Source organism: Malaya genurostris, chromosome 3 (assembly GCF_030247185.1).
Source record: "Malaya genurostris strain Urasoe2022 chromosome 3, Malgen_1.1, whole genome shotgun sequence".
Taxonomy (NCBI): Eukaryota; Metazoa; Arthropoda; class Insecta; order Diptera; family Culicidae; genus Malaya; species Malaya genurostris.
This window is the reverse complement of record NC_080572.1, coordinates 28,172,188-28,316,366: the sequence shown is the minus strand read 5'-3', so window position 1 is coordinate 28,316,366 and position 144,179 is coordinate 28,172,188. Positions and strand designations below refer to the sequence as shown.

At 36.5% G+C, this 144,179-nt stretch overlaps 2 protein-coding genes across 2 annotated transcripts; both read right to left on the bottom strand.

Annotated features, from left to right (window-relative positions):
* Positions 1-3,190: 3,190 nt before the first annotated feature.
* LOC131437311 (muscle-specific protein 20) lies at positions 3,191-5,900 on the bottom strand. Its single transcript, XM_058606579.1, has 3 exons — positions 5,741-5,900; positions 5,295-5,627; positions 3,191-3,693 (listed from the first exon to the last, which is right to left on the bottom strand). Exons 1-3 carry the CDS (start codon positions 5,768-5,770, stop codon positions 3,502-3,504), a joined length of 555 nt encoding a protein of 184 aa, XP_058462562.1. The 5' UTR covers positions 5,771-5,900; the 3' UTR covers positions 3,191-3,501.
* A 24,215-nt stretch (positions 5,901-30,115) lies between these two features.
* On the bottom strand, positions 30,116-102,539 carry LOC131437962 (paired mesoderm homeobox protein 2A-like). The gene is made up of 4 exons (XM_058607670.1): positions 101,347-102,539; positions 75,154-75,350; positions 39,549-39,822; positions 30,116-31,614 (listed from the first exon to the last, which is right to left on the bottom strand). The coding sequence occupies exons 1-4, from the start codon at positions 101,690-101,692 to the stop codon at positions 31,271-31,273; spliced, it is 1,161 nt and encodes a 386-aa protein (XP_058463653.1). The 5' UTR covers positions 101,693-102,539; the 3' UTR covers positions 30,116-31,270.
* Positions 102,540-144,179: the final 41,640 nt, after the last annotated feature.

Here is a 144,179-nt window from a genome sequence, read left to right as displayed (position 1 = left end):
TTTGAATAATAGATATTTCTGCGTATGATATATCATACGCTAGGACATAATGGGTTAAATTTAAGTATGCAACAATGATTTGTTCAACTTGCCCCAAGAAACCTACTCTTCAACTTGCCTCAAGAAATTTACTCTGGCAAAATCTGTTTGATCTTCCTCGGTATTTCGATCGCTGTCGTTTCATAGGTTTCGATATATATATATATATATATATATATATATATATATATATATATATATATATATATATTCAATTTGAAAAATAGGAAACAAAAAGCACACAAAACTTACAAACAAGAAAAAAGTGACGCTCATTTTCAAAATTACTTAAATCTATGCAATCAACTCAAAATAGCCATTAACACAGCACATGAAGAATATAACCGCAAAATTGAAAACGAAATAAAGACTTGCCCTAAGAACTTTTTTAACTACACAAAAACTAAACTAAAAAGCAACAATTTTCCATCTCAAATGCACCTCGACGAACATGTAGGGAAAAATAGTACAGAAATCTGCAATCACTTTGCAAATTTTTTCCAAGAAGTATATACATCTTATTCAGAAACTGACCGTGACCGTGAATACTTCTCTTTCATACCTGCATTTACCAACTCCATCTCTGTAAACTATCTATCAGAACACAGAACATGACATTTCGACAGCACTGAAAAACTTAGACGCCTCAAAAGGGCCTGGACCTGACAGTATACCACCAATATTTTAAAAAAATCTTGCTGAAGAACGTACACTACCACTACAACTACTTTTTAACCTATCACTTAATAAATGTACTTTTCCTAAAGCATGGAAATCTTTCTTTCTTGTACCAATATTTAAATCTGGTGCAAAATCTAACATTCGGAACTACCGTGGAATAGCCATTATCTCATGCATTCCAAAATTATTTGAAAAAATTGTAAATGAAAAACTTTTTCATCAACTTAAAAATGTAATAACAAACAAACAACATGGCTTTTTTAAAGGCCGCTCAACAACAACAAATCTCTTAGAATTTATGACATTCACTCTGAATGCAATGGACGCCGGAAACTACGTAGAAACTCTTTACACTGACTTTAGCAAAGCCTTCGACCGTATTGACATACCATTACTTCTACACAAACTACAAAAATATGGCATAAAACATACTCTTCTGGAATGGCTCAAATCATACTTAACGAATCGTGTACAGGTAGTCCGCTTCCAAAACATTCTGTCTGAACCAATTAATGTAACTTCTGGCGTACCTCAGGGTTCTCACTTAGGGCCTCTCCTTTTTATTTTACATATAAACGACATTTCCTTCATACTCAAAAATCTGAAAGTGCTTATATATGCAGACGACATGAAACTCTTCATGGAAATTAAAAATATCAACGACGCTGTAATATTCCAGAACGAAATCAATCTATTCCACATTTGGTGCTGCAAAAGTCTACTCCAACTCAATGTAAAAAAATGTAACTCAATAACTTTCAGTAGGAAAAATGAAACTATACCTATAAACATACATCTAGGAAATCAACTTGTAGAAAAATGTAAAATTGTAAGAGATTTAGGCGTAATCTTAGACTCCAAGCTCACTTTTGTGGAACACTACAATACCATAATCAATAAAGCTAATAGCATGCTGGGCTTTATTAAACGCTACAGTCATAACTTTCAGGACCCATACACAATTAAATTATTATACACTACATATGTCAGACCTATTTTGGAATATTGCAGCCTAGTATGGAATCCATACAATATTATTCACGAAGTACGCATCGAATCTATTCAAAAACAATTTCTTTTATATGCACTTCGTAAATTAAACTGGACAGCATTTCCTCTACCATCATATGAAGCACGCTGCATGCTCATCAATATACAAACACTTAAAGAACGCCGCGACTTTGCAATGCTTTATTTTATCAGCGACATTATTTCTCAACGCATTCAATCAGCTCCATAATTATCGCAATTAAATTTTTATATACCTAGCCGTCAATTACGTTCCAGGAAATTATTTTTAGAAAAACAAGCTAGAACAAATTATGCAAAATACAGTCCAGTCAATCGAATAATGCGCCATTACAATCAATACTGCGAACATCTTGACCTTACTATGTCAAAAAATCAAATCAAATCTCAGCTTTGTCGTAGAAATAATGCGTAGTATGTAAGTGAACATTGTAAACAATTTATATGTAGTCTACATTTGCTTGACGAAATAAATAAATATATATATATATATATATATATATATATATATATATATATATATATATATATATATATATATATATATATATATATATATATATATATATATATATATATATATATATATATATATATATATATATATATATATATATACATATATATATATATATATATATATATATATATATATATATATATATATATATATATATATATATATATATATATATATATATATATATATATATATATATATATATATATATATATATATATATATATATATATATATATATATATATATATATATATATATATATATATATATATATATATATATGCAGTAATACAATTGATTGTCAGATGAATTGATTGACAAAATAAAGCATAAACAAAATAATGTTTCATCTAAAAACATACCATTGAAATATACACAAACAGAATCATAACGACAGAAACCGCGACTTGAAACGTGTAATGTATACCGAATACAGAAACCAAGTAATGATGCAGTTTTCTCAGGATTAGTACTATTTGACCTAGCACATGAAAATAAAAAAGAAGATATTTCATTTCCCGTGGCCTTACCGGATGGTATCGTTTTCCGCTGAAAATATACGCTCGAGAGATTACATTTGACGATGGTATTGCGTAAATTAATTTCTATCGAAGGATTCTCTGCGGCTTCTCACTCAACCAAACTACCACCTTGAGTGTGGCCTCCGGACGTTCCGATGAGAGTGAGATCTTTTGCATTACTCAGTCGTCGAAAATAGATTCTGCCGTTACACACAGGGCGGAAAATTCCGCTGCTAAATGTGCTGGAAAGCGGGTGCGATCACGACTCAAGCATCAAAATCGGCTAGAGGACATTGTGAAATGTGCTCTGGCATGAGGTGAGCTAACGGCTTGTGTGTGGGAGTTGTGTCCATTCGGTAGCATTTCTGGCTTTCGGATCACTGACCAACGGCATGTGTTCTGTTTCTATTTGTTTGTTTTATATAAATAGTTCATTTTTCCAAATCCATACTTTGTGTAATACGCAACATCTCTATCAACTTACAAAATACGTGTAGGTACTGTGATCGTACATGATCATACGAAACAAATTTAAAACTGTTTACTTGAGATTTAAAATTAATACATTCATGCTGCATCTGGATACGTTCCATAACGCAGTGGGAAGTCTCTTTCTATCAATATTGTTTCTTCCGTGTGATATGCGCAAGCAATAATCGACCAATAGAAAAATTAATACAAAAAAAAAACACCAATGCGAAAACGTGTCTACTTTCCAAGAATGATTTTACGACCGGCGCCGATGTTTTGGCCGGCCTGGGTTGCTCCCTTGTTCGTTCCAGCTTGCAGTCCGATGATGCTTTGGCCAGCGTTCAGTTGTTCCTCGGTGAAGTTGCGTTTACATTCGTCCGCTGGCTTGGGTCCCAGATAAGGACCGGTGAATTCTGGATGTTTGTAACACTACGAAAGAAGAAAAAAGAATATATATGATATATATATATATATATATATATATATATATATATATATATATATATATATATATATATATATATATATATATATATATATATATATATATATATATATATATATATATATATATATATATATATATATATATATATATATATATATATATATATATATATATATATATATATATATATAAATATAAAACGCATCACTTGATACGCCCTGTCATGCGTTTCATTACACCAGTGAAGGTAGAGGAATTTTAACATCGTGTAAATCACTGATATTGGTAAAATATGAATTACTTCAATGAAAATTAAAATTTACTGTCAGTGTAAAACTAAGTTGAAATAGAGTGACTTTTTACTTTTTTCGATAACACCCTCAATCTGTTGTTTCGACAGACTTCTCATCCGATTCCTACAGCATTACGTTGCTTCCGACTTTAAGAATCCCTTCAGGTCGAAGCTCGAACATATGCCTTCTGGTTTATAAGACCATTGCTTTATTTTCTGAACCATTGAATCAGCTTCTTTACAATGTTTATAATTACCAATTCCATATTAACAATAGAAGTTATTGTGAAATTTGATTTGTTTTATAAAAATTTAAAAGAATATGACAAGATGTTATAATGTTATAAATATGTGGAAAAATTTATCTACTGAGATCGACGTATTTGAGCGTCAAAAATGATCTAGTTTTACAATTCATCTAACATGTTTAATGCATTCTGACATGTTTCTAACTTCTAAAACATCACAGAAAGAAATTATTAATTTTACAGGTGCCATAATTCTTCAAACGATACAATTCATAACTACTTAACTTCTCAAATGACACAATATTCCATTCGTACAGAAATTTACTGGCTCCGAATGTAATTTGCCCTCGGCTAGCAAGTGAGACTGTATGAATTTATATGCACGATTTACCAGCCAAGCAGATATGTGCTTCTGTGGCTCAGTCGACTGTGTTTTGTGATCTAATGTTTTTCGGTCGCGTTGATGCTGTCGATGTTTTGATTTTTATTCCTTTCGTTTTCAAGCCATGTAATTTTCAAATCACACAATTTTTCATGATCTTGAATATAAATTTGTGTGAAATATGACGCTTCATTCATGTGAATCTGATAAGATGTAAAATCACAAGAATTTTTCGAACTGTGATGTAAGTTAGTATGAGCTCTGCCAGATCTGTTGAATACATTGGTTCAAAAGATAAGTGACAATAGGTGCAATCGTTTCGATCTTTCGACGTATTGCACATTTTTCTCTACTTTACCAGTAATATTGCTTCTAAAAACCGAAGCGAATATACACCGACCGATAAAAACGCAATCCGTTGATTATAGTCCAAGTAATAAAGAAAATAATATGCTGACTTTAACGTATAATTACCTTATTTCATATTAGGATTGACTATTATGTCGTGTAAATTCCATCATTTTTTTCTGTTTATTCATTTGATTCAATAAGCCCAAACATGTACTGAATTTTTCAACTGCATTCATTATTCTTCACATTTTTTTCGCGAAATTTCATGCATCGTCATGAATATGTAAAACTACGATAATATACACTTACCGCTCGTGCAAGCGCAAAAATTGTACTGGTAACCTGAGCAATGTCCTTCTTTTCGTACAGGTCTACTGTCTGGAAAACATCAAGATCAGGAACACCGTACTTTTTGATCGCCTGCTGGAACATGTTGATGTTTTCCATCATTTTAAACTGCGCACCAGAGGTGTTGATTTTGGACACCGATCCCGGTGCCAGTTTGTTGATCAGTTTGCACAGGATGAAACCATCCCGCAGGGCATCTTCATACAGAACGCCGACAGGGAATTTTTCCTGCATGACTTCTTCGATCCAGTACTGTGCCTCTTTATCCTTTTCTAAATCACGCTTTCCGGCAATCTGAGGATTAATTCACATCAACAAAAACATACGGAAACAAAATTAATGCCATTATTTCGATCTAAAACTCGGTCCAATAGTAGCCGACAATTTTCGTATTTGGTTGCACCCACCTTAGCACGAACTTGACGCTCCAAAGCCATTTCTTTCAACCAGAATCACTTATCACTGATAAAAATCACTAATTTAGGATCTCGGCACCTGGATCACACTTGCTTCGTCAACTCACTGTATGAAACTGATGTCCACGGTAATGCAACGAATTGCTTTTAAACATTGACTAACTTAATTGACGCTGATCCTCAAACTCCTTGTTGTCGATCATGCGCAGACGCATCAAGATCATGGAGAAAAAGATGCGCACGCAGCTTTTGCCTACTGTTGTTACTGTCCACGCGTGAACACAGCAGTAGGTTTTATTTTTTCCGAAATTTGTAGAGGAAAATTCAACACTCGATATTGATTTTCCGTTTTCTTAGTCACAAAGATTATAAATATCATTCAGTTAATATTAAAAAGTAGTTTTTTCTATTATAAGCATATTCAATGTAACAAGAAGCTTAAACGAACGGTTCCTACGTTACTACTCAAAGATCAAGTTGTTTCCGCTTTATTTACGCTAGTAATCGTGGACCTCATTTGCCAAATTGTGCTTCAACGATTTGTGGGGGCATTTAAGGTAGACATTCAGAGAGGAAATTTCTCTGAACACGAAAAGGAAATGTTTATAGTGAAACAAATATATATCATCATTTTGAAGACTGCTTCTAACGTTTGGGATCGTTCGACACGCGTGTTTTCGGAAAATTCTGTTTTCATCTAATTTAACAGCGTTTGTGTTTGTATGTATATTGTATATCTGAAACAGTCACTGATGGTGTCATTTCATTGATTCGACTGGATTCAGCTGAATTTAGCAGCAACGTGTTTTGTTTTTTTTTCAGCCCAGCGTCAGACGGGTAGGATTATGAAAAAATGTTCCGAATATCCGAATTCATTTTATACAATCTCAGAATGACATCATTTAAGGTGCCACTTAAATGGAAGAATCGTAAATGTCTGGATAAACATTTATCATACTCTCTTGTATAAATAGCTTCCGAACGGCAGAAATGCTTACTGCTAGCTTGGAAAAGAAAGAAAAACACGAAGCGACTCATAATTTTTCGTTTATGACGTTCTCATTTTCATATGTTGATATCCACAGGAATATCAGATTGACCGGCTCAAAATTAAAGTAAATTCATACATGAAAAAGCGTCAAGATAATACTTAAAAATCTAAAAAAATTATTGTTTTATAATTTTGCTTTTTTATTTCTCGTCGGAATTTTCTACAATCAACGATAATTATTCAACCCTCTTCCTCAGTAAAGCACGTTCGGTCAGCAAGAGTGAAAGAGCCAGCACTAGATATTCGATCTTCTACTAGTAGCAAAATTGAAATGGTCGTTGGCTACTGACACGGCGGTTGAATTCTTGGACTACTGAGTCAGCCAGACGTATATCCCCAAAAATTTTCCTACACGCATTTCAGAAATGATCACCTGAACGAGAGCTGGCCATTCGTTATTAAATTCCAACTTAGCTGATGATGATAAAATTTTCAAATTATTTGTAGCTTAAATGTGCATGGGCGAGTATGATTCATTACTAGTTTATTCATTTTAGAGATCGGTTGGAATTCTACAGGACATCGTTTTTAAGAAGTAATGAATGATCGTTTAGAGTTTTTATTCATCCCGGGAAAAATCGAAATTGCTTACTGTTTTTTACCTGATATTTATTATCACACTCATTTGATGTTATTTCGGCTTAAACCTTGTGGTCGTTCGTTCGGGATTCCTGACCTAAACTTATGACTAATAGCGACCAGTTATGTCTGCAACCTCCATTTTGCTCGATGGCGAATCATCGTTTTTTAGTTTTTTTGTTTCTATTGTTTTAACGTCACAATTCAGATTCAGGAACACATCTTCGTTTTCTACAGGGGTACACATTTATAATTCAAAGAAATAAACAGGGATGCCAAGTGCTAAAAAATAGAATCTGGTCCTCTCGGAAGAAAAAAAGTCTGGTAAAATCTGGTATCGTCTTTGTTAACTTTGTCTTCGACTCGTTTGTAAATTAAGATATCGTGCATAAAACCTTGAAGCCCTAAACAGACGTAAAGTTTAACTCAACTTGAGCGAAACTTTGTGGCGCAATATCTTAACAGCCATTTATTTTCACTGTTTTCTACTTATTTGACGATTTTAAACCATTTATTCCGAAATCAGGTAAATTCTACGAAATTTAGCAAAAGATTTCGTTCGTCGGAGTGTCCGTCGAAATGAGAAAAATTTGGAACATTCGCAACTCTGGATATAAACGTATTAAAAAGTAGTTATGTTTTGAACACTAACAGCTAAGTCAATTTTATTTTAATCACTTGTATTATTTCACCTACTGTTTGGAAATATTTATACGCATCGTTTTGAATGGGTACCAGCGCCACTTTTACGTGTTTATAAGACCGGGAGAAAAATTTATTTGTGTGCTCCTTACTAACTAAATGAATTTTTGTTTTGCTCGGCGGGTCCCGTCGAGGGCCTCTACAACCATGGACTTGGGGGCACATGCCCCCATTGCCCCTTTGTCAAAGCGGCTCTGATGGATACAGTCATTCACAAACCTATGAATATAAGCAAAATTATAACTAAAAATTTAACCCACATGAGTCAGATCAGAGAAAGTGTCCGGGCAGACAGCAAGCATTATGTGAAACGATTCGATACTCTGACAGGTTTTCTTTGTTCGAATGTAATTTTCTCGTGCGATGGCTGATGTTGCGCTCTCAGAAGGGTAAAACCATAACAATTCGCTATAATTAAAATTACATGCAAGGAAACTTGAATACAAATTAAGCTTAAGTGGTAAAATATTGCCATCCGAACAATAATAAGCGCCATAAACATAATTGCATACATTATACATTGATTATATACATTTGGACTATTGATGTAATTCCATTGATTAGATTAAAGCGAACAGCGTCTATGTTCTTGGTTCGGGTGTTCAATGTTCTTCAAACGAATAAATGAACGTTTATTTATCCTCGTTTTTAAGCAATTGGTATTTCGGCGAGGAAGTTCTTCGAATTTTCACACGAAAACTAAATATAAAAATCAAATCTATCTGAAACATTTGTATAATATAATTCAGAGGCCACATGAGCGTAGCTGAGCTGAGTTGCTTTCAAATGAGCTTGTTGAAATCGGTTTAGTCATCTCCGGGAAAATTGCGCTTTAAAAAAACAACTCATTTTGTCAGTTACAACATTTATACCATCATATCTCCGAAACCAGAATTCACAGTAATTTGATATTCGAACTTGATCAATGGCCTAACAGTAGCCTTCAAACGAGTCTAAGGTTTTTACAATCTATAAGGCCACCTATGAGAAAATTGAGCGACAAAAATGTTTTCGAAAAGTTCACACATACACACATACACACACATGTACACACAGACATTTCCCGATCTCGTCGAACTGAGTCGAATGGTATATAACACTATGGGTGTTCGAGGCTCTGTTCGAAAGTCGGGTTTTCCAGTTATTCTAATACCTTTCTATAGAGAAAGGCAAAATATCCGAATAGGTCTTAACATACAATAAGATCTCAACAGAGAGTTCGGTACACGAATCGATTTAATTCCGAACTTTATAAAACTCTAGTCAGCCATTTCTTAAAAGTACTAATACTCGATACAAAAATTAACATATACCTACAAGATTTTGACAATTGATGCTCTAGTGTGACTGCCATTTTCTAAGGCAATTTTGGAGAATGTTTATAGTAAACTCGTTTGAACAAAATAGTTATGAAATTTCATATCTATTTCGATAACCTACATTTGAACAATCTTTGGAACTTTTTTGAAGTGCACAGGATATTTTACATCGATCACTTGGAATACATATAAAAGAAAATAAGTTTCACCGCTGCCGTGATTTCGTTTATTCATTGTAGTCTGATCAATGTTTCTCTTTCGTTGTGTCCTTCCTGGAATTATCCGCATGAAAAACAAACTTCCTTGTATCTCGTTTGCTGTAATTTTAAAGTTCACACATCCATGAAACAAGATTTCGCACTCCAAAAGATTTATTGGAATCCCAATATTTTGGTAACTGGAATAAATGTTTGAAAATTTGCTAGAAATATCTTATGACATAACACTTTATTCTGTTATCCTCGTAATTCGTCTCCGTAATCGTTCATATTTCTTAACTAAGTTACTAAAATGTTTAAATTATTTTACTACAATGTGAAATGTGCTCTACTTTACCACTTTCGAATATTGGTTATTATTGGAATAGTAGGGAAAATGTTTGTGATTGTGTCACAACATTCGGAAGAGAAACTAAACTTGCTTACTTGGTTGCTTTTTATTTGCTCTAACTTCTCTGTTCTTTTTATAAAAATGTTTAATATATTGCAAAATTTAATATTTCATGGAACTTGCCGCCCCTGGTTACATGTCAACTATGTCAACAAACTGTCATCTACCTTAGTCATCAACTGCCAACAAACTACAAAAGCTTTGTTCTTTGAAGTTAATATACAATAGAGTATTTGAAGGTATGTAGGATTTTGGTCTGGCGGCATCATTGGGCCATTTTTCTTCGAAAATGAGGGAGGAGCCGCCACCACGGTCAATGGCGAGCGCTACCGCGCCATGATTAGCGATTGGTTCTTCCCGTTACTTGAAGAGGAATACTTGGACAACATTTGGTTCCAACAAGACGGCGCTCCGTGCCACACAGCCAACGCTACGATCGATATTCTGCGCACAGTCTTCGAAGATCGAATTATAAGTCGAAACTCGGATGTCGTTTGGCCGCCTCGGAGCTGTGATTTGACGCCGTTAGACTATTATCTTTGGAGGGCTGTCAAAGATAAGTGTTATGTGGACCAGCCAGAGACAATTCAATCCTTGAAGGACAACATTCGGGCAGCCATAGCTGAAATAAAGCTGCATACAATCGAAAATGTACTAAAAACTGGACCGACCGTATGGCGTACTGCAAGGCATTTCATTACATTTCTGATTCAGACAGATTAGGTACGAAAGGAATGAAGTCAATGTATTGAAAGGATTTGATACCCTATGAAATTTCACGGTCTCTATTTCACGGTTCTTGATAACTCAACACCAACCAAAATTCCTCTCGACTATATCGGGGGTCATATTTTGACAGATGTGATTTACTGATGTATGCTTTAATTGCACAATGCCCTACGTGTGGAGCCTAGCAAAGCCTTGGTATTACATTCCTGTAGTGGAATTTGACCTTCTGTTTCAACAGACTTCGCAGCCGATTTTTAGTATACAGAACACCATTGCATGGCTGGTGCTACGATCCTACTGACACTACGAATCCTTCCAGGTCGGGGCTCGAACATATGACAACTGGTTTGTAAGACCAGTGCCCTATGCATTGAACCGCCAACCCAGGCCCTACGTGTGGAGCTTAGCGTTGATATACGGAATGAAATCTGTTACTGCTGTCATGATTAGAAAATCATGAAACCAATCATTTTAACTTCTCATGAAACCATGAGCAAAATGTCTTCTCCCATGAAAATTAATCATGGTCCGAAAATGCATTGCTTGAGGAATGTATTTCTTTTAAAGCTCGTAACTCCAATTCTCTATCCGGGTATCACTTTGAACCGTCTGCCTCAAGAGATGTGATGGATTGTTTAATAGATTAATGGTAAGACAAAAAGCAGACATTGAAAAGCAAGAACTACTTAAAATTTTTACTTTTTTTTTTATTCAATATTATAATATAATTTTAAGGCACACTGCTTAAGCTCTAAGATGCCAAGGGAGTTACTAATCTTAATTACGACTAACTTAAAACTAGAATAGTATCATTATGTAATGTAGCGGTAGCGGATTCTCGAGAAGCGATCGGTAGTGGCCGGTGAATTGAATATTGCATGAGGGTCTTCCATATGCCGTTGGCGAAGATCCATGTTGGCCGCATCATTCGGTCCGTGTGGGTCCGCGGGAAACACCCCCAGGCTACGAAGGCCCGGCGGGTGGCCCGCGTGCTGGTTTTCGACTGGGGCGGCCTTCCGTGGACGATGATGGTGATGTTACGGAAGAGAATGAAAAAAAAAGTAAATATTGTGGAAACGGGGTAAAAAGGGGATGTGGGAACAAAATGTTTGAAAACGATAAAGATCTAATTAGTTGCCATCGAGATGGTGAAGAGACAGGGAAGGGGTAACGAAAAAGTTAGTGACAAAAAAGATCTTGTTAGTTCCAATGAAGATGGTGGACAGGGACGGGGATCGAGAGAATCGGGCGGATGTTAGTGTCGAAGCTGTAGGTGGAGTTTATACTTTCTGAGCGAGGGATAACACATTACACTTGTATATCAATGTGTTTAAGGTACTGGTATATGAGAAGCATATATAAACTATCCCGACTCGCCAACACATCCCGAACCGGAACCTCAGGCGGTCTACCTCGGGCCCTAAGGGATTCCAGTAGCTTCGACCTGGCGTCACGATACTCTACGCACGACCACACGACATGCTCGATGTCCTGATAACCGTCGCCACAGGTGCAGAGACCGCTCTCCGCAAGCCCAACACGCCGGAGATGTGCGTTGAAAGTGTAGTGATTTGACATGAGCCGCGACATAACACGAATGAAATCGCGACTCACGTTCATCCCCCTGAACCAAGGTTTCGTCGATACCCTAGGGATAATGGAATGTAGCCATCGTCCCAGTTCGCCATTGCTCCATGAAGTTTGCCAACTTTCGAGAGTTTTCTGACGAGAGATACTGAAAAATTCATTGAAGCAGATTGGTCTTTCATAAATATCACCTTCTAATGCGCCCACCCTAGCCAATGAGTCTGCCTTTTCATTACCTGGAATGGAACAATGCGAAGGGACCCAGACTAACGATATTAAATAAGACCGTTCAGATAAAGTTCGCAAGTGTTCCCGTATTTTCCCCAGGAAATATGGGGGATACTTTCCTGGCTTCATTGCCCGGAGAGCTTCTATTGAGCTTAGACTGTCCGTGACAATGTAGTAATGGTCTTTGGGCAAGGTTTCAATGATCTCAAGGGTGTACTGAATAGCAGCTAATTCTGCGACGTAAACTGAAGCCGGATCATTGAGTTTGTGAGAAGCGGTGATGTTTTGATTGAAGATGCCGAAGCCTGTGGACCTGTTGATGTTTGAACCGTCAGTGTAAAACACCTTTTCACAGTTGACTGTTCTAAATTTATTATAAAAAATATTTGGGGCCACTTGAGGGCGCACGTGATCCGGGATTCCACGAATTTCTTCTCTCATGGATGTGTCGAAAAACACAGTAGAATCAGAAGTATCCAAGAAATGAGCACGATTGGAAACAAACGAAGAAGGATTAATATTCTGAGCCATGTAATCAAAATACAAGGACATAAAACGGGTCTGAGAATTGAGCTCGACAAGCCTTTCGAAGTTTTCAATCACCATCGGATTCAAGATGTCGCATCGGATTAGCAATCGATATGAGAGATCCCAGAATCGGTTTTTCAACGGTAAGACGCCCGCGAGCACTTCGAGACTCATCGTATGAGTCGACTGCATGCAACCTAAGGCAATACGCAAACAACGATACTGAATTCTTTCCAGCTTGATGAAATGAGTGTTCGCCGCGGATCGGAAGCAAAAGCATCCGTATTCCATCACGGACAATATCGTTGTTTGGTATAACCTGATCAGGTCTCCTGGGTGGGCACCCCACCATGATCCGGTTATTGTACGAAGAAAATTGATTCTCTGTTGGCATTTTTGTTTCAGATACCTAATGTGACATCCCCAGGTGCCTTTGGAGTCGAACCAGACCCCGAGATATTAAAATGTGAAGACCTGAGCTATGGTTTCACCCCCTAGTTGAAGCTGTAATTGTGCTGGTTCTCGCTTCCTTGAAAATACAACCAGCCCAGTTTTCTCCGTGGAGAACTCGATACCCATTTGAAGAGCCCATGTCGACAAGTTGTCGAGGGTATCTTGCAATGGTCCTTGGAGATCGGCAGCTTTGGGTCCTATAATAGACACAACGCTGTCGTCGGCAAGTTGTCTTAGCGTGCAAGATGTGTTGATACATTCATCAATGTTGTTCACGTAAAAGTTGTATAAAAGGGGGCTTAAGCATGAGCCCTGAGGAAGACCCATGTAACTGAATCGTATTGTCGACAAATCACCATGCGCGAAATACATGTATTTCTCGGACAACAGATTATACAAAAAGTTATTCAAAATTGGTGAAAGACCATGCTGATGCAACTTCTCAGATAGGATGTTTATGGAAACTGAATCAAAAGCCCCCTTGATGTCTAGGAAAACTGACGCCATTTGTTCTTTACGAGCAAATGCCATTTGAATTTCGGTTGAGAGCAACGCAAGACAATCGTTCGTTCCTTTGCCCCTGCGGAAGCCGAATTGTGTATCTGAAAGTAAGCCATTAGTCTCGACCCAATTGTCTAGACGAAACAGAATCATTTTTTCGAACAATTTCCGGATACAGGAAAGCATAGCAATCGGCCGATACGAATTGTGATCGGAGGCTGGTTTCCCTGGTTTTTGAATGGCAATAACTCTTACTTGTCTCCAGTCATGTGGGACAATATTATCCTCAAGAAGCCTATTGAATAAATTCAATAAGCGCCTTTTGGCAGAGTCAGGCAAATTTTTCAACAAGTTGAATTTGATTTTGTCTAACCCCGGAGATTTATTGTTACACGATAAAAGCGCAAGTGAGAACTCGACCATCGAAAAAGGTGTTTTGTTTCTGTTTGATGAAGCGACGCGCATGATTGTCTGTTCCGGAACAGAGTCAGGACATACTTTTTTAGCGAAATCGAATATCCAGCGGTTAGAATATTCCTCGCTTTCGTTTGTGGTGTTTTTGTTGCGCATTCGTCGGGCTGTGTTCCAAAGAGTGCTCATTGATGTTTCTCTCGATAATCCGTCTACGAATCGACGCCAATAACCGCTTTTCTTCGCTTTAATCAAGCTTTTCATTTTAGCGTCTAATGCCGCGTAGTTTCTGAAATTATCAGGTGTTCCGTTTTTCCTAAACTCGACAAATGATGAAGTTCTCTCCGCGTTTAATTCGGAGCACTCTTTGTCCCACCACGGGTTGGGGGGACGGATGTTAGTTTTCGCGCCGGGTACACGTTTCGTGTCTGAGCTTGAGTCGCGGTGTCGAGAATCAAGCCAGCCAAAAACGTGTACTCTTCCTCCGGAGTAAGTTCTTGTGTTGTTTCTAGATTCTCAGATATTAAATTTGCGTAGCATTTCCAATCAATGTTTCGTGTGAGGTCATACGAAACATTGATTGTTTCCGATGGTCTTAATCCGGTGGCGACTGAAATTACGATAGGCAGATGATCGCTACCGTGGGGATCAGGGATTACCTTCCACGTGCAATCCAACCGTAGCGATGTCGAGCAAAGGGATAAGTCTAGCGCACTTGGTCTTGCTGGTGGTGCAGGAATTCGTGTCATTTCTCCCGTATTCAAGATTGTCATATTGAAGTTGTCGCAGATATCATGGATCATAGTTGATCTGTTATCGTCGTGAAGACAGCCCCATCCCGTACCGTGTGAGTTAAAGTCTCCTAAAACCAACGTCGGTGCGGGAAGAAGCTCTATGATATCATTGAGCCGCCGATGCCCAACCGAGGCTCTTGGGGGAATGTAGATGGAAGCAATGCAAAGGTCCTTGCCTTTGATTGTAACATGACATGCGACAACTTCAATACCTGGTATCAAGGGGAGGTTAATGCGATAGAAAGAATAGCACTTTTTGATCCCCAAAAGTACTCCTCCATAGGAATCATCTCGATCCAGACGAATAATGTTAAAATCGTGGAGGTTTAAGGGTATTTCAGAAGTTAGCCAAGTTTCGCACAATGCAAATGCGTCACATTTCAGATTATTTACTAGAAATTTGAAAGGATCTATTTTTGGGATGATACTTCTACAATTCCACTGTATAACAGTGATTGTATCCGTGACCTCGGTGGGTGTCTTAGCCATCGAAGGATACGATCGCTGAAAGAAGGGGCCATTTTGCAGTCAACTGCTTCAAGAATGTTTTAACTGTAGGAATAAAAGCCATTATCAGGCTTTTAAGAGGTTCAGAAATATTGAAAGTAGACATGATCCAGTCCACAATATCAGAGAATTTAACAAACCCAGTATTTGGTAAATTTTCTGACTGATCTTTAGGGACTTTCGGGGGTTTTGAAGTCCCAGGAAGTGATGGAAATTCTTGCTCGGAATTTAATTTTCCAAGGCCTGGAGCTTTTCTCTCTGGTTTTTTGCCATCACTACCAGTTGTTGTAATTTTTCGAGACCCATCAGAGGACATCTTCGAACCCTTACTAGGGAGCTTTTGAAAAGATTTATTTCTTCTCTTTCTGTATGATGAGCTAAGAGGGACAGCCGAAGATGTACCTTCGAGGGGGTCATCATATTCGCTCTCGTCAGTTGCCAAACAAGCGTACAGGTTTACTGGAGGCGTAGCACTCTTCAACATTTCAGCAAAAGAACGCTTTGAATGTTGCTTAAGTGAACGCCTCATCTTATCCTGGCGCAATTTGTACGCGGGACAATCAGAGAGGTCATGCGGCCCCTCCTTACAGTAGAGACACTTTTCATTGTCTCCACTGCAGGAGTTATCCGCATGACTCCCTCCACACTTTATACACCGGGATTTATTGCAACAATGGGATGCTGTATGTCCCAATTGTTTGCAATTAGTGCAGTTCATGACCCGCGGCACAAAAAGGCGAACAGGTAAACGAATTCGGTCCAGGAGGACGTAGTTAGGCAAAGCCGAGCCAACGAAAGTCACCCGATACGAGTCTGATGGGATATAGGACTTAGTGCCATCCTCAGCGGTCGATACTGAACGCAATTGCTTGTAGTCCAGTATCTTAACGTTCTTGAGTAAGGGGTTTTTAAAACCGCCTGCCCCATGCTTAAGAACGTCCTCGCAAGTCAGACACGGATCGGTGATCACGCCGTCTATCTCGACTTCGCGAGCTGGTACGTATACGCGATACTCCCGCGTGAAATGCTCATTTTGAACAATCTCATTAGCCTGTTTTGCACTGGCTAACAAGACCCTAAGCTTGTCCGGGCGTACTTTTTCAATTTTTTGTACGGTATTGTATCGCGAGGACAGGTCTTCAGAAAGTCTTAGAAGATTCAATTTTTTACCGTTGGCTTTGGTCCGGATGTAAACCGCATACGGTCCGGCCGGGAGTGCAAGTCCATCGGGATAATTTTTTACACGAGATATTTGGCTATAAGATGATTCCATTTTGTCATCTGGAGGGAGGTCAGGCAATTCTGTGCCTTCTGTCATGGCACGGAAATGTGTCCGTCCGGGTAAATATTGGAGGACAAATGTAGTGGTATTGAAGAACAGGGGGAAAAAAGAAAAAGGCAAAAATACTTAGCTTTAGCTCTCAAAGGGTGAACGGCAGACAAGGCCCGGTCCTAGGCAATCGGTGGATATTCCTGATCAATAAAGTGCAAAAAACCTCCTAGAGGAAAAAGCACTTTTTTGCAGTCTCTTTCTGCACTGTACAATGGAATCTTATATGTTTTTTCACTATACACTGTCCAATGTATTTGTTAACAATATAGCAGCAGCGCCCAGCTGGGCGCTGGCTAACGGTACCACACAGTGCTTCTTTACACAACTCACAATTGACCTTGAAGACGGATTAATTCGAACTATCACTCGACCGCACTGATTCAGACAATAGAATACGAAATGACCTTGAAAGCGGAATAAAACAATTTACCGCACCACTGGAGAAACACGAACTTGCGTCCGATCAGCCCGATAGTTGCAGTGGAACTGGCAAAATTTTTACTTGATCCTGAGGCACATTAATTTTATAATTGTGTTAGTTTACCCACCGGCTGACAGAAAATTGACAACATAAAGATAATAAACCGAACATTGACATCATAAGTTTTATATTTTGTATGAATATATCTGAATGTATTCTTCGATGTGACTGTTGTGAAAATAATATTCCGAAAGCTACGTAAACCGAAAAATAAATTCGACTGTAAATTAGGAGCACCATCTAACGAAAATTAGATTTTTTGTTCAACCAGTTTGATTAATTTTTTTCATAGATATAAGAACACAAGCTGTATTGATTCACCTAAATATTTCAAATAAGGCGATTTTGCAAACGATGTTTTGAAAACAGCAAAGGAAAAATCGGTCCGCGGTATTTGCAAGAATTCTACATAGAGTATCTTTTCAAGAGGTTTGATTCACACGTGTTTTTTCATGCAGTTCGTTTATGTGTTTCAAATTCTGAAACAAAAAATCAAAACTGGAGCAATGAACGCAGGTAAACACATATTTTAAGACATAACGCCTGAATTTATGTATCAAAGATTACAGTCGTAGCAGAAACACGCTTGAAGTTATACCCAACAACGTCAAATGCGTTACGCTAAATTTCCGAGAACTTTTAATCATGGTGTATTATCATAACATGAAAATATACTACTTTCCCCAAATCATGACTCGTTTTGCTCATTTCTTGAATCAGAATTTTGCCGTGTATGTTACGAAAACTTGAGTCGAAGAATATATGATATCTTATTGTTTTAGTTACCAACATCAGCAAGTTATGAGATCTGTGCACCACCAGTTAATACCTCACTAAAAAATACGAATTCATTGAAATGAGTGTTTTCTCTGAAAGTCATTTCTTCAATAGATAACTATAAATATGTATTACATTGTACTTCTACTCTCTAATTTGAATCAAATCATTTTATCTTCAAAACAAGATGTTTTATATCGAAATGAAATGCAATGATCACTCATTACTTCTCTAATGCGTTTAATTATGCAGCTTCGGATACACGATACTCTTCCTTTCCCGAAGTCACCGTACCGCATCGGACGGAACGTTTACCAAGGCAATCGCTAAATATAAATGGCAGAGCTGCCATCCGTTTTCAAGGGAAACATGGTTTGCATGCGCTACCGCGATGCTATTAATAATATCATAACACAGGTAGTCAGCCGGTCGAAAATAACGTTCAAACCATCAGGAAAAAGTGTCTCCTTCGTCATAAGCATCCACCCACGCATGGCACAAACAACTATCCTATGGAACGTGAAATCTGTTGTGGATTTCCATCTCACTCGCTACTGAATCATAGGTTCAAAAATAAACCCAATGAATACATACGATTGTCTAGCTGAAAACAACGCGGGAAAAGGTTGATGTATTCGAATACCGTACATATCGCAGCCATCTAATAGTACACACTTCGAAAAAACCCTGCGATTTTACATCGCTGCTGTTGCCATTTAGTGAGCGTGTTGGCTCTCTCTCTGTTCCGGGCTCGTCCTGTGCCTCGATCCCTGTAGCATAAGCTATCCTCTTCCAGTAGCAGACAGATGGGGATCATTCCGGCTATCACGTGCACAGCGTCTGACGATATTGTTCGGTACTAACTTGTCACGCGCATTGCCATCAGTCTGAAAGTGCGGTTCAACTGGGCTCGATTCCTTGCTGTTGTCAATGCCATCGTCCACGCTGGAGCTGCGTATCGTACGATCGAAGATGACACGCTCGCCAGTCGCCAGCCAGGCGGGTGGATGGGTTGGTCGGGTCGGTGGTTTAGTTGTGAGTCTTTCTGTTTGTGTGTGTGTGTATGTATGTATATGTGTCAAATAATCTCACTAGGTCTTCTCGGGGATGGCTGAACCGATTTTGACAAAAGTCTTACGTTTCATCCAGAACCGACTTCCGATTCCGAAGTTATAGGGTATTCAACAATATAATATATTTTTAGGCACACTGCTTAAGCTCTAAGATGCCAAGGGTATTTTCTAATCTTAATTAGCGACTAACTTAAAACTAGAATAGTATCGTTAGATTATGTCGTCTTAGATTTTCTAGAATCCATTGTATGTTGCATAGGTCTTCCAGATGGCGCTATCTATGGCCGATTCCTTTCGGTTCGTGTGGGTCCGCGGGAAACACCCCCAGGCTACGAAGGCCCGGCGGGTGGCCCGCATGCTGGTCATCGACTGGAGCGTAGAACCGTAGACGGTGATGGTGATGTTACGGAAGAGAATGAAAAACAAAAGTAAATATTGTGGAAACCGAGGTAAATAGGGGGTATGGAAACAAAATGTCTGAAAACTACAAAGATCTAATTAGTTGCCATCGAGATGGTGAAGAGACGGAGAAAGGGGGAACGAATAGTTAGTGACAAAAAAAAAAGATCTTGTTAGTTCCAATGAAGATGGTGGACAGGGACGGGGATCGAGAGAATCGGGCGGATATTAGTGTCGAACCTGTAGGTGAAGATTATACTTTCTGAGCGAGGTATATCAGATTACACTTGGATATTAATGTGTTTAAGGTACTGATATATGAGAAACATATATGAACTATCCCGACTCGCCATCACATCTCGGACCGGAACCTCAGGTGGTCTACCTCGGGCCCTAAGGGATTCCAGTAGCTTCGACCTGGCGTCGCGATACTCTACGCACGACCGAAGTTATAGGGTAGCGTGTGTTTAATATTGTACACCGTCACTTACACCTGCGGAACGAAAACCGTATAAAACATTTCTAAACTGGTCTCAAAATTACATGATTCTATAGCCAGTATCAGTAGGCAACTAAAATCATTATTAGCCATTATCAGTAGGCAACTAAACAAGCCGATTCCGGCTATTCTGGTTCCCGGTCTCCGGTTCCGGAAGTACCGGAAATAGTGGTCATATATACCACAATGGATCTCACTCACTTTCTTCAGCGATGGTTTAACCGATTTCCACAAACTTAGAAAATGAAAGGTCTCACGGTTCTATACGGAATTCTTGAATTTCACTCGGATCTGACTTCCGGTTCCGAAGTTATAGGGTAAATTTTGTTCAATATTATACACCGTCACTCAAACTGGCGAAACAAAAATCGTAAAAAAAATCTAAGCTGGACTCAAAACCGTTAATTCCAATCTTAGGGTCAAACGTTGGTTTTATGGTCCTACCAAAAGTTACTGCATATTTTCGGATACAACAAAAATTCAAATCGTCGTTTAGAGTACAATGCAAAATCGTATAAAATCTTCAAATAATAATTTGAATAAAAACTAGTAGAGTTTGTACTTCATGTTAGTTGATTACAATACGAAAGGACATCGATTACACCGGTTCTCGGGTTCCGGTGCTGGAAGTAAATATAATAGTGAACTCACTTCGTTTTCTAATAGATACCCTAACCGATCAGAGAACTGTTTCATACTCTATGTTATACTAGTTAATACAGAAACAATCCCTTGGTTTCTTTTTTTTTGTTTCGATTATAGAGGCTTTAACATTAATGTCATTCGCCTTTTCGGGCCAGAAAAACTTTCTGACCCTATGTGCGGGGTTGGGAATCGAACCCATGCGGGCTGCGTGAAAAGCATCGACTTACCCATCAATCTATACCCGTCCCCCCTTGGTTTCTTTAAAAAATCGAAGAGTAACATTTTGAATAGAATACCACAGTATTATAAATATGAAAAAGGCATCATTACACCACTAGGTGGATAAAAACAGGTTTTTATATACGTATTCTCTAATCAGACCGATGAGAAGAAGTTAGAATAAATGTCAAACATTTTAGTACTAACATGTTTTCAATATGATATAAATTTATAATTTTTTAATATACTTTCTCTTCCCGACTTCATAAGAGACATAATTTGTACATGACAACTTTCTAGAGAAGCTTCTGTTATACGACATTTAAGAATCACATTAGTGAATTCTTAGTCAAAAGACTAATTTCATTAAATAATAATTTTCTAAGTTATATTCAAATTCTAGCTAAATTACCCGACGTTTCTCGTGCATGTTTTATTAGAGCAAGACTGTTAAAAGAGTGACGAATATAAAATAGCAAAAGTGAATTTGCGAACGAAATTTTTACCCAGAGTCTGAAGACGAATCTGCCTTTGCAGACCTTCAATCATGGAAATTGTCCTGCCAATTCAACTACTCTGGATGTGATCAAACACAACACGCGTAGAAATGCATCCAAAATGTGTACGTCAGGAAAATGAGGGATTATTTCAAGCGCAGTCTAAACCATTTTATTTAGAACTTGGCGAAGAAGGTCCATTTTTTCATCTGGTTCGTCCAGTGTGCAAAGAAGTGAGCCGGGCTTCATGCTTCCAAGGCAAGTACCGATCCTATAAGCAAAACACGGTAAGTCGTTGACGAAACGAAAAAAAATAGAAAACCTATTCTTAATCCTTGTGGTGTGATAATGCCTGTATCTTTCATCGAAACAGTATCAAAGAAATATATATTACATGTTTATTAAGATAATTTCTGACACTAATTTGGGATCAATTTTGACACCAATTTATTCAGATCGATTCGAGTAGTTCACAAAATCATGAAACTACCCAATTTTAGTCTTGAACTTGCCTAAAATTATTGATATCGGGTAATCCTTTTCCAAAACCATTGAGCGGTAATGAGTTTTGATGGTATATATAAGTATATATATGTATATATTTATATATATATATATATATATATATATATATATATATATATATATATATATATATATATATATATATATATAAATATATATATATATATATATATATATATATATATATATATATATATATATATATATATATATATATATATATATTTATATATATATATATATATATATATATATATATATATATATATATATATATATATATATATATATATATATATATATATATATATATATATATATATATATATATATTACCATTTGTACTTCAAACTTGTTTAACGAACACATAGTAGCATTGAAACTAGCCTAAGTTACTGAAAGCCATCTTCGAGAAAATTCAGCGACAGAGTGTGCGTTTTTCGGTTGCATCACTTGTACCATCATATCTCTGGAAGCTAAACTAACAGGGATGTGATCTTCAAACTCAATGAATGGTTTAATAGTAGTCTCAAACGAATCTAAATTTGTTGAAACCGATAGACCTAATTCTGAGAAAATTGGGGGTTAGAAATATCGGTAAGGTAAGTTTTATCGGTAAGGTAAGGTCATAGCTATATGATCTTCGAACTTGATCAATGTTCCAATAGTAGATTTAAAACGAACCAAAATTTATTAAAATCGGTTGACCAATCTCTGAGAAAATTTAACGGAAGAAAAAAAGAAGCGTTTTGTCGGTTACGTCACTCTACCATCATATATCCGGAACCAGAGGCCACAGCTATTTGTTGTTCACACTTGATAAATGACCTAAAAATTACTCCAAAACATGCGTAGGTTTATCAACGTCGGTTAAGCCATCTCTGAGTAAATTGTGCGGTAAGAAAACAATGCATTTTGTCGGTTACGTCACTTATACCTTCATATCTCCGGAACCAGAAGCCACATCCTTTGGATTTTCGAACTTAATCAATGGCCGAATATTAGCTTTGAAGTGAGTCTATGGTTGCTAATACCTTTACTTTCTGACATATCAGAGACTCGGATGACTAAGATGTCTAAGTTTGCCTATTCTGGAAGAAGGTAAAAGTTTAGATACGAGAAGCCTTCTGCTTACTAAAATGACCTTTGTCACGTCTCACTTTTCTGCACTTTATCTTTTTTTTTTTTTATTGAATTTATTTGGTAGGCTTGGTCACCATGTGGTATAGCGTAGCCGAAATCAAGTTTAACATTTTTTGTTTACATTTTACATTCTTTATGGACTATGTTAGTTGCTTCGTATTAACAGTTTTCAGTTTGTTAATAATAATTTAAGCTACTTAATGTCAAAAGGTTAGTATACATAATAATTTTTGTTTGTATTTCTCTGGATTTTCGAAGTTGTTGTAGATGTTGCAGGTAGTATTGGTTTTTGGGTACTAGATGTATCTAGGTATCTGTAATAAGACAAAATTGTGATTAAATTTGTCAGTATCTATCGCACGAGGCCGTCTTGAAGGAGAATCCTTCAAAGCATAGGAAAAGTCAAACTTAAATACTTATATCTATTTGTTTTAAAAAACAATAAATCAACTTCATATACTCCAAATCCATACCTGCCAAAACTTCTCTAACAGGTTTAGTTTGCTTTCCTCTATTTCGGAGAGTTTCAATCAGTTCAGATCTAGCCTCGCAATATTCGCTACATTCCCAAACTATGTGCTCTATATCCTGGTAATCTATGCCGCAGGCACATAGGTAAGTATCTGAGAGGCCCACCCGAAACGCATGTGCATTGAGCGAGTAGTGGTTAGACATCAGCCGACACATAACTCGAATAAAATCACGGCTCATGCCTAGACCCTTGAACCAAGGTTTTTTCGACACACGAGGAAAAATTGAATGTAACCATTTTCCCATCGTTCCGTCTGACCATTTTCTCTGCCAGTTTATCATGGTTTCCTGATGCGCCAGCGAGTAAAATTCATCAAAGGTAATTCGTCTTTCGTATATATCTCCTTCTAAAGCCCCCACCTTTGTCAGAGAATCCGCTCTCTCATTTCCCAGAATTGAGCAGAGAGAGGGGATCCAAGCCATGGTGATTGAATATGAACCATTTGACAGAGCACTCAAGGTTTTTCGTATTTCATTCAGGAAATACGCTGAGTACTTGACTGGTTTCATTGACCGAATAGCCTCAATAGAGCTTCGGTGAAGATGTAGTAGTGATTTGCTGGAAGGGTACCAATGTGCTCCAGCGCATAGTGTATTGCGGCTAGCTCTGCAACGTATACTGAACACGGCTTCTGGAGTTTGAATGACGCTTTATGAGATGTATTATAGATACCGAAACCAGTAGTATCCATTATTTTTGATCCGTCCGTGAAGAATCTTCTGTCTTTATTGGCATATCTATACTTGTGGTCAAAGATTGAGGGGATGAGCTTTGAACGATGAGTTTCCGGAATACCCTGGATCTCTTTTTTCATCGATAGGTCGTAAAATACGGAGGGCCAACTGTAGTCTGTAGAATTGTTATTGCTAACATCGATACTGGAAGGACTAACCTCCAGGGTTATATACCAGTAGTACATTGTCATGAAACGACATTGTGGATTATATTCGAGTAACTTATCAAAGTTTGTAATGACCTGCGGGTTTAAGATCTCACTTCTCATAAAAAACCGAAGTGAAAGCTCAGAAAAACGATCCATCAATGGCTGAACTCCTGCTAGGATCTCCAGGCTCATTGTGTGCGTCGAATTCATTGAACCCAGCGCAATTCTGAGGCATCGGTATTGAATACGTTGAATCTTTAATATATGTGTTTTTGCAGCAGATTGGAAACAGAAGCTACCATATTCTAAGACTGAGAGGATTGTTGTTCGGTATAGCTTGATTAGATCTTCCGGGTTGGCCCCCCACCACGTTCCGGTAATTGTTCGCATGAAATTGATTCGTTTTTGACATTTTTGTGTCAGATAAGCTATATGCTTTCCCCAAGTGCACTTGGAGTCAAACCAGATCCCTAGGTATTTAGCAAAATTATTTTGGACGATCGGCTTACCCATTAGTTTAAGTGAAAATTCGGCTGGGTTGCGCTTTCTTGAAAACACCACCATTTCTGTTTTCTCAGGGGAGAAGTCTATACCCAATTTCATAGACCAAATAGACAGGTTTTCGAGAGTGTCCTGCAGCGGGGTTTTTAGTTCGGTTATTGTTGAGCCTATAACAGAGACAACACAGTCATCCGCCAGTTGTTTCAGTGAGCAATTTTCTGCTAGACACGTGTCAATATCTCTGACGTAAAAATTGTAAAGGAGAGGACTCAAGCATGAGCCTTGTGGGAGACCCATATAGCTGACTCTTGTTATTGATAGGTCGCCAATAGAAAAAAACATTTGTTTTTCTGACAGCAAATTTAGCAGGAAATTATTTAAAATGGGTGACAATCCACATTCATTGAGCTTATTTGAGAGAACCTCCACGCATACTGAATCGAAAGCTCCCTTAATATCAAGAAAAACCGAACCCATTTGCTCCTTTTTTGCAAAGGCTATCTGAATTTCTGAGGAGAGTAGAGCAAGGCAATCATTCGTCCCCTTGCCTCTTCTAAATCCAAACTGCGTATTTGAAAGCAAATTTTTCGATTCGATCCAACTGTCGAGTCGAAGGAGAATCATCTTCTCTAAAAGTTTACGTACGCAAGACAGCATTGATATTGGGCGGTAAGAGTTGCAATCAGACTCCGGTTTACCTGGTTTTTGGACAGAAATTACTTTAATTTGTCTCCAATCATCCGGTATTAAGTTGATTTCCAAGAGTTGATTGAATAGATCTAGCAATCGCCACTTCGCTATATTAGGGAGCCACTTTAGCAAATCGAACTTAATCTTATCAATTCCTGGAGCAGAGTTATTGCAGGACAGAAGCGCTAGCGAAAATTCGACCATCGTAAATTCTTTATCTATCTCGTTTCTCTCTACTTGTGTTTCTCTAAATTCTTGTTTCACTGGTACGGAGTCTGGACAAACTTTCTTGGCAAAGTCGAATATCCACCTAGATGAGCTCTCTCGAGCTTCATTGTTCAATGACCGAGAACGCATTCTTCTTCCTACAGACCATAGAGTCTGCATCGAGGTCTCTCGTGTCAATCCATTAACAAATTCGCGCCAATAATTCCTTTTCCTTGCTTTTATAAAGTTTTTGAATTTTCGAGAAAGTGACGTATACTGTTCAAAAAAAATTATTAGACCTTTTTTTCGGTATTCCCTAAACGCAGCGGATTTCTCTCGGTAGAGTTTTGTGCACTCGCTATTCCACCACGGACTAGATGATTTTTTACGAGACGAAGTATTGTGCACTGTTCGCTTTTGTGCTTGGCTGGCAGAGTCAATAATAAGATTAGACAGAAATTGATATTCTTCTCGCGGAGGTAATATCGGGACTGATTGAATACCTTCAATAATCACTTTCTCGTATTTTTCCCAATCAATGTGCTTCGTGAGATCAATCTTGGAATCGAAGCGCGTAGTTGTGTGTGTTCTGTTCATAATCGAAACTTCGATCGGAAGATGGTCACTACCATGGGGATCTTGTATTACTCTCCAAGTGCAGCTCAAAGATATTGAACTGGAACATATTGAGAGATCTAAGCGGCTGTCTCTCGCTGTAGGTGCCACTCGTGTAACTTCGCCTGTGTTCATAATTGTCATATTGAATTCTTCGCAAAGATCGTATATCATAGTTGAGCGAACATCGTCATACAGCTCTCCCCAACCTGTTCCGTGGGAGTTGAAATCCCCCAACAGAAACTTTGGCTCTGACATTGCCAAGCAGATATTAGGGACGGCTGCGTGAGATACTGTGGTTCTCGGAGGAATATATATTGAGGCTATGCTAAAAGTTTTACCTCTGACAGTTACCTGACAGGCGACTGCTTCGACACTTGGGGTAGAAGGTAGATCGATTCGGTAAAATGAGTGGCATTTTCTGACTCCTAAGAGAACTCCACCGTATGAATCTAAGCGATCCTGCCGAATAATATTAAAATCTGGGAAGATGAAATTTAAATCTGGTGAGAGCCACGTTTCACATAATGCAAAAATATCACATAGTGTATTATTTACTAATATTTTAAAATCATCTAAATTTGACAAAAGACTACGACAGTTCCATTGTAGAACGGAAATTTTCTCCCTATCTTTAATATTCGATCTATCCATCAAAAGATATTATGGTTGCGAGGAGGGGCAATTTGGAAGCTAGTTGTTTAATGAAAGGGGCCACACAGGGGAGAATTCCTTTTATAATGGATTTTACATGTTCGGAAGCATTGAAAAAGTTTAGGATGAGATCGACTATATTTGTGAGTGTGAACATTGGGGTCTCTGGTGACTGCTGTTGATCCACTGTAGATGGATTTACTTTTTTAAAAAAAGGAAGTTTGGAGTTGTCGGGTGTATCTATTAGTGGAGGAAAATCCATTTTATCTTGGAGATTGAATATTGATTTTGATTTCTTCTCTCCGATTTGTTTCTTGTTGGATTGGGAGCCACTGGGTTTTATCTTATTGATTTGGGAGCCATTATCAGATAGCTTTTGAGTTTTTTGAATTTTTTTCTGGGTAACCCTCACCCTTTTTCTTGATGGACCTGTGGTTTCGAAATGATCTTCGGTGTCAATTCCGTCGTCAGAGTCTTGCTCATCGTGAGGAAGGATGTTATACATGTTAGCGGATTCTACAGAAGAGTTCAGTTTTTTTAGTATTTCAGCATAACTACGACGAGAACGCTGTTGCAATGATCGTTTCTGTTGATCCCGTCTTGTAACATAGGTGGGACACACATCAAGATCATGTGGTGATGTGTCCCCACAATAAACGCATTTGGGTGGTTTTTTGCATGTACCGTCGTCATGTCTCTCACCGCATGAGGAACAGCGAGGTTTGTTGCAACAATACTGGGCAGTATGACCAAGTTGTTTACATTTTAAACAATTCATCACCTTTGGTATATACAGTCTTACCGGCAATCGAAGTTTGTCAATTACAACATAATCCGGTAAAGCCGATCCAGAAAAGGTCACACAAAATGAGTCAGAGAATGAATACACTTTTTTGTCACCCTCTAGTGATACTGAAGCCATCTGTTTACACTCTAGTATTTTGATGGGATTACTGGTGTGTTTCTTGAATTGTCCGTGTCCTTTCATAATCTCCTCACAATACATACTCCCTTCGGTAATCACACCCGAAATTTCGACGGCGTGACTGGGCAAATAAACATGATATTCAGCGGTAAAGCGCGCACAGGAAACTATCTCGTTTGCCTGTTTGCGATCACCGATAGTTACTCGAAGTTTGCAGGTACCGACCATATCAATACTGATTACAGAAGTAAAAAGCTTAGTTAAATCTTTGCTGATCTGATTCGTATTCAGTCTTTTGATTTTCGGACGGAAAAAAACAATATAGGGACCGGTATAATCTTCGGGGTAGGACTTGAGACGGGGGGTCGGAAGGGTAGAGCTGATTTTAGGTGGAGCAGCATTATTCTTATGATCTGGATTCAAAGGATCGGTGTCTATTGGGTCACTAATATCCATGTTCGGATCGTTTGTTAATAAGGTTTTTTCTGTTATGGGATACGATGTACCCTCTGTCGGTTCACTAACACCCATTGATGTGGTTTAGGACCATCGGAGGCACTAGATAAATTACGGATATACCCTTCTACACGCTCTAGTATCTACTGTAAGTGAGACAAGGGATAGGATACAACTACCTTGAATCTAATATACTTAGCTGTGTCTGTATCAAAGCGGTGTATTGTCGTCGTCTGCTCACGTAGTGGTAATAGAACGTTCGACAGTAAGACGTCAGACGCTCAGATAATTGTTGTTACGCTGGTATGGGTGTCGGACAAAGATCTCTGCTGCTACGATGATCACAATCTTCCCTGTTGAAGTGATCTGATCCCAACGCAAGGGAGCTGCGCGGGGAGTGGATTTCAAGCAATGGAAGACAACTCGCTGAAGAATGGCGGATATCGTGGTTTCCTTGTAATCGAAAACTTGTTGTACGGACAATCGATGATTTTTTCAACGATTGCCGCTTCTACACCGAAATGGGTTATCACTGCACTTGAACAACTTCCTAACTGCACTTGGAAAAATAAAACCTCGAACATAGGTAAACTAACTAATTAGAACCTGGGCGCACAAGACACATCGACTGACTCGCGCTGTAGCTCGACGAAGAATGTGCACTTTATCTTCACATCCTTGCTCTTCCTTGAGTACTATGGCTCTATAATTTTCATATTCTTTCTTTTCTCACAATCTCTAGTTAGTTTAGTTTAGTAAAAAAAACGAAAAAGTTAATGAAGTGGTACGAAACCACCGATGATAGGTGCCAAAAAAGGCATTCCACCAAACTAGCACTTTGCCCAATTGGAAAAGGAAATTTCGCCCAATTAGAAAAAAGAAAGGTCTTCAAGACAAGGGTATTGCGGCCTGGTTTCCCAACAAACATTTTTTTCTGAATTCCACTTATTGTTTAAACAATATTTCAAAATTGTACTTTTTACAAATTAAAGTACATATACTAAACTTCATAATTTTTTATTTTCTTTATATTTTTTCAATATGGTGACTCTGAAAACAACTGTTCAAACTCGTTCGATTTGTTGATGAGTGTCATCATTTCTTGGAAACCAATCATCGGAAAGCTTTTTGACCAGAGAGGAGATTGAATGAAGCAACTTTGCAAAAACAGCTAATACGTGTTTATTAATTTCCCGAGTGTCTCGATAATATTCGACCTAAAATGGATACATATTATTTCACCAGCATACGAGGAAAGTACTAGTTAGTGCCTCGTGTCTCATAACGTTACACAAAAACCAAACAGGTACACCATTTAGCCATATTATGAAATTTTTATTCAATTTTTTGTTTATTCAGTTTATGTACATGCCCTAGACTATTCTTGCATGAAGTCTATTTACAGTTTACAAACAATGCGGATTACATTTCAATTCATTCGTGTTTGCTAGTTTCACGTAGTTTGGTTATGGTAATATATTAGGTATTAATTCTTAGGCTTCTCTTTTCCTACGATTTTGACTAGTTTGATTGAAAATCTTGTCTTGTTTATTATGGTTTTAATTTTCTTATGATCACTATATACTTATCTTTCATTTCATTGTTCATAGGATTGTATGATATTGGGACAACATAATCCTTCGATCCGTATACTGAAATGTTTCGAATAGATCATGCAATCTTTTCGCTTCTGTTGGACATACATCCAATGTTCGGATCTGCCACTCAGTCGTGATTCATCTGCACTGCAAGAACTGAGGCGAAGATAGGATGTAAAGGGACACTCACTCTCGTTGATGTGAACTAATTAGTAGTGGGGTAGTGAAAGCCGTTGCTCTAGATGACTCACATGTGATACTCGTTAGCTGTTGACGGACATCAGAATCTTATTTTGACACGTGTGTTTGACAAACTTTCGACTATTAATTGGAGCATTTTCGTATATCGGAAACGACGTACTCCCAGCGTACCTGGAGGGATTTTAATTAGTTGGCATCCTGGACAGTATTCAATTTGCAGTTTGTAGTTGAGTTGAGCTTACTCAATAAATATATTGGGTGAAAAAACTGTTAATTACTTGTTAATTGTTACTGTTAATTAACGGCACCTATTTCCAAATTATTCTGTTTTTTATTTCGACTCAAAAAATTGTCATTTATTCCAGTCAAGTCTATAATTATATTTGTAAAGACCATGAATACATTATATATGTGCATTGATCATTTTTAAAATGTAACGAATCGTATTTAAAAGGAGTGATTTCTGAAAAGAAAACGGAGTATGAATTGAAACACAAAAAATATTGATTGGAATTTTCATTAGATCTACGGTTGTGCCATGTCAAATTGGCTATAATGGGTAATTTCGCGAAAGCCTAATCCTGTTTTCTTTACTTGTAAGCTCAATAAAAATCGAATAGATTTAAATTTATCAACATCGCTTCAAGTACAACCAAGTGGAATAAAAAAATTAAAACAAATGATTCGCGGCGGTAGTTTTATTCAGCCCCCCGAGGGGATCCAACAGGTACCCAGCTGCCCCACCACCTGCTCCCAATAGTGACGAAAAGGGCGACGACAGAGCGGCAACCGCATGATGGTGGTGGTTCTGCAAGTTGTGGTTCATGCTCAGATGGTTGGCGGCTGCCTTTTGGTGGTGATTTTGCAGTAGTGAGTTGCAGGACGTGCTCCACTTGTTTGTGCTGCCACTATTGTTGTTATTGTTGTTGCTGCTATTGATGACCGTCAGACTTCCGCTTCCATGACTACCCAGCAAACCACCACCCACATTTAGATCCGAATCCGAGAGTTTGCCTACAATAAAAGAACAAAGGGGAAAGATGAAAAAAATGACATGGATATTAGTGGCGCAGGAAAAATGATGCGACAGATACAGATGATATTTGGGAACGAATATGACGGTAGCTGGAAAGTTGCTCACATGTAGCGATTCTTCGTGTCATAATTCATAATTTATTGAGTTGTGGGCTACTTAATGTTGTTGTGGTTTATTGAAATCGAAATAAAAACGAGGAGTCTTTTTGTACGATTGATACCGTAATTTATTATGTTTGAAATATGTCGTTTTGCACAAAGAAATAGAATCTAAAATATGTTTACGTTTCATCTTCTGCTGCACGTTTACGTTTCATCTTCAAGTGCATTAGTAGATCATGTTGAACTGATAATGCCACCTCGCGGATCAACATATTCCGTTTGGACCGCGATTATGGCAATGAGATATTTTCTCATGTACCTTTTGGGAACACATGATGTTTTTTCGTGCATCAAACATGACTGGACAACCTCCACTAGTAGATTGCTCCTATACTCTATTAAACGCCCCATTAAGGTCAACGTTTGAAGAAAAGGGGTTTTGTACTTCCTGCGAGAAAAGGGTAATTCGGAAAAACGAAAGGTGGATACTTCGAGGGTGTAGTGAGTGGAAAGGGTTGAAGTTTAGACAGAATAACAATTATCTTTTAAAATTAGCAAAACTTTCTGATACACGAGGAACCTCTACCGTCGACATTAAACGCATTTAAGCCAAGGCACGACTAAGTCATTTTGTTTTACGGCAGTACACGATCGCCATACAGCTCAAAGATGGCTCACCCACTAGTTGAGTTGAGCTTACTCAAGAAATGTACTGGGTGAAAAAAAAATTGTCATTTATTCCAGTCAAGTCTATAATTATATTTGTAAAGACCATGAATACATTATATATGTGGGTCGTCAAATGGTGAGATAACTAAGTCCTCACAAGTCCCTATCTCATGCCTCCCCGAGCGTCTATGATGACATTTGGTCAATTTAACGGCGTCGACTGGGTGCTATCGCCTTCTGCGTTAGTAGCAGAATGAGAGGGTGCGAAATGGCTTGTAGGTTGAAGCCCATCCTAAAGTGCAGTGTTTATCATAGTATATTACAACATATCATTCTGTTGTTTATTACATCATGTATTATTATTATTTTTATTATCATTATTATTATTATTATTATTATTATTAGAAGAACGTAACTTACACTGCGACATTAACTATTATATTGTATCATAGCATATTATTTCATATATTATCGTCTTACACTATTTTATGTTATTATATACTATGTTGTATGGTATTATACTGCATTGCATTATATCATATGGTGACAATAGGTCGATGGAATGCGTTGATGGCAGAATGAGAGGATGAGAAATGACATATAAATTAAAGTAATATAATATCATAGCATATCGCAACATATCATTTTGTTCATTCTATTATTTATTATATAATTCATTGTACTATATTATATTGTTTTTTATTATTATTTTCATTATTATATTTATTGTTGTTTGTGTATTGTGGATAGCCAGCCCAAGTCACTTGAAGGAAACTTGTTTCCTTCTGAAGGTTTGAAATGAGTCTGACGCGCCCTTCTCAAACAAACCATCAGGCGGGTTCAAGCATGTATAGCGATATGCTTCATCCATGCACTGGATATTATGGTCGGAAGAGCACCTTTTATTCCCGCGGAATACGAGTAAGTGACTCTACTTACATATCCGCCCAACCCTTTTTGTTCGCTTTTCGGTAACAGCTATAGTAAGAAGGTGAATGAATGAGTCATATCGGGGCTACTGTAAGTGTACCTGCATCTACTGGCAAGTCCTTGAATTGATGGTGGCTTCACTACACATCACATCACACATCACCATGAATACATTATACAGGGTGATTTTTTAAGAGCTTGAGAACTTTTTTAAACAATAAAACGCATAAAATTTGCAAAATCTCATCGGTTCTTCATTTTAAACGTTAGATTGGTACATGACATTTACTTTTTGAAGATAATTTCATTTAAATGTTGACCGCGGCTGCGTCTTAGGTGGTCCATTCGGAAAGTCCAATTTTGGGCAACTTTTTCGAGCATTTCGGCCGGAATAGCCCGAATTTCTTCGGAAATGTTGTCTTCCAAAGCTGGAATAGTTACTGGCTTATTTCTGTAGACTTTAGACTTGACGTAGCCCCACAAAAAATAGTCTAAAGGCGTCAAATCGCATGATCTTGGTGGCCAACTTACCGGTCCATTTCTTGAGATGAATTGTTCTCCGAAGTTTTCCCTCAAAATGGCCATAGAATCGCGAGCTGTGTGGCATGTAGCGCCATCTTGTTGAAACCACATGTCAACCAAGTTCAGTTCTTCCATTTTTGGCAACAAAAAGTTTGTTAGCATCGAACGATACCGATCGCCATTCACTGTAACGTTGCGTCCAACAGCATCTTTGAAAAAATACGGTCCAATGATTCCACCAGCGTACAAACCACACCAAACAGTGCATTTTTCGGGATGCATGGGCAGTTCTTGAACGGCTTCTGGTTGCTCTTCACTCCAAATGCGGCAATTTTGCTTATTTACGTAGCCATTCAACCAGAATTATGTAGACCATAAATCGGGCGTAAAGCGCGAAACACATTTCGAACCGAACACTGATTTTGGTAATAAAATTCAATGATTTGCAAGCGTTGCTCGTTAGTAAGTCTATTCATGATGAAATGTCAGAGCATACTGAGCAAATAATAATGCATGAAAATCATAACCTCAAAAAATCTGAGCAAATACTAATGCATGAAAATCCTAACCTCAAAAAAATCACCTTTTATATGTGCATTGATCATTTTTAAAATGTAACGAATCGTATTTAAATGGAGTGATTTCTGAAAAGAAAATGGAGTATGGCACGAAAATAGATCCTTTGTATTTTTATCCCTTCTTACAACAAATGGCCTTGCTAGACAACGGTTTACTTCATACAAAAAACTAATAAATGACGTCGATTCGCAGCTTTTCACAAAATTATAGAAAGCGATGAACAGTAGTGAAATTTTTTACAATAAAAACATGATTTTGGATAGAAATACCTTTAAACTTACTTGTAAAACCAATAGCAGTCTAAAAACCTTAGCATCGTTTTGTCATTTAAATATAGTTTCCTCTCACGAACAGCCAGTGATTAAAAGTATGTACCAAAGAATAACACATCACTTCAGTGACAAAATTTTTCAGTCGATATGTGACATGGAACCATCAGCTCCATCAAGGAAAAACGACCATATATGTTAAAGAAAAATCACTGTTTATCCAATACAATCCACCGATCTACATTTCAATGCCAACGATAGTTAAATTGAACGAATTACACTTCGCATTGCTCCCCTAACCATCGTATAGTTCAGATCTGGTCTCCAGTAACTACCAACTATTAGCTGATCTAAACAGATATGCCCGCCGGTAAGAAATTCAACTCAAATGAAGAAGCAATTGCTGAATGTGTAGACTATTTTGAGTCAAAAAAGCCCTTCTACAAGCACGGCATTAAGAAGTTCGGGAATTTTTGCATAAATATCTGTTTATTAATCTTATTTTTGTGTATTACATCAACATTTTACAGTACAAGTGTTTTGACCCTTTGGCCTTTCATCTTTGTTGTTCATACGATTCGTTATTAATAATAGATGTTTTAGTTACTCTTGTTTTACATTAAGAAGTTCGGGAAGTGTTGGAATGATTGTATAGCTCTTGAGGGAGATTCCATTGATGAATAATATCTGACAAAAAAATGTGTTTTATTAGTTAGTGATGTGTTATCTTCAACGAATTTAATTTTTGTATTTTTTGGTTTAGCTTAAATTTTGCAAACGAAAAAAAAAAATTCTTCATGACCAAAAAGAACAACTAGCGGCATCATTTTACCTTACTTTCATGTTCATAAAAATATACTTCAAAACCTGATTTAATCCACCTAGTGGTATAATGACACCTTTCTCACATCTAACATATTCTCAAATATAAATGTGTGGTATTTCTAAAAATAATTTTCTTTGATTCTTAGCAAACAAAAAGGTTTGTCCATAAACTAGTATAACATACAGAGTAAAACACTACTCAGGTCGGTTATGCTATCTCTGAGGGAACGAAAACAGGTACTTCCGAAACCGGAATCTGGGAACCGGTATAATCGACTGGGATCCATTTTATAGTTTTTTTTTGGCTACAATCTTCGGTCGTTCATCAAAAACTCAAGAACAAGGAAAACCAAACTAATCTTTGGGCGTCTACTAACGATGACTACCGTTTGGACAAGTTTCGTGGCATGTTTGAAAATTACTTTACTTCTTATTTCTGGTGCTTCCGGAATCAGAAAACGAGAACCAACATAGCCGGAATCGAGTTGTTTGGTTGTTTATTGACAATGTCTATCGATTGGAATAGTTAGAATTGACAAGTTAAGAATTTACTTTTTTTGTTTCGCCGCTTCAAGGTGTCCAATTTTTAACACACTTCCGGAACCGGTAGTCGGATCTGGATGAAATTTGGAAGTTTTATATGGAACCATGAAAGCTTTCATTTGAATCTAAGTTTGTTGAAATCGGTCAAGCCATCTCTGAGAAATATGAGGAAGTAATTTGAAATAAGTATTTATTCACTAATCACCATGTAACTCCGGAACCAGAAGTCGGATCAAAATAAAATTCAAGAATTTTGTATAAGACAATTGTACTTTTTATTAAAATCCAAGTTTGTGAGAATCGGTTTAGCCATATTTTGCGTACTCGACTAACTGAGTCGAATGGTATATGACACTCGGCCCTCCGAGCCTCGGTTCAAAAGTCGGTCTTCACAGTGATTACATAACTTTCCTATATGAGAAAGGCAAAACGGTTAGCCCGTTGGAATTTTTTTGGTAACTATTGGGACTCAAAAGAAAAAGTTTACACAATAAAAATACCATATTTTAAAAGGCTCGGGGCAAGATTTTTTTGTATGCCCCTAACAAACTGAATGACCTTTTTTTTTCTCGGTGGGTCCCGTTAAGGGCCCCTTAAGACCGTGGGCCCAGGGGCACGTGCCCACACTGCCTCTCTGCTCAGGACCGCATTTAAACTTTTTTTACGTGAACCTTTAACATTTTCCATCCAAAAGTTCACTTTCATAAAATCCAACTATTTTCAAAACAGATACTACAAGTTTTCGCCCATTATCTCTCAATCTCGACTTATAAAGCAATAAACTTCATCATTTGTCGACTACAACATATCAAAAACTAAAAATAAAATTAAAAGTACTTTTTCTGATAAAATTAATTTTGAGTTTCATTTTCTAAATTAAATAAATAGACAACGAATATTCATACAGGTGCTGAAACATTACCTAAGACAATGTATCAATCAGTCCAAATGATTTTGAGATACAAGTTTTTGAAACTGTTCAAGAATTTTTAAATATGTCCTTCTCAAAAGTAAGGCTACAATCGAAATTATGAGCCTATCCTTTTAGATCATGCAGAATAAGTTTAATTCAGCTTAAACTTTAACAGTAATTAAACGAAACAAAATAAGCAGATATAGAGTTGATTCTGTTTGCAAAACACCTTTTGCTGTTGCACCGAGGTGCTTGGTTATGTACATTTGGCATAAACTTGGGAGTAATTTTTAACCCCTCAAAATTACCACAAACTCATCAAGCCGTCGTTTGTTTGTTGAAGACGTTAGTTTAGGGATTGTACTTCGGTGTGACAGCAAAAACTATTTTGCTAATTGCCTTAAAACTACGTCTGCTTAGCGGTCTCGGTTACGAGTCTCGTAAACTGATAAATATAAACTGTCGCACTGATAAAAGACGAAACGTAAAAGTGCACAAAAATGTTTGGGTGATATTTGAGTGATATTTTATCTCAAATTATCATTACAAAAACGATAAAGCAGATGTCTAGGACTGATCCACTTTTGAGGTAACGTGGAACAAAAGTTTTCAGAAAAAGAATTCATCCCAGCCTCTAAACGATCAGACGACGTTTACGAGAAACATACTCGAGATCTCTGCTTATTGCAGCGGTTTGGAAAAACGCCTGAGCTGGGAAGATCGTGATTGGTTGAAAAAGATTTTCTCGGAGGAAACAAGTTTTTTGTAAATAAATTCTAGTTAATCGTGTCTGTTTGGAGAACAAAACCAATTCAGCGTATTGTCAAACGTCTGATAGAAGGAAATGATTGAGGGGGAATTGTTCACTTGAAGCTTTACACATCAAATTTGAGTGCAACGTGGATGCTCGTTCCGGGTAGGCGGTTCAATGCATAGGATGCTGATCTTACAAGCCAGTTTTATGTTCTAGCCCCGACCTGGAAGGATTCTTAGTGGCAGTAGGATCCATAATACAAGCCATACAATGATTCTGTACACTAAGAATCGGCTGCGAAGTCTGTTGAAACAGAAAGGCTAAATTCCACAAAAGGAATGTAATGCCAAAACTTTGACTTTGCTTTGCTTTGAATGCTTGAAATTTACATACGAAGCCTTGTGAAGTCGGTCGAGAAGATGTTAGGACCAAGTAACAGAAATTGGGGTTTTCAAGAGGACAATGGCCCGAAGCATCGAAACATCATAATCCTGGACTGGCCTTTTCAATCTGCCTGTTTTCTGTAAATAGTTTTATAACCTAAATAATACATTAATATTCAACCGTAATGCATTACTGATCACTATTCCGATTTCGACATTCAGTTACGCATTTTATCTTTTTCTGGACAATTGTGGCTGCCAATGTCCAAAAACTTCATGTTGCAACGAATGTGTTGTGGTTTTAGGACTCAGAATCAAGACCGCCTTATAAAATGAAGTTTACCAATTGTTTTGTCAGGAAATAAATGCCACTTCAACTAATTTTTCGGCTTAACCATCAAAAACATTATGCCTTAATTTCTACCAAGGACAGTTTTCGTTTGCTTATTTCAGTTACTTTCTTTAACAAATGATAGAGAGTGCCACAGTACAGTATGTAGGAAAACAAAATAGTCCCATTTGGTATCGCATGATGGCCAGGTCGTAAATTTTTCATTAAAAAAAACTTTCAACCAAGCCGAATCTACAAACTAGCACCCGAAGAATGCCTTCTTCTCTTTCTATCCAGTGTTTTTCGCCCTACTGACGCGTCCTGTGATTGTTCTGGCGGTATGAGGTGGGGTTCTCCGAAAGACATCAACGAGCCAAACAAATCAAGAGGAAAACGTTTTTGTGCTCCAGTTCTTTTTTCAGCTTGTTCATTTTTCCTATTTTTCACAGTTTGCAACGGTACATACTACCACACGCACACGCGTGCACTAGTTCGCTTATGATAGAACTCTTACTCGTTTCTGTAGTCCTTTTCGAACCTTCTTTTAAGCTGAAAAATATCTAGCGGAGCCACACACACAATCCACAGAGATGGGTCTCCTCCCCCTGTGCTTTGCGAGATCAGTGATTGTTGCGTATGTATAAGGCACGTGCTTTTAGTTAGCTCCTAGGCAATGGAAATCACTAATGTTGTAAGCAAGAAAACGCGTCAGCCGAAGGCGGTTCGAGACGCGACATTCACCGAAATAATGTGACGCTAATTCGTATAAATGAACGGTGTAACAGGCAATTTTCTTGATTAAACAATTTAATGTATTATACGCTGTCAGAAAAGCGGTAACGTTGGGATGTTTTTTTTTTTCTGGCGGATGTTTTTCAAAGCAGCTTGTTAGTACTTTTTGAGCGTATTATCGGCGAACCTGACTGGCTTGAGGGCTAGGCCTACAGTTTCCGTATGATACGGTCATGAGAAATATGCTGTTTTTTCTTTTCACTTGGAGATAGACCATTTAATTGCAAAATCGTAACGAGAGTTAAACGGTAACGATTTCATTTGGTATGTGTTAATTTCTACAGTATACAGTCAAACTCACCGTTGATGGGTTTAATGTCTCCATTGGACTGGTGGGAGGAAGCACTCGAGTTTGGTGTGGTGGAAACCGTCGACAGTGGAGATCCAGGTTTGATGTCTTTTGGGGTCGTACTACCGGCACTTGATTTCTGTTCACTCTTCACCGATGATGAATCTGCATTGTTGTTGTTGTTATTGTTACTGGTACTGCTATTATTATTGTTATTAGTGGAAACCTTTTGCTGGGCGATTCTTTCTTGTTTTCGAAATTTTGCCCGTCGGTTCTGGAACCAAACCTGAAAAATAAGAGCATTGCGTACATCAGTGAACATTTAAAAAGCGGATTGTTGTTTTCTCATTTATTATATGTTATTCTAAGATCACATACATTCACATCTTAGATCAAAAATTATGAAAAGTATGAATGTGTCACATACTCCACAATGGTAATCTCATCAATTTTTCAAGCTAAGTTTTACTCAAGAATGACAAACCAGTGAAACGAAATATGAGCCGAAAATTTTCAATGTAGTATCTTCATGATATACTTATTCATTCATATGAGTTTAAAATATTTGAATCGTGCGGATGGGTTGAGGACCAGTGCGAAATTTTTAGTACCTGTTATCTTTCTACAGACTGGGCCGACATTAGGTGACAACAAAAAAATAACCAAGATTTTAATTGATTCAATTTCGTGAAAGGCGATAATTGCAGAAGTTTCTCTTTTTTTACTTTCAGTACTCCACATCGACCATGTTTTTATTCTATTCGAATTCACTCTAAGAAGTAATGGATATAGAGAAGTAAAGATATTATGAAAACAAACCAATCGACTAAAAAAAACTTGCATGTTTGAAAGCTTTACTGCTGTCGACTCCTAGTTTTGATTACGTTTCTTTTTATCTGAGAGTGATTAACGATAGCGTCGTTGTAAGAATATACTTTCTGAAGCCTTGGGCGTTTGCTTAGCGGTTATTACAGTTCTTTATATAGACGATGTAAATTTTAAATGCATAAATATATTTAAGAAGAGAGTGAAAAGAAAACTTATGCTCGCTTGCAACATATCATATCATTGAAAAAATTACGTTCAACTTCAATCATTCTCGTGATATCCAAAATTCTTCTAAAAACAATTACTATTATGACATTTTACAACCAATGTATCACCAATGAACATAATTCGAATAAAAGTAGCCGGAATTCACTGACAGTTGAATATTCCTAATCAATTGAACATAAGCATGCTCAACTTAGAATCTATGAATCTGTAAATAATATGTAATAAACATTACAAACTTGTTCTAAATCCAGTTACGATGCATAAATTTTCACACCAAGAAATGATAATTAACTGTTGTAGCACCCACTCCCACTATTGAGTTCCACCTGCATCAAATTTCTCAATTTTCTCAAGACCGCTTAACCGATTAGATTGAAATGAACGTCCCATATCTGCTGTTCAAGTATGTACGGATCCGACTTGCGGATCCGGATTTAAGGAGTAAAATGCGCAAACAAATGTAAAAAAGTAAACTCTTAACAAAAAAGTCGAGATCTCAGAGATGACTGGACCGATTTTGATCTAACTAGTCGAAAATTTAAGGTCTCCATAGCGGTCTAAACGCTATTAAATATTTTTGAGGTCAAAGTGACAGTAAAGTTTTTGAATATTGAAAAAAAATCCTAATAGACTCCACTGAAAAAAATCGATTTTGAAAATTTAAAGTCGAAATGCAGAAAAAAAAACTATTTTTGATTTGGATGTAATTTTATTACAAGATAGGTGATTATGTTCCCCACCTCTAAAAATCAACCTAAGCACTTTTAGGGAAAAGGTTATTTGAAAAAAACTTTTCCTTGTATAAACTGATTTAATTTTTTCAGTGTAATTTTATTTTAAATTTTAATTCTTGTTTAGTTCTGAGGAAAGATCGGGGAAAAAATAACCATCAAAACATTATGTATTGAATTTTACATAAATTTTTATTTATTGCTTTTCTCATATAGAAAGGTTATTCAACCACTATGAAAACCTACTTTTGAACCGAGGCGCGGATGGTCGAGTGTCATATACCATTCGACTCAGTTCGCCGAATACTCAAAATGTATGTATGTGTGTATCTTTTTTTTTACAAGGTGAAATGCATTTACGCACGGAGTGTGGGACTTTCCACAGGACTACCCAACTGTTGATTGGAACTACCCACTAAAACACCTTAGATCTCCAACCCTACCTCCCCGGCATCACCGCTAGTTATTACTTCGGGGTGTATGTGTGTATCTGGGTGTATGTGTGTGTATGTGTGTGTATGTGTGTGTATGTGTGTCTATGTGTGTGTATGGGTGTGTATGTATGTATGTAACATTTTTCTTGCACTCACTTTTCTCGGAGATGGCTAAACCGATTTTCTTAAACTTAGATTCAAATGAAAGGTCTTGTAATCCCACACAAAGTTTCTAAATTTTATTTGAGTTCGACTTCCGGTTCCGGAATTACAGGGTGATATGTGCAAAAAATGAATATAAGTGCACTAACTTTTCTCATAGACGGCTGGACCGATTCTCACAAACTTGAATTCAAATGAAAGCTATAATTGTCCCATACAAAGTTCCTGAATTTTATTTTGATTCGACTTCCGGTTCCGGAATTACAGGGTGATTAGTGAAAAAAGTCCTATTTCAAACTACTTCCTCACTTTTCTCATAGGTGGCGTGATCGATTTGTACAAGCTTGAATTCAAATGAAAGGTCTCATAGTTTCAAATGAAACACCTAAATTTCATCCGGATACGACTTCCGGTTCCGGAGTTATAGGGTAAAGTGTGTTAAAAATTTGATACCGTTTTTTGAACAGGTGAAACAAAAAACGCAAAAAAAATCTAATCTGGTCTCAAAACTACACAAATTGATAGCCATTATCAGTAGGAAACTGAACAAACCGATTCCGGCTATCCTGGTTCCCGGACTCCGCCTCCGGAAGTACCGGAAATAGTGCTCATATATTCCAAAATGGATCTCACTCACTTTTCTCAGCGATGGTTTAACCGATTTCCACAAACTTAAATTCAAATGAAAGGTTTCACTTTCCCATACGGAATTCTTGAATTTCATTTCCTATTCGACTTCCGGTTCCGGAGTTATAAGGTCAAGTGTATTAAGTATCGTACACCATCACTTAAACAGGCGAAACAAAAAATGTAAAAAAATTTCTAAACTGGACTCAAACCCGATATTCTCAATCTTAGGGTCAATTTCAATCGTCGGTTAGAGTACGACGACAAAATCGCATGAAATCTTCAAAATTTGAATAAAATCTAGTAGAGTTTTCACGTCATGTTAGTTGGTGTCCGTACGAACCGACTTCGATTATACCGGTTCTCGAGCTTCGGTGCTGGAAGTACATATAATAGTGATCCCACTTTGCTTTCTTAAGGATGACCTATGCGAGCAAAGCACTGTGACATTCTGCACGTTGTTCATGCACAAACAATTCCTTGGTTTCTTTCAAAAATCGAAGAGAAACATTTTGAATAGAATACCACAATATTCAATATGAGAAAGGCATCATTACACCACTAGGTGGATTGAAACAGGTTTTGTTTATATACAACATTTGTCTTAAAGTTATCTTCATGCATGCTATTTTTGCCTTTCTCATATAGAAAGGTTATGCAATCACTGTGAAAACCGACTTTTGTACCGAGGCCCGGAGGGCCGAGTGTCATATACTATTCGACTCAGTTCGTCGAGTACGCAAAATGTCTGTGTGTGTGTATGTGTGTATGTGTGTATGTGCGTATGTGTGTATGTAACGTTTTTTTGCACTAACTTTTCTCGGAGATGGCTGAACCGATTTTCACAAACTTAGACTCAAATGAAAGGTCTTGTGGTTCCATACAAAATTCCTGAATATTATTTGGATCCGACTTCCGGTTCCGGAATTATGGGGTAAAATGTGCAAAAAATTGTGAAAATAAGTGCACTAACTTTTCTCAGAGATGGCTGATCCGATATTCACAAACTTAGAATCAAATGAAAGGTCTTGAGGTCCTATACAAAATTCCTGAATATTATTTGGATCCGACTTCCGGTTCGAGAGCTATGGGGTAAAATGTGCAAAAAAAAGAAAATATGTTTTAACTTTTCTCATAGATGGCGCAACTGATTTTCATAAACTTAGGTTCAAATGAAAGGTCCTGTGGTCCCATGCGTTATTTCTGAATTTCATGCGGATCCGACTTCCGGATCCGGAAATATAGGGTAAGTTGTGTTAAAAATTGTACACCATCACTGAAAATGGAGAAAAACCTTAAAAAAATTTCTAAATCGACCTCAAATCTTTTCCAATTTGATGGTTTTTATCAGTAGACGGTCAAACAAATCTATTTCGATTATTCTTTTAAGAATCGAAGAAAAATAATTTTGAAGAATACCACAGTATTATATATGATAGTTTGATTGATATGAGAAAGGCATCATTACACCACTAGGTGGATTAAAACAGGTTTTTATTCATTTAGGGGTTAGCCAAATTTTGTGCTAGGGCACATAACCGTTTTCATTATTTTTACGTTTCGTACGTAGTCGAAAACACGTTTTCGTTCGGCACGTCAGAAAAGACATTGCACTTCGTTGCAAAACAAAAAGTGTTCTGTAAGTAGCAGAAACTTTACGTATGCTTAGCGGTTCAAATTGAACTGCCGAGTTTAGCACTAAGCAGTTCAATTTGAACTGCTCTGCACTGATGAGTCAAAGACGAAACGTAAAAATAATGAGGTTTTTATTGTTTCTATACAAGGAAAATACTTCTGGATTACCGCCTGAATTAGAATACCCTTTCGCCTCTACTTTGCCACCAGGAATAGGCACAAAACTGTGGAATTTCGGAGTGCCAGATATTTTTACCCAGGTTGGCGCTTCAATGCATAGGGCGCTGGTCTTACAAGCCAGTCGTCGTATGTTCAAACCCCAACCTGAAAGGATTCGTAGATTCTGTACGGTTAGAACCGGCTGCGAAGTCTGTTGAAACATAAAAGCCAGTTCCACGGAATGTCATGCCAAGACTTTATTTTAGATATGGTTTTGGCGTTATTATACAGTTCTTTGATTCCTTGGGACATTTTGTTGTACTGATCAGTGGAGTGGACGTGTAGCTGGTTTGTTGATGGAAATAACTCCAATGAGGAATGAGGGGACGGGTGTAGCTTGAAGGGTTAGTCGATGCCTTTCATACAGTAATTTAGGTGAATGACCTTAAGGTTCAAATCTCTATAATCGAAACAAAAAAACTCCAATGATGGAATCGAAAGTGGCTGCAGTGGAAGGTTGATAAAAACAGTAGGAAAACTAAACTATCCTCTTACCTAGCACAGTTACGGATTGATGACCACTCGTTGATGGTTCTGGATCACCAGGATACAGTCGTCCGCCTATCGATGGTTGCATTGTTTCGTCGTTTCTATCCGATCGGTGTTTTTTTTTTTTTTCATTTACTGACTTCTATTGTGAGATACTACACCACGGCATGACGCACAAATACTTATTGTTTCGTCCATTTCGTGATTATATCCCATAAAATAAATTTGTTTGATTATCCTTGACAACATGGGACGTAAATTATTACGATTACACTTCGGATTGTTTATCTTTGCTCACTTTGATAATTTTACTGGAACTTCACAATTGTTGTCACTAGACTACTTCAAGGCCTTAGTTTTGTAGTACTATTTATTGGTTTTGTAGTACTATTTATTGGTTTAATGGGCAGGTAAGGTACAGGTAACCAGAGTAAAATGTCACACAATTTATCCTGATTCCAAAGGTACAGGTAACTATTTTATAGATTGGTAATCGAAAGTAGGAAACGGTTCGTTGGTAGAAATTGCAGAAGAACGTGTGGAATGATCTTGACGTAATCTTGTATATTACGACGTATATCTTGAATTCGAGCGCTTTGACTTACCTACTTTAGTTTAAATAATCCACTAGCAACAACCACTCGCTCATTTGAAACCTTAAATTAAAGTTTGTTATGACTATATACCAAATTCGGTTACTGATAGTTTTGGTATGTATCAGACTAGCAGTTGGGAAACTTATGAAATCTTCACACAAAATGAATTCCGCCGGATTTTGAGATGATTATGACATTCATTGGTTCAGCTTTCGATAAAATTACACTGAAAAATAAATCATCATACATCTTGTCCAGGAAAAGTTTTTTTCAAATAATTTTCTCCGCCTATGTTGTAACCAAATTTCATCCAAATAAAAAATAAGGCTATTTCGCAAATCTACTTTAAATTTTCAAAATCGATATTTTGATGTGGAACATATCGTTGTTTTCTATATACGGGTACAAATTAGAAATTCAACGATAAATATACGTAAAAATTTGGTCAGCTTTCAGATTAGTTTCAACTAATTATATTATTTCACTAACTAATTGAATGTATTTCTACGTGTTGATTTGAATATTCAAAGCCACGTATTTTCAATTATATATGATTGATCCAATTTTGTCTGCTAAAAATCTAAGACACTATGCTGGTTTACTGGATTTCCCTAACGGAGACGACGATTTTGAAGGAGTAAGCGATATATCAATTGGCAAGCATCGCTTGGATTGGTCAATCGATGCAAACGCAAAGCTTTACGAAGCTTGCGAATCTATAAATATAAGTAAAATTATAGTTAACGTTCTAGTCTTACGTGAAACATGTCAGATGAAGTTTGTTGCTAGACAGCAAGTATCACACAAAGCGCTATAAAATGATTTAAAGTTTTCACCGGTTTGCTTTGATCTTAAATGTCATGCGAGCTTGGATAAAATTCCATGTTATGTCGTTCTCGCCAGAAAAATCTGAAACTACCCCAAGGTAACTTTTGATTGCATAAGATTAATTTCTAATTTGAATATGTGAACTCAAATAATAATGAGAAAAAGTTTATCACTACAGCCGAAATCGCTGAATGGTAGTACCATAAAACGATCACAGATCGCTACACGGAAAGAAATCCGTTACTGCTGTCAGGATTAGAAAATCATGAAACCAATAATTTTAACTTTTCATGAAACCATGAGCAATAACTCTTCTTCCATTAAAATTAATCGTGCACGGAACGACCGAAATTAGCTCTGCGCCTAATTCGTATTACTGTTTTTGAATTAGTTGATTTTAACAACAAAATTTCCAAAATAACTATAAAATTAGTTAAAATTTAGAATTTACTGTGCTGAAAAAAACTCTTATTTTTAGAGAATGTGTATAGTTGGCGAATATTCTGAACACAAACCAGCAATATTTCGATCCAACACGAAATTCTCATTGACAACTAATTTCGTTATTAAAATCAGAAACTTTGATTCTATTTATCTATCACCGTCATTACTGAAGGACAGTAGTGTCAAAGCAAAACAATCCATTAAAAAACTAAATGGGACAGTCTTGTTGAAACTGCTCGCAAATTGTTTAGATGTTTTTCGCATGTGTTACGATATATCCCTATATAAATTTCTAAACCGATATGTAAAAATGACGTAAACTGTTAGTGGAAAGTGTATTTATTCAGAATTTGTGCGCAGTTGAAGCGATTGTGGGTAATAATGTTTTTACGGGAAACAGTGAAGTGAGTTTCGAATGTTGCACTCTAATTGTATACGTCAAATGATGTTTTTTTGTATCTTCTCATTCCGGGCTACGCCGTCCGGTGTACTACTTGTATTCGGTTTTTGTTTTCCGAGTGCTCAAAGTTTTCAGTGAGAGAGTCGATTTCGCGAAGTCGAATGAAGAAAACAGCGATTTAGAAGTAAAATTTAGAAAAGATAACCGCGACTGAATTTTTTTTCGGTAGTAGTGTGCCATCTAGTGGCTAGTAGTCATTACGGTGTTAACGAGCGCCATATAGCTGCTAATTGCAAAAACCAATTCAACCATTTATGTTGGTTGAAAACAACGTTTTATTTCTCTAATTCAACTAAAAAATTAGTTGAATGGATATGAAGCGTGCCTTAGCTAAGAAATGACAGCACGTTTAATTGGTGAATTCAACTAAAAAAAATAGCCATTTCAACAAATTTTTTATTATTTTTAAGAGAATCAGAATTAAAAAATCTAAATTAGCAAAAGTAAGATTTTTTTAGTTGTCTCAAAAAATAACTAACTAAAATCAGAAAATCAACTAATTTTTTCGCAAAAATGCTAATTTCGGTCTTTCCGTGTGGTTCGAAAATACGTTCCTTGAGGAATGTATTTCTTTCAAAGCTCGTAACTCCAATTTTCTACCCGAATGTCACCTTGAATCCTCTGCCTCAAGTGATGTGATAGATTGCTTATTAGATTAATGGTATGGCAAAAAGCAGACATTGAAAATCAAGAACTACTGAAAATGTTTACTTTATCCTGAAGCACATTCATTAAATAATCGTGGTATTTTACCCACCGGTTGATATAGAATTGACAACATAAGGATAATAAACTGAAAATTGGCATCATAAGAGACTAGTACGGCTACGCTTTTCATTTGACAAACATCAATGTAAAATTTGGTTGAACGTATTCTTACATATTTGATGTAATCGTTGTTGTTAGATTAATGTTCCGAGAACTAGTGTAATCCAAAAAATAAATTCGATTGTGAATTTGGAACACCATCTAACGGAAATAAAAAAAATTGTTTAACCGCTTTAATTAATTTGTTTCATAGATATAACAAAACAAGCTTCATTGATTCACCTACATATTTTAAATAAAACGTTTTTGCAAACGATCTTTTGAAAACATATAGGGAAAAATCAATCCGCGGTATTTGCAAGAATTCGACATAGAGTTTCTTTTTAAGAGGTTTGATTCACACATGTTTTTTCATGTTGTTCGTTTAAGTATTTAAATTCTGAAACACAAAATCAAAACTGGATCAATTAACGCAAGTAAGCACGTTATTTTAGACATCGTCGTTTTTCTAAAACATAATATTTTAATTGTTAATGGTTCTGCTTAAAATAAGTTCGTCGTGCTTTTCACTGTTTTTTTACATGAAAATGTATTATTTTCCCCAAATCATGACTCGTTTTGCTCATTTCTTGAATCAGAATTTTGCCCGTGTATGTTACACATTCACAAGAGAAACTTAACGCTATAAAAATAACTGCATGCAAACAAAACTTGAACATAAGCTAGGCTAAAAGAAACTTAAATATCGAAATGCGTTACACTAGTTAGCAAACATATATAATTGCATATATTTGGGCTATTGATGCAGTTTCGTCGGATACAAGACAAATACAAATCAAGGCAAACAGATATATATATATATATATATATATATATATATATATATATATATATATATATATATATATATATATATATATATATATATATATATATATATATATATATATATATATATATATATATATATATATATATATATATAGATGTAAACAGATTCTCGTGCAATTGCGCATTCGATTGACGATTGATTGAACTGTTTGATTGAAAACATCGATCATTAGAAATTTTAGTTGCTTTGTGGAATCAATAGCTCGAACAAACCCATGGGGCTGATCCTTGTAGTTTTTTAGTGTAACAGTCGATAAGAATATTTTTTATATTTTTTAGAAAACTTGACGAGTTTTGTAAAAATTGCTCATACAACACTTTTTTGTGGGATTTGTCGGTTTTCCATTACAGCCATTTGAAAAAATAATTGGACAAAAAAGGCTCTTTAGAAAAAGAGTAGACCATTTTTGGAAAACGAAGTATGCAAAGTGATTTTTTGTGACAAAGTTTTCATGTTCAGCAAGTTTTAATAAAATCTGAGAGGGTGCTACACATCTGTTTGAGTTAGCGCGAAATACGTCTAAACATTCAACGCATATTTTCGGTATGAGTAATTTTCTGAAATTAGAAAATCATTAGTCAGATAAACTAATTGCTGCTGCGTATAAACCATCATAGTAAGGATTATGCAATTGATTACGCGAACAACTCTTTATATGTAATAAACTCCAAAGTAGTGAATAAATATAACCTCTCTGGTATAAAAGTGAAAAATTAAACCGCAATTCAGACACCGGCACCTAAATATTGCAGTGATCTAAATCGTTGACTGACCACTCAAGCCACGCCATATCCTTCGTGCAACAACTCCACGGATGATGATTAAAATTTATCTTCACATTCACGACCGCCATTGGAAAATTATAATTTTGGGGAAAACTGTTTTGCTACTCTGCTTGTACCAGAGTTGCTGTAATTTTTTCCCTTTTGCTATTTGCATCTGCTACATTCCGCGAATCCAGCCAAATAATCGTAACTTTTCGAAGCATATGTGTGAAGGTGGCTCACAATGGAACGGATGCTATGCAGTAAGTGTAAGTAATGAGTGTAATTTTACAGCTATAATAGCAACCCCTATCCGACGAGGGCTTAGCAGAATGGATAGAAACCATCGCCATAAACTTTAATGTGGCCGTGCAAATTGACCGTTGAAAGCGCATAATTTGACGAGTCACGGTTGTAGGAAGGTGGTCATGAGAGAAAGGTTTAGAGCTCTCTAAAATTAATGTTCAATTATTTATCGAAAGCCAGTTTCAATCGAAAACGTAGGAAGTTTTGGTGGCAGAAAATAACAAAAATGATGACCAGTTCGGTATAGTACTGATCCCCCGCATCGTAAACAAAACAGAGTCCTAATTCCCCCAACCAATAAATTATGGAACCACAAGTCTGGCTGACAGCAGTCAACCGATTCTAAACATCGAGTATCGTACGGATGCTACTAGAGCAAAAACATTGACATCAAATAATCTGTGAAACAATTTAAATAATTAGTTGATCCATTGGGAGATGAAAATTTGTATAGAACATGGCACACTGTCTGCTGATGGGGAAAAGTTTATACCCTCTTCTGTTCAGGTAAAACTAGGGCTATTGTACCAATAGTCATCTCATTAGTCGATTCGTCCTATTATTTTGTTGATCACTCGACTTTCAATCAACGAATTGTGATAAAATCGTATACTGTATCCTTGCTTCGGCTCTAAAAAGCAATACCGCAATATAAATAGTTCGAAAATTGTTCAATACTAGTGACGAAAATTGTTCAATACTATTAGTGACGCGAGAACTCGAAGCGGATGCACCTAATTTCATCTTACTTTTCAGTCAATCTATCGAGCAGAGACAGCAGATCTCACTCTAACGAATGATTTTTGTATATGGGATGACTACTAGAGCTGAGATGAATTGGGGTACCGTTACCATAGAAAAAAAGGTAGTAGAAATAATGTACTGCCGTATCGGTAGGCATCCACCCGAGGTTTTGTGGGAAACAGGGGGATCATTTGGTTCTACTAAAATCAACGTGTGGAATGTTGAATATTGTCTATTTACATTTGCATAAACTATGAGCGACCTCATATTAAAGAGCCGAAATTGAAAGTTATTTGATAATACGAAAAATTCTTCCTTGTTTTAAAAGTTACTGAAATAGTAAATTAGAAGGAAATATAAATAGGAAAATCAAACAGAAAGCTCGATTATAATCATAGTTTCAAATTCAACTAAATTTATTTTCAATTCAAATGCGCAATTAAATTCACGTTGTCTGATCAAATCGATTGTTTAATTTCCTACAATCAAAAATATTTCTGGAATATTTATAATTCCGATGCTTATCCAAAACGATCCGTTATCTGACTTGTTTCATAAACGCACACTTATATAGTTTTGTTTTTACTTCGAAAGTCTAATTAGAGCGATGCTTTTCCCTAGGCTTTGGATGATGAGCTACAGGGCGCGTACTCCCCTTTGGCGGATGGGGGTGGGAGTCAATTTATACTCGTATTGACAAAGTCGGCCCATACCGAGATTGATCGTTCGCTTATAAATGTAAAAGATGAAAATTATTATGTTGTCTGGATCGATCACGGAGTGGACAGGGCTAATAATGCTTGAAATTGACAATAGGTCATTAGGTGGTTTCGAACATTCTTATACCTGGAATTGGTCACCAATTTGAATTATCTTGATCCAGTTGGGATGAATATTAATATATCATTTTCGTCCTGAGCTTGGTGAATTTAATGCAAAAAGGAGGACTAGTGTTATCAGGAGTAGGAGTAAATTGACATCTTATGAACCGTTAAGGTACTCTAAAACCTTTCCGATCCGGTTCGGTATCGGTAATGTTTACAAATTGCAATGACGGCGAAACTGATTGATCAGGTGTAAATACACTTTCAAATCGGGAAAGGTTTGAATGTACTTAGATTTCTCCAACTTGGACACAGATGTCACCTTCTAACTAAGAGTGTGAGATGTATGTTTCTGGAAGAGAACGGTTCACGTGGACCATTTCATACAATCACACCTAGTATTTCTTCACGAAATATATGAAGTTCTTGTTTCCTGGATGTGTGCTCAACACTAGAAGGCTCAAAACTTAGTATAGACCTAAATTGCTCAAAAGCAGTCAAAATGGTTGAAAGAGAGAAAGTCAATAATAAAAACTGTGACAGAATAAATAAAAGCTAGTGAAGTGTGCCTTAGTGCATATATCGTTAAATAAAGAATTAAAAAAGTTCACAGAATTTTAAGCAATCCTTCCATTGTATACATATTGTGACTTTCCTGGGCAATATAGTGTTAAATGCACATCCTTACATTATATAATTTAACAAGCTTACTAACACCTGATATTATTTTATTTTATTTTATTTTCTCAACGAAAACCGACCCTGTTGAAATAAAGGATTTCCATCGAAGATTTAAGACTAAGAAAAAGACCCTAGAATGCTCTCAAGAAAATGAAGAAAAATAGGTATTTTATATAATTACCTAACTTTTGGTAAGTAAAATGCAATACGATTTTTACTATCACTTTTATTATTATTATTATTATTATTTTTATTATTATTATTGTATTTATTATTATTATATATCTTATTATTATTCCTTCAGTCTTGATAATCTATTAGCTTGTGATATTAACAGGTTTCTCCGGTATAGTAAAAAGCAATGCAATGGAGCAAAAGGAAACGTAACGTAACATCGACAAAGATAGAAACAATCAGAATAAATTAGACTGGATAGTGTTAGTAGACAAGACATATCTACATTGATTTAGGAACTTTAAAGGAATAATCGTAAGTACCGCTTCAGACATAAAAGACTATATAGGAATGCAGGGCCAAGACCGAAGCGAATACAATGCGAAATTTTGCAAAGTTTCATCAACGAGAACATTTAAGACACAGAAGCAGTTGATAGGATGACAAAATACCAATACGATACAGACGCACGACTCAATGATTGACTGGTTACAGGGTGAAGCACACACTTCCTGCCCAAGTGACAAATTCTCTGGCGAACTTGCAATAGAAGATATTCATATCTTTCGTTGCAAATTGATAACCGTAAAGGAATCTGTCGCTTGGGTTACATGCTGGAGGGTTTCCTCCTTCGTTACTAGTGTTCATTTGGGCACCATAGCCTATTTCGTCCGGTATGGAAAGTGCGGATCGTTGTAACCACCCCCCTCGGCCAGAGTAGCCCATAAAGGGATAAAAAGTCTAATTAGAGCGATGCTTTTCAATTGATATTTCAAATCAGCTACAATAAGTAATTCGATTTTTATCCAGTTCCATAAGTTACACGATTCTGTATGTTCGTTTTACATCGAGTTAGTTACTTGATTGCTATGTTGGTAGAAAGTTTATACAAAGCTGTACGAGTTCATGGCCTTATTCCAAAAGTAAACAGTAGATCAGTTCAGAAATACATTGAGGCCCAATGGAACTGCAATACTAAGGAGAAAAAAAGTACGGGTGTGTAATCTCAGAGACATAACTGGATGTCGTGAATACGAAAAAACTGACACTCTTTCTTTATACTTCCGAATATCAATTAGTTAATCAATTGTGTGAACTGCGCTAGCTTTCCCTTTTTCACTACTAGAATTTGAAACGATACACCTAAACTAAAGTACTGTTTGGATACAAACGATTTTAAACACTGCTGCGAATTTTGCACTATAAAAATTGCACAAAACTAATCAAATTATCCTAGATTTGCACTACACTGGTGGTTTTAATTTCCGATTTGCAAAGAAGCAACCTTTAAAGTTCTTTAGATAACATTTGGAGCCATTAGAAGGGCTGGTTTTGCGTAATGTTCCCCATTGTTGTCCAGTTTTAGTTGTATTTTTGTATTTGTACTTGGTTTGTTCTTACTGATGTTGGTGGGGACAGGGCTTATATTGTGAATCCACTAACTTTTCTCAAAGATGGCAGAACGAGTTTTTCACAAACTTAGGTTGAAATGAAAGGTCCTGTGGTCCCATACGTAATTCCTGAATTTCATCCAGATTCGGAAATATAGGGTAAAGTGTGTTAAAAATTTTATACCATCACTGAAAAGGGCGAAAAACCTGAATCGACCTCGAATTAGACGTTTGTGCTTAAAGACCAAATTTGATCATATTTGAAAAATATTTCAAACATTGTACACATCGCCGATGACAGAAAAAACCTGTTTTAATCAACCTAGTGGTGTAATGATGCTTTTCTCATGTATAATATTGCGGTATTCTAATCAAAAATTTTCTCTTCGATTTTTGAAAAAAACCAAGAGATTGCTTGTGCATGAACTAGTATAACATACAGAATGAAACAATACTTTGCTCGCGTAGGTGATTCTTAAGTAATTTTTGGTAGCACCATAAGACTTTTCATTTCAGCCTAAGATTGGGAATTAGGGTTTTGAGCCCAGTTTACAACATTTTTTACGGTTTGGTTCCGCCAGTTTAAGTGACGATGTTCAATATTCAACTCGCTTTAACCTATAACCTTTGAATCGGAAGTTGGATCCGAATGAAATTCAGGAATTCCGTATGGGACCGTGGGACCTTTCATTTCAATCTAAGTTTGTGGAAATCGGTCAAATCATCGTTGAAAAAAAGTGAGTGAGATCCATTTTGGAATATATGATCGCTATTTTCGGTACTTCCGGAGCCGGAGGCCGGGAACCAGGATAGCCGGAATCGGTTTGTTTAGTTACCTACTGAAACTACTCAAATTTATGATCATTATCATCGATTTGAGTAGTTTTGAAACCAGTTTAGAATTTTTTTACGTGTTTTGTTTCGCCTGTTTAGTGACGGTGTACAATATTGAACTCACTTTACCCTATAACTCCGGAACCGGAAGTCGGATCCGAATGAAATACAGGAATTCCGTAAAGGACCGTGAGACCTTTCTTTTGAATCTAAGTTTGTGGAAATCGGTCAAACCATCCCTGAGAAAAGTGAGTGAGATCCATTTTGGAAATTATTTGACACATACCTTATGATCAAAAAAGAACCGGAATTTTATTAAAAAACTCAGAATTTCAATTTTAAATAAATTTCTTTATTATCGCCTTCAAAGTATTCTCCTCCTGCGGCAATACATGCATGCCAACGCTTGATCCAATTTTCCATACAAGTTTTGTAGGCCGCCGAAGGTATGGCCTTTAGTTCACGCAGTCTCTATGGTCTCAAAACGCGTTCCCCGCAATGGCAATTTGAGTCTGGGGAAGAGGAAAAAGTCACACGGGGCGATATCTGGAGAGTACGGTGCTTGGTTGATGATATTGGTTGAGTTTTTGGCCAAAAACTGCGACACAACCAACGCTGTGTAAGCCGGCGCATTATCGTGTAATTCAGCCTTTTTGCCACCAGCCGAGAAGCGACGCGTTTCAAACCCAAAACATCAGTTAAAATGTGTTCGGCTGATCCATAAGAGATGTCCAACAACACAGCAATCTCTCTAATCGGTACAGAACGATTTTGCAACACGATTTGCTTCGCCGATTCAATGTTTTCTTCAGTAACAGATGTTGTTGGGCGTCCAGGGATCTCATCATGATCCAAGCTTGTACGACCACCTTTGAAGCGTTTATACCACTCGGATGCCTGTGTTTTTCCTAGACACGATTCACCAAAGGCATTTTCTAACATTTTCAACGTTTCGGAACACTTAAATCCATTTGCAACACAAAATTTGATGCACGCACGTTGTTCTAAATTTTCATCCATTATAAAAATCGCCACACGAAAATTATTCAATTTAGGCTTTTACTTGGGCTGCGCTGTGAATTCTACCCAACATACGAATGTGTGTGAATAGCACAGAGGGTGAAATTCTTTTGTTAATATTAGTTGCTTCAATTTGTAAGCCCTAGGTGGGGGAACCTCTCTTCGACATCCAAGTTCCGTCTGAAGCACTAGAACAAATGAACGATTTTCAATCAAAGTTTACCTCTTATAATCGTCCATTAGATAATCGGAACTGATATGTGTCTGACTACCTCAAAACCGTCGTACGGGTGCAAAAAAGGCAAGTAAGCGTAATGAGCTTTCCTCATTATTTCCAAAAGTCTTAGAAAAGTTTGTTTTTCAGTTATTTATAATTATCTCACACTGTTGAAAATTTAATCACAAGTTCCTGATCATATTTCCGAAACCTTGTAGAAAAAATTATGTTGTTGGGTTAAATACAGAGATATTCGCGATACAGTTTTGCCCATTCTTGTGCCGGGTAAATTTTGAAAAAGCGCCCCATAGTAAAGTAAGTCGAGTGCGGATAGGCTTTTACTTTTGCACATATCTTGAAAACTTGTGCTGTGAGTCGCAGCTCTGACAGTCTCTCTCTCAATATGGCCGCCTCTAGCAAAAACCCGCGGAATTTTATTTTCCTCAATTGGAACTTCGAAGTTTTTTTTTGAATTTGTAGGCATGGGCATATCATCGAATAGAGAAAGTTTTAAATACGTGCAAGGGCATGATGACAAATCTTGCTAAATCAGAGTGTGACCTTCCTGGGACCGAAGGAAAAACAGCAGGTACTTCTGGAGGTATTCTTCCTTATATATTTGGCCGTTGATGGTGCCGATCATTATGCCTTTTCTATATCGTTTATTGTGATCCATGTTCAACCTAATTATGGTCGTTCACCGGGTTGTGGCTTGATGAATTTAATGCAACCACAGATCACCTGCCATACCAAGTAGTTCTGTCTTCTGTCTTCTGTCTTCTGTCTTCTGTCTTCTGTCTTCTGTCTTCTGTCTTCTGTCTTCTGTCTTCTGTCTTCTGTCTTCTGTCTTCTGTCTTCTGTCTTCTGTCTTCTGTCTTCTGTCTTCTGTCTTCTGTCTTCTGTCTTCTGTCTTCTGTCTTCTGTCTTCTGTCTTCTGTCTTCTGTCTTCTGTCTTCTGTCTTCTGTCTTCTGTCTTCTGTCTTCTGTCTTCTGTCTTCTGTCTTCTGTCTTCTGTCTTCTGTCTTCTGTCTTCTGTCTTCTGTCTTCTGTCTTCTGTCTTCTGTCTTCTGTCTTCTGTCTTCTGTCTTCTGTCTTCTGTCTTCTGTCTTCTGTCTTCTGTCTTCTGTCTTCTGTCTTCTGTCTTCTGTCTTCTGTCTTCTGTCTTCTGTCTTCTGTCTTCTGTCTTCTGTCTTCTGTCTTCTGTCTTCTGTCTTCTGTCTTCTGTCTTCTGTCTTCTGTCTTCTGTCTTCTGTCTTCTGTCTTCTGTCTTCTGTCTTCTGTCTTCTGTCTTCTGTCTTCTGTCTTCTGTCTTCTGTCTTCTGTCTTCTGTCTTCTGTCTTCTGTCTTCTGTCTTCTGTCTTCTGTCTTCTGTCTTCTGTCTTCTGTCTTCTGTCTTCTGTCTTCTGTCTTCTGTCTTCTGTCTTCTGTCTTCTGTCTTCTGTCTTCTGTCTTCTGTCTTCTGTCTTCTGTCTTCTGTCTTCTGTCTTCTGTCTTCTGTCTTCTGTCTTCTGCCTTCTGTCTTCTGTCTTCTGTCTTCTGTCTTCTGTCTTCTGTCTTCTGTCTTCTGTCTTCTGTCTTCTGTCTTCTGTCTTCTGTCTTCTGTCTTCTGTCTTCTGTCTTCTGTCTTCTGTCTTCTGTCTTCTGTCTTCTGTCTTCTGTCTTCTGTCTTCTGTCTTCTGTCTTCTGTCTTCTGTCTTCTGTCTTCTGTCTTCTGTCTTCTGTCTTCTGTCTTCTGTCTTCTGTCTTCTGTCTTCTATCGTCTCTCTTGTGTGTTCTGTCTTCTGCCGTGTTCGATCATCCTAAAATAGATTATTAATCCTAAAATATTTCTGGTAACCTACCCTATAGCACCCGTTATAGCAAACAAGGATGATGAAGTAAAAATATTAGCACAAGTGCTTCGTTATTCCCGCTAAGAGGATAAACATTGCTTTGCTAACTTTTGTATTTAGTTTATTGCTTCCTGCTTCTGTCCCCTTCTTTTCACGCTTCTGATTATGATGTGTCGCGGATCGAATGCTACGAACAATCAGTAAGCTGGAGGGAGCGGCGAAGGGATGGCAAGGGCTAACCGGATGACATTTATTATTGCCACCGAGAAATATCACCTTCGGGCTAATGTTTGCTCGGTTACGCTTGCAACATCTGTCAGCTTTTTGGCAGCCGGGATTCGTTTGATTTGAAGCTGAATCTTCGGAAAGAAATCGATACTAAACCGATGCGGATACGGATTTTTATTATCGTGTGTACGTGCGAATTTTAATGGCCGTAAAAAATATTTATCGGTTTTGTTCCGATTCCACACACGATTCTCAAAAACATTTTAAACATTCAAGAGTATTTTCAGATATTTGTTGTGGCAAATAAAACTTTTCCTGTTCAATAATTCAATTAGCTTGTTCGGCCGGATGCCCCTGGTTACGATGGAAAATAAGGGACGCTATAAACTATAAAAATTTGTGGTTTCTTTACGACCTGTTCTCCTTTTCATTGCCATGGTATCGATTTAATCGAACTTTCTTTCATGGAACGACTCAGTTTTTAAACGAAGTCTTATCCCTATTCCGAATGCAAATTGAATTACAATCGAATTAGTGCGATTACCAAGTAGCTTTATTCTTGTTGTTTTTTGCCTCGTCAGAGAGGGCTCTATATCATTTATTTATTCGATTTCCTACTATGGAACATCAGAAGATGTGATTTAAACTCCTCGAGGCTGTAAGCATTTAGAATAGCTTAGCACTATTACTTGAATATAGATCTACTTCTGCTTGAAGTGTTCATAAGTATGATTTTTTACAGAACGTTCTATAGCCAATTTGAAGTTTAACATTTACAACATTTTATAGCCAATTTGAAGTTTAAGAGAATACTATAGTCGTTGATAGTTACTAATGATAATGGTTCACATGCTCTATGCAAAAAATAACACATTGCATCCCATATGTGTCCTTCTACTGGTGTCAGATGTCAAACAAAACAAAAAATCCCTTGTCGGCACCTTACTGGTGCCATTTATAGCTCAGAAATGAACTTGTAAACAAGACTGACAATGAATAAAAAAACATTTAAATGGTATTTCACACTTGTTTAACACTATGTGTTTTCGAAATCCGGCGACCTAATAAATCGTTTAGTTTTTCACCCCTACCATATCCGTAGGACTTCTTACCAGCAAAGTACTCGCTTTTTGTGCGAAGTTAATTGAATAAACATCGGAAACCATTGTCGCGGAGAGTGATTTTTCCCTTTCTCCGCAGCTCGCAAAATGTAACAGGCTTTGTTTGATCGTAACGACTTAATAGAAACCTGTTTCCCCTGACCAAACGTCAATTTAGGCCCGTACCAGGAGGGTGCGGAACTGTATTATTTGACGATTAACAGGAGAGTACCTCGTCAGGACACTGCATACCATTCAATTGAATACATTTTCACCGCTTGCCATCGTCCGACGGGATGCGAACATCATCAACGCAGGGGTGCAAAATTCTCTTCATATGTTGTTTATTGTTCAGCTTCCGCGACTAGGGAAACAAGCTAATCAATTGGGATCGGCAGAATCGTCCTTCACCTAGCGGCAAAGACTTCTCTAATGGCAAACGGGTAGTGTTTTGGCCAGTCACGTACCCAGAGGGGGGGGTCAAGGAGTCCAAGCCCTTCCCGAAATCGAAAACAGTTATTTAATTCTTTAGATGGTCACAGACATGTGTTACAGATATAACAAGACAGTAAAAGTAAAGAAATGTAATACAATAACAGTTCCAGTGTGTTAAAGTGTCTGTTAAAAACAACCGTTAAAGGCACACCGAGAATTAGGTACATCAGCAATCTTCAGTAACATTATTTTTTATCTTTGGGCCCCTCTCGAAACTAAATCCTGGGTACGAGCCTGGTTTTGGCAACAAAAATCACCCACCCTCGACTAGTTCATTAGTGCCAGAAAAAGGGTCGTTCAACACTGTTTCAATTTTTTTATAATTTAAGCTTAATCTGACAATTTTAAAAATGTGTGTGCCCTCTTATTTTATGAATAGTAGCTTAAGTTAAGCTCAAGGGAGAATATATAACAAGTCTAAACGAATTGTTGGATACATGAATATTTCTGACGACCGCTTTATTGTATTGGCTATCATGACCTTTATGTATATAAAAACCTGGTTTAATCCACCTACTGGTGCAATGATGCCTTTCTCATATTATTCATTTTCTCCTATATATTTCAGCGAAAATTCCCCGAAATGCCACAATTTTTAAAAAGCTTAGAAAAGAGGTTTGAAGATTTCTATTGAATAATACTACTACATTGATACACTACGTTTGAATTAAAGTTATTAAAAATTCTGCGGACATCGACACAGCAATAAATAATTCGAATCATTATATTATCGAAGCTAGGAATCTTTCAGTTCCCAAAGCTCAAACTAAATTAAATTCTCCTATCATCGATGACAATCTTCAACTGCTCATTCGGTTGAAGAAGGATTTAGATAAAGAAATTAAACATACTGTTTTGCGAAATGAAAATTTCGCTAAAGAAGTTGAACAAATTAAACCATATTCTAAACCTCTCTTGAAATTTTCTAAGGCTCTTAAGAAACCTCAGAAACAAATTCTGCTCTCAAGGAAGGAAATCAAACACCTCTTACAAATGGCAAAAAAGCTCAAAAACTTACTTAGTTCGAGAGTGTACATAATTTTAATTTGAACGTTGTGAGTCCTATTGAAAATAAATCCTCACTGAAATATGATCTTATTTCAACTCAACTGACATTACTGAGACGAAAATGATGAAATTAAGTCAATTATTAGGATACTTCAAAAACATGTAGGCTCCAGGTAATTATGGAATCTTCAATATTCTTATTAAAAATTTTCCCGATGTTGTCTTTAGACTCTTGGTTAAAATATTCAACAAGTGTTTTTTATTAGCTTACTTCCCTAATATATGGAAAAACGCAAAAGTAATTCCTATCCTCAAACCTGATAAAAAACCAGCAGAAACATCAAGTTATCGACCAATTAGCTTATTTTCTTCTATCAGTAAACTTTTTGAAAAAAATTATCTTGTTGAGAATGATGTCTCATATAAATGAGAATTCAATTTTTTTACCAGAGCAGTTGATTTCGTCATGAACATTCAACTACTCATCAACTTGTCAGAGTAACGAACATGATAAAAGCAAATAAATCTTCTGGGTTATCCACTGGAGTTGCTCTTCTAGACATAGAAAAAGCATTCGACAGTGTTTGGCACAAAGGTTTAATAGCAAATATATCTGATTTCTAGTTTTCTATTTATTTGATCAAAATGATTCAAAATTATTTAACTGATCGTACTCCTGAAAAGCTATCAGAATTGTAAATCTGAATTGCTACCCGTATGAGCAGGTGTTCCGCAGGGTTCGAGCGTAGCTCCAATCTTGTATAATATTTTTCTTCTGATCTTCCAAATCTACACATTGGTTGTCAGAAATCGCTATTCTGTGGCGAGATAAGTCTGTTAGCCACAGGTAGAAATCTAGGAGTGATCTGCAGTCGCCAACAAAGAAGCTTAAATATTTTCAGTGATTATCTGTCAAAATGGAAACAACTAAATCATGTATATAATAGGACTGAAAAGACACCACTTGTGGCTGAACACCCAATTTAAATCCTAATTATTTAAGTTCAACTCATATCTCAATAAATGCTTATTTAGAAAAAGTTATTGAAAATATGTTGAATCACATGTGAGAAAGTGAAGTGAGCTCAATTTTACTACATTTGATTACTGTTGTCGGTACTACCGGAACAGAAAGCTGAATATCAGCGTAGCGACATAGCCAATATGAAGAGGTAGCCTATGATATAGTGTGAAGCATCGTTCTTAGTAGGAATCTCTAATTAAATTGAGAACCTTTTTAATATTTCACTCCAAGTAATAGTTGAACGATTATGTTTTCAAAAACAAATAAATAATATGACAAAGGTGGCTGTATTGAGTAATCTTGCAAGTACTCAAAAACAATTTGTGTATTTATTTATAAGTAGTATTAAAGAATTTATTTGATTCTGCTTCCTAGCATTACATCACAATGCAGCGCTCTAAATTTCAACAGTCCAACTCACTGGATTTATACAATCAAGAAAGATAGGCGATCGCCGAGAGACTGATGTTCGAAAGCCTTGAAAATTCACAAATCGTTCCGTAGAAGGGTGATAAAACTTTACAATAGAATGAGTAGGCATCATTTTGCCAAATTCATAGATCGCATGCCAGACAAGAATTTTTTTTCTGCGAATTTTATATCATCTAGATGGCTTCCGAATCATGTCTCAGCCTCTGCTTGGTGTAAGTTGTTCAACAGCGTTCCTTGGTTTAATGAGTTCTTATTGCATTCTTAACTGAATATTCGAGTTTGCATTTAGAAAGATACAAAATTCTCCGGATTTTCTTCAAATCTGATGTAAAGAGTTTACTATTGCTGCTATCAACTCATTTTTTCGTGGAATATGACGCTTGAATGCCGTTATCACTTTATGCAACTCTACGATTCTTTCTATTTGTTTAGATTTTGAAGCAAGGCCCAAAATTGTGTGCACATCTATTCATGGTTTCGATGTATTCTTGAAAAAATGGTGAGATCGAATTGTAAACAATAGTCAGCTGATTTATTCTCGCATTGCATGAAAGACACTACTGCCCTCTCTACTCTATTTGAAATAAGGAAAATGGAAAAATCATTGGAGCTACCAACATAAACTTTTCAAAATCTCATTAATGTTGTGATTCAGGGATATTAGTAAATAGATAATTTTCTCAGTTAGTTAATTGGACTTAGAAAAATTAATATAACTAATATATAATTACATTGATGAAAATTGTTTTCAGTTAAGTTAAAAATAATTTCTATCCGGTTTGTTCATTGAATCTTATCGATGACCCGATCGAATAAAGCTACCGCTCTATCCTTGTGGCATTAGTTACAGGAACCCGAATGTGCTCCCTTATAATGCGAACGGCTAAGCAATGAAACGACAGTTCCCTCGACTCAATTCTCTTACAGCTCAATCAATTATTCATTTCATTAGGGAATGAATTTTGATTCCCGTTCCAGCTGCTTCCGGCTGATGGTCACAACACAAAAGGTTAGTATCTTTTTTTCGAGCTATGTCTCTCGATTTCACCAAAGCTGAAAGCAAAAGTCAACATTTTTTTCGTGATGGAAAGACCATCAACCATCGGATCAACTCGTTTTAGTTGAACTCTTTAAATGCGGAAATTGTTGGATATATTTTCTTCCCACCCATCCTTGCGTATTGACCCGGCTAGCTTCCAGCAATGCAGTGGGCGAAGAAGGAAAAATCGAGAAACACAGCATTACCCCGTTAGGATGTTATTCATGATGAATTAAATTGTTTCAGTGTTCTGACATTCGCCCGACAGTTGGATTGCCGTCGTAGCTACTCTTTTCCTTAAGTGAAAACCAACTGAGAAAGAAGAAAGCGTTTCTAGTTGTGAACGTTTGACAGAGATATTCACCCAACAACATTTTAGTCACAGCGATGGTTGTTTCAATTTATGTACAAAAGTAGCTCACAATTCAGTCGCACTGTATTTATCACATAAACTAGCAAAACCCATTTCAATCAACGTATATATTGTTCTATTTGCTCTAAAATTTCACGAGGGGTGCTCGATAAGTTTTATTTATTTTACATTAAACAAAGGGTTGGTATCATAAATGGCTGTATTATTTAGTATTTTCCATCAGAAATCAATACACGTTTGCATGAGATCAAATAAATTTTTGAAACTCTTTTCCTTTTCCATAATATGAGTTTTGAACGCATCAACCGTTTCTCCAATGCCCTTGGAATCTTAGAGCTAAGCAGTGTGCCTTATTAAATATATTATTAAATTTAAAATAAACCGAGTCATGAGTTCATGAGTCAAGAAACGTTGAACACGCATTTTGTTTTCGACGAGGAGTGGAAATAAGAAATCACATCGATTTGAAGTTTTGAATATTAAATAAGTTATTTGTTTGACGTGATGCATGAGAGCTCGCATCGCCGCACAGTGTTTCGAATCAATAAAAACCTGTTTTAATCCACCTAGTGGTGTAATGATGCCTTTCTCATATCAATCATACTATCATATATAATATTGTGGTATTCTTCAAAATAATTTTCTTCAATTCTTAAAAGAATAACCGAAATCGGTTTGTTTGACCGTCTACTGATAAAAACTATCAATTGGAAAACATTTGAGGTCGATTTAGAAAATTTTTTAAGTTTTTTCCCCATTTTCAGTGATGGTATACTATTTTTAACCCACTTTACCCTATATTTCCGGATCCGGAAGTCGGATCCGCATGAAATTCAGGAATTACGTATGGGACCACAAGACCTTTCATTTCAACCCAAGTTTGGGAAAATCGGTCGCGCCATCTATGAGAAAAGTTAGAACATATATTTTCTTATTTTTGAACATTTTACCCCATAACTCCCGAACCGGAAGTCGGATCCATATAATATACAGGAATTTTTATGGGACCTCAAGACCTTTCATTTGAATCCAAGTTTGTGAAAATCGGTTCAGCCATCTCTGAGAAAAGTTAGTGCACTTATTTTCACACTTTTTTGCACATTTTACCCCATAATTCCGGAACCGAATTATAGGACTTCCTTCAAGAGAAGAATGCCGATATTATTATTTTTACTGAAACTCATTTTAAACCTGAAATTTCTATTTTTATTTTTAATAACAGGATTCACAGGCTTGACAGGACAACTACCAGAGGAGGGGGAGTTGCCATTGCCATTAAACGATCCATTCAGCACAGGCTTCTGTCAGCCTTTAAATTGCAACTTATAGAAGCCATCGGAATTGAGATTACAAAGCCGATGGGACCCATCATCATCATTGCAGCGTACTGCCCCAAACAGACAAATCTTCGAGATGGTACGTGTGCATCATTGAAGCGAGATTTGACTATGCTCACTCGACGACAGAACAAATTCAGCATTGCTGGGGTCCTGAACGCACGGCATGAGCAGTGGGGAAACGAAAGACAGAATCGAAACGAATTCGTACTTGTCGAAGATTACGAAGCTGGACAGTACAACATCCTCACTCCGGATCAACGCGACTTTCCGGATCAACGCGACTTTCCAGATCGGGAGTTCATTCCATTTTGGATATATTCATCAGCAACATCGCCATATACAGCTCTCCGATTGTCCTCAACGAGCTCTCTTCCGACCACTTTCCAGTAATATTGACATTGGGATCTTCACCAGAAACAGTGCCTATTCAACCTCGGAGGAACTATTATCGCACCAACTGGGTCCAATTTCAACAAATCGCCGACCAATCGATTTGCCACTTGATGGAAATCGACGCGGTCCTGTCTTCCTTCCAGCATTCAATCACAGTCGCTCGTGATAGGACGGTTTCAGTACAACATATGCAGAGTTCCTCTCTTCAAATTGACAGTGTCACCAAGAAACTCATCCGACTTCGAAATATCTACCGGAGGCAGTATCAACGAACTGGCATCCTAGATAAGAAGACCTCTTATAACAACTTAACTAAAATAATCCAGGAAAGGATATCTGAGCTTCGCAACAGGAGCTTCCAGCAAAAGCTTCGAGAAATTCTCCCTCATTCAAAGCCCTTCTGGTCCTTAACGAAGGTGCTTAAGAAAAAAACGAAGCATATTCCTCCTCTGATGTCACCCCAGGACGCAGCTGAAGCAATACCTTTATCGCACTAGTAGAGAAGGCAAATGCGCTAGGCCAGCAAGTTGTGTGTTCCCACAATTTAGGACTCAACATTGTTAGTCCACATGAGAGAGCCTTTGCTGATAGAGTAGCTGAGGTTGACTAATCAGACAGCTTGGTTCCTGAGGAAAGTAGAGTCACTGTGAATGAGCTGATGGCTATTGTGAAAAAATCCAAAAATATGAAGGCCCCCGTTTTCGACAACACATTCAACATTGAGCTGAAACATTTGAGTACTCGCTCATTTGTCTTCTTAGCTAAAATTATTAACAGGTGCTGGGAGCTTCCCTTCAAAGTGGAAGTTAGCTAAAGTTATCCCAGTTTTGAAACCGGGGAAAGATCCTTCTTTTTCCAAGAGCTATCGGCCCATCAGCTTACTTTCTGCCCTATCCAAGCTGTTTGAAAAGTCAATACAAAGGCAAATTCTTACTTTCGCAGATGAACAGGATATATTACTGGAAGAACAGTTCGGGTTCCGAAAAGGAAGATCCACCACCCACCAACTAACAAGGGCTAACAACGTCATCCAGCAAAACAAATCAGTGTCCAAAACGACTATGGCAGTCACTTTTGCCATGGCGGCAATATTGGATATTCAAAAGGCATTCGATAATGTGTGGCACGATGGCCTGGTGGTTAGACTGCATCGGTTTTATTTTCCCATGTATCTTATTAAAATTATCAAAAAATATTTTGCAGATAGAGCATTCCAGGTTTCTCTGAATAATGCACTTTCAGAAAGATTTACTATTCCTAGGAAGTATTCTAGGTCCCATTCTATACAACATGTTTACATCAGACATCCCACCTCTTCTGGGAGGTGGTGTTCTGTCACAATTTGCTGATGATACTCCCATTCTTTACAAAGCTCGTGTCATTAATGCTCTGAAGAATAAACTACAGCCAGGTTTGCACGCTCTAACTAAATATTTTACAAGCTGGAAAATTGTGATCAATGCAGCAAAAACTCAGGTCACATGTTGACAAAATCTCTGTATCCGCTGATTTGTAGAACATCTAAACTGTACCTGAAGAATCAGATGACTGTCTATAGACAAATTATCTATCCCGCAATTGAATACGCAGTTGATTCTAAATCTATCCCCTTGAACAAGGACTAGTGAAGTACATGAGATTGCCTCCTTGGATATACTAGAACAAAAATTCGAACAATACTGCACGAAATTTGAAGAGGTATTAGGTTAGGGATAGTTTGCCACTACTCGAAATCAACGGTAGAATGGTATACTACCAAAAATGTCACTTTTGTCCCAAAAGAGATGAATCCACCAAATTGCCCACAACTTCGACCAATTGAGGAATTTTGGGTATTAACGAAGGCACATCTTAGGAAACATGTCTCGGCAGCCGAAACCATTCAACAGTTCGAAAAAGATTGGAAAAATGTGTCAAAACTTGTCGCCAAGAAGTCTCTACGGAATTTAATGAGGAACGTTCGCAAGAAGGTGCACCAGCTAGTCTACAATGGCTAAGTGGCAAAAGTTGAGAATAATATTCTGTTGTTGTAGTCTAATATTATCAGTATATCGAATAAAATTTGAATATCTAACACTTGTGAATTATTTACAGCGAAATCAAAGTGCGTCCATTCTTTCTGGGACAGTCTTTATAATAGTCGATCAGTGAACTGTTTCATTCTCTATGTTATACTAGTTGATGCACAAACAATCCCTTGGTTTCTTTCAAAAATCGAAGAGAAATATTTGAATAGAATACCACAGTATTATATATGAGAAAGGCATCATTACATCACTAGGTGGATTAAACTACTACATTTACTTGGTTTTCACCGCGTGGTGATACCGGTAATGAAGGCAAATGTAATGCTGATGTGAGATTTGACGTGTTGAAATGAGTGTCATCGAGCTACTCTCGTATATAAATACAATGTTTGTAAAAGTATACAAAATAAGATTTATATGATAGAATACAAATATACTTTTCTTTTTATTTACACCTTGTATACTTGATTTAGGTTTTATGACGCTACAAATTACAAGAATGTTCAAACCTGTTTCGAACGTCTCACTTTCATTTTATGTATCATTTTCTGAAATGAAATTTAAAATTTGTCCGTTGCCGTTACTTTTTAATTTTTTTTTGTTTTTTTTTTCATTTATAGAAGCTTTAACATTAATGTCATTCACCTCTTCGGGTCAGAAAAACTTTCTGACCCTATGTGCGAGGTTGGGAACCGAATCCAGGGCGAAGCTGCCGTGAAGACATCGACTTCAGTAGAGTTTAGGGGTGATTTCATAACCTTTCATCAGAAAAGCAAAATGTCAGTTATCAAATCAGTCCGAATATATATTCGAAACTGGACTAATTCTGCTGGCCGAATAATTCAGCATGGAATGACGACAATAACAAAATCATATCTCTTCGATTCTTCTCCCGCTGCTGTATCATATGCGAAGCCAGCTAGAAATTAAATTGAAATTTCAGTTCAATTACTCCATAATACACAGAATTCATTCTCACTCAGCTTGGCAGCTTCTATACTTCTCCCGCTGCTGTATCATATGCGAAGCCAGCTAGAAATTAAATTGAAATTTCAGTTCAATTACTCCATAATACACAGAATTCATTCTCACTCAGCTTGGCAGCTTCTCCAATTGACTGCCGCTGTGAGTGTCATTAATCAATACGCATTATTGTTTGTCAACGATAACGGCAGTCCGGAGCTTCCACGGGACGAGAAATTTTCTTTCCTAGTAGATATATGGCTGTACCACCACCCACACGCTCCGAAACACAATGTGAAGTGGGTGAGTTACGATATGCTGGTGCGAATCGATTATTGATATTAAAATTTTTGGTGCACTCTATGCTTCTGATCCCGGAAACTGGGTGTCTATCTGGGGGATCAGAGCTTTTGATGCAAAATATATTTCCATTTACGAGATGAAATTGGAATTTCAGAAAAATGATCCAACTTATTTTTTGTTTGTTTTCTACCGAATGTGAATTGAATTTGAAGTTGGATAGGAAAGGCTCTGGGGTGAAAAAGAAGTTACTCAATTACTACTAGTTGCGTTCTGTATTTTGAAATTGGGATCAGGATCCTGATAGTTCGATGAGTCGACTTTCACACGACATAAACCAGTGAGTTGAATAGAAAGTCAATCACAAATCACGTTTCCGCAAGTCAGTGGTACGATTTGATTAGGAAGTGATTATTTATACATACGTCGTAGAGCACTCAGTTTACCTTTTAAATTCACACAATAAAACTTTCAGCGAACATTGACTACTATTCAACTTTAGACAGCGTATTTTAAGAATAAAGCAGCCCTCAAATGGATGACTACTTAAACCGGAAAATTTGTATGTGTGCAAGTCGAACGACAACAATTTTTTTCCTAGGTTGAAATGGGTAAATGTTTCAACTATCCATTCAATCACCTTCTTCCAAATAGATGTAATAGTAATTCTGTACGGATTCGACCCAAACTGCAAGTTTTATATCTATGTTTTTGAACTGTGTGGCTGAGTGCTTAAAATGTTTAGCAGAATTTAAAGATGTTAAATTATTTTGTATTAAATGCTGATAAAAGAGAAAAAGTGTAGAATTTAGATCTAATAAAAATACATGCCAGTTCACAGGCTCAAATATAATTTTTTCTCTTTTTCTTAAAGTTAACTGTTCCTTCCTTTTTACTACACAGAAAGAAGTTATGAATTTTACAGGTGACATAATTCTACAAACGATCAAATGACGCAATATTCGACTAGCTGGTGTGCTGGCTCAGTCGACTAGCTGGTGTGCTCTGTGATCTAATGTTTTTCGGTTCAGGTCGCGTTGTTGCTGTCGATCTTTTGATTTTCATTCCATTCATTTTAAAGCCATATAATTTTGAAATTACACAATTTTTCATCTTCTTGAATATAAATTTGTGTAAAATATGACGCTCCATTTATGTGCATCTGATAAGATGTAAAATCACAAGAATTTTTCGAACTGTGTACAATTCACACTTTTTCTATGACCACCCAACGATATTGATACAAATAAATACGTATTTTGACCACTACTGCGGATATATTCAGATTCTATCAATATTCTCAAAAAATATTAGTTGTGAATCAATATATTTCGTCCAGTTTCGCTGAGTAAACTGTTGTTCTTGTTTTGGTTTCAATAAATATGATTTCTGAACTTAGTCAGATTACTCTGACAAAATATTCTATAAAACACGAGAACTTCTGTTTTTCATCGAACAAAAATTTATTTTCATTATATTCATAATTGTAGGAAACCGAAAGAATTGTCATAGTGAACAGCACCCAAACGAACATACCAAAAATATCTCATCCTGAATACATGAAATGTTCACCTCTCTTTCGTTGTACTCAATTGCCAACCAAGGATCATTTTTTCTTAACTATAAATAGCTTGTCATTTCTCGGTTGATTTTTCAGAAGGCCGTAAGAGCAAATGACAGTTTCCCTTTGTTTACTACTTACTTCCCTTCTATAAATTACCACGAGGTTTCCACGTTTATCACAGAACTCTTTGCATTAAATGATACCCGTAACATTCGACTTTCAAACAGAACTGTGAAACCTTAGAAAATCTTTAAAATCACATCACAGCAATCGAAAGAGAAAGTAAACAAAGAGAAACAGTCATTTGTTCTTACGGCCTTCTGAAAAAACAACCGAGATTTGTGATTGTGAAGAAAAACAAAAAATTCAGCAGCCAAAGAAGATGGTCAAGCGTGATCAAAGAGGAGCGGAGCTTGGCTTTTTTTTGCCGGCTCATTTCTATTCGATTGCAACAACAAAGCTTAACCTTATGCGGTAAGAAAACATTTTCTCGATACGAATTCCAAACCTTTTCTGAATTGTTTATTTTAATCATTCGTAATCGAATAATAAATTAAGAAAGTTAAACAGAAAACAACTCTTTTGCTTACAAAAATGGTCTTATTTTGTTTGACTTGGGCAAAAGAAAATCAGACACATCCACATTAGAGCGGGACTCCGATTGGATTTTGTGTTTCAGACCTTCTTCCAAACATGTGACCGTTGACAGTTGTTTAAATCTTCATCTTTTGTATTCGGATCTCATTCCCTAAAACACTGTCCGTCGTTCGGATTAGAGCAATCGTAGCAAGCAGAACTCGTATTCATTGTGTGCGCTTCCAAAACACAGGGAAAACTTTTTTCTTTTTTTCTCCGGATGGGGCAATTGGAAGGACCAACTCAAGAAAAACAAGTGGACATTCTGGATTGTTTCCTAAGATAACGAATGCCAACTAATTGCATTAAAATTCAGCAGGTCTCGGGTCAAGATGTTATTTTTTTCCTCTATAGATTATCGAATGATCCTGCGTCTTCATTAAGCAATAGAAATGAGAACGAAAACGATTTTAGTAGAAAAATTGTACAACGATCGATAATTGTTCAAATCAACCAAGGCAACGAATGAAACTGATGAAGTCGCAGCTTCATTTAGAAGCGCAAACAAACCAAAAATGACAGTTGCTTTAAAGCGTCAACAAACACACAAACATACCATCAATTTGCTAGAATAATGGAAGCTGCTGAAGCAGACTAACAACGAGAGCGGATGGGTAGAGCCGACAGAGAGAAGTGTTGTTTGACTTTGTTTTATTTTCGCAGCGCAAACAACAATGAAGAACGGAATCATTCGGTGAATGTCATGGCAATAAAGTGCCTGCCTACCCAACATAGATGATGGCGCTGCAAACAAGCATAATCGCTGGGTGGGTTGCATGGGTGGCGGTCATGTTGATTCATTCGCCTGAGTTTGGCAAATGTTATGCCAATGATTTTTCATTTACTCACGGCACGGAAGACTTGATATCGCTTTGCCGGTAGTATAGATCATACATGAAATTATAGTCAGAAAAAAACTAAGCCACCTGACTGGTGCTAATTCAGCAATAGTACTGTACAATTTATGCAGAAACGTATTTTGGTGGAAGAGGCGTTTTATTTCAGTAAAATACGCGATTATTATTTTTTTAAGTCAAACCAAAAGAATCATTCACAAATTACAGTTCGGTGTGCATTGTATCGATGTGATGATGCGACCTCTATCGATAAGTTCCAATAATTGTCGACCTCGACTTGGAGGCAGGCGACATTACCACAGTTAAATTAATTATCCGAGATTTAAGTAATTAGCCAATTAAAATCAGTGGCGTACCTGGGATCATTTGCACCAGGGAAATGCCCCAATTGCACGGTTTGATGTTTTACATGATCTTATAAAGATCGTTCGAAACACGGGGTTTAAGTGCTCAAAATTAGTTTGAAAGCATAACCGACGAACGAAAAACTGGCGTTCTACAAAAAAGTAGTATTTTAATACTTGAAATGATTAACCATTAGAAGAAGTATAAAACATTAATGTTATATATATTAATTAATGTTATATATAATAAAAATATCATAAATTTCTTTGTTTAATAATTTCATATTTGAAATCATTTCATACTTGAAGATATAACACTTGAGCACATACAGCAAAAAAGGCCATCGGGAATCATAACAGAAAAACGCCTAAAGGAGCAGGAGCGTCACGCTTAAATTTCAGAAATATCAGTCAATGATATCATGTCTATTGTTCAGGATTTATTTTCAAAACTTGAAAATTCACTATTCCCACAAAATTATGACTTATTTTGCTTATTTTTAGTATCGAAGTTCCACCCGTGTCCATTTTCCATTTTCTGTTTAGGTGATAATGAATTCGAAACCATAATAGCAGTATAACAGCTTGAAATCATTCACAAGAGAAAATATAAAACTTTTCTTGCATTTTATCGTGTTCTTTCTCTTAACATGTAGTTTTTTTGCACAAACAATTTGATGTAACCGGAAATTTCAACAGTTCAACAAAAAATGTTATTTATTAAAAATATAACAAATTGTAGCATTAACTTAGTGGCGCAAAACAGCAAAACAAACAACACTGAACTCCATCTCCGGAAAGATGACTTGGACGGACAAAAAAAGGTCCCAAGGATTGCTTTGATGCCCCTTCACCCTCCCTTGAATATATGTGATACTAATCGTTTTATTCAGTTGTAGTATGTATGATCTGTTTTAAATGGAGGTCGAAAGCGAGCTCGTTTGAAGTCAAAAAGCAAAGCCTTGGTATTGCATTCCTTTTGTAGAATTTGGCCTTTTTGTTTCATCAGACTTTGCAACCGATTCATAACCTACAAGCGTTCAGAATCATTATATGGCTAGTATTACGATCTTACTGACACTAAGAATCGTTCCAGGTCGGGGCTCGAACATACGACAACTGGCTTGAAGGACCATCACCCTATGCATTGAACTGCCAACCCGGGTTCACGGATCAATGCATAGTTTGATGTCAACAAAGACGATTTGGCGGCAGTGCCTACGAATCATTTGGCTTACTCATTTCGAAATCGTCTCATTGTTTGCACATTGCATGGGGTTTTTTGGTTCTGTCCGACCGTTAGCGGTTTTGTCGACTGTCTCGGACGGGTTATAGAAGCAATTTCATTGAATACATAATTTTGGAAAATTTGACTCTACTTGGACGTTACTGTATAGTCAGAACCAAGCAAACGTGCTTTTTGAGCCGCACATATTACCCCACGACCAATCGAGAAGTTGTTCGCATTTCAGGATAATCACCTTCACGACAATGGGATAACTCTACAGTTTGTTCGCACGGATCTTGTTTTTCGAACCATATCCAACCGAACGACCAGCGGTTGGGTGTGTCAAGTACCGGCACATCATAACTCGATTGGTTACACTTGTTTCACATCGAACATCACCCCCTCGTTCCCACGCCACGGGATAATTGAGTACCGAACGACTACCAGATACAGTGCCTAAGCTTAAAGGCTCGCATCGAATTGAAATTAGATACAGTTGTTGGCAAGTCAGTAAGCCTTGTAACACATTGACATCATAATAATCTACGAACCAGAAACCAACTGAAAGGGGAATACCCGAATCAGTTAGTCGAGTGGTAGTGTGATAAGATCTACAAACTATCATCCTTCAGCCTTGGTTTGTTGATAGGTGGGGGATACGAGGGTGTTTTTGGTGCTGGTATATTTTTTTGCTGTTCTGAAACAGGAGCCAAAAGGAAAAAATACTGCCTACACTACAACAGAGTCGACCAAGCAATTGAAGAGCCGAAACAAAAACGTCTAACAATTTGCTGCGGTGAAATATTACTTTGCAAAGAGGCAAGAAAGTGGCTCGCAATCAATCATTTTTTCCACCCTCTGTACTGTTGGAATAGGGAAGATGTTGCTCTACGGAACCGTGCTTTCAAAGCTATCCATTCGATTCAGGCAGAATTGATGAACTTGTGGAGGCTAACGATAAATCGGTAAAGAATGAAAACGTCTACATGCTGTAGGAAGTAATTTATTATGATTCATCGATTATGTGAAATTTTTCTCATGACTACGCTGCATCAGCAACGTTTCAATCCGTATTTAACTTTACTGCAATTTCTTTCTATGTCACTTGAATCATACCAAGGTGAATTATAATCTCAGTTCTTGAAATGCTGCAATCAAATTAAAATCCCATATAATAACGTGTAAAATATATAATCATTCCACACTCTCATAATAAATAATTTTTATTACAAGATGAAAATATAAATCCTGTCTCTCATATCAGAGCGTACCGTTTCAATTTTTTTCCTAGCTGCTACCCAGTTTCCTGTGCTCATGAATGTCCCAAAAGATAATCCTGCTGTGGTTGTCATCCTACTCGCACGACTTCATTCAGAAAACACATGTTTACTAACGAGGCAATCGTGACAAATTTACAACCCTTCGGGCTTTATAGTAGATTTTTTTGTTGTTGTTCTGGACACACCTACAGCGATTGGTCCCAGCCAGGAGGCAATCAAGTGGATGTGCTATTTTTCGCCTCAGTATAGATCGTATAAGAGAACGACACTTAACTCATATGGTCTGAGTTCCTTCTCATTTTGCAGTGTCGGTACGGTCGTAAGGTGGAAAACCTGAAAACGAGGTGCCATAGCTATGAAATATAGAATAGGGCACGCGTCATAAATAATAGATTTTTATTCGTTCTCCCTTTTTCCGTCATCGTCGTACCACCATCAGGTAAGTGAGTACGCAATATGGTGTATCTTTCAGGAGTGTATGCGGTGGACGAACAACGATCCTGGATCTGATGGTTGCGTGTTGTATCTATACGTACACTGGCACGCTGAGACAGCTAGGACTATTTTTTCTTCATAGCATCTTTTTAGTTTACCGTTCTCGCATACTGGGCAAAGTCCATGAAAATCGGTATCCAGCGGAAGCCCAACAGGAGCAACTGGTGTAACGAATTTAATCAATCAAGGTTTTCCTTGCTTAGCATGGGATGACAAAAGAAGGTGTATGGATTATATGATTGATCCCTATGACAAGATGTTTCCTTCTGACGCACATAGTCTTATAATGGATTCGATTGAAAAATTTACTGCTTTCAATGCAGTATAACAAAGGGTCTTCCGTAATGATTATATTGCACTTACCTGAACCCTTGCCTCCGTAAGGTCGATCTTCATGGCAATCTCCTCACGAGTATAAATGTCCGGATAGTGCGTCTCCTGGAAGGCCCGTTCCAACTCCTTCAGCTGGGCTGAAGTGAATGTGGTTCGTATCCGACGTTGTTTCCGCTTTTCCGCTAGGACCGAATCATGACCGGAGTAAACTTTGTACGGTAGACCCGCTGGGAATAGAAGAAATGGAAAATGGCGTTGATAGATAGAAGAAAAAGAAATTGACGATTTGATCGTTATGTTGTTAGAATAGACGGTTCATTGGATCACGTGGCGTCAAATATCCTAAGTATTTGAAAAGATCGAATTATGCTACGGCTGCTATAACAAATTTGGGAGGTTTGTTTTATTAAATTCAAATCGTTGTGAATATATTAGAATTGGATTAGGTTAAGAGTTCTATGTGCAGTTCGTGTTTGAATCTCATCCGACGCAGTCGAAAATTGTTGGTTCATTTTATCATTCAACTTCATTGATCGCGAACAATCATGGCCACATTCTTCTGAAACCATCTTTCACATAGGTCGTTTGATTATTTTGATTTTGTGAGAACTCACTAATTCTGATAAACAGCTGTAGGTGCAGAAATAAGGGGAACAAGTGCCAAACGCACAAAAACAAATGTGTAAGGTACAGGAACATGTGCAGAAAGTACAGGAACGCGTATAGACATGAGAAAAACAAATATTGAAAATACTAGAACAAGTGCAGAGAGGACAGGAACATATTGTAGATAAAGCACAGGAACAAACACAGAGTACTAAAACAGATGTAGAAACTGATACAAAGAATTCAGAATCAAGAGCAGAAAGTACAAGAACAGGTTCAGAAAGTATAACAATAAATACAGAAAGTAAAGAAGCAAATGCAGAAAAAAAGTTCAAAGTTAAAAGGTTAATGGCAAATGTTATTGAGGGAACAATTCCAATGACTCCCACTGATATGTCATTTAAATTTAAACGTCATTTTCCCATTCGTTTAGCTTTTATGTTACCGTCAATAAAGCACAAGGGTAATCGTAAGGAGTTTCTGTCATGAAGTTTGAGTTTCTACATGGAAAATTGTTGTTTACCGAAAATGGAGGAACAAAAAATGTTTTTTATCGCAGAACAGTTATTCTCAACCTGTGGCTCCGTCTTTTTGACAATAACTATTAAAATTGATTGAAAGTAGTTTTGGTTTATTTAAATCAGATCTAATATTATTGCGCTACGAAGTGTGAAGGCGTCCGCTAGTTTTTTTAAAACAAAATACAAATAAAAAATATGTTCTTCCGATATTGTTAGACTCTACGCGTCCCCTAGAAAAATGAATTGTTCGATTTTATTTCGATTTTATAGACAATAAAATCCGGAATTTGTATCTATAGTCATTTAAATACAACTTTACAACTACTAAGTTAAGAATTTTCTCGTGTGATATCGCAGGTTTAACTTTAAACAACCAACTAAAATACAAAAAGCTTAAAAAAACATATAAAAATGTAGGAGTCTAGAAAAACATCTACTACTGTTATTTAGATTTTTTTACACTGCAAATCATGATTTATAAAACACGTCCTCGAAAATACTTCTTCACCGAATTATTTCTCAATATTTTTCCACGAAAGTTTAACAAAATGTTGTTCTATTGATGCTTTGTATCATGCAAAATTTGAATTTATTTTTTGCCTTTCTCATATAGAAAGGTTGTGCAATCACTGTGAAAACCGATTTTTGAACCGAGGCCCGGAAAGCCGAATGTCATATACTATTTGACTCAGTTTGTCGAGTACCCAAATGTTTGTGTGTGTATGTGCGTATGTGTGTATGCAACGTTTTTTTGCACTAACTTTTCTCGGAGATGGCTGAACCGATTTTCACAAACTTATATTCAAATGAAAGGTCTTGTGGACTCATACAAAATTCCTGAATATTATTAGGATCCGACTACCGGTTTCGGAATTATGGGGTAAAATGTGCAAAAAAATATGAAAATAAGTGCACCATTTTTAACGGAAATGGCTGATCCGATTTTCACAAACTTAGATTCAAATGAAAGCTCACTGAAAAGAGCAAAACAAACGTGAGAGAATTTCTAAATTGACCTCAAACCTTCTCCAATTGATAGTTTTTATCGTTAGACGGCCAAATAAATCAATTTCGGTTATACTCTCAAGAATCGAAGAAAATTATTTTGAAGAATACCACAGTATTATATATGATAGTATGATTGATATGAGAAAGGCATCATTACACCACTAGGTGGATTCAAACAGATTTTTTTCTATTATTACAACTTTTATTACGGCTTATTTGCAAGATCTTCATATGGTCGACTATACAATATTAGATTTCGTACGAAATTGGCACGGTATTCTTGTCCAGACCGAAAACCACATGAAAAGGAAAATCACTTAAGAAACCGGGGAATAAATTATTCCACTTTTATCAATGAAAAGTATCTCTCCGTATTGCAACAACGTTCTTCGAATAAATTCGTCGGTAGTGGCTGATGGAAGATCATGCACGTACGTGTATGATTTGATCCTCCGGTTTTTACGAAGTTTTAATACTTCAAACGTGATTCTACATATTCAAGAATAATATGATTTTTTGTAAAAAGATACACCCTGAGGCAGTCATCGCAAAAACTGAACGTAGCTACGGTGACTTTACGTCAAACTCGTGGCAACGGATTAGATATTCAATTCACTGGAAGCCATTTCGTCAAAAGAGACATTTCACCGAATACCATTACGCCGACAGCCCTTTCATTGAATCATACAATTGGTTTAATATCATATTGAAATTGATGATGAATTTGATTGAAATTGAAGGTACTTTTTCGTTAACTGAGCGTATTCACGACCGCTTCATCATACTTAACAATACAAGTTCTACTTTCTTTACTCTGCATTTTTGAGAATAAAATCATAGATTTCAAGATAACGGTTTAAAGCATAGGGCACTGGTCTTTAACTTCGACCTTTTAAGTTTAACTTCGACCTGGAAGGATTGTCAATAGGTTTTTAGAACTAGCTGTTCAATGGTTCTGTACACTACGAATCGGCTGTGAAAACTGTTCGAACAGAATGGTCCTATTCCACAAAAGGAATGTAAAAGAAAAACTTTGGTATGAGCTTATAGTGCAACATCATAAATGCATACGATGCCAATAAAACAACTCAATAAATTCTGAATATCAGAACGTGATATGCTTTCGTTGGAAGTTTTTCTAAACCCGCGAAAATCTTTGATATCCACAGTATGTATTTGAAAAGCCATGAAATCACCCTAAATATTCAGATTGTTCAGAATGTCTAAATTGTGACTATTTGCCGGCTAAATAATAATTTGAGCTACTTACTGTTTTGCTCAGTTCTTGAAGATTATTTATTCAAAAAAAGAATCGGAAAGTGCCATAAAATGCGCAACCACTGACATAAATTATGTTCAGTGTCTCTAAACACTTTTCCCATTCGCTTGTCGATTTTCTTCCGACGGTCACCGGAACTGCGTGAAACGGTGCGTGATAATAAAGCTCATGACTGTTAAGTTGCCGGAAGCATTGATTAAATTTCAGGGCTGCTAATTAAAATTACCATTACACTGGCAGAAGAATCGTGGGCTCTTGGGGTGGAGCAGCAAAATAAAACTTTACCTCTCAAGTTTTTCACTGTCTGTGCTCGGGTCGGTCCCTCCAGCCACCGTTCATTTCGCAGATCTGTAAATGGGTCATATACTTTTATGGTTACTTTTCACTTTATTTGCTGTCTACATCTGGAAATTTAGAGAATGTTGGCTGGATGTTGCTACAATAAAATATTTTCTGTGCTGGTGGAAAAATGTAAAACTGTTGTGTTTCCGCTACCGTGGAAGTAGTTGTAATTATCTTCAATATTTCGTGATCGTTGGACCAGTTATCGGAGATAATTGAGCGATTATGAAAGATTTCCTAAAATAAAGCGGGATCAAAATCTACTAACGGGTTTACAGAGTTGAACTTCATGCAGATGGTATTATTCCTGCATAAATGAGATATTTATTCTACTTCGTCGGTAGGATCTCGTAGAATCTTATAGTTTTTTAAACTATATTTGCAGTTACAAAACTATGCATTATATGATATATCCAGAGTGAGTTTTTTTTTACATAATTTCCTATCTATTAGAAGTCATAAACCTGATGAACACTAACTCTGAAAATGATATCATGTTGTTGGTCTCTTGTTTACTCGTAATTTGGATTGGCTAGCAATCATTGATTTTTTTATGAGTACATTTAAAACAACACAAACATTGCTCCAACGATCACCTCTCAAGTGCACTTTTCAACTGAAAACACACATCATTTTCAAGTAACATTAAAGCAGACAAAATTTGTACAAGTAGGTACCCATTCAATAAACTTCAAACCTTAAGCACGTGCAGACATTTTTATCTGTTCGTTGAAAATCCTACTACGGTTAGTGAGATGTATCGTGCCCCCGTCAACATTCACCACCAAAAATACGAAGCTCCAAAGTATACCTCTAAAACATAAAACACACACTCACATAAACAACCAATCCACACAAGCCTCGTTGCTGCCATTTTCCATGTTTCCCCCCATCGACTTCATTTTTTGTTGTTCTTTGTTTTCCCTTCACGCTCGGCCATTATTCATTTGAGCATAAGATAAATGACGACATCGTTTTACTCGTTTCCCCCTTGTTTCACCCTCCTCATAGTTTCGCACGTTTTCCACGGAAAGGCACAATAGGAAAATGGGATCCTTTGCCGATCTGAGCTAGTATTCGTGAGGATTTTTCCTCATATTCATTTTTCACTTCAGTTTGTCTTGCTGCCAGCTGTGCTGAGCTCAGTTCAGACGGCTGAGGGTGATGGAGTGTGTGTATGAGTGCCTCTTTTGCACAGCTCTATCAGGAAAGAGACACGACTTGTGATTATGCTTTATGGCTTTTCGCGCATGTTCTTTTAATCGGCGGTAACACCATTTTATCGAACACTTTTTCCCTTTGACAGCCGAAAAAATGAGCACACGGATTTCCTAAAGATGGTTTACATCAATATTCACAAAGATTTTGTACATCAATAACACTGCATTGAAATAGAATTAGATAAATCAGTTATCGTAGGGGACGCTTCCAATGTGTATTGAAATAGAAATTTATTTGTAAAAAATCAATTAATAATTCATAATGCGTCCGTGTTTTTCAACTCATTTATATTATAAAACATTGTTGATTTAGAATATAAGACGTCATATGATCGAGCTTCAACCTGTAAGAACTCTTTGGTTGGTGTCAGAGTGAAAGCGTTGCGCGAAGCGTCTGGACGCACGTGTGAGCTAGTTACATTTTATAAAAGCAAACTTGTCAGAGTGAATGCGATGCGAAAACAGTCCATCGCATTGAATCGCTTCGCTTCTGTCCGCGTTCCGCGCTTACTCTGACATCAACCTTAGGTTGAGGTCAGAGTGAAAGCGTCACGCGAAGCGTCCGGACGCGCGTGTGAGCTAGTTATGTTTGATCAAAGCAAACCTGTCAGAGTGAACGCGATGCGGCAAAAGTGCATCACATCAAAACGCTTCGTACCGGCTCGCAAATCGCGTTATCTCTGACAGTAGCCTTAGGGTGAAGCCAGAGTGGGAGCGACGCGATGCGACAAGCGACGCGATGCGAATATCAAAGGATTGCACGGCGAAGTACGACCGCATTTCGTCCACTTTAAAAAAATAAACATGCATGCCACAGTAAACACGATGCGTTGCGTAGCGACGAGCGATTTTCAGCGCGACAAGCGACCAAGCACCACGTGCACAGTTTTTCACGCGATTTACGAGCGAACAGAGGTTGAATTGATTTGTGTCATGACGGAACAAAAAAAATCGATTGATGTTGAAGCGCTAATCGGTACTATTGTTGAACGAAATGCGCTCTGGGATCAACAATCTCGTAATTACCGGGACCGGGTTCTTGTGAACAAGTGCTGGAAAGAAGTTTCGGAAATATTAGGAACTACTGGTTAGTATAGTTTACGTGTTTACTGTGGCATGCATGTTTATTTTTTTAAAGTGGACGAAATTCGGTCGTGCTTCGCCGTGCAATCCTTTGCTATTCGCATCGCGTCGCTTGTCGCATCGCGTCGCTCCCACTCTTGCTTCACCCTTAGAGTGAAGCCAGAGTGGGTGACAGTAGTAACAAAACAATATAATTTAATTATATTAATATTTAATGAAAAGAAAATTCTGATCAAGATGAAACGAAATCATCTTGATTGAATCCACTCTCATTTAAGCCATCTAGTGTCAATCAGCTGTAGTGTCAATCGCTTCAGCTCTATCCGAAGTCTTTTTTTGCAGAATACAAATCTTTCTTACAAGACAATGTTTTTTTCTCCAGTAGTTTCAACTTTCGAAGTTCTATTTCGAGAAGTAGTGCCACTTCCTTGCTGAGAGGTGGAATAGAAGCGCAACTTGGCTAGTTCAAAAGTTTCAATCCTACTAGATGCTATTTCAAATAACCCTTCTCGACGGTATCAATCATGTCGTTGTCATTGTAATTTAAATTTTCTTCGAGATAACTCAAAATATTCCCAAAACTCATAGCCCTTTCATTGATTGCACATGCCAGTAATTTTTAATATTTTCGAAATATCCGAATAAAATACTCCGATTAGAGCTTTGACATCTATAAAATTATCTTCTTCCGCAATAACGAAAAATAATTAAAGAAACCTTTGGTCGCTCGTTAATCGCAAAAAAAACTGTGCACGTGCTGCTTCGTTGTTTGTCGCATCGAAAATCGCTTGTCACTACGCAACGCCTCGTGCTTACTCTGAAATACATGTTAATTTTTTGCTGTAAACAAATGAACGAAATACAGAACTTTAATGATCGTATCGCATCGCTTCGCGTCGGGTGTCGCGCCCACTCTGGCTTCACCCTTAGTGTCAGTAGGATCGTTGCGCACGCCTTGCAATTTTGAAAAGGCCACACGTTTGACTGGGCTGCGAAGTCAAGAAAGATTTTGCTAATTTTTTTTACCGAATGTGCAGAAGTGAAGCATTAGTAACTGTTTTCCTAAGATCAAATCATCGTTTGTCATTTTCGACATGAAAACTGTGTACCATTAACCAATGCTATTAATTTAACACTTTTGTAGAGCAATTAGTTGAGAAACAGTTTTTAGGTTGAATTTAACAAGTAAATGGAGTTCATAGGCTTCATTTTATTTCTATTTACATTGGATATCTACTTATTTTGGAATCGTACCCAACCGTGAACCACGATCGTCTTATCCATCACGCTCAGCTCGTTACTCAAATTTTACATGATTTAGAATCCCAAAAACAAATTGGTTTGTTGATTATTGAAACCTCGTTTTTTGTCGAGAAAATGCATTTAACTATAACAGCGACCCATTCCAAAGTTTGATGGAAGGAGGTTATTTGAGTTTATTTTGTACTGAAAAAAAAATATATCTAGTGATATAAACCATGTTTTAATCCCCCTAGTGGTGTAATGATGCCGTTCTCATATATAATATTGTGGCATTCTATTCCAAAGTTTTCTCTTCGATTTTTTAAAAACACCAAGGAATTATGTATTGTTCTCGTAGGTCATCCTTAAGAAAACGAAGTGGGTTTACTGTGGGTTGCACTACCGGCACCGGAACCCGAGAACCGGTATAATCGCAGGGATTAGGTATGGGACCGTAAGACCTTTCATTTGTATCTAAGTTTGTTGAAGTTGGTCAAACCACCGCTGAGAAAAGTGAGGGAGATCCATTTTGGAATAAAAGAATAAAAAATATGAAATCATAGAGCCATAGTACTCAAGGAAGAGCAAGGATGTGAAGAATAAAGTGCGGAAATAGGAGACGTGACAAGGGTCATTTAAGTAAGCAGAAAGCTTCTCGTATCTAAACTTTTACCTTCTACCAGAGGAGTCGGGCTTAGGCATCTTAGCGATACAAGTCATCCGAGTCTCTGATATGTCAGAAAGTAAAGGCAAAGGTCGTTTGCCATTTACTGTACGATCACGGTTCGGTGAAAGGTAAAAGTATAGATACGAGAAGCCTTCTGCTTACTTAAATGACCCTTGTCACGTCTCACTTTTCCACACTTTATTCTTCACATCCTTCCGAATCATATAGCCGAATAAATCTTCAAAGGCAGGCATGGTCCGTGTATGACCAAATACGTTGACTTTAAGTATACCGGAGTGAGGGGACGGGTGTAGCGTAATGGGTAAGTCGATGCCTTTCACGCAGCCCACCTGGGTTCGATTCCCAACCCCGCACATAGGGTCAGAAAGTTTTTCTGGCCCGAAGAGGCGAATTACCTTAAGGTTAAAACCTCTATAATCGAAACAAAAAAAAAGGATACCGGAGTATCGGAAAAGTGCTCGTGTGCTCTAAACTCTAAACCGGAAGTCACTCCAACTTCTCAGAAACGGCTAGACCGATTTTCGCAAAATCAAATTTAAACTAAAAGTATTTTGTTTCTATAAATTGATGTATAATTTTATCCAGATCCGGTTTCCGGTTCCGGAAATACAGCGTTGTGTGAGTGAAATGGCAACCTGACATATAGAACGATAATGCAAAAAAACGTAAAAATTCTTCTAAATTTGGTCCAAAACTGTTTCAATTTCAGCTGTTTCATCTATGCCGGTTTCCAGCTCCCGGTTCCGGAAGTTTTGGAAATAGTAGTCGAAATGTGTACCCAAACAAACTTTTTTGTTCTTATTCAATATTCAAAGAAAAATTTATTTAAAGAATCCCTTAGTAATATTAATGAAAACATAGGTTCTATGAGAAAGGTATTATAGCACTACTAGGTGAATTAAAAAAGATTTTTATTTGATGCAATTGCAACACATTCTCACTTCTTTTGAATAAACGAAAAAAATCAATTATGCATTATTTCATCAATAAATATAAAAATAAAAAAAGGTTTAATTAATCACATTCTGATGAGAACTTGCACATTGAAATTCCAGTAATTTTGAAACTCAAAGCGGTGAGTTAGTATTGGAGTTAGTCGTATGAAATCATCATGCGAAATGAAGATTTACTAATTTGAGAAGAAATACTGATCAGAAATTTAAATTCTCCCCTGAGAATATCATCCAACGAGCAAACCGATTGGCTACTGTCGGAACGAATGTTAACAGAAAAAATCAGTTTGCAGAAAAAGAAACGAGCAAGCTCAAGAAAATTCTTGCATTTGTTGAAGTGTAAAACCATGAGACTCCGACACGGACGACGACAGCACGAAATTAAATATCGGTTTAACCAGTATAGAGAACTCGGTGCAACTTTTCTCCGTCGCTGCCGGCAGATGATTCCGTTCCAATTTCAATTTGTTCATCTGTGGTTTTTCTTTCTGCCCCGAGACATTCCCGGAACGAGTCGCCTGCTGCAGGTTATTCTAACGTCTACGCTAGGAAAATGTGATGAAGATTTCTTCTGTTTTCCGGTAGCAATTCTTTCGAAGCTATTGATTTTTCAACAGGTTTGTTCATCTTTCGCTAGAAGCAATTGCCAATGTTTGCCTTTTTTTGCTTAATCGTGAACCATCGAGAAGGTGAAATGTTTGAATTGCTCATTCGATTCAGAATAGTGCGGTTTACTCAACGAAACGTTAGGTAAATTTGACATTGGAAAATTTGATTGAATGTTCAAGGGTTACGGAACAAGTTTTATTGAAATCAAAAAATTTCTTTGCAAGATATTAGGTTTTGCACGATGACGACACAAATGAACTGCCGATGAATCAAGTTAATCTTTGACAGTTGCCGTGTACTTGTTTTGTTTTGCGACTGCAAGTTAAAAATTGAAAAATGACGAAAAAGTGCCTGTTAAAAACGTATTCCACAGTGAAAAGAATTATAAATATTGCCCTGTTGGTGTTTCCAACATCAAGGAGCGATATATGTATGGATCTGTTTAGTGTGAGGCGACTTGCAATTTTTACATTCGAACGATGAACCTCTGATGAACTTTTAAACTGTAAACAAGTACACGTCGACTGTCAAAAAAAGTTCATTCTGTTCATTTTGTGAGGTTATGGCATGTTCGTGCAAAACCTAATAGTGTGTTCATTTTTAATGTCAAAACACTCGAATTCTGATCTCACTTTTATGTAAATTATAGAGAATCAAACTGGCTTCCTAAGATTATTTTAAATTAGGGAATACATTGATTTGAGTTATACATCTGGGTATTATTAAAATCCCAAATGATATTATTCCTTGAATTTAACTTTCACTAAAATAAAAACCTGTTTTATTCCACCTAATGGTGTAATGATGCCTTTCTCATGTATAATATTGTATGAAAATGTATGTAAATATTGTATTCTATTCAAAATTTTTCTCTTCGATTAGAAAAAAAACAAGGGATTGCTTGTGCATGAACTAGTATAACATACAGAATGAAACAATACTTTGCTCGCGTAGGTTATTCTCAAGAAAACGAGGTGGGTTTACTATTAAATGCACTTCCGGCACCGGAACCCGAGAACCGGTATAATCGCATTCGGCTCGTACGGCCACCAACTAACATGACGTACAAACTCTACTAGTTTTTTTTTTTTTTTCAAATTTTGAAGATTTTATGCAATTTTACTTCGCACTCTAAATGCAATTTAAATGTTTGTTGTATCCGAAAATATGCAGTAATTTTTGGTAGGATCATAAGAGCTTTCATTCAGCCTAAAATTGGGAATAAGGGTCAAAACCCCAGTTTACAACATTTTTTACGGTTTAGTTCCGCCAGTTTAATTGACGGTGTACAATATTCAACACACTTTACCCTATAACCTCTGAACCGGAAGTTGGATCCGGATGAAAATCAGCAATCCCGTATCTGACCGTGAGACCTTTCATTTGAATCTAAGTTTGTGGAAATCGGTCAAACCACCGCTGAGAAAAGTGAGTGAGATCCATTTTGGTATATACGGCCACTATTTCCGGTGCTTCCGTAACCGGATACCGGGAACCAGGATAGCCGGAATCGGTTTGTTTAGCTGCCTACTGATAATGGCTATCGATTTGTGTAGTTTTAAAACCAGTTTAGAATTTTTTTTACGTTTTTTTTTTCGCCGATTTAAGTGACGGTGTACAATATTGAACACACTTTACCCTATCATAACAAATTGGCTCAAATGGCACGTTCCCCTTGATATTCCTAGTGAGATTATTTGACACATACACACACACACATTGCTCAGCTCGATGAGTTGAGTCGAATGGTATATGCCAATTTTTACTTGTCGGTTTTTCTAGTGATTGCATAAATGCAACAGACAACAATCGTCACCAAAAATTCAGTTTAAACCAAATATTTTCGAAACTCTCAGGGATTAAATAAACTCACATTAGCTATGTTTTTGCAAAATTGATTTATTTAATTTGTTCTCCTAGGCTAAATGCTTGCACCTTGGAGTTTACATCTAAAGTATAAAATCTGTATAAAATGTTCAAAACGACGTATGTAATAGATTCTCTTTGTTTACCTTCTCTTTTGATTATTACGGCACTCTTAGCAATCCTTCTCTCCAATTATTTACCGATGATAATAACTAAATCTATCATCTTTTAATCTGCTCTGGAGAAATTACCGAAAAAAGCAGGAATATTTCGCAATAATCGAAAAAGAAAGTAAACAAAGAGAATCTCTCAATGTTACATACGTCGTTCTGAACATTTTGTACAGAAATATATATTTTTCTAGTTTTTTTTCATTTGCCTTTGAAACCATTTAAAATCAATTTTTTGTACTTACCTTTTTTTGCAATTATTTTCTGTGTCTACTATGTTCGAGACAATTACTAAAAACATAAAATTACATAATTTTGTTGAAGACTGTGCACGGTTTGGCTTTTTTCCTTAAAAGTTATTATACAGTTAAACTTTTATATACACTAACTTTAACTACTAATAGGAAACAGGGTCGCAGACCAAAAGGCACATACATATTCTTTTTGGAAAGCTTAAATCATGTAATATAAAGCTACGAAGTGCTTAACGTGGCCCTTTAAAATTGTGTGAATAAGACAACGAAATATCGGGTGCCTTTTTGACCATTTTCTTAGCAAAAACATTTACTAAAACGACTATTTTTTGTTTATTAAAAAGAGCTTTGTATGAAATGTCCAAAAATTGGAATCGGACGTTAGTGTAGCTTTGGTGCAATGGTGTAATGATTGAATATAATTTCATGATGCATTCTTGTATGCAATTGATCGAACTAACGAAGCATATTAACGGGCTCATTAAATTTCGACAAGTTTTACTTATTCTTTTAATAAAATATTCCTTATCCGTTCTTTTAATTCCAATCCAATTCATTTCATGGATGATATCTTACACCATTACCAGTACGCCTAAAAACATCGTTTAAAGTCTTCAAATAATAATTTATATGTGTTGACATGTGTAAGTGTAGCCTGCTTGAAAGGCTGATTTTTTTTGTGTAAAATCTTGTCATTCTACGAAATACGTTCTTATGAATTAAGCCATGCACTGAACAAAATAATTAAATTCTCACGATTTCTAAATAAATAGTACTATGAAATGGACATCAGTTGAATAAAAAATTCGATTCAAACCCATCCTCGATGTAAAACTAAATTGGATTACATCAATTTCAATGAATATAACCGTTTATCTATATTGACGATTAGTTTTACTTTTAAGGTATATTGAAAAATGAAGAACAGTGAAGTAATTTTATATTAAATTTCATGCTCAAAATATGCACTGTTGGTGTTGGTGAGAGCAGCGCTGCATAATATTTTTAAGAACACAAAAGAGTTGGTTGATAATACAAATGCTGGAGCATTTGGACGATAATAATATTACAATAAAATGCGTGAGTGGTTTAACTTTACATACAGTCGTACACGGTAAAGTATCAAATCAAATTATCTAAATTATGAGTCTAGACATTTTTTTTAAAGAGAAATGCCAGAACTTGAGTATAAATACGTGCACATACTAAGAATAAAGAATAACAACCAACATAAACAAGTTTTTTTGGTTTTAGGGAATTTGTAACTAATCTGTTGCCTTACTGCAGTTCTATTACATTTTCTACTGAAGTCGGTAATATCTCGTGATTTTTTTTTTGTGATAACGGTCAATAAGACACCTATCAACATTCACTTTGAAGAGGAATTCCGAAAAACTCGGTATTCGCTGAGATTAAGTCATAATAGTAAGCTATAGTGAAAAGTCTTCTTTTTCGTCTGGGTTAAAACTAATGCTCTATTTTTTATACCTCCACCTCCATTTTTTTTGCAACCGGCCAAACCGTGCACAATCTTAAACAAAAATATGTAATTTTATGTTTTTAGTAATTGTCTCGAACATAGTAGACACAGAAAATAATTGCGAAAAAAGTTATGCACAAAAAATTTATTTTAAGTGGTTTCAAACGAAAATGCTTCATATATCCGAAACATCATGCGTCCAGCTTCTTCGGCAATTTATTTTCTCGTTGGAAGTTCTTAAACTTTTTCGAAGACATCGTTTTTCTATCTCTTAAGGGAAAAAAGTTGTTGAAATGAACTTTTATCGTAGTAGGCTTTGCACATTTTTTATTGTGCTCAAATCACGAGGTATATTCATGTGAATGAGTTCTCCAAAGGAACTATGTATATCGGATCAACGGTTTAGCAGCTAGAGAATTAAGTTCACGTTTTCGTCAATTCAAACCACTGTGCGGTGGTGTAGTGGTGTCAATGAATATTATTATTTACATACATGTGTTGACCAAAATTGATTAAAAAATTCAATCGCAAAGTAGGTTTTATACAACTGATCAAAAATAATATTCTTTTTGTTTTGTTTCGCTTATCTTTTCACCTCATCGGGCCAGGAAACATTCTGATCCTATGTGCGGGATTGGGAATAGAGCCCAGGTGGGCTGCGTGACAAGTATCTATTTACCCATCATGCTATACCCCTCCTCCTCAAATATTACTCTGTTTAGCTTGAATTTCATATGCAAAAGTAAAATAAATAAAGAGTGTCGCTTGGTTCGTTTATGCTCGAATAATTGGATTAATCGAAATAGAAAGAGAGAGCTAAGCTAAATAAATGGAATTATAACGAAGACTTTGTATCTATAATCAATATTCAGAACGGAATATTTTTTCATTGAATTTATTGTCAGTGGGTATTGAAAATGGAACGAATTCCATAAACTAACCAGTATATTCTTCTAGTATGCAGGTCTTATTATTATTAGAACCGAATAAATATTTTATTATCTCTATTGAACGCGGATGAATTTTATCCGGATCCGACTTCCGGGTAATAAGAGATAAAAATATCTAACCTTCATATAGATGACGAAACAAAGAAGTACGAAATTTTCGAAAACGATCGCAAAACTTTTCGAAGTTGTAAGTCTGGCTATTTAATGGCCCTACAAACTAACAGCAACTGTGACAGCCACTCGATTCGAGTTCCGGAAACAGTTATTTAAAATGTCCAATATGAAACTTCCATCGATTTCTCGTGAAATGTCAATGAGATAGGCACCATTACATCACCAGATGGATTGAAACAGGTTTTTGGGTGCAGCATTCACAAAACGACGCTATTTTAAGTGCTACATTCATTTCACGCAAAATTTTTGTTTTGCTGTTGGTCAATATGACAAGTTTATTTTTTTTATTCCGATTGAATTGACGTGTGATTCAAATGACATGGGAATAATGTGTTTTACACTTAGGGAAATCGTGTAAGAATTGTTCAAATTATTGTAGCTGGAATCATTCCAGGATAATCTTGTTATCGTTCAGGAACGTAGTGGAATTTTTTGGAAAATCGAGGCGAATAGTCGAGTAGGATCTTCGGAACCGGAATTGTTTTCCATGAACCTTCCATATTTCTACAATGACCAAACAGTAGGTTTCGAACAAGCCCAAGATTGTTGTGTGGTGTGGATGTGACATACCATTATATCTTCGAAACAAAAGTATTAGTACGATCAATTACCTAACAATATCATTCAAACATTTAAAAGTTTGTCGGAATCGGTTCCGCCACCTCCGTGAAAATTGAACGAATAGAACAAAGTGTGATCTGTCAGATACATTACTGAGCCAAAAGTTATCGAATTCTGTTCAAGCATTTCCAAAAAAATTGAGCGAATAGAAAAAGTTCAGGTTTATGTACCCAAAAATTCTTTAACGTTTTCCTAAATTCTAATAGAAAAAAAAATTTAATTTGTGTTTCCATCTATCTTCAAGGAAGGAATTTCGAATGACTTTTCCGATTATGCCTTAGTATCATACTTCGCTCAGTGCTTTCTGAAAGGGTATGAACAATTGCCACAAAAATTGAACACGACAGGCGTCCTCAGTTCCTTTTCCGTTTCTAGATCAAACCGTTCCTATTTCTATTTTTCGTTTATAGATGATGTTTATTTCCCACCAAGAAATCCCGACAGTGACCAGTGGGCGTTTTATTCCGGTTCTGTTCGAGGTCGTCATCGAAATAAAAAACAATACCATGTCGGATGACGAAGAGGAAGATGCCAACTCCCATTCAATATCAATCAATGACCGAACATTTGCACCCTTCTGTTTAGCTCTAGTAAGCTAGTAAGATTATCCATCAGTAAGCTTACATTCGCCATCTTTATCATCGTTGTCCTGCCTTCGTTGTCGGAAACAACTTAGATCTTTGGGTGCAATTTCGTTGCCACCTTAAACATCTTCCCCTAGTGGAATCAACATTTGTAGCACCAAACCCAAGTTCAAGTCTGATAATATCCTCCAAAAAGAATATGTTAGGTTTATAAAAAAGGGAAAGATCGGGAAAGGAAATAAACCAGAAGGAAAAGGATTTGACTGGAATAAACTTTTTATCCATGTCTCGCAGCCTTGAATGAGGGTGTCCAAAGCTAACTCCACACGACTACAAACGGTAGAGCAAGAATAGGAAAATGACACAGGACAATGAAGTAAAGCGACAGTTTTCCCTGATCCGTAGAGAGGGAGGATCTTTTTCCTTAAGAGTGAATGCTGCTGTTTCTCCTGTCTGTTCTCGAAAACAAAGATGATAGTTTGGGACGGAACAAATCCGGACAGAAGATAAATTCCATACACTTAATAATATAGACAATAATACCTTGTAAATAATTCATGAAATAAAATGGAGCATCTTTTGGAGCCGTTTAGACGTTGTAATTCTGGGATGGAGCATTTGAGATGAAGATAGAGTAGTTTTTATGACAGAATAGCTGTTTCCTTTTGCTACAATAAAAATAGCCGAAGTAGATGGCATAATGCTCTCGAATCATTTGGAATCATAGTGAAATATTTTATTGTGCTCCAAATTTTTCAAACTAATTATTGAGCATAAGTCGTTCTATAAATTACTATTGTCTCGCCAATACTACACATGCTGATAGATATGAATCAACTACAGTCGCGACAGTTTCCGCACCAATAACGACAAGCAAATCAATCTCTACCGGAGAACGCAGCGACAGTTGATATACGACAAGCGTTTGTAGTTCGTGTTCCATAACACGGCCTATTGGTAGTTGCGTCATGTGGTTTTGCATCTAATCCTTGTGGGAATAATGAAATATGATACCCAATTAAGTGGCTACTAATTGCCAGATAATCCAATTTCGGAAATCATTCTCAATTATCAACAATTACCGCCAGAGGCAATCGAATTAAAACCAGATTTGAATCTTGAAAATCCAAAGCTCTTCCGTTCGGCGGTGCAAAGTGTTTATGTGTACGTGTCTGTGTTCAGTAGATGCTGAATTTATTATGACTTAGACTCGGGTAAGATCAGGAATAGTGAGGATTGGAATCGGGAACAGGAGGCTCTAGGTCTGATAGTTCGTTGTAGCTTTTACTGTGTCCTTTCAGGCTGTGAAAGGCTGTACAGGCTTTCTATTCTTCAGTGTGGATGCAGAGACTGCGTCAAATCCCAAAGATCATGGCCTTCTCTGTTGCAACGAGCATTTGCTACCCAGCTCCGGTTTCTGTCTGCGTTCAAAAGGGAGAAGGGGTCACCACACAAACCAAGGATTGGAGGTGGCTTATGTAGTATGAAATTACGGTCTGGGCTGTTAATTTATTATTACACTAGCAATTATGGCGTCAGTGATAATCATCGTCAGGCCCCAGGTTGATAGAACGGAAACTGAAATGGCACACACATACATAATAGTTCCGCCTGACAGTAATAGGGATTGCGTTCTGGATTTTAAAACCGAAATCAAACACTAGCGAATAGTGGTAAACTTAAACAATAACTGAAATATAATACTATTTTGTCCAAAATCACCAAAAAAACCCTATTCTACCAGACACAAGAACACCACACAAGATAACAAAGAGTCTCGGCCAAAACCATTCCGCATTACACATGTGATTCCATTTCTTTGTCTACCATGTTATCTCCCGTTTCCCGGAGCTGTCGCATGAAAACCAGTTTCCCAAGAACCACTCGGAGGAATTATTTATGAGTGAGTATTTCATTCTCACTTGCTTTCCGTCGGCCGTCTCTATTTCCACACCCACAAAGCCTTCAATTATCCCGCATAAGAACGGAAATAGCCTCAAACCATGAACCTGACCAGCATGTATAAACAGTTGCGCCTGAATGTGCGGGCAATTGTGGGGACCGTATTCGAAGTACACATAGGAAACTTTGTGTTTGTATGAAGTCACAGTTGTGGATATGTGTACATGTGTGTTGCGAAATTTAGTAGCTGGTGTTATTAACACAATTAGGCGTCATTTTAGAAAGCTAATGCAGCCTAATTGGGGAAGTTTCGGTTCACGAGGTTTTGGTCATGAATGATTCATTCTAATCGTTTGTTTGAAACTACTTTTAGGATCTTTTCATACACCTTCGTTTCCGGGATCCGAGCACGTTTGAATCAGTGCCTAACAAAGATGTTTGGAATGCTTAAACTGCTCTAGAGATTTATACATATGTTAGACCGGCCGACGTATATTATTCTACAACGGACCACCAAAATCACTACTTCGAATGTCTATCTGACTGTAACGGGTTCGGTATTAAAGCATAGTTTGCCGCAGTTTAAGTTCACGGTCGATTAATCTGAATAATGTGTTTTCGATTGCATTAGCTTAATGGACTTACTTGTGCCAGATATTTGACGAGGGATGGGGATGTTTGTGTGGATTGAAGCAAAATATGTGTTGCAGTATTTTGGGTCTTAGTTCATGTACTTAAAACGGATATTATGTATCTTTGAGGTGGTGGAAAAGGATAATTGCTTTACCAGTAACGCAATACTCACTCCCATTTTGAATATTGTTACACGGAACGACCGAAATTAGCTCTGCGCCTAATTCGTATTACTGTTTTTGAATTAGTTGATTTTAACAACAAAATTTCCAAAATAACTATAAAATTAGTTAAAATTTAGAATTTACTGTGCTGAAAAAAACTCTTATTTTTAGAGAAAGTGTTTCGTTGGCGAATATTCTGGACACAAACCAGCAATATTTCAATCCAACACGAAATTCTCATTGACAACTAATTTCGTTATTAAAATCAGAAACTTTGATTCTATTTATCTATCACCGTCATTACTGAAGGACAGCAGTGTCAAAGCAAAACAATCCATTAAAAAGCTAAAAGGGACAGTCTTGTTGAAACTGCTCGCAAATTGTTTAGATGTTTTTCGCATTTGTTACGATATATCCCTATATAATTTTCTAAACCGATATGTAAAAATGACGTAAACTGTTAGTGGAAAGTGTATTTATTCAGAATTTGTGCGCAGTTAAAGCGATTGTGGGTAATAATGTTTTTACGCGAAACAGTGAAGTGAGTTTCGAATGTTGCACTCTAATTGTACACGTCAAATGATGTTTTTTTGTATCTTCTCATTCCGGGCTACGCCGTCCGGTGTACTACTTGTATTCGGTTTTTGTTTTCCGAGTGCTCAAAGTTTTCAGTGAGAGAGTCGATTTTGCGAAGTCGAATGAAGAAAACAGCGATTTAGAAGTAAAATTTTCAAAAAGAAGTTTATGTTTCGCTTATGTCTTTTTCTCCAATACAACATCGTATTTATACCTGCAAATATAGAAAAGATAACCGCGACTGAAATTTTTTTCGGTAGTAGTGTGCCATCTAGTGGCTAGTAGTCATTACGGTGTTAACGAGCGCCATATAGCTGCTAATTGCAGAAACCAATTCAACCATTTATGTTGGTTGAAAACAACGTTTTATTTCTCTAATTCAACTAAAAAATTAGTTGAATGGATATGAAGCGTGCCTTAGCTAAGAAATGACAGCACGTTTAATTGGTGAATTCAACTAAAAAAATAGCCATTTCAACAAATATTTTATTATTATTAAGAGAATTAGAATTAAAAAATCTAAATTAGCAAAAGTAAGATTTTTTTAGTTGTCTCAAAAAATAACTAACTAAAATCAGAAAATCAACTAATTTTTTCGCCAAAATGCTAATTTCGGTCTTTCCGTGTATGTTTTCACTATTATAATATGAGAAATAGAATCAAATTTGAAAAACAGAGATTGAACATGGAACGAAAAGATTCAAATTAATTCATTATTGGTAAATTTTCCAATAGGAATGTAAACTTTTGATGTTCAACAACAAACTGCAGAATCATCTCAGTCCCTTATCATGAAACTATTGTTCCAATGAAAATGTTTCAAATTAATTCAGTTTGACATACCAGTGAAAACTGTCGACCTGTTCGATTAATCAAACATACACACTATGATTTGATTTGGATGTACGGTGATTTGTTAACGAAACTTTCGGTAATCTTCTGAAATAAGTGGTTTTTCGGAAAACGAAATTTATTTTATTGAAATTGTTTAAATTATCACCGAATAAATGGAGCTATGTTAGTTAATGATCGAATAGACTTATGCTATGTCCTCAGATTCTTGTTCCAAAAGTAGCGGAAACAGTAGTCTAGCCAATATGGAACTGGAATCGTCACAAACTTGGATTCATATTGAAGATCTAAAGTCTCAAATGAAACTCCTGTATATTTATTATCTGGATCCACTTTCTTATTTAGGAGTTACATAACTCCGTTACTGTTAAGTTACTTAAAGATAATTTTACTTCCAGCTGGTTGATGCTAATGATGATGATGATGTTTTTGCATTATTTCGATTAAACTCAATAAAACGCTTTTTGACATGAATTTCATTTATAGAAGTAATAGGAGCGCAGGGTTTGAACACACAGTAGGCGCTGTGTTTAAGGTAGCGCTTCGCCGTGGTCACGGGAGTTCGCTGCCTATCCCGGGGTTTCACGCGCTTTACCCAAAATTGTGAGAAAACGGGGAAGAAAATGGAATTTCCAAGAACATACGATTCAAGATAATTAATTTTTCTATCGATTCGTATATAAATTGTGCCTGATAAACATTTTTATCGAAAGATTTCGTGCGAGTTATAAAAATAAATGAGTTTTTCCTTATTCTTTCGCACGCACACAATGTCAACGCATGCATTGGGGTGTGCAAAATGCTACATGCGGTAGACGCTAACAACATTTCTTTTGTTTTCGTTGTCCGTTCTCTCTGCGTAAACGTTGAATATAGATGAGTAGAAAATGTAAGTAAGTGTTACTACTTTGTAAAATAATTTCTATTCATGTTTCAGTAGAACCAGAAATCAGTAAAGATTTTCATTGCTACTAGCTTTGACGCTTTGTTGAAAACGTAGCACATCCCTACATATGCGAGTTGTTTATAGCGAGAAAAGGAAAAAAGAAAACCAAATTTTAACAAAACTCGCACGAAATCTCGCGAAAGAAAAGCTTTCTAACTGATATTTTTCGCCAAATGCATAGTAAAATCATTTACCTACAATCGTATGTTTTTGATTTTTCGTGAATCGGGTTAGTATTTTAGAAATTTGAAATTTAGGGTGAAATTTCGGCGACAAAGCAAGAGGAAGCAGTGAGTTGTCTTGCTTCGACCTGACCACGGCGAAGCGCTACCTTAAATGGCGCATTTGAATTTGCGTAGCAAAAGCTGCACTCCTGTTACTTCTGTGTATAATATTTAAGCTAAATATGGTATCATTATAATTATTATTAATCACAGCATATATGTTAATGTTATTTGCTGGTTTTATTGATATTACTCCGCCAATACGGTTATACTAAATAAATTCCCAATACATCAATAAGCTTGAAATTCCGATGCGACTGACCGAACAAACTCATTGAAATTCTCTCATTCTGATAGAAAGAAGTAGTAAAGTGTCTGATTTTTCTAGTAAAATGTCTGAATTTTCTAAATCGCTGTATCGAGTGAAATCGAAATCAAACATTGATAACATACTTTCGTACCGGCACCGTGATACGAAAACGCTGTTTTGTTCTCTCTTAATCTTTAAACTTAACACATGTAGGTACCGGTGTGGTTTATAATCCATCTCTGTTTACCACCTATCATTAGATTCTCAAAGTTGGAAAATTCCCAGCGATTGCTGTACCCAAGCTCATATAAACTGACTAAAATTATCAGTGCATAGTTTAAGTTCAACCGTTTTAAGTCATCATATATCAATACTAATATTAGGTAAATTTATTCATTTAGTCGCCCCTTCGTGAACTTTTTCTGATCACATCAAAAATGATTTCCTACGTCACTTGACATGATAATAATCATACAGAAATCAAAATGATTTAGATCCAGTTCGCTTTCACATCTCATCCAAGTCAGTCGATAAAACAAAACCGCTTACATTCGGGACGGCTGAAACCAAGTACAGTATTGTATAGTGAACAGTAGAATGATCGCAAAATGAGTAAACCAAATGAACAAAAGCCACCGCAGCCAGTACAATGCTGGAAGCATACAGTTGTTGTTGACGTCAGACAGTGCAAAATTCGACCTTTCAGGGGAGGGGTAAGGCCTAAATGATGGCGATTTTTCTTCAGAACTAACGTACAACAAAATCAATTCAAATATTTTGTATAATAAAAAGCATGATTCGAACAACATGTTGTAATTTTTTCGTTGAAAAATATTGAGAAATGAGTCGGTGAAGAGCCATTTTTGTGGACGCTTCTTAAAAATCACGATTTGCGGTGTCCACTGTATCTCAGCGCAGACTAATCAGAAGTGAACAAATCAAAGCAGTATAGTTAGAAAAGAAGTTTTTCGAGACCCCAACGTTTCTCTTTTATTTTTTTTTTATTTTTTTGAACTTTTGGTGGTCGTTCAAAGTGAAAACTACCATTTTTCACGAAAAAATCCGTCATTTTGTAGCGGTAAAACCTCCCCAAAGTAACAAACAACGAAAAGAAAAACATTGGGGCCTGATTTTTTATATGTAGAAAGTGTGTGCAAAATTTGAAAAAAATTAGTGCAGTAGTTTTTGAATGACGATGGACACGGACTTTCAAAACCTGTTTTCGAAAAAAACGCGTTGAAAGTTTTTTGTCTATAAAATCGAAGGAAACAATTTATTACTCAAGGCAGCCTGTAGGGACTAACATTCTCAAAAAGCCACATTTTTTCTTTTGTATTTTGTTATAATGAAATATTTCGGAAATGTTTTGTCAAGTTTTTAAGTCAATAGAAGCAGAAATCTTGAACCTGTGTGCGCAGCTCTTATTTCTTCGTAGTATGAGATCGGCAAAGAAAAAGGCCCATAACTTGCCGAGTTTTGTTTCGATAGGCTTCAAAATTTCACAGAACATTCTTGAAATGTTTTACTATCAGAAAATAGAAAAAAATAATAAATGATTTTTCAAAAGTGTTAGACCCTACCCGCCCCTTTATACGAGAACCTAAAAGTTTACTTATGGACTCCTTAATAAGGAGCAAATGAATCTTGACATTAAACTTGTGCGTTTACTTCAATGCAACAAGACAAATTATGTTGTTTCCATCCAGTTTTATCGAAGGCTGGATGCAATTCAATTCGCTAAATACAATAACAACTATGTGGAGCATGAAAACATCAAGTGCAACATACCAGTGTGTATGGAAGATAGTACTATAGAAGCGCGTATGCATGATCTGTCCTTAAGCGTTTCCAATCCTTATATTCGTAAAACTATATCCCAGTACGGAGAGATTCTTTCCATCGAAAAGGAAGTGTGGAAGAACTTTTTTTCCGGTATCCTAAAAGGCATACGTTTGTTATGCATGCGCTTGAAGAAGGCTACACCTTCTTATATGATTTTCGGTCAGGATACAAAGATTATGTGCAAATCACTACCTATGACAATCAGATGGCTACATGTTAATAATTCACTATGGTAAGCCATGTGATAAACTTGACAAGAAGACATTTACACCAAAGGACAAGGGTGCTTCCACCACACCAACCCCAAATAACCCCAGCACATCGGTGACAGTCGTCAACAACAATGAAGCATTCTTCTCAATGAAACCTATAACTAACAACGATGATTCCACCAACAACAGTGACACCGAACCAATGAATGGGAGCGAGAATAGCGAGCCACTGCTTCCCCTTATTTTGTTGGATAGCAATTAAAACGTTTTTCCATCAAGGAAAAAGATGACAACTAGATCCAGCCATCAGACAAAATATTTTTTATTAGTGTTAAACGGTCACGTTAAGCTTAATTTCATATGAGCCGAAATAAAAAATCTTAATGAATAAAAATCACTTAGAGATCACTTGTGGTTTCGCAACGATGATTTTTTCCACTTATGATGCAATCTTTGATTTTCGATGATTTTCCCTGCTCTGATTGTATTATATTATAATATATTATATTATATTATATTATATTTTATTTTATTATATTATATTATATTATATTATATTATATTATATTATATTATATTATATTATATTATATTATATTATATTATATTATATTATATTATATTATATTATATTATATTATATTATATTATATTATATTATATTATATTATATTATATTATATTATATTATATTATATTATATTAAATTATATTATATTATATTACATTATATTATACTATATTATATTTTTCTATTCATTATACCTTTATATTACAATGCATATTCATTTAAAAATCCAAAATTTAACTTACACTGGGCTTTTTTAGCGTTTTTTTAATTTCTTTTAAATGCGGTTTCCCAAAATTGTGTTTTTGATTGCGTTTGCGACGATATGTGTTTTATGTTATAAAAACCATATAAGTTGATTTGGACAGATGTCCGAAGTTATGTGGCTTTCCAATGTTAAGTCTGTAAAGTTTTGCGAAAAAAAATCTTTATCTACTGTGACTCGAATCGAAAATCAATAGAACACAAAATAAGTATGTTAATCGATTGAGCTTGAGCTTGAGCGACCACCCCTGGTTGCTACTCCGTTACTGATCGGAATTAGCTGAAATTGTACAGGGAGTTTGTAGATGATCCGACCTGGGACTGGTAAATCATCCTTCAATGTACATCTTCTGGTAATTCCAGAATTCATTGATCAGTACCGGCGCCGGCCAGGCCCAAACGTAGATCGTCTAAGGAATGGGAAGGGATGTTAGTACAACACTTGTTGTTACTAGAGGCCGTATATACTACTGCGCACTTCACAAGTATCACGGGAGAAGCTTATTTGTTAGTAAAAATTTCAGTATTGGTATTATTCGCGCACTACTCAGTATGTTCCGGTTTCAAGATGCACGGATGCACCACTAAACTCACTGACTTCCCGAGTGAACGTTTCAACAATATCCTATATTGAAGGCCCGGGATGTCTTGATTCACAGCTCTTATTCGAGGAAAAATTTGCAATACTATCGCATAAAAAATAAAAACTTCCCTAGTCTTTGTAAATGAAATTACGTGATACAAAATAAACGAGTGAATAGGATTTACACAAATTAGTTGATTCATTGCATTGGCATATTCTAAACAGTTGTTATAAAATAATTTCAAATCACCAAATAAAGGTCAACAGATTTCACGTGCGTCTTGATTCTGTATTATTTCCGCTTTATTATTTTAATTATTTTTTTAAAATTATTCATTGGTTATATTGGTTGATCTGGGCAGCCGGCTACCGAGAAAAATATAATTTATTGTTTGAAATATTAATGGCAAGTGTTTTTTACTATGTATTCAATATACCGATATATGTTATCATCATTTTTATCATTTTTTATCATTCAATTTATAATCCTGAAAGACAATCAATAACATTCAAAAAAAAACTTTTCTCCGAAGCTATACGGGAATTGATAAGCAGAATGGAGAGACAATTTAGTAAAATAGAGTAATCAGAAGTGAAACATTGAAAATATCTGATAACTGAAAGGTAAAAGAAACTCCTGCAATTGTCGCCTTTTACGACATGGAAGCAGGAACCCAGTGGATCTATTCTTGGTTCATTTTTTCCGCCGGATTCCACACGGCATCTAGGCTGGTACTGTTCGGAGAGAGCTAATAGGTACTATCAATCTCCTAGTGGACTCCAGCCCCTTAGTATGTTAATCGATTGAGTCACAGAACTCTTACCTGATTGACTGATCATCGGTACAGTTGCACTTGCTAGCCAAGTGAAAATTACTGTGTTGGAGCCTGTGAAATTAGTTCAAAAATCTTTAAGTAAATTGAATTTTTGTGTAATTTGGGAGCTAGGCTTCTACGAACTGCATCGTATGTGCAATTAGATTACCACATCTTTTCTTTTGGTGTTCTTATTTTTACTACAGTACAGTACCCTAACCCGTTAATCTCATCATCATAGCGTAAGGAAATAAAGTTAAATACTTTTTGCCAAGAAATATAAATCTTCCATATGTGTGTATCAACTAGAATTCTTAATTTCACGACGTCTTCAGAAAAATATAAAATTTAAAAGGATTTTAAAATATACACATTATAAACAATCTAAAATCATCTTTATTTTTTTTAGCGCCAACTAAAAAAATCAAGACTCAACGAAAAAAATCAATTTAGCAAGAATGAATAATTAATTGGTAAGGCGAATGACCGGAAACGGTTAAAGTCGCTAATAAAATAAAACAAACAAATAATTAATCGCAAAAAGAAAAATATTCAGCTAGACTCAGTCATCAGGCGTGTCAGAAATTGAACTAACAATAATGAATCTAGTAGTATTGGTCAAAATAGAAGTACTAAACAATGGCATGAATATAAAACCGAAAACAACGGAACATCTACTTACATTGTAAATTCATCGATGTCTGAAACATCGACGCTCGGTGTACATCTTGATGGGTTCTGCCTCCCATTACTGAACACTGGCTTCCGGGAGCAGCTGCTGCCGCCGCATGGTGCAATGCACTCATGCTTACGTTTCCCGGACCGACGGCAGAACCGACGGGATTGTACGAGCGGGCCATCGAAGCCGCAGCGGCCGTATACCGATAAGCCGCCTGGGACATCTGACTACAAGAGGTCAGATCGCCGTATGTACACGGCATGTTACCGAGACCCGTCGGATCCATACCTCCCTGGAGACAGCTGGAATCGAATCCGGCCGCCGCCTGGTTCAGGTAGGAGTAGTCCATCTCGTGAGGATAAATTTTGGCGGTTTTTCGTATTTCCGGGTTGTTGTCGGATAAAGTCTATTACTTGCCGGGCCGATTTGGGAAATCCGATTACGATAATGTTGATTGGCGAATATGTTCCTTTATTTTGGTGCTGTGTGTATAGCCAGAGAAAAGGACAGTAACACAGGAAGGCGCCAAAAATGAAATTAAATATTAATTTTCACTTGCGCTTCGTTCGGAACGAGCTTTTCGTTTTTTTATTTCGGGTTATTTATTTTTATTATCCTTGAGTTTACTGCTCAACACCTCACCTGAGCTTCATGCCTATTTCATGAGATTATGTATCACAACACTTGAACTGCGTATTGCTCCACTGTGTAACGGGAGCTGTATCGCTTTCAACACTTACTTTTCCGCGCATTCAAGTTTTATTTTCAATGGAAACCGTTGTATCATATCAATCAGATCAGAATCATTGCTACTGTTATTGAATCAAGAATGGATTATTAGATGGAGTTGATTTAAATTAAATCTTCTCATATCATCTTCTTCTCTTCTCCATGAATGTTCAAGGTGAAAGTTTCGTTATGCGCGTACTCACACTCCTACACACATATCCTACTTCAATTCGTTCTGCTTGATATTCAATGAAACACGGATTTTTTTATCGATAAAGTAACCCTAACCAGATCTAGAGAAATGTTTTCAACTTCTGTCACAGAAAAAACACTAACAAATGTTTCCGCAAGGATTTACACAACCACAAAACTTTCAACTCTCGAGACTTCCGCAACTTTGAATGTGTCCTGACAAAAACGCACCCACAATAGAACAGCACGCGACCGGTTGCTTCTCTTAGCCAAAATCAAATGATAAGCTTAATTCAATAACGTGAACTCAAAACCTGCTGCTGCTGCGTTTGCCAAATGCCACTTGCTTAGCAGCCAGCAGTGATAACTGGGGTTGTTTTTTCCACCCCAGGTCTGAAAACAGTTCAAGGCAACGCAGCATCCCTAGTGAAAATTCTCACTCCTGCAGAGAAAATCCTTACCAGAAGGCGTGGCTTGCTGTTGTCTGTGAACCAATCCACAGGCAGCACAAAGAGCAAACGAACTGATGACGTCATCGGTCCTCACTGTCTATTACGCTGTGTTGCTTGTTGCTTACATCGTCCTCGCTCAAGCACTCATACACACATGTATGGGATATAAAGCCCGCAAAAACAAACGCTACTAGAAACGTTGCGTCTCCTACAAACAGTGACGAAAGCATTGACTATTCAACCAATCCGTCAGTAACTGCCGTAAACTGCGATAAGAAAAGCTAGACAATCTTGCAAGACGGAAAAGTGCATCATTTATTTGCAGATTTAATTTTTCGACACGTTTACAGAACCAGTCCTTTTTTGCATGTGCTGTGTTTGCTCCAGCGGCTTGCTGTTCACTTTAATCCCTGTTTATAAAAAAAAACTTCTTCAAAGAGATTAGACAACATAAAATATTATTTCGAGTTATTATTTCATAAACAATAAGCATTGTCTATCAACTGTTCATAGATAATTCGAGCTTAAATCAATTTTTTTTACCGACAGCCATATCTTCATTTGAACGAATTGGTTCGAAAGATTCATATATATATATATATATATATATATATATATATATATATATATATATATATATATATATATATATATATATATATATATATATATATATATATATATATATATATATATATATATATATATATATATATATATATATATATATATATATATATATATATATATATATATATATATATATATATTAAAAATTTAATATGTTGTGGTTATGCAATTTTTAAATTGAGAATCAAAATATTATTCTTTTTGATTGTTTGTTGTAATTTTTACAACAGGCTGAACCAAGGTTATTATCGCACAATTTTTAATATTGATAAATTTCGCGTCACTTCGCAACGAAGTTAGCAGTACTCTCGCCGATTTCAACGAAACTATCTAGACGTGTAGACTTTGTCACAAAAGCTGTGTTTTCCAGAATTGCTTTTGGCTTAGTCTTTTCAAAAGAAGAAAACTTTCTTTTACTGATTAGGGCAGGGCTGATTGGTTGCTTTCCAAAAACGTGATACCTCTGTAAAGGATGTTCAAAGCCATACAAAATAGTATAACGGTTTCTAATGTAACCTTACTTTAGTTTTTGTTAATCGTTATTGTTCACGAATACATTCATTGATGTAGGCTGGAAGCAAACTAGGGTTGGTCGGCCGATTTTTCTTTACACATTTGATAGATTCGGACTAATTCACATAATTTTTCCTCATCATCTTAACCGGCACATTCGAATTTCGGGTACCGTGACAATCAGAATCAGATTGCAGAAACAAGCATAAAGAAGCGATCTCTGTAATTGCAGACCCTGTCAGCTTAGAGAGAAATTAGTCTTCAGTTCAGCTACGCCATCGCTCGGCATCACATTGAACTTATCATGTCAGTTATATGGGTGCGCAGTACTACTATTTTGGCGCACACGAATTTGGCATTTCTCTTACCTACTTGTATGTACGAGTCTCGATTTGGACTCGTCTGAGGACGCCATCCTCGCAAAAAAAGTATGTCGTTCACGATTTGTTCGTAAAATGTAAGAGCTGAATATCCTGATAATATTATGTTTTTGGTAATAAAGAGTATTTCGGTTAAGGATGTCGGATTATTCAATAATCGTGTAAAATTTTAATCGATTATCAGGAATATTAATCGATTACTCGATTTTTAGATTTTTTGAATAATTCGAAGAGTTTAATAATTGAATATTAGTTTCAAACTGATCAATTAAATATTGTTTGATTATCTTGAGACAATGTTCCATCCAAATCAAAAATCGATTTGTTTTTCAGTGTAGAACTCAATTTTAATTCCCTAAATATTGACTAAAAAATTTGAATAATAATTCTTCCGAAGAATTTGTCAATAATTACTCAGATGAAGTGACTCAGTCGAAAATCGGGAGGGTCAAATGGACTGACCACGTTGCACGAAGACTGTTCTGTCAGGCTGCGTTTTGATCGCACCCAACCGGTGGCACAGGCAGAAATGGATACATCAAGTCAGGGTGGACCTAAGAAAATATTGCAACCTTGGAAACCGGTGAACTGCAGCCTAAAACCGATCAACATGGACCAATCTTCTAGAAACAGCGCGGATACCGCGGATGGCACTCTAAGCTAATTGAAATGATATGTATATGATTTGAAAAAATAATAAACGAGTAACTCTTAATACAAATTGATGGTCACAACTTTTAAATAAAACTTTCTGAATAAAACTTTGCCCACATCTCCAGTATGAAAAAAATATTTTGCACGGATGGAGAGACCTGCATTTTTTGCATAAAAGTTTATTTAAATCGTTGTAACTCGGGAACTTTTATTGGTAGCAGAGAAGTGTTAACAGGGAAAACAGGATAACAGTTGAGTACTCTAAAAAATCTAAAAAATGAAAAAAATCAAATCATAAAAGGTAAAGCAATTTTTAAAGCTGAGCTGAAGTAGATCGCCCGTAGTTGCACTTCGTGATTGACCGAATGAACGGAAATGCACAACGAACCAAGAACATGAAGTTTGGGAGAAGCAAATCATTTTCACTGTACATACCCACTCACTTCTAACTTTTCATAAAATGATCAATAACGACGCCGACTACGACCAAAGGTTGTGCTAGGAAGGAATGTTAGTCCGATACTCGTTGTTTCTAGAGACCGCGGGTTCCACTGTATCTCCACGAGCATCACGGGATGTGTTAGTAGAGAGATTCAAAAGATCCGGATATGTACACGGGTAAAAATCTATTACCGGTACCATGATTTTTCAATCTTGAAATCATGAACCATGCCTTCTAATTAAATTTCATGAGCAAAATTATTGATATCATGAAAATTTGGATGAAAGATGTGGTATTGTTCATGATATCAATCGTTTTGATCATGAAATCATGACTTATTATTCATGATAGACATGATTCATGATTTCATGATTTTTTATCATGGTTCCGGAAATAGATTTTTATTCGTGTTTTGATAAACAATATGATCTCAAAAAAAACTGATATTCAATACTCAGGAGAAATATAATAAGGCATTATAAGTAAGAAAAATATAAGATATCTCTAAGGAACGATATCAGTTTCCGCCGCCTGAGCATTGAATTTAGTTTTGCGAATCAACTCATTGAAAATAAACTTTTTCGAGACACCGCATCGTTCTCCCAGTGATCATGAAAGAAGTAAAGAAATTTTTAAAGATTAAAAAATAAAAATAAATATAATTATGAAACAAATCGCATCCGAAATTTCTTTTTCGGTGCTTCTAATTTGCCAGGTGTGCCATCTAATGAAGCGAATTTTTTTAAATGAAAACACATGTAGGTTGTAAATAGTTGGTTCAAGATACTACTTTATTCAAAGTAGTTGCATTCGAAAGCTCATATCTATTCATCTATCAACCAAGTCACGACTACCACATCGGAAGAAATATTCATCATTTGAAACGAACCAGTCGTGAAGCCATTTTCCGCATCTTCATAACTAGTTAAGTGCTGCTCATCGAATGCGTGAGACATCGATGAAAATAAATCATAGTCAGAAGGGGTTAATTTTTTTACTCAATAATAAAATAAATTTTAGGCACACTGATTAAGCTCTTAAATGCAAGGGTATTTTCTAATCGTAATTAACTACTAACTTAAAACTAGAATAGTATCATTAGATTATGTCGTCTCGGATCTTCGAAAATCGGCGATCGGCAGTGGTCGGTGAATTGAATATTGCATGAGTCTTCCAGATGGCGTCGTTAAATATCTATGGCCGAAGCGGTTCATACGGGTCCGCGGGAAACACCCCTAGGCTACGAAGGCCTGGCGGGTGGCCCGCATGCTGGTCATCGACTGGAGCGGTCTTCCGTTGTCGGCGATGGTGATGTTACGGAATAGAATGAAGAAAAGAAAATATTGTGGAAAACGGGGTAAAAAGGGGGTATGGGAACAAAATGTCTGAAAACTACAGAGATCTAATTAGTTACCATCAAGATGGTGTAGAGACGGGGAACGAAAAAGTTAGTGACAAAAAACAAAAGATATTGTTAGTTCTAAGAAGAAGGTGGACTGGGACAGGGAACGAGAGAATCAGGCGGATGTTAGTGTAGAACCTGTAGGTGGAGATTATGCTTTCTGCGCGAGGTATAACAGATTACACTTGTATATTAATGTGTTTAAGGTAATGGTATAAGAGAAGCATATATGAACTATCCCGATTCGCTAACACATCCCGAACCGGAACCTCAGGCGGTCTACATCGAACCCTAAGGGATTCCAGTAGCTTCGACCTGGCGTCACGATACAGCACGAGCACGACATGCTCGATGTTCTGATAACCGTCGCCACAGGTGCAGAGACCGAGCGCGAGCCTAACACGTCGGAGATGTGCGTTGAAAGTGTAGTCATTTGACATGAGCCGCGACATAACACGAATGAAAACGCGACTCACGTTCATCTCTCGGAAACAAGGTTTCGTCGATACCCTTATCCCATGGAGTGTAGCCATCGTCCCAGTTCGTCATAGATCCATTAAGTTTGTCAACTTTCGAGAGTTTTCTGACGAGAGATACTAGAAAAATCATTGCAGCAGGTGCCCAGGTGCCTTTCGAGTCGAACCAGATACCGAGATATGTAAATGTAAAGACATCCCAGGTAACCAGTAAGCACTAATAATGGCAGTAAAATAGCCCTTTTATAGCATCAAAAAATCTTATAGCTTTATATTTGCAATCTGAAAGCTCATCTGTTGTAAATCAATCAGAATTTAGCTTACACAATGCTCACCTGTCATAAATAAGTATGATCCACGAATAGCCATATATTTTGCCAAAATCGGTAATAATTCAGTCTCAAGAGCGTTTAAAGTGCCAATTAGCGATTATTTGCTGTCATAGTGCAGCATTAATATGTGCTTATTGGTTACCTAGGCTGAGCTTTGGTTTCACCTCCTAGTTGAAGCTGTAATTGTGCTGGTTCTCGCTTCCTTGAAAATTAAACCAGCTCAGTTTTCTCCGTAGAGAACTCGATACCCATTTGAAGAGCCCTTGTCGACAGGTTATCGAGGGTATTTTGCAATGGTCCTTGCAGATCGGCAGCTTTGAGTCCTATAGTAGACACAACGCTGTCGTCAGCAAGTTGTCCTAGCGTGCAAGATGTGTTGATACATTCATCAATGTTGTTTACGTAAACATTCTATAAAAGGGGGCTTAGGCATGAGCCCTGAGAAAGACCCATGTAACTGAATCGTATTGTCGACAAATCACCATGCGCGAAATACATGTATTTCTCGGACAACAGATTGTACAAAAAGTTATTTAAAATTGGTGAAAGATCATGCTGATGCAACTTCTCAGGTAGAATATTTATGGAAACTGAGTCAAAAGCCCCCTTAATGTCTAGGAAAACTGACGCCATTTGTTCTTTCCGAGTAAATGCCATTCGAATTTCTGTTGAGAACAACACAAGAAATCGTTCGTTCCTTTGCCCCTGCGAAAACCAAATTGTGTATCTGAAAGTAAGCCATTAATCTCGACCCAATTGTCTAGACGAAACAGAATCATTTTCTCGAACAATTTCCGGATACAGGAAAGCATAGCAATTGTCCGATACGAATTGTGATCGGATGCTGGTTTTCCTGGTTTTTGAATGACGATCACTCTCACTTGTCTCCAGTCATTTGGGACAATATTACTCTGAAGAAACTTGTTGAACAAATTCTGTAAGCGCCTTTTGGTGGGGTCAGGCAGACTCTTCAATAAGTTGAATTTGATTCTGTCTAGCCCCGGGGCTTTATTGTTACATGACAATAGCGCAAGTGAAAATTATACCATCGAAATGGTGTTTCGTTCCTGTTTGATGACGCGACGCGGGCGATCTTCTGTTCCAGAGCTGTGTCAGGACGTACTTCTGTTCCGGAACTGTTTCAGGACGTACTTTTTTAGCGAAATTGAATATCCAGCTGTTAGAATATTCCTCACTTTCGTTCGTTGTGTTATGGTTGCGCATGCGACGATCCGTATTCCAAAAAATGCTCATTGATGTTTCTCTCGATAATTCGTCTACAAATCAACGAAAATAACCGCATTTCTTCGCCTTAATCAATCTTTTTATTTTAACACCCAATGCCGCGCAGTTCCTATTATTATTAGGTGTTCCGGTTTTAATGAACTCGATAAACGATGATGCTCTTTCCGCGTTTGATGTTGAGCACTCTTTGTCCCACCACGGGTTGGGAGGACGGATGTTAGTTTTCGCGCCGGGTAGACGTTTCGTGTCTGAGCTTGAGTCGCGGTGTCGAGAATCAAGCCAGCCAAAAACGTGCACTCTTCCTCCGGAGGAAGTTCTTGCGTTGTTTCGAGTTTCTCAGATATCGAATTTGCGTAGTCTTTAAAATCAATATTTCGTGTGAGATCATACGAAACATTGATAGTCTTCGATGGTAGTAATCCGCAGGCGATTAAAATTACGATAGGAAGATGATCGCTACCATGGGGATCAGGTATTACCTTCCACTTGGTCTTGCTGGTGATAAAGGAATCCGTGTCATTTCTCCCGTATTCAAGATTGTCATATTAAAGTTGTCACAGATATCATGGATCATAGCTGACCTGTTATCGTCGCGAAGACAACTCTAGCCCGTACCGTGTGAGTTAAAGTCTCCTAAAACCAACATCGGTGCGGGAAGGAGCTGAATGATATCACTGAGCCACCGATGCCCAACCGAGGCTCTTGGGGGAATGTAGAGGGAAGCAATGCGAAGGTCCTTGCCTTCGATTGTAACATGACATGCGACAACTTCAATACCTGATATCGAGGGGAGGTTAATTAGATAAAAATAATAGCACTTTTTTAACCCCAAAAGTAATCCTCCGTAGGGATCATCTCAATCCAGACGAATAATGTTAAAATCGTGGAAGTTTAAGGATATTCCAGAAGTTAGCCAAGTTTCGCACAACGGAAATGCGTCACATTTCAGAGTATTTACTAGGAATTTAAAAGAATCTATTTTTGGGATGATACTTCTGCAATTCTACTATAAAACAGTGATTGTATCCGTGACCTCGGTGGATGACTTAGCCATCGAAGGATACGATCGCGGAAAGAAGGGGTCATTTTGAAGTCAAATGCTTCAAAAAAGTTTTAACTGTAGGAATAAAAGCCATTTAGGCTTTTAAGGGGTTCAGAAATATTGAAAGCAGACATGAACCAGTCTACAAAATCAGAGAATTTAACAAACCCAGTATCTGGTAAATTTTCTGATTGATCTTTAGGGACTTTCGGGGATTTTAAAGTCTCAGGTAGAGATACAAAATTCTTGCTCGGAATTTAATTTTCCAAGGCCAGAGGCTTTTTTCTCCCCAGTTTTTTGCCATCACTACCAGTTGTAACTTTTTGAGACCCATTAGAGGACACCTTCGAACCTTAACTAGGGAGCTTTTAAGAAGATTTATTTCTTCTCTCTCTCTGTATGATGAGCTAAGAGAGCAATTGCTTGCTATCCAGTATCTTAACATTTTTGAGTAGGGAGTTTTTGAAACCGCCTGCCCCATGCTCAAGAACGTTCACGCAAGTCAGACTTGGATCGGTAATCGCGCCGTCTATCTCGACTTCGCGAGCTGGTATGTATACACGGTACTCCCGCGTGAAAAGCTCGCATTGAACGATCTCATTAGCTTGTTTTGCACTGCCTAACAAGACCCTAAGCTTGTCTGGGCGCACCTTTTCAATTTTTTGTAGTGTAGAGTATCTCAAGGTCAGATCTTTCGATATCCTAAGTATATTCAATTTTTTTCCATTTACTTTGGTCCGGATGTAATTCACCACCCGATTGGAGAAACACGAATTCACGTCCGATCGGCTCGATAGTTACAGTGGAACTGAGAAGGGGTTAAGTCAAGGATTTATAGCGAATGAGGCAAAAGTTCTCAACTGAGTTCAGAAATAATGGTTTTTGCCACTTTCAATTAGTGTGCGGGTCTTCATCGTCTTGTGAATAGTCGTTCTTTTTCATCGTTTTTGGTTGTTTTTTCATCATTTGCTGTCGGTAGCGATTAGTGTTTATAAAATCCGTCGTTTCGTGTTTAGCTTGCGTGCTTACCTCTTTTACAATTTTTAGTTATTTTCAAAAATGCACATTTTCTATGGAAATATTCAAATAAACACTAGAAAATTATTTAACATGTCAAAAGTAATAAATTTACTCATACTAATAATTCTTCTTGAAGTAACTATTCTCAAAATATTCAGATATGCAAAAACTTCCGATTCTTGTTGAATTGCGTCCTTTTTCTTCTAATTGTTGTAGTCAGGTCCGTGCGCAGGAAGGAGTTTTGGAAGTTTTAACCCCCTCCATGGAAGATTTTTCAACAGTAAGTTCCATGAACAATAGAGTACTTTGTATATAAAAGTGCAAATAACTTGACTTTTCTTTCAAATTTTTGCACCTTCCCCACCCCCCTTCCTCCCTTGCATCCTCAATACCCTTGAACCACCCCCCACCCTTTTGACCCCCCCCCCCCCCCCCTCTTGAATGATTCCTGCGCACGGGCCTGGTTGTAGCTCGTTTTATGTTAATTGTACAAAAAATGTGTCAAAGAAGAAGAAGTTGTAAAAAGCGAATGAGCTATCTTGAAAAAATATACACTGAAAAATAAATCGAATGCTCTTCAAGAATTAAAATATCATCCGAAAAACTTAAACTTAAAATAAAAGTCCCTGTAAGTTTTCTCAATAAACTTTATTTTAAACTTCAAATTCATGTCCATATTTGTTGCTTATTTAGTTAGCGGAGAAGGCACAGCTGAAATAAATGTGAAACTTTACTACAGACTTAAGTTTCTGACAATGAATAGTCATTTAAACAATAGAATATATTCTGTACATGAAGAGCAATAAATTTACACGTGAAATGCAGAGAAACTGAAATTTTCAATGAACTATACAGATCCAACATGTTACAGGTAAATTAAATTTTTCTTTTAGAATGACTGTTTCTGTATGGGTAGACTTTTCGAAATGATGTAATTAATTAAAAACCTGAGTTCTTTGAATTTCTTGTATAAAAATCTTGATAATGGCTATCTCTAGGAGGAAGGTCTCCAAGGTTATTTTTTTTGCTTTTTATCTCTAGAATCGTATTATATTGTTCAAATGACTATTTCATATCAGGAATTTAAAACTGGAAAAATGTCTAAAATAATTCAGCTGTAACTTTTCACTTTTTAATTGTGAAATCATTCGTTTGTTTTTATTTTATTTTCCTGCTTTTACGACAGTACAGCACAGTTTTTTGTACAGTTAAGAAGTGTGCACAAAAAATCGTTCGTCCGTTTTAAAAATTAATTTTGAGTCGAATTAGTCTCTGAATTCATGAAAAATAAATGGTTTGTTATTTTGAGGACGCGTACAAAGTTTCATTTCAATCTGAGTTTTTCGAGTCGGGTAACCAGTTTCACATTTTAGAAATAGGTCTAAATCAAGTTTGAAAATCTTTTGTTTGTTTTTTTTTCAGAGTACCAATTCTTGCCTGAGAATCATTATCTTTATTACAAATATTTCCTGCAAAATTAATAAGATTTAACTCTTTATAGTATTTGAATCGTGTTTTCTCGACATACATATTGCCAGATGGGACTGAAATGTGAGTATGAGCATATATAGTACCGAATAATATTTGCATAAAAATAAAAACCAGTGCAAATTAGTTGCTAGAAAGCATAGTCTTAAAATCTACGTTATACAGTATCAATTGATTTTATCCTAATTATCCTACTTATCTAACTAGCATATATCGGTAGGATGGTGTAATCGAGTCGAAAATCGATGTACATGCAATGCGAAGATAACTCGGAACATTACTCACCTGGTTAATTGACGACTAGCATTGATTGATTGTCTTTATTTGACGATTGAAATCAGGTGTTTTATCGTCTTCCTAAATCATCATTTCTAACGAAAAGATGATTGATTGTTTTCTAGCAGAATTGATCGCATGGATAATGTACTCCGTTTGCAAATAATCGAATTAATACGTCCATCGTTGATGATGATTATGAGTGCTATAAAACTGTCGGAAACATTGAAACCCTTCTGCCCCATTTTCAGCGCAATAAGATTTGATGCTAATGGTTATGGACTGGACAGCAACGGTGGCTATCCAATTGGTTCAGCTGGTAAGGATACATTTCGGAATATTTTAAGATTTCCTATCGTCTGCTCCTGTAAACCTTCTATGTCTATGAAAAATCTTGGAACCATGTTTCTCAAGGCACGTCGAATGTCACAGTGCATGTACTATAATCGTAAAGCTTACGGTGAAACGAGCAGAATCAAGAAGTGCTGTTTATGGAGAAGAAAATACTGTCGGGTCAGTCCTGTCGTCGTTCCTAGCCTGTATACCCCAACGAGCGTTGAAGACGTCCTTCCTTCCCCAAGTCAGTGCAGATATGCATGCACACAGCAGACAGAAATGTATTGACTCAATTTTCCGTCGTCTGTTTCATCGAAACGGCAAAACTATGGAGACGACCGGTACTTGGTTGGTTGCTCCTCAAGGCAAATGACTCGTTGGCGGTGAATTGTATCACTTTCTGGCATTTGCTCTTTGTCTACCAACTACATACCGTCTCGCCGAGAAAAATCCCCGGAAATGATTTCCGTTTCAGAAAAGTTTTCCAGTTTGAGCTTATGGGTGGCACATGAAGAGGGATGCCGTTCTGCATATTGCTGCTCTTGCTGATACTTGTGCTGTTGCTGAAGTCAGGAATCTCAGTAGAATGGAATATTTTATGTGTTGTGATAGCTGTTCCGCTATACGTTCACGGTACTACGAGGGATGCAGTCTCTTTCCAACTCTTTCTATCGCTCGCTAGTCGATGTAATGAAATGGAAATGACGATAATGATAATGGTGATTCTACTTATGGTGCACGATGGGAATATGTTGCTTTCTGTTTATGTTAAGAAACTGATCTTGTGTGCATTTTGCACATGAATACATACGAAAGGCAAATCAGAATACTATTGTTTTACAAAAAAGAAAAATTAATGAACAATCGATTTCCCTAACAGTATTACCTCTTTTACAGTAAATGTAGCACCAGCATTAGCCATTACCTCTGCTCATATGTGCCTATATTCCGTAATCCAACGCTGAGGTAGACTGAATAGGGCACAAATAACTTCATTTAATTTTCTTAATTATTTTTCGGTTCAGTTTGCATTTCGCATATCAGCAAAACGTTGCCCGATGTCGAATCCAATCGCTGGTGGATACCATTTTGATTTTGCTATTTCCCTACTCCTAATATTATAAAATACTAGCCTGTGGTATACCAACGGATGCAATTTGCTAAACTGCATTCTGTACACCACGGTATAGACCAGATTGGATAGCTTGAACGGGATGCACTGCAATCAATGAATCATCGCATCGGCGAACACCTTAGAGCATACCATAACTCATAAATTTCTGTGAAGCTTGAATATCACTTGACGTTTGCGACATCGGCTATGTAAACAAACTGAGTTCGACCGGCAATAAATTTCGTACAAATATGTATTCTACTCCATGCCTGTTTGCTGCACCGCTAAATGGTGCACTAGCACAAAGACTACCGCTACGGAAAATAATCTTCTCATTCGGCACAAAATATAATACAAATTGTAATTGACGTTAATCGAATTTTTCACACCAGCATCTCATACACGCCTATAGCAAGTGGGCGATGTGTTTGGTGACATTAAATCCCAACTGCATTGGATAGCTTTCCACCTTGGTTTAATAGAGTTGGATTGTAGGGATCGAACTGACTATCAATATTACTAGTTATTATATTCGGAAAATGCACTGTTTGGAGGTACGAAACTCTATTGTGTCTCACGCCCACTCGCGTGGACGAGAACAGCGCCAAAGTAGAACAAACAATGGTCACAATAGAATCAAACCTATTGGATTGGGTTATGTACCGTGGCCATTTCGACTGGAAGTGCGAAATAACATCAGCACGCTGTTAATTACTTTAGCAACGCAACACCGAAATCAAACCGGTAGCCAATTTGCTCTGGCCTTCCTGCGCGCGTGACTGAACACAATCTCGCATGAGTTATTCGGTAGTGTCCGGTCCAGAGATTGCTGAAGTAATTTCGTTAATTTCACCTCGCTGGAAAGCGTGCTAAAGGATGGTGCGATATAGACGACGATAATAATGTTGAACGAAACAACTAGATGCAAACAATCGCGGATTCCGAGGGTAATAAATCAGATTCCTTCTAGTGATGCGTGACTGTTTCGCAAATATTTGAGAAGAATGGATTGTTTGTTTCCATTAAGTTCCGAGATGATGTCACTCTGCAAGCATTTATTAATCATCACCATTGCAATAGTAATCATCTGAGTATAAAAAAACAAAACGAATTCTTCAGACAATCCTACACAGAAAGAAAAGATGAAACTTACACGACATGTAAACCGATAGTACTATGAAATAGACATCAGTTGAAACGAAAATCTGATTTAAAACCATGATTGATGTAAAATTACATTAAAATTCATTTAGTTTTTCATTGAACAAGACTGTATAATTGCCTGCTCCCAATATGTGCATGAAAATAAATGTAAAATCACGAAATATTTTTATCTGTGTACACAGTGATATATGAACTGGTTTATGTAAAAGGTTGGTAAGATTTAGTTAGTTCTATTGGGTAATATGATTTGAAAACAGTTGAAAATGTATTGTTATTGTTAAATATTTGAATAACTTTGGCTATAATATCATAACCCAGGGAATTTTTGAGAAATTTTGGATGTTGGGGTCCTAGTGAGTGATTGAGATAATAGTTTTGATTTAATGTTAAATTATTAAAATATTAAATGATTAAACTATTGAAGTGAAAGGCAACAGTTATAATTAATCAAGTTCAGTATTTAAAAAATACATATATTTTTCCTTTCATAAATAGACAGTATTGAAAGAGAGGGACTGAAATATATGATCCAGGAGTACAACTGGATGTTGTTTGAAGTAAGACTGGGTGTTATTTCGAAGATCTCATTTAAAGTGGGTTTTATCTCTAAAATTACTAAAGACTACGAAGACCCGCGTTGCATGAAAGTTTTGTATTGCTCACTCATTAGCCTGATTCTCGATAATGCTTAGTAATTAGGTCGAGTTAGACGCAAATGAGTGAGCCTTAAAGCAGCGCGTGTCTTCAAAGTCTTTGGTTATTTTAAAGATGAAATCCAATTGATATGAGGCCTCATAAAGAATATAAAATATAGGAGGGTCGAGTGTCATATACCTATCGATTCAGCTTGACGAACTAAGCAAATGTCTGTGTGTTGTCAACAAAGAGATCGAGATCTCAGAGATGACTGGACCGATCTTCAAACTAGTCGCAAATGAAAGGTCTCCTCCCAAAATGTAGTTTCACCATTTTTTATAGAAATCGCCCAAGATTTGGAAAACGACCTGAACAATTGACTATGTGTGTGTAAAATAAAGAGGCGTGGATCTCAGAGATGGCTGGACCGATTTTGACCAAACTAGATGCGAATGAAAAGTCTTCCTGAAAGTATTCCAACTAAGAGCAATGTCTAAACAATGCCAGATAAAATCAAAAATCCGTTTTTGTTTGGCACGTTAGTTTAGACATTGCACTTAGTTGCAAAACAAAAAGTGTTCTGCAAATAGCAGATACATTTCGTCTACTTAGCGGTTCAAATCACACTGCCGAGTTTTGCATTAGGCAGTTCAATTTGAACTGCTATGCACTGATGAGTTTAAGACGAAACGTACACAGAATTCATGTACGCTATTGTTCTTGATTTCGAATTTGATGATTACTTTCAGAGTTACACGAGCTTTTGTCAAAATTTGCAATTTGTTGACAATATCTATCACAATACCTAATCGTAATACCAATCAAATGAGCGGTTGATAGTAAGAATCCATCAACTATTCACGAAGAAATCGATATTTTCGTGTTGTCGATTTGTTCGTCACATCCCAATAGATAGGAAACAAACAAATATTTATTTATGAACCATGCAGACTTGTGCAAGAAGCGCACTTATTTCAGTTTCAGCTTAATTGCGTAAAAACTTGTGCGGGCGTTCTGAAAATGAAGCGTAACATTCAATCGTGTTTCCCCTTTTTTGTATTTGGAAAAAATTTTTGATGTCAATAAATCCTACGGTAGAACATTTATTTGCATGTTTGCGCACATTCAACGTCTGTGGTTTTGTCGGACAGTGTTCAGAATGTCTGAACTTGAAGTTTATCGAATTGTTTCTTGGGTATATGTTATTTGTACATAGCAGAAAGTACTAAAAATGGGGTTTGTTCCTTTGGGTTGGTTCCAACTGTTGACGTAGCACTACACAACTATTGTTAAAATCACTGTCAATAACTGTGTAACAGCTTTTGAGTTCCTCATATCATTCGCCGTGATACAAGCGAAATATACTTTCGGTAAATTCTTTCATAATTTTGAATTTCCTGAAAAGTACCGTTAGTCTGCTTATGTTACGTGTAAACCATCTCGGAATGAAAGAATTTTGTACGTGCGCTTGTACGAACAAATTGATTCGATTTGGAAGTATAATGCCTCCCCTGATCAAAATCATCACTTGGTTATCGAGGTCGTTCAGTACCTCGAATGCGAAAAATCAGCAGAACTTCGACAAAAATCATCTGTCTGTTAGGGGAAGTTATGATAACGGCTTGGTAAACAGGAAAAATTATACATTGTTCGTTATTAATTGAAGTTTCGACCACCCATAATCACAAATATATAGTTTTATCTACTCGAATCGATGCGATCTGACCACTGTTTGAACGGTTTTAGTTTCCGTTTTTGAATTCACACTGCTATAAAGAAAACTAATACGTAGTCTTACGTCAAAATGGGCGATATCAGTTAAGTGAGAAGTAGTACGGAAATCTACGTACATGCACATTTAAATGAATTTGGTGTTTCGGGAATGGCAATCCGTCTCAAAGAGCAAATTATTGGTGGAAGGGAACCCTTTAAGTGGTTCACAGATTTTCTCTCTGATAATTTCTCAGTTTTGTATTCTAAATGGCTGTAAACCAATTCCATCATGTTTTCAGAATTAAGAATCAGAAGGCTCAAGTGGCACGCTCCCCTAGTTATTTGGAAATTCGTGCCTTACCGTGTCTACTCTTTATCTTCCTGATGGACAGGTAAGGATAAAAGGAACAAGTAAAGGAACTGTGAAATGGTGAGGCAAGGAAGTACAAAACAAAAAGAAACAATTCGTTCTGCTTCCCCGAAAGAATACTGAACGATTTTCAAGTGCCAAAAAGGACATTTATTGAAATCAACAACTTCCAATAGGATTTAGAGATTTTACAAAAGCGACACTATTCTGCATTCCCGGAAGAATGCAGAACAATTCTCAATATGTTTGAGCAGATGTAAATTCGGCACACAAAAAAACCATTCAGGGTCAATATCCATCAATGATCAGAACACTGCAATAAAGCTTGCTTCAAATAGAATTGGAACAAAGACAATTGCCTGTATTTCAGTTATTTATTATTTTTTTTATACAAATGTAGCGTTTTCTTCATACTTTTAAGAAAAAATACGGATAAAATTATTCGTCACGGTTTTGAAGGAATTCTCGAATTTTTCCTGTAACACGGCTCAGTAGGCGGCGCACACCTTCTTCGTCCATCGTTTTAGCTATCTTATTCCACCAGGTCGTCATCTGATTGATGTCTTTGACAACGTTTCCCTTTGCCTTGAGTCTCCTCTTCATGATTGCCCAGTATTTCTCAATAGGGCGGAACTGGGGGCAGTTGAGTGGGTTAAGGTTTTTCGGAACAAACTGGACCACTTTCTCTGCATACCATTCTTAAACGGCTTTGCTGTAATGACAGCTTGCCAAATCTGGCCAAAACATTACAGGATGGTCGTGGGATCGAATGAACGGCAAAATTCGTTTTTGGAGACACTCTTTTTGGTATAGTTCCGATGTCATTGTCTTATTTGTAACGAAAACTTTCGTTTTTTTGCAGCAGCTGCAAATGCCCGGCCAAATCAAAAATTTTCTTGCAAATTTGTCGGCAAAAACAAATTTAAATTTGGCTGGAACATCCCCCCGAGTCGTTGCCAAGTAAAATCTTTGACCTGGGATTTGCCTGAAGTCAGCCTTGACATAGGTTTCATCGTCCATCAGAAGACACCTGTCGAACTTGGTCAGCACCTGGTCATATAGTTTCCGATCACTAATTTTGACCACACTATTCTGTTTTATGGTTCGATTTGGCTGTTTGCTACCTCGATACGACTTGATTCCTTCCCGGAGTCGAGTTCTTCTCACGGTACTATGGGCAGTACCAAATTTTCTGGCCAAATCACGGTCCGACAGATTAGGATTCCTCTTAATCGTCTTCAACATCTTACCACGCAGTTTCCGATCGACAGTTCCACTCCGACGATTGGCCTCCACTTCCGAATCGTCGTCAATCTTTCCTTATACCGTTTGAAAATGCGCCATTCGGTATTTCTGGGCAATTTCAGCTGTTTAGCTAGCTTAGATGCAGACCACAATGGATTTTCCAAATAACTGTGCACAATTTTTTTTCCTTCTTTCGGCTTCCATGTTGATTGTTTACAAAGTACAGTCGATTTTCGGAATGTCAAAAATCATACGTGAAGCTGACAAAATTCCCGCCACGTGGGCGCCAAGAGCTTCCAAATCCGTCCACCAGGAGCGCCACAATATGAGCAAATGTTTGTTCCAATTCTAAATGAAGCAAGCTTTAATGCTTGAAAAAATGCAGTAGACATTTTGACATTTTCAAAATCAAATCTGGTAGAAATGCTTTTGTCTGAACGCAAGTTTGCAAGCTTTGGCCTCAGCATATTCATTTCTAGTAATGCCAAAATGCTTGAGTACACATAATAAGTAAACAGTACTTGAAATGCGGAGGACATTTATTTGAATTCGACATACGATCACAAGATTCGACCGTGAATCAATCCAACTGAGTGCCTGCTGCCTGACTGCAGTAACAACAATAAATTCGCTTACCACGGATTCTCATCTGAAGTGTCGATTATACCTCAAACAGAATCGCGTGAATTTCTGCTTGAAACACAGTTAAGTATGCACCAAGTGAATGAGACTGCTCTAGTCAGTGTTCTGATGCACTTTCATGTAAATAAATGATTATGATTACGGTGGCGTCTCAACAGATTTATGTAACAGTACAACACTAATCTTAAATTTAATCTATTTTTTTATTTTTACAGAAAAATTCGTGAGATATTATTTTTTTAATAAATTAATCGTGCAACAAATTTTTATCAATTCCATCATGTTTTGGCGCCCTCGGCCTAGGCGATCGCATCACCCTCACTCAGAGCAGCTAAATGTCACTATCAACTAGCAACTTTGCACGACGAAGATTGGAAAGCTTATGTCACTGAACTGCTGTCAACCATACTCTACCAATCATTATATATTGAGTGTTTGAGAGTCGATCTGTCATAACTTAAATTCTCTTAATATTACAATCACCAGGACGCTCATTGATGCGATTGATATTGTCTTCATTTCTCCTGTCACTGCTCGATTACGATGTGACTAAATATTAATCAAGGAGCATAAACATTGAATTATATTCATTTACACCAATGAACTCCGAAGTCCGATGACTTTTTGCAAAGAACAGTGAACTTTATCAAAAAAGCCGTCTGTCTTTGACTGAATTTGGTCATAGAACTATCGAGTATCTCATTTGACAGACACTTTGACCGTACCGATTAGAGTTGACAATGAGTTTAGTCAGTCTGTCAAGGTTATTTGTCATGACTGACAATTTGCAGCTCTGCCCTTACTACGGCACTGTACAGGGTATACCAAAAAGATACGTAATTTTGAATACCCCGTTAACTCGATAGATATCGCTTCTGAAGCTGTAATTTTTTGACATTAGAGAAGTAGAAATTTAGCCATTAATATAAATTTAACTATCCACACTTCAACAACGTATTGAAATTATTAAAATTCACTGTAACAATGGTGGTGCAATTTCTTCGAAAAATCATATGGATAGATTAAGCTCATTCCCATATCGGTGGCTTTATCAACAAGCAATATTATCACCTCTAGGACTCGGAAAACTCATAATATTTTCTATAAAACCCTCTTCATTCTCAACATAAAATGGTTTGAGGCGGTTTATTGTTCGGCGGGGTCATAGCACCCTATTTTTTTGAAAATGAGGCTGGACCAATAGCGGTGAATGAATTGCGCTATAGAAAGATTATTACTGACAAAGTTTACTTTCAAAAGGACGGAGCTACGTGTCACATGAGCAACGAAAGGATCGATATTTCACGGGAAAAGTATCCGGATCGTGTTATCTCTCGAAGAGGTGATCTATATTGGCCACCGAGATCTTGTCAGTTTTTCTTTTGAGGTAACGAGAAAAATAAGATCTACCAGCAGCCCAACGTCGATTCAAGACGTCAAAGATGGAATTCGTGGAGCTATTGAGGACCTACAGCAGCCACTTTGCGATTTGATGATGAAAATTTTTATAAAAAGAATATGGTCCTGTAAGCGTAGCCGTGGTGGTCACTTGGCTGATATATAGCCGTAGCCGTCATACCTTTTTTTTTTTTTTATTTTTTTTTTAAATAACTATTTATTGGAATATGAGTTAAAATTAAATTATTAAGATTTAAATTGGGTGTTCAGTCACAAGTGGTGACTTTTCAGCCCTGTTATATATATATGATTTGGTTATTACCATGAAGACATCATTTGCTTCCGCAATTCTGAGATTTTTGTGTAGGGAAAATTCTAAACCTACTTGTATTGTGTAATGGGGAAAAGGAACTTATATACTAACTTACTACCTAATACAGAGAGCGAATCGATTCAATTGAAGATTGCATCGATTTTTGTCGGAATTTGCTTATAATATTATGTGACATTACATCTAATGGTTCTATATTTGTGAGTCTGTGTAACTCATTTGTACTAAACCAGGGAGGACGCTTCAGAATCATTTTCAGAATTTTATTCTGAATCCTTTGAAGCGTTTTCTTCCTGGTGGAACAACAGCTTGACCAAATTGGTACCGCATAAAGCATGGCTGGTCTGAAAATTGGTTTATAAATTAACAATTTGTTTTTTAGACAGAGCTTAGAATTTCTGTTTATAAGAGGATATAAACATTTAATATATTTATTACACTTTGCCTGGATTCCTTCAATGTGATCCTTGAAAGTGAGTTTTTTGTCATACGTTAAACCTAAGTATTTAGCTTGATCAGACCATGTCAATTCCAAGCCATTCAATTTGAGAATGTGATTATTGTTTGGTTTAAGAAAAGAAGCTCTTGGCTTGTGAGGAAAGATAATTAATTGCGTTTTTGCTGCATTTGGTTTAATTTTCCATTTTGACAGATAATCACTGAAAATATTTAAACTTCTTTGTAGGCGACTGCAGATCACTCTTAGATTTCTACCTGTGGCTAACAGACTTGTGTCGTCACAGAATAGCGATTTCTGACAACCAACGGGTAGATTTGGAAGATCAGAAGTGAAAATATTATACAAGATTGGAGCTACACTCGAACCCTGCGGAACACCGGCTCGTACGGGTAGCAATTCAGATTTACAATTCTGATAGCTAACCTGAAGAGTACGATCAGTTAAATAATTTTGAATCATTTTGATCAAATAAATAGGAAACTGGAAATCAGACATTTTTGCTATTAAACCTTTGTGCCAAACACTGTCGAATGCTTTTTCTATGTCTAGAAGAGCAACTCCAGTGGATAACCCAGAAGATTTATTTGATTTTATCATGTTCGTTACTCTGACAAGTTGATGAGTAGTTGAATGTTCATGACGAAATCCAAACTGCTCTGGTAAAAAAATTGAATTCTCATTTATATGAGTCATCATTCTTAACAAGATAATTTTTTCAAAAAGTTTACTGATAGAAGAAAGTAAGCTAATTGGGCGATAACTTGATGTTTCTGCTGGGTTTTTATCAGGTTTTAGGATAGGAATTACTTTAGCGTTTTTCCATCTTTTTGGGAAGTAAGCTAATGAAAAACACTTGTTGAAAATTTTAACCAGGAGTCTCAAGGCAACATCGGGAAGATTTTTAATAAGAATATTAAAAATTCCATCATTACCAGGAGCCTTCATGTTTTTGAGTTTCCTAATAATTGATTTAATTTCATCAAAATTCGTCTCAATAATGTCATCGTGTGATAACACTTGGGTTGAAATATGATCATACTTCAGTAAGACTTCATTTTCAATAGGACTCACAACGTTTAAATTAAAATTGTGGACACTCTCGAACTGCTGAGCTAGCTTTTGAGCTTTTTCACCATTTGTAAGAAGTATTTGATTTCCTTCCTTGAGAGCAGGAATTGGTTTCTGAGGTTTCTTAAGAACCTTAGAAAGTTTCCAGAAAGGTTTAGAATATGGTTTAATTTGTTCAACTTCTTTAGCGAAATTTTCATTTCGCAAAAGAGTAAATCTATGTTTAATTTCTTTTTGTAAATCCTTAACTATGTTTTTCATAGCAGGATCACGAGAACGTTGATATTGTCGTCGACGAACATTCTTCAACCGAATGAGCAGTTGAAGATTGTCATCGATGATAGGAGAATTTAATTTAGTTTGAGCTTTGGGAACTGAAAGATTTCTAGCTTCGATAATATAATGATTCAAATTATCAATTGCTGTGTCGATGTCCGCAGAATTTTCTAAAATAGTTTCATGATCCACATGATTTTCAATGTGAGATCTGTAATCCAACCAATTAGCTCTATGATAGTTGAAAATAGAACTAATTGGATTAATTATAGCTTCGTTGGAAAGTCTGAATGTTACAGGAAGATGATCTGAGTCAAAATCAGCATGAGTAATCGGTTCACTACAAATGTGACTTTGATCTGTTAGAACCAGATCAATTGTAGACGGGTTTTTCACGGAAGAGAAACAAGTAGGATTACTGGGATGAAGAACTGTAAAGTAACCAGCTGAGAGTTGATTATGAAGTATTTTACCATTACTGTTATTTTGCCTACAATTCCACTGGACATGCTTAGCATTTAAGTCCCCTATTACGAAAAATTTCGATCGATATCTTGTAAGTTTTTGCAAATCGCCTTTAAAGAAATTTAATTGTTCGCCGGTGCATTGGAATGGCAAATATGCTCCAGCGATGAAATAAATTCCATGAATGGTTTCAACTTCGATTCCCAAGCTTTCAATAACTTTAGTATTGAAAGAAGGTAAAATTCGATGTTTAATTTGCTGTTGGACAAAAATGGCAACTCCACCACCAATTCCAGTAAACCTGTCAAATCGATGAACCACATAATGTGGATTACTTTTCAATTTTACATTTGGTTTAAGAAAAGTTTCTGTCACAATGGCAATATGAATTTTTTGAACTTTGAGAAAATTATAAAATTCATCTTCACTCGATTTCAAAGATCGAGCATTCCAATTTAAAATATTCAAATAATTATTTAACATCACTGTTAAATTTTAAATTCATTATTATATTATTTGCAAATTTCCATCCGATTTGAAATGCTTCAAAAAGTGATGAAGTCGAATTCATTTGGATGATCATTTGAAAAAGTTGATCTTGTAAGTAGATCATTTTATTTTCAGTTATATCGCCTAAATCGACTTCATTTAAAGAAGCGAATGGCATTGAAGGAATATTTGTAGGTAGACTGCCATTAGAAGAAGATGATTTGGCCGGTCTACCTATTAATAAATTGTTTTCGTTAGAAGAAGAACTGCAAGGCGGTCCTGTGTTTTGATTATTTACATTAGAAGAAATAGGAAATAGATTTCTACCTAATATACCAGCATAACTGACATTAGAAGAAGATGATGACGAGGTCGATCTACCTGTCAATAAATTGTTTTCGTTAGAAGACGAATTGGCAGGTGCCTTAGAAGAATTTTCAGGTATGTTCTGTAAATTTAAGGTCGTTGATTTGACTTGTTGTCTAAGCGAACGAGCGTTTAAAATTTTTTCCCTGACAGGACATTTCAAATAATTGGATTTATGATTTCCATTGCAATTTGAACATTAAAATTTATCAGTGGTTTCATTCATTGGACAAACGTCTTTCGAATGCGATTTACCACAATTCAAACACCGTATATCCATATGACAATTTTTGGTTCCATGACCGAAGCCTTGGCAACGACGACATTGCGTTAAGTTTGCAATACGATTATGCCGTTTATAATGTTCCCAATGAATTTTAATGTGGGAAATGAAACGTACTTTTTCTAAAGTTTTCAAATTGTTTACATCACTTCGATTGAAGTGTATTAGGTAAAGTTCATGGGAAATTCCAGAGCGTGGTTTAGAAGTACCATTCGCTCTTTTTTTCATAAGTATTACTTGGGAAGGGGCAAAACCAAGCAATTCTTTTAGTTCATTTTTAATTTCATCAATACTTTGATCATTTGATAATCCTTTAAAGACAGCCTTGAAGGGTCTGTCTGATTTTATATCATATGAATAAAATTTATGAAGTTTTTCGGACAAATATCGAATAAGACGTTCGTAATCTTCCAATCCATCCACCAAGACTCGACATTCTCCTCTTCGTCCGATTTGAAATGAGACTTTTACTTCCGGGAGAAAAGTAGAAAGCTCAGTACGGAATGCTTTGAAGTCGGAAATCATCACCGTCACTGGTGGCATAGATTGATGTTTCTTCCCAGAACGACAAGCGTCCATTTTGGGAATTTTTGAAGAATTTTCTTCTATGTCGCTACAATCGGATTCAAGAAGAATCTCGTAAATATTGTTAGACGGCATAGGATCAACGGAAGGGAAATCCGTCCGTTGTCTTTTATTTTTACATTCAGATTCTATAAGATCGTGAATGTTATTAGAAAAATGTTGAATAACGGATTGTGATTTATTCCGTATTGAATTATTTTTTAGCCTTAGGCTTGTTGCCTTTCCGGTTGGACGCAGGCATTTTTGAAATTAATGGAATTTTAAATTAAATTAACTAGGCTAAATTAGTCTTCGATTAGACTCCTAGCTAGCCTTAAAAAAGGCTGATTAATTTCTTAGTCACTCTAATATCACTCTTTGTATCACTTAGTCACTCTAATATCACTCTTTGTATCACTTAGTCACTTAGTTAGTGAGTTAGTGATTCAGGTAGCCTTGAAAAAGACTGAAGCCTTGAATCAATGCAACTCTAGGTAGCCAGAAAAAAATTTCAGGAGCCAAGAGCTATACGCGTGCGGTGCGAACGACTGTTCAACACCGACTGCACTTGGCTGATATTGTTTTCCATTAATAAAGGCGTAACTTCCTCTTTACATTGAAATAAACATCCGATTATTCATCTCAGAAAATGCTTTCATAGAAAATCAAAATAACGCCTCTCATTAGAAAAACCAATAACAAAAACCGATCTGTCTGTTAAATTTGTGGATAGCAACAATGTGAATGTGAATAACAAGGAAACATTGTATTAGGTTGCATCAAACCTATGATCTTTTTAAAGTTGTTAATCCCGCCTTCAATGGGTTTAAATAACCTACATAAACGCTTTCGGATGAATAAAACTTTCTTTCTACATCCTGCATAAGTTACTATAGCAATAAATGCATAAGTTACTATCCACACAAGCTCTAACTTCAAGAGCATAAGTTAACATTCTCTCTTAACAACATAATGTGAAAGTAATTACGCTGAGATAATGAGCTGTGGTAAGATTTTTACGACGCTCGTTTCTTCTGCCAAACTCGACCGAAGATTGTTCAGACAACATTCCGCTACGACTGTGGCCCAGCAGACTCTGTGACAGTAATGGAGATGCACTTCTGCCACCATGAATGATGCTGACTTTCTGCATAGCAAACAAGCAAGTTGCCCAAATCACTACAACTATTCGGATGGTTTATGTCCTAGTGCTTGGTAGATCGTATGAGATGAGTGAGGGTGCACGAGCGGTAATGGAAATTTATCGAGCTAATTTGCGGACGTGATTTTCAGTCGTTACTTTTGTTGTCTGCGCTGTTACATTTCTTTTTTAGTTCGCCCGAATTTGCAGTACAGAATGTGTTAGACCACTGCGAATGTATTTCCATCCGATACAAAGCAAAAAGTGAGATTTAAAGCTTGCAACTTAATCAAATTATGCCGTCACGGTGGTGTTCGCTGCAGCGATCCAAACCAGGCTCTGGGCTTAACAATAAGTGAAGAGGCGAGGCGCCATGCTTCGGGATTAACTCTGCGGTAGTAAATTTGGGGTGTACATTGCTCACATGGTGTCCCAAGAGGTGAAACATTTTTGCTCATAAGGGACTATGTTCGCGTGTTATTGTTACATCAAAATATAAACCTGTTCAACAAGTTCAACGGGAAGATTTCCGTATTAGCATACCAGCTAGATCGATTATCGGTGAATTACTAATGCTGTAACAAGACAGAACAAAAAAACAAAAAAAAAACTGTTTTAATCCACCTAGTGATGTAATGAGGCCTTTCGCATATATCATACTGTGGTATTCTATTGAAAATGTTTCTCCTCGATTTTTGAAAGAAACCAAGGGATTGTTTGTGAATTAACTAGTATAACATAAAGAATGAAACAGTTCTCTGATTGGTTAGGCCATCCATTAGAAAACGTAGTGGGTTCACTATTATATGTACTTCCAGCACCGGAACCCGAGAACCGGTGTAATCGAAGTAGGTTCGTATGACCACCAATTAACATGAGCTAAGCTGATCTGAAGTAGATCGCCCGTAGTTGCGCTTCGTGATTGACCGAATGAGTGGAAATGTACAGTAAACCAAGGAAATGAAGCATGGGAGAAGCAAATCATTTTCACTGTACATACCCACTCACTCCTAACTTTTTATTAAATGATCGTTAACGACGCTGGCTACGACCAACGGCTGTGTTACTGAGGAAAAGGAAGGAATGTTAGTCCGATACTCGTTGTTTCTAGAGACCGTGGGTACCACGAGCATCACGGGATAGGAGATTTGTTAATAGGTAGAGAAAGTAATCCGGATATGTTTTGATAAACAATATGATCTCAATAAAACCTGATTTTCGATACTCTGGAAAAATATAATAAGTAAGAAAAATATAAAATATCTCCAAGGAACGATCTCACCAGTATGCCTTTTCTCCTGCTCGCTCTGCTGTCAGCAACGCGAGATGAAACACGACCACTGAAAGAATGAAATAAAAACACTCGCGAATGTATCCGCTGTAGACCAACCCTAGACCTTCAGTCTGAATGACACGATTGACTTGTAAACTTTCAAACATTCCATAGAAATCCGACATAATCGTGCTTCGATCGGTTAACAGGTTAACATCGCTAAATTTTGGGGCGGTAAATTCTCAGTTTCCGCCGCTTGAGCATCTTAAGTTTCGCGGATGAATATTATTCAATAAATAGCACTCTCCCTACTAAACACATACTTGTCACACCTGTACTATCACTCAAAATAACTATTTCAACCAAATTTTTAACTATACGTATCAAACAACACATTGAAATTATCGGTTCGTACGATCACCAATTAACATGGCGTACGAACTCTACTAGTTTTTATTCTAAACGACGATTCAAATATTTGTTGTATCCGAAATTATGCAGTATTTTTGGTAGGACCATTTGACCCTAAGATTGGGAATAACGGTTAGGAGTTCAGCTTAGACAAATTTTAACGGTTTTTGTTTCACCGGTTTAAGTTTTTATGGATATCGGTCAAACCATAGCGGAGAAAAGTGAGTGAGATCCATTTTGGCATATATGACCACTATTTCCGGTGCTTCCGGAACCGGAGACCAGGAATCAGAATAGCCGGAACCGGTTTGTTTAGTTGCATACTGATAATAGCTATCGATTTGTGTAGTTTTGCGACCAGTTCAGACATTTTTCGCGTGTTTTGTTTCGCCAGTTTAAGTGACGGTGTACAATATTGAACATACTTTACCCTATAGCTCCGGAACCGGAAGTCGGATCCGGATGAAATTCTGGACTTCCATATGGGTGTTTGCCACAAATCCGTTTGGAACAAGAACAAATTTCATCGAAGTTTGTGTTGAGGGTTTCTAGTTTTTTACTTAAAAACTATAAATATAAAAATTTTAACGAATTGTACTTCAATGATCATATATTTAGGTATACTTGTCCACAACGTATTCTTCAAAAAAGTTTGAATCCGCTAGAGAGGGTTGTGTACAAGGTCGTCATTTATACCGTCATATCTTCGGAACCAAGGGGAAAGTGTGCGGTGAGAAAAATCACGCACACAGAAACACACATACATACTTACACACTTTCCGAGCTCGTCGAACTAAGTCGAATAATATTTAGATGTTTTATATATATATATATATATATATATATATATATATATATATATATATATATATATATATATATATATATATATATATATATATATATATATATATATATATATATATATATATATATATATATATATATATATATATATATATATATATATATATATATATATATATATATATATATATATATATATATATATATATATATATATATATATATATATATATATATATATATATATATATATGGGGCATTCCACGCAGAATCACCCATTCAAATAATTTTTTTTCATCTAACTATTTACTACTTTTTTCGGTAAAGAATTCGAATATATTCGACACGTATTTTTTTATTTCAAAATGGTAATTTTCGGAATATGATTTTTTGAAATTTCGCGTTTTCAAAAAAGAGCCCTTTTTCAACAGCCTATACTGTAAAATCTAATAAAGATACAAAAATTCGTTCAGAATATGAAATGTGCGTCTTTATCTTAACGTTTGAAATAAGCGATTCCATAAAACAACCTTTAAAGTTAATATGATGGAAAAAGTTCAAAATTGATAAACAAATAAAAATTTTCAAACTTGGGCCTAATTTGTTTCTATTATTTTTGTTGAAAAAAGAAAAACTCAATCTTGGCAAAGTTTCAGAGTGGAAAGATCAATACTTACGGAGCAGTGAATTTTTCAATTACGACCCGCATGCGCGGAGCGTACCGCAGCGCATAATGATGACATACAATTTTGGAAAACTTGCGAAAATTATGCAATTTTCACTATTCAAAGCAAATCAAAGTCCTGGCATTACATTCCTTTTGTGGAATTTGGCCTTTCTGTTTCAACAGACTTCGCAGCCGATTCTTAGTGTACAGAATCATTGTATGGCTAGTACTATGGATCCTACTGACCCTAAGAATCCTTCCAGGTCGGGGTTCGATCATACGACAACTGGCTTGTAAGACCAGCGCCCTATGCATTGAACCACCAACCCGGGCACTATTCACTATTCAGCTGATAGGGAAAATTCTGCTGATGCAATAATGATCACAGATTCTGGATCCTCTGACACTGATGACAATGATGTCAATGCGTCTATATTCAGCGACTACACAGAAGTAATTCTTACATTTACTTACATTATAACATTGCATTTCTCCAACTTTAAAATATTGATTGTCTTTTTAGAATGACAATTTTTGCCTTCCGGTTATCTTACCGAATTGAAACAAAAATTTCATGCTAAAGATGCAACTAAATCGGAAAGAATCAGAATTTTTACTGTTTTGCCAAAAAACTGGAGTATTCGTAAGATAGCGCATACGATGAACACATCAAGATATTTTGTTACGAAAGTAGAGAATCTCGTGGAAAAAAAAAGGATTTTTGCGATTCCGGGAACAAAAAGTAAAAACTCATTTTTTAATCAAACTCTTGATGTCTTTATATTTAAAATCATGAATATTTATATTTTACAGAAAAACAGTTTTCCCTGATATATTAATTGAAGTTAAACAATTTTACGAACGTGACTAATCTAATGTAAGTGATATCTGTAATTAAAATCTGTAAAAATTGATGGGAAAAAAATGCATAATTCAAAAAAGATTATTTTTTGGGAATCTTAAAGACGTTTATCAACGATTCAAAGGCGAAAATGAAGGGATCAAAATAAGCTTTTCAAAATTCTGCTCACTTTGACCAGAGCACTGTGTTTTGCTGGTACTGTTGGGACGCACAATGTTTATCTGTGTCCCATTCACGAAAACATGAGACTGATGACTTCAGGTAATAAACGGAAACATCTCAGTTTGTTTCCTGCAACGTTACTATTCCCGTTGTTTTCAGGCAGTCAACTGGTAAAATTAATGATCAGCAACTATTATTGTGTCTGCCACTACGAAGATATTTGCTACATCTTTTATGTGAAAACCCTAGTGAAAATGCTTTTTTGAGCAATGTAAAAAATGTCCAACTAATGATCAGATGTCAAAAAAAATTCACGTAGTTTTCAAAGAGATTGAAGTAGTTACGTTATTCAAAACGCCATAACTGGCTTTCTTTGAAACAACGACCAAGCGACTATATTCCCCATTGTTTTCTATTATAAAATGAACATTTTATAATATATAAAATATGTATATTTTTCTCGAAGCTCTTAATCAATATTTTTCACAATACTATCCACATATACGCAAGTGCATCTATTTTCTGAGCGCCTTAGCCATTCAAAAATGTACAACACTTTGCGAATATTTTTCATCACGAGCATGATTTCCATCGTTTTGCGCAGTGGAATTTTCACGCGACAGCTCATGGAAAATGGCCATGCGACGGTGCTGGAGGAACTATCAAAAGAATGGTACGTCGCGCAAGTTTACAAATGATCAATGATTATCAAATTTCGACCGCGAATGAATTGTACGAGTGGGCTAGGAAAGCATCTTCTCTACCTAATATTTCAGTCATCAGGCCCGTACCCAGGATTTCGTTTCGGGAGGGGCCCACAAATAAGAAATAATGCATCTAACTGGTGATTCTTGTGTCTTAAGTAGTTTTTGTTTTTTTTGAAGAGTGAGTGCAAGTAATTATAAATTTAAGTAAATTTGTACTCACATATTTTGGATTGCACAATGAGGGATTGAAGCAAGAAGTTATATGTATCAAAGGGAAGAGATCGATTTTTTACATTTCTTTTATCATATAGTCCCATAGTTCGGCTTCGACTTTTGGTTCTGGAAAAACTGAGTGATGAGTATTAAACCTTCAATTTTAAAAGGTGTATTTTATGTAAATGTTATTATGTGTTCACTATGTAAAAAGAAACAAATATTTTGAAACTATTCAAGCTCTTCTAGTTTGCAAAATTTGTTGATTGTTTGTCGAACAGATGATCGAGCAGATTTAAATAAATTTATATTCAAATGAAGTGCTTTATAATCCCACATGATCCTATTTAATTTCATCGAGTCATCTTCCGTGTCTGGATCAGAGATGTCTGACCTGCAGATATGTGTGTAAATCAGCAGATTTATAAAATAAGCTGCAGACATGTTTCAGTTGCAGACTTTTTTGAAGACTTGAAAATCACGTTTTTTGTAGACGTTTGTAAAAATTTACAGACTTTTGAAATCGCCGCGGTCTGTTTTGTTCACTATACCAATTCTTTACATCATTCTTTGAAGAAAACTTGGAGTTCAGACAGTACAGACTTCTTCAGCCCTGCATGAATACATTCAAAATTTTTACTTTGCATCTCTGTTCTGGTTATACAGGGTGATAAGTATAAAAATTTAAATTCGTCATTGGGAGTGACGATGCTACAACAGAAAAATCTTCTTAGTAGTAGTCAAAAATTCCAAAATGGAACTAACATAAATTTCTCAGAGATGACTAGGACGATTTGCACAAATGTAAGAATGGATGGTCTTATGGATTCATAGACTTGTATGCTATTTTAACCCAATCCGGCTTCCGGTTTCGGAACAGGTCCGGAAGAAGCGGTCAGAACTCCAAAATGAAGCTCACACTCTGCTCTGTGCCTTGTCTCGAAAAACCAATCGCTACAATAATGCACACTTACACTTGCTGTCGAAGGTGTTTTTCTTTGTTCGAGATAGTCCACGAAAAGTATACCGAGACAAACCCAAAGAACCGACCTCATAACCATTTCGCCTAATTTAGCCTACCTAGGTCGCTTCGGAGCACTCGTGCCGAATTCAGTCTATTGTCGGTTAATCATTCTATTCTCTGGTGTAAAATAATGGATCCAGATTTCGTCAACAGTAACCAATCGACATCATCATCATCAGCATAGGCGGACATGCTTCCGACGTGTGCTCGCGTTCATCGTTTCAATCCTGAATATGCAAATGCGGCATCCAGCGGCAGGACATCTTTTTCATTCGCAGAATCTTGCTAAAAGTATGATAATTTTGCTCAGTACTAATCCTCATGGCACTTTTTGGTCATCCTGTACCATTTCCTTTAATTTTGACATTGATTGAAATCACTGTGAAAACCGATTTTTGTGCTTCGAAAAAAATTCGATTGGGTTATCTGAAACTGGTTGGAAAAATCTTCTAATTAACAGATCATGTTAGTTTATGAGTCATTTCTGTTCTTGATTCTGGAAATAGTGGGTATGGTGGCCGGTACCCAGGAGGAGCCCAAAGATAAAAAATAATGTTACTGAAGATTGCTTATGTACCTAATTTTCGGTGTGCTTTTTACGGGTTTTTTTAACAGACGCTATAAACTTTTCCACTGGATCTGTTTACTGTCTTATTTTTTTTTTGTAACACATGTCTGAGATCTTCTAAATAATTATATATCTGTTTTCGATTTCGGAAGGGGCCAGGGCCCCTCGGGCCCCCCCCCCTCTGGGTACGTGACTGTCAGTCATATACAAATGTTCGAAAGATTATGTGAAAGAGGAGAAATTTCTTAAAAATCGTGTCGAAAAATGTAAAACTATTTCTGGAACACAATCGTTTCACTATGTTGAGCCGCGCGGAAACAAGGAATTAAAAATGAAAGTTTTCTCTTTCCAGGACACGTTTGAAGTATTGAGATTTTGTAAACCATAAAAACCAAATCATAGAAAAATTGCAACTGTGCAAAAACTTTATGTCACCATTATTTTATTACTCACTTAAATCCTTTGTCCCAATTTTATTCGCTTTCTGCCTAAAACGTTCCTAACAATAAACTGACAAAGTTAAGATTCGATTTGTGGCGCGACATGTGTCGACAAGTTAAGCTCGTATCCGAGCGAATTGCGCTGCGGTACGCTCCGCGCGTGCGGGTCATAATTGAAATTTTTTTTTTGTGGATTAATTCTTAACTTTTTTTATTATATTAACTTTAAAGGTTGTTTCATGGAATCGATTATTTAAAAACTAAGAAAAAGACGAACATTTCATATCTTGGACGAATTTTGGTATCTTTATTAGATTTTACAGTATAGGCTGTTGAAAAAAAAGACTCTTTTTAGAAAACGCGAAATTTCATAAAATCATATCTCGAAAATTCCACGAACCAATTTTGGAGTTCTTCACAAAAAAAAAATTAGATGAAAAAACATGATTTTGCGTGGAATGTCCCATATATATATATATATATATATATATATATATATATATATATATATATATATATATATATATATATATATATATATATATATATATATATATATATATATATATATATATATATATATATATATATATATATATATATATATATATATATATATATATATATATATATATTTATATATATATATATCTATATGTGGGTGTGTGTGTGTAAAATCGGTTATCCGAGCAATTCTATAACCTTTCGATAAAGAAAGGCATGTTTTGTCCAAGTTGATCCAAACTTTTGCATAGTAGTGTATAACAGAAATACATACACAGTTCCCTTACATACTTCGTCCGAGCCTGTCGACTGTTGGAACAACATAAAAAAAAGAACATTACAATATTGTGAATAATAAGATGATTGCGAAATGAGTAAACCAGGGTCATTATAAAAGAATACATGCATCTCGATTGCAAGCTTGTGCATTTATTTACTGAACAAATCTGATAATATTAAAGCCGGGTATAAATAAACGATATAAAAAAAAATCTGATAATATTATATAAACACACTTAGAAAGTTTCGCAGAATTCGGTAATTTTTTACCGAATTCTCAACAGTTGAACGTTCGAATTGATTACCGATCGTTCGATAATTGCTGAACTGTAAAACAACTACCGAAAACTGTAAACCAAATGGAATGAACTGATTGTTCGGTAATTTTTTGTTTGTTTTCATTTGGTTAAAATTCTGGAATTTCGAATTAAAATAAAACATAAATTCACAAAAACGAATGAAGAAAATTCCAACCTGTTGTGACTATGGTTTTATTCCACGAAAAAAATGGTCAAATAATCCGGCTGACCGGAATTATGAGCGCCTTCCTAAACACTGCACTCTCCGTCGAGCCCACCAGTAATTACCCTCGAACGATTTGTGTAGGCAGCAAGTGGACAAGTGATACAAAATTAATTTCTGCCTATAAGTAAACAAAAATCTTTTAGTGGTTCTAATGTTTTAAAAACTTTATCACCTGCACCTCAATCCATTCAATAAACTCTTCAAGATTTTTTTCGTTTGGTTTATAAAAAGACTGTTAATAACAGTTTGACAGTTAGTTTCACGACAATCAGTTTTCACAGAAGTTCGGTTATTGGAAGATAATCTTACCATACGGACAGTAAGGTTTTTACCGTACTCGGGACTATTCAGATTTACCGTATGAGTTGTATATCTTTTTACAAAATTCTGTAATAAAATTTTTCGTAAAACTGATCGTCCGGTAAAAATTTGCATGATTATTGTAAAATAAAACTCATGTACCGAAATATCGGTCATTTCTATAGATTACCGAAATTTCTCGTCAAAAATATTACCAAACAAAGGAATTAAATCTAAGTGTGCACATTTATACGATAGCTGAAGATAACAACAATGTGCATTATGTGGAGCACGAAAACATAAAGTACATATACCTGTTTATAAGGAAGCATGGTCTTTGACCAAAAGCACAAAAAATTGAAGCATAGCGTATCATTCGCTCAACCCAATTGTATTATACGAGAGTCTTTGGAAGATTGTACGCTGATGCTTGAGAAAACTGAAACTCCGAATTTCTTCCAGCTTATAACCAAATTTTAAAACATGACTCAGTAAGTCGTATGACTGACACACAGATGTATTATTGTTAAATAAATATGATGTTTATAAAGTATCAATTTTCAAAAGACTATGTGCGAAATTTCATAATATTTCGATAAGTCAGAAAAAAGTGACAGCCTAAATGTCACTTTAAAAATAATTGATTCAAACCAATTACGTGTGTTAATTTATCATTGCTTGTTGATGAAAAGTACTGCACTAGCTTCAAAATTGTTATCAGGAGTTTCATCGAAAAGTACCATTAGTTATAGGTTTACTGAATCGAAACGTGGTCCTATAGATACTGATAATGGTGAACGTTCTGGTCGTCTAATTGAGGTGGTTACTCCAGGAAACGTAAAAAGGTCCGTAAATCGGTAAAAATATCTAACCGTAAATTTAAATTGCGTGGGATAATTGAGGCTTGAAAGATATCAGAACATAGCACAAATATTTGACCAAGACAAAGCTCTTTTCAAAGTGGGTTCCGCGTCTATTAACAGTAGATCAAAACCACAATGTTTTGGTGATTCAGAGCAGTGTTTGGCCATATTTACAAGTAATGAATCAGATTTCTTGTGTCGATATGTGGCAATGGATGAAACAAGAATCCATTACTTCACTCTTCAAATAAAACGATTATCATCTGAGCGGGTGAACCAGCTGGTCGGCTGGAAGGATATTTTTTTTCAATAAATACGTTCATTTCATAGGCAATATACATAAGTTTTTCTTCGACGTGGCATCCACAATACATAACACTTTAAACCTAATACATTTTGAATATCATATTAGTATGGTTGTATTCATTAGTTAATATAAACACTGTTTTTATCAAGCGGTTTGCTATTATACATTACATTAAATAAAAGACATTTATTTTGTACATGATCTTATAACTATTTAGGTTTGTTTGTATCAGTTCATCACCTTTATTCATTTAATATAGCTGGCTATTGGTTGAACTCATGGAAGAGAAAGGGGTCTATAAAAAAATTAAATTGGAACTCCAATGGACTTAATGAAAAGATAAAGAAGTTTCATGTTCATAGTTCATAGGTCACGACAAGCAAGCATGTCGCCAATTGGAATATTGGATAGTCTACCTTAAGTACGCAAAGAATTTATTAGTTGAGATCTGACATCGCGATACTCTACGCATGCCTAAACGACGTGATCAATATCACGATAACCTTCGCCACAAGCACAATGGTTAGTCTCGGAAAGTCCAATTCGAAGGAGATGTGCATCTAACGTGTAGAGATTGGACATGGGTCTGGACATCACACGAATGAAATCCCTACTCACTTCCAGTCCCCTGAACCATGCCATTGTCGATATTTTAGGAATAATTGAGTGCATCCACCGACCCAGATCATCTTTATCCCAAGAAGCTTGCCAGCTGACAACTTTTGTAAAATGTGATGTCAATTCCTTTGTAATTTGCATCAAATTTAATTTCTTTTTTTTTTTTCTAAAATAGACTATCCATAGCCCAGTGGAACCCTCTGAATAATGTTTAGCCCTTGGAGTATTTAAGATCTCACTAGTATTCGGGATCAGATTCGCATGATCTTCCATGAGATCATCCATTACATTAACTGTTTTTTGTAAATTAATAATATCAAAATGAAAACTTATGTATAGTAAAAATGTTTGTTATAAGAGAATTAAAAAAAAATAAATTAAATTAAATCTACCTTGTTGCTGTTGTCTCTGTTCATCTGTCGTGAAGCACGACGTGAAGCTCATCCAATGATTTTCAATTGGCAGTCTTTTGGTATCGTCTTCTGCTATCTCAGTTGCTCTGCCGTCATTGTGGTCACCACAGAACTTGGTGTACTGCCTGTACCTCACCCCAGGTATAGTGCTATTGCTCTTAGTAGCGATCAAATGTGATGCTTGCAGTGTAGCACTTCGCGATATATATCGTATCTTTCGGTCCTACGCAGCGTACAAATTCTGGTACCTGGTAGATCAGAACTGGGTTGCTTTAGCACCTCTGTGCCTTTGCTCCCCTTCGTCTTCGCACCTTTATGCGATGGCACCTCTGTGTCTCTACACCTCTGTGCGTATGAATGGAATGGCCTTCGTTCCTAGCTTTCCAGTCAGGAATCGCCCCGAATATTGCCTTAGCGATTAGCACCAGCACTTTAACTACCTGCAGCCGTCAACTCACCAGCCAGTATAATCGAAACACAACCTCTTCGCTTGAACGCTTTTTACTGAACGAGCTGGGAAGGTTATGACTTCTGTATTCTTGAATGTACATGGTATAATCTTCACCGACTATCTTGAGAAAGGAGGAACAATCAATTGAAGAATTCAACCAACTCTTTTGCGATCGCTGCGCTGCCCGAGTGGCGAGCTTTGAACCAAGCGATGGTGATAATTTTCAGATTTTGTTGAAGATTCGAACAAAATGCAGGCTAACATACAAAAACGTGTGAAAATTTGGTAAAAAATCGATCATTAATGATTCAGTAACTTTCCATGGTATGTTTGATTGATATTTATGGAGAAATCGTAACATGAAATACCAAATTCGAAGATGTGAGGTTGGGCACTGTTTTCATATCTGGGATATTCTTTGTTTTTTGGGTTGGATTTTGAGATTAATTGATAAATTATGAGCAAAAGTTTTATGACTAGTCTATTTACTCATGTTTTATCATCTAAACCAAATTTGTATGTGAACTGAAAATTTCAAATTTCATCCTAGATTGTCAAGAGTATAGGACAATTTGAAATCATATGTTTGATGACAACACGTGAATAATCGTTTTTCTTACCCATATTTGTAAGGTTTTGCCATCTGCATTCTTTCAAACTCAAGTAAATTGAAAAAATCGTGAAAATTTTTTCTAAACACATGGGATATGTCAAAACAATCACCATAACGCTATCTCGTGGTGACCACGCTGATTGGATTGTTTAATAGCAAATACTACATAGCGTTGTTAGATAATTTTAATGGAACAAAAAAGTAAAAACGACAAAAATTACTGTTTCGCAACGGCAATGCACTGATTCATAAGTTTATGGAAACGATGGATAAATTCAACGAATTACACTTTGAATTGCTTACTCATCCACCGTATAGTTCAAATCTGACCCTCGGCTGTTCGCTGATTCCAAAACAATGTTCACCGATAAGAAATTAAACTCAATGAAAAAACCTGTTTTAATACACATAGTGGTGTAGTGATGCCTTTCTCATATTACTTAAAACATTATAAATATTACTGTGGAATTTCAAAAACAACTGTTCATTGAATAGAAATAGGAAAGATTCGCCGGACTTAATCTAACAAACTCTATAAATCCTGTTTATCCTGTAGTTCCGGAACTGGAAGTAGTATCCACAACAAATTTAGGAATTCCGTATGAAACTGTAGGACTTTTCCTTTGAACCTATAAGTTTGTGATAATCGATTTGGCTATCTTGAAAAAAGTAAGTGAGATCCTTTCTGCAGTTTTTGATCATCATTTCCAATTCTTCCAAAACCGGATTCAGATGACCGGAATAACCGAATTTGTTTCTTTTGCCAGCAACAAATATGATCTCCAAATTGGAACGGTTTTGAACTTAGTTAAACCTAGACTGACTATCTCATGCTCTATTTCGATTAAACCAATTAAACGAAATTTAACAAATGAAACGAAATTACGTTTGTGTTACGTCTCCATATGTAGTCAAGATAAACAGCATGAATCAGCAGCATAAAATATGTTGTAAGATTATTATTATCATTATTATTATTATTATTATTATTATTAATATTATTATTATTATTATTATTATTATTATTATTATTATTATTATTATTATTATTATTATTATTATTATTATTATTATTATTATTATTATTATTATTATTATTATTATTATTATTATTATTATTATTATTATTATTATTATTATTATTATCATCTTTATAGCCAACACTACACAACCAGCATGGTATTACTGCACTACCGGCTGTGCTAATTGCATATATTTAAAAAAAAACTTCATTTTGACATTCTTTTATTTTGCTTTTTATATCTTTTATTTTACACCGGCTCCACATTCTTTTATTCTTTCGGTCGCACTTATCATAAAATAGCTCAAATTATTATCAACAGCAGCACCGTCTTTTACCAATGTATATTGTAAATATATGGCGATTTGAAAACTTTCACATAAAGATAATATGAGCCCTAATTCAAATCAAGATTTGTGAAAATCGGTTCAAGCATCGCAGAGAAATCGAAGTGAATTCTATTTTTCGAATTTTTTTGCCACTTTATGTGCTTCCGGAACAGGAAAAGGGCGGACCATTAGTGCCGAATTAAGTTTTTGTGCCCACAAGCTAACAAGTTCAGTTGTTTCGTAGCTATGCTGGAACTTACATACACTCCCGGCAGATAAAAATTATTTTCCCTTTTCTCTGAATTCCCCTGCAAAATGGAACCAGATCTTTTGAAATTATTAAAAAAATGTACCATGCTATCCGTGATGAAAAATGTACCATGTGTGAACTTTTTCGCAGCTTGGAGCAGGGAAAACCCCTCTTGAGTTGACCAACTATTAGTACTTACTCAAAAGGGCGCAAAACCTCCTCATCTTTTAGTACCAACATGTAATACAAAATCAAAATGATACACTTTTACTTAAAACTAATACGAGCTAGACTTTAAATACAAACATTAAGCAAAATTAAATTACATACGAAGGTTCTAAAATACATTCAATAATAGGTCAAGTTTTAAAAAAGCAATAATTAAACGTTTGAGAGTGACACGAGATAGATTAAAACTTTTGCACAAACATGACATCACCTCACAAAAATGAACAGAATTAACTTTTTTCGACAGTCGACGTGTACTTGTTTACAGTTTAAAAGTTCATCAGAAGTTCATCGTTCGAATGTAAAAATTACAAGTCGCCTCACACTCAACAGATTCATACATATATCGCTCCTTGATGCTGGAAACACATACACGGCAATCGTTTTAGTTATTTTCACTGTGGAATACGTTTTTAACAGGCATTTTTTCAATTTTTAACTTGCAGTCGCAAAACAAAACAAGTACACGGCAACTGTCAAAGATGAACTTGATTCATCGGCAGTTCATTTGTGTCGTCATCGTGCAAAACCTAATATGCGAGCCATACTAGACAGGGGTTCATTCTTTGCGTAATTTGTTCTAGAAAACTGGATAACGAGGAAAGAGTTGCTCCGGAGAGTTCTGCGTCGGATGTTTATATCCATTTGTCCGAGAAGATCAGGACAATCTATATGACCAAGTATCAAATCGGAAATAAACATTGCTTTAGAGATGTTCCGTCGATCGCTAAGTAGCTCAAGCCCAATTAGGTTACATCTGTGTTCATATCTAGGAAGATTATAAGGGTTTCTCCAAGTCAGCTGACGTAGAGCAAATCGGACAAATTTATGCTGCACAGCTTCGATGCGTTGTACTCCATTGCGGTAATAAAGTGACCAGACTACTGCCGAGAACTCGAGTACAGAGCGAACCAGGGCAATATATAATGCTTTTAAGCAGTGGATTTTTTGAACGACTTCGTCATTCGGAAGGTAAAACCGAGTTGCTTGGATGCCTTTGAGACGATGTACGATATGTGCTTACAAAAAGTTAATTTGCTATCAAATATGACACCAAGATCTTTGATGCAGCTTACTCTATGTAGCTCAACACCTAGAAGCGAAGAGTTGAACATTATTGGATTTCGTTTACGATTAAAGCTTATTATGGAACACTTTGATGCGTTCAGTACCATTCTGTTGACCTGACACCAGTTTCAGAAAATATCAAGTTGTTCCTGAAGGAACTTAGCATCGTTTTGGTAGCACACGTTGAAGAATAATTTGAAGTCGTCTGCGTATGAGAGCTTAGAGCACTTCAACGAGAGATTGACGTCATTAATGTAAATTAGAAACAGAAGAGGTGACTTCCTTGTGGTAAAGGATTGAGAAGTGATGTCTCCGATTTTGGTATATATGACCACTATTTCCGGTGCTTCTGGAACGGGGAACCAGGATAGCCGGAATGGATTCGTTTAGTTGCCTACTGATAATTACTACCGATTTGTGTAATTTTGTTATATTGAACACACTTTACCCAATAACTCCGGAAGCGGAAGTCGGATCCGGATGAAATTAAGGAAATCCGTATGGAATCGTGAGACCTTTCATTTGAATCTAAGTTGGTCAAAATCGTTTCAGCCATCTCCGAGAAAACCTAGTGAGATTATTTGACACATACGCACATATACAAACACACACACATACACATTGCTCAGCTCGATGAATTGAGTCGAATGGTATATGTCACTTGGCTATAATTTTTTTAAACACATTTAACCCTATATTTCCGGATCCGGAAGTCGGATCCGAATAATATTAAGGAATTTTGTATGGGATCACAAGACCTTTAATTTAAATCTAAGTTTGTGAAAATCGGTTTAGCCATCTCCGAGAAAAGCTAGTGCAAAAAAAAACCGTTACATGCACAAATACGCACATACACTATTATTAATCATAAAAATTATTATTAATCAATAAAATGTTCTTTGTGAACAAATTTCGACTTTTTATATTTTCTGTTGCATTGTGACTGATGTGCGCGCTGAATCAAATCAAATATTCGTTACTGAGAAGTTGTTTGGCAATCCGTGGTAAGTTTCACAAGCTCCGCCTCTTACGCTTTTCAGGTTACATAGCAGCAAAGACATCGTATTAACAAGATATCCAGCTCTCACATTTTCCGAACAAATCATTGGCAACAACATTTTTTGCGAGCATAGAGCCCTCAAGCGAGTCCGCATCGAATCTCGTACACAGAAGTAGGGGAGAGAAATGTCAAATTCGTGCGCGCCAAAATAGCAGCACTGCGCACCCATACAATTGACATAATATGTTGTATCAGACACCGTGCGATAGCGTTGCTGAACTGAAGATTGATTTCGCTCCAAGCTGACAGGGTCTGATAGCAGTTAGAATGCACGTTGCAAAGTCTTCTACATGTTCCATGAATTTGTGTCATATAAGTTACTGTCATTGAAGTGTAATAACGTGTGCTACTTGAGCGTTTTAGGCGAAAGACAAATTCTTTTACAAGCACGGCACCGGGAAGTTAAAGAATGAAGATGAACAAAATCGGTTTTCGCAAAAATGTGTTATTTTTAGTTAGTCACACGACTTATTGAGTGATGTGTTAGAGTGTATTAAAAATATGTTTTTAATGAAATCCCAAGTTATAATCTGAAGAAATCATCAAGATTCACTTTAGCTTTATAACAATGTTGTTCCTTGTATGTATGCAGCACCTTATACCTTCAACCTGCAACCTGCGAGAGAAACATCTGTAGTACTATATTAGCGAATTCATCAGTCATGTAAATGTTCCACTAAGAAAATATGATTGTAAGAAGAAAAGTACAACTTCAACAGCCAATCAACTATCCTTTTGGAAACAGGATGTGTTTTTATTTTTTGTAACTCCTGGTCACATTGCACTGTCAATCAACATCATCTACTACCGATTGACAATAGCACAGACTTATGCGAACCATTGCTCGAACACTCCAATGACCACCTATCACGGTTGCGATAAAACGAAAAAATTCGCATCGTCAAACTGCGAGCCGAACTGTTATCCAGCATCAACCAACATCTAATCCAATCCATACGACAGTTCACGTCAATTAAAACCAGTTCTAAATCACCCCAGTCAACGCAACCCAATCGTTCCGTATAGCTGGGATAGCTAACCAAGCGAATGCCCATTGGCAACATCGGTCCCGTCTACACAACAGATATGGGGGATAGAAAAAACACAAGCCTCCAAATCTGCAAAACGTGGAAAAAATGAGATTAGCTTAGCCCACTTCCGCTCAGCGTCTAGTGTTGGTATCTCAGATTGGCCATTTTTCCTACCGAGATCGGCGGCCCCCGAGCAATTAGTCAAACCTGTCCAAAGTCTTTGGTTTGGACATGGGAACTGGAAAAGAATGGCACAATTTCAGCACAACATATGAATGAAAAAGCCTCTCTGGGAACCGACGTAAATTGGTACCATATCTGCTTACAACGAAACCTATTCCGTGGAAACAAAAATACAGGTACGTTGGTGCAATCAGAGCCACATTGCAATTACGCAACGGTGATATTTCGGTATGAGTGGAGTTGCAATTTTTCCACGAAAATTGCGCAATCCCTCATGAGAAATTAGAAGCAGTGGAAAATATGTGTGTGGTTCAAATTTGTTTTG

Coding starts and splice junctions, on each gene's coding strand:
- LOC131437311 (XM_058606579.1), bottom strand. CDS start 5,770: ATGGCTTTGGAGCGTCAAGTTCGTGCTAAG. Junction 5,628..5,740: donor AGCGTCAAGTTCGTGCTAAG/GTGGGTGCAACC, acceptor ATTAATCCTCAG/ATTGCCGGAAAGCGTGATTT. Junction 3,694..5,294: donor TTTTTGCGCTTGCACGAGCG/GTAAGTGTATAT, acceptor CTTCTTTCGTAG/TGTTACAAACATCCAGAATT.
- LOC131437962 (XM_058607670.1), bottom strand. CDS start 101,692: ATGGACTACTCCTACCTGAACCAGGCGGCGGCCGGATTCGATTCCAGC. Junction 75,351..101,346: donor GACATCGATGAATTTACAAT/GTAAGTAGATGT, acceptor TTCTATTCCCAG/CGGGTCTACCGTACAAAGTT. Junction 31,615..39,548: donor AGACATTAAACCCATCAACG/GTGAGTTTGACT, acceptor CTTTTATTGTAG/GCAAACTCTCGGATTCGGAT.